General features: G+C 40.1%; 2 protein-coding genes across 5 annotated transcripts; one reads left to right on the forward strand and one right to left on the reverse strand.

Moving 5' to 3' along the window:
* Positions 1–30911: 30911 nt before the first annotated feature.
* LOC308136322 (ras-specific guanine nucleotide-releasing factor 1) lies at positions 30912–53292 on the forward strand (the record flags this gene model as incomplete). The annotated part of the gene is made up of 27 exons (XM_080504633.1): positions 30912–31187; positions 36047–36153; positions 36505–36652; positions 39243–39335; positions 39414–39667; positions 40530–40609; positions 40727–40920; positions 41715–41824; positions 42009–42127; positions 43217–43377; positions 43816–43879; positions 44205–44347; positions 44474–44556; positions 44653–44901; positions 46383–46753; positions 46857–46976; positions 49989–50159; positions 50687–50793; positions 51147–51259; positions 51350–51414; positions 51615–51714; positions 51802–51886; positions 51991–52188; positions 52287–52366; positions 52471–52588; positions 52680–52748; positions 53200–53292. 27 exons carry the CDS (start codon positions 30912–30914, stop codon positions 53290–53292), a joined length of 3771 nt encoding a protein of 1256 aa, XP_080360759.1.
* A 7202-nt stretch (positions 53293–60494) lies between these two features.
* Positions 60495–120859, reverse strand: frmd5a (FERM domain containing 5a; the record flags this gene model as incomplete). Of its 4 annotated transcripts, none has more annotated exons than XM_080504635.1 (14): positions 60495–67125; positions 71255–71361; positions 71548–71616; positions 72606–72680; positions 73752–73843; positions 73977–74040; positions 74669–74757; positions 74880–74967; positions 75848–75971; positions 76679–76776; positions 79373–79451; positions 80800–80842; positions 82056–82160; positions 120758–120859. In XM_080504635.1, 14 exons carry the CDS (start codon positions 120857–120859, stop codon positions 66542–66544), a joined length of 1719 nt encoding a protein of 572 aa, XP_080360761.1. In that variant the 3' UTR covers positions 60495–66541. The 4 variants fall into 4 exon arrangements, with proteins under 4 accessions (XP_080360761.1, XP_080360760.1, XP_080360762.1 ...); XM_080504634.1 differs by having other exon boundaries at positions 74853–74967; XM_080504636.1 differs by lacking the exon at positions 82056–82160.
* Positions 120860–123291: the final 2432 nt, after the last annotated feature.

Raw genomic sequence — 123291 nt, forward strand, 5'->3', positions numbered from 1 at the left:
ACTAGGGGTGTGTAATCCACAAGGGACTAAAGGGGGAAGACTGAAAGGGGTCATTGGAACGCTGCTTGTAGTGAATGTGTTGATAAAAAAAAGTGTTTCCTCTTTTTATTTGCTTGTGTCTCATGAAGTTGTTCTTTGGATCTTTGATGAACATTATAACAACACATTTTGTGGTATCAAAGCTGAGATCTGAGTTTGAATTTCTTAATTTTTAAACACAACCATTTCAAAGTGGCAGAAAGACTTAAATATTCTTTATCATTGTATTTGGCCTCCACATATCACCCAAATAAGTTTATTAAGTAAATGCTCAAATCTCTCAACTAGAACAACAATGACTCTGTGTTTTTAACATGAAATACAGCTTGCCGCTGAGGCTGAAGTTAGTGTCTTGAGAGCGGTTGGACAAATCAACCACAAGCTGAAAATTGCATTGACTTGTAGCATCAGTATGAGGAATTTTTGCTTGATTTTGAAGTTTTTTGCATGGTGGTGCAGTGGTTAGCACTCCAGCTTCCCAGCAAAAATATAAATCCCTTGATTCTGGGTGGGCTTGGGGGCATTTCTGTGGAGAATGCATTTTGCGTGTGTGTGTGTGTGTGTGTGTGAGAGAGAGAGAGAGAGAGAGAGAGAGTTTCTAGGTTAACCTGTTCACCTTCACAGTCCCAAAACATGCGATTTGAGGCTAAATTATGTCTCTGATTGTGTGTGTAGTTTTCCTTCTCTCTGTTTGGACTGGCTGCCTGTTGAGGGTGTGAGAATCTGTTACATGTTGGTGATATTATTGTCAAGTAAATAGCATTTATTTAAACACTAATAAAGCAAACTGATTTCCACAAACTCCACTGTATGTGTTATGGCAGTTGAGACTCTCGCCTCACAGTGAGAATATCCCTGGTTGTAATCCATGTGGAATTTGCATGGTCTTCTTCTTTGCATGTGTTCCACTCGCAATCTAAAAACATGTTTGATGTAGTGGTACAGAAAACAAATGAATGTGGTCAACAAACAGCAAACAGCTTATGGAAATAAAATTAAATTACATGATAAAAACTGATCCTCCACTTTCAAAGATGTCTGATTTTTACTTTTTCTGCTGTGAATTTCCTTGCTGTCCTTGAAATTGAAACTGTTGTTCAGCTTTCCCGACATCATGTATTTTCTGGTGTCCTTTCATGTTGCATGTCAACTTTTGCCTCCAGAGATCAATAAAATCTTTGTCTTGATAATGCCACGGGCAAAGTAAAGGATTCACAGCGTCAATGTTTTCTACTGTACCTTTATCTCAACATCGAAGCAATGCGCCTGTGACATTTTTGACAGCATAGCTATAATTGACATTTGGTGTGTGGACACGTAAGGAGGAAGATAAGACATTGGATTTGAGGCATTCCAGGCATGCTGCTGCTGTTGTTGAGTGCTCGTTGTTAGTATAGGTTTGGCTTGATCAATGTGATCAGCCATGCACAGCCAGGTGTGCAGAGAAGCTCAGTGAGGCACAGGGACAGGGTTTATAAATATACCAAATAAAGGATGGTGCCGTCAGTGACCCTTGAGATGTGGCTTTGGAAGGGGTGGAAAGGCAGACGTTTATCCTGAAGAAACTAATAAAGCACTGTCTGTCAGCTGGGAGGTGAGTCAGCCCAGAGTGGCATCATTAGAGGGAAGCAGCGCTCTGATCATGTCTCTGAGGGGAGATGACCATGCCGCACCACACATACAGGCAGAACCACCGAGAAACACATGGAACGAACACCCTCGCTATACAATCTGTTCTTGCAAACAGCACCACTGTAGCAAACGCTGTCTCTGAAGTAGAAAAAAAAAAAAAACAGGAGAAAAGAAACACTTGTGGTGTTTCAGTCAATTATCATGGTGACAATCTGTTGACAAGAGAAGAGAAAAAAAAATCATTCATCTTATCAAGCACCTTTTGTTGGTTAATTATGTGTTAGATCACCACAGCTATCATTACGCCTGTCTCGCACAAAGTCATCTAGAGACCCTTCACACGAGGATATTCTTTAACTTTTCAAATGTGACCGTTGGCAAATTACCCAAAGATTGTGGCACTTCAATAAAGCAACATTAATGTTTCCTGAAATAGAAAATAAAACATGTCATTAACTATCACTGATCTGGACCATACAATATAATCACAATAACAGTTTCTCATTTTTATGTCTGAAAATCACACTATCACATACAATGTTTTTTTTTTTTTTCACTGATCAGAGAATCCCACACCCATATGTGTCGACAAAAAAATTTACTTTCTGCTGTTAGAGGTTCTGTTTAGGGTTAGGAGGTTCTGTTTGATAAATTTGAGCAATGAACCACATACGACTCTTGTGCATCAGTAAAATAAGATATGGTAATAAATAGATTATCAAATATTTCACAACACAGTGATGGTAATAGACAAACATATATTTATTTATACAATTATATTGAATTAAGTTTTGGTATTTAACTGAATAATTGAGACACCACCGTTTTTTATAGAAACGTTTCCAAATATGTATTTCAGCACATACATCACAGTTAATAGCAATATTTTTAAACCCCAGCAATATTGTGTTGACTTGGACAGCAAACATTTTTAAAGTGACTTTACCTATGACCTCAGGATTAAAATCATACGTTGCATAGCCAATACAGCAGAATATGAGTAGGAACTGGTTAATCCATTGTGTTTTTTTAATGATTGCTCCAATGGTGACCTCATTCCTTCATGGAATGTATCTGACATATTTCAGATGAACACAGCTGTCACGATCAACCACACAGCCGTAAGTGATCATTAGGCTGCTGCGCATTTTGAAGGAGGTGCCGAGAATATATGAGGATACAAGTTGGTGTTTCTTATGATGAATCTCTGATTACCACTTCTTAAATGTTACCAGGCTTTCAAGTAACACATTGCATTATTGTGATATATCAGAAGGACAAAATGTGTCTCCACAAGTGGTTCTCAAAGTGTGAGAAAGGTATGTAGGTAGAAGGTAAGGTAGGTAAAAATGCTTCTTCCTAACATACTTTTTTTTTTTGTGTGAAGAAATTATGATAAATAGGTATAAGAGTAATTATTGAATTCTACATCATACATATTTCAAAAACAGTAATTTATAAGTGTAATGCAGATCCATTTAAATGATAGGATTTAATGCAATTACAACATCTTATATCCTAGATATTTCAAACTAGCAGGGAAAACATTCTGCTTTTTAGTCCATATGGATCAGAACAGCTGTCAACAATGTTTTCTATACTGTGAAAAATGTTATGAACTCCAGGATGCAAACTCGAAATTCTAACTGGCCGAGTAGTTGGGGAAGTGTCGAGGTAATACGTCGTTTGAGCTTCATGAAGATGATCCATGTGGATGTTTTGACAGTAAACAAATCCCGCTTCAGTCACAATGACTGCAAACTGCCCTTTAATGGACATGAATGGATGTCTTTACACTGACATTTATAATTTAGTATTAATCTCCACTAAAACACTTTATTTATTTAAAGCTTAGTTCTTTGATCTCTGAAAGAAAGAAGTAAATATACACACCCGATACGAGTTTTTATATATATATATTTTTTTTTTTTAATTAGATGTTTGCCAGACTGTCTGTCAAAACTGACGTGGAGAGGCATGAGGATGTCATGGCAGGTGGAGTCAGGTGGTCCATGTAACCTCACGAGCCATCTTGTCACATCTTGTCAACCTCCTTTAGCAGATGAGGAAGAAAGAATCGCAAACCAAGTGTTACAGAGCAGCTGGGGACCACTTGGGGCCTTCGAAATCCAACGTTTCAGAGGGCACAGAAATTAATATGAAGTCACAGTGACCTCTAATGATAATTTGAGTGTTTAAATTCATGGTTGCGTTTCTTCTCCTATGTGTATCTTTCTCATTATTTACGTGACATGTGCACCAAGGAATGCCGTCCGCATGTTTCCACCTCTGTGGTCTTATCGCAGGTTTCATAGATTCCTCTTGTGGGTAAGACTGACGTAAGGGCTCACAGCAATTACTGTCGGCACTCGCTTTGCCACATGTCGGGCCATAGTAACTGCTGAGAACCATATCAAGCACATGGATACAAACCAGTCCCAACATGCACAGCATGGCTCTCCAGGACTGAATTACTGGGCTCCTCCTCTGCGTGTCCTGGACCCACTTCATTTCAATGAGGCCCATCAGTCTGCCCTTCCCTTGTGGTTGACTGGTGTGCCGATGATGCAGATCTGTAAATGCTGGTTTTGCAGCCGAGTATATGAGGCAGTTTAATGCCTTGGTAAACACTTAGCACGTGGCAACAGATGGTGGTGTGGCGCTCCAAGGATCAGTGCGTGGTCTGCTGTGAGTTAATGGGGGCGTGTTACCAACTCAAATTAAGGTGCTTCTTCTCTCCTTCCTGTGTGCTTCATCATAATCTCATGAGCAGTCCATTTTTCATCTCCTGACTGTCCTGGATGTAATCATATCTCATTAACTATTTTACGTTTTGATCAGTGGGGAGCTGCCGTCTATTCAGAAGGACACCGTGTGTCACGAAGTGGTCACGGCTAATTTGAAGACCATATCAAAATAAATTAGCAGCACATAATGAAATGACGCCCAGATCGCAGCACCAAATCATAGCCAAATCTATGCTGATACGCAGTGTGCCCTTTCTGCCTCCCAGAGAAGCACACCAACCTATCTTCCTTCGCCTCTATCTTTTTTATTGTGTCGTCATGGTGATGGGTTTTCATCTTTGTGTCTAATTAAAGAGAGCGCTTTAGGTGTATTGACTATTTCAGATCACAGAAAACCTTTTCTTCCAATACCTGCTCCCTGGGTGCTGTGATCATCTGGGGGATGGAGGGTGGAGAAGGGGGAAATCCTTCCTTCTGGTATATGTATCCCTCCTTCTTCTGAGGTATTTTTCATCATCATCATTATCAGCATTACCTCACCAGAGAAATGCACAAAGCACTTTAATACAATGTTTAAATAATCAAGTTAAATCAGGACTGTTAATGCATCCACATGTGGAGTAAAATAATAGTTTCCTACACTACACGTGATACTACTAGTTTACTACTTTCTAAATTCACTGCCTTCCAAATTTTAACAAAATGGATTGATAAAGTTGGGTAAGACAGTAGCTTTGATAATACAGTATCTCTCACGATGCACACCTTTATGCAAGAAAAACAATATCCTGTAAGCATCCAGGGTGCAATTTGAGATACATAAAACTGATCTTCCCAAAACTTGAGCTGTTCTCGTAACATTTTTGCGACATTGAAAACTAAAAAGTGAAGGCGATGGATGTAAAATGTGGTCATGTATAATTTTCCTGTATTCACCTCCTCAACCAATCCAGTTGCTGCAGTACTGGGATCTTGCTGTTCACTGTATTCTGGTTGATGAGTGTATAACAGCAAGGAGCCAATGCAGCTGCAGTTACACAGCCATAATAAACAGTGGTCCTTAAAGGTAACATGTAATATTTGAGTTATGCTACTACGTGCACTGGGTAGCATGGCCACCACTCCTCAGAATTCTTTAACAGTTTCAGGACTCAGTGGAGTTTTCATGCCTGCTGCTTCTTCTCTACCTGGACTAAAAGCAGTAGAAGTGGTGTTGTGCACTCACGACAACATGCTGTGGTACAAACTGGTAATACAGAATCAATAGTGCAATGGCTAGCTGGTTAACATTTTTTTTTTTTTTTTTAAGTGTTTCATATAAAATGAGCGAATTGGAGGATTTTACCTGCTAAGCTTTTTTTTTTGTTGCAATCACAACAATGCATTAAAAACACACATGGGTTTCCATTTGATCAGATCTTTCCCGTTGATCAAATCTGGTCTTTTTTTCCCTTTCAGATTGATGTAGTTTTCCATCTAAATACTATATTCAAACACTTTTTGCAATGCAATGCTTTATACAGAGTTAGGGAACCATATAGCCACCCCTCCCTCCACCTCAGGTTTCTACACACCCATATCATCTCCAAATAGTTAATTTTTAATTGGATCGGATATGTGCATGTGCAGGTACTTGTAAACGGACCCTTGTCACATGCTGCTATCTGTTTGAACAACTCATGATTTGCAGAAGCTTTGATAGTCAGTCCATTGTCATGTGATAAACCTTTTCATAAAAAAAAGAAAGGAAAAAAAAAAAAGAAATTCTGCGTGACCCATGCTGACAAACGAAGGCATCAGTAAACAAGTTTGTTTTTAGAACGAGACACATCTCTGGAACTGTTGGGGAAAAAAAAAATAAATCCTAATTTATCCCCTGACTGTGTCAGCAATCAAAACTCAAGCGCTTAATTAAAACACATGGTTTCCATAGTTACCAGGAGAATAGGAAGTGATGAGCTTCTCAGTTTCTGCGTGGCTTTTCACGTCATGCTTTCCACGACTCCTCTCAGAAACATTATGTAACACAGGAGCGTTAATCATGGTGACATTTGCGGACGGTATCACCCTTTTTCCAAAGTTGAGCTCATTTCCTAATTTTTTTATTTTTTTGTTAAATACCTTGGACAGTCTCTTTATTGCAGAGATATTTGGCAATAATTATTGGCAACGACACAATCTAACGAGCTGTGAGGGAAAAAGGCTTGTAGATGAGAGACGAAGGTTAACCCCGAGAGAAATGTACTCGCTATTGTTATGCAAATGTAAACACAGCCATAAGTGCCTCCCAACTACAATATATAACGGCTTTATAATGGCAGCAGAGACAGAGGAAAGACTTCAAAGCTGCCTCATTGTTTTGTGTCAGTGCATTATCTTAGACAAAGTGAGCCATCTTTGTTTGTCCATTAAGAACAGGTAGCAATCTTTAATCACCACATGAGCTCATTTCAGCTCTACACTCACCAACACACAGTTTTGCACTCGGGGTTCAAAAAAAAAAGAAAAAAGAAATTCCCTATCGTATTTTCCCCACTTGCTACACATAATATCCCTTCAGCCTTATTGTAAACACAAGAGCTATTAAAGCATCCAAAAGCTATGTCTTGCCCATCAAGCTTATTCTTTGAAAAATTTGCAAACAAATCAGGCACAACAAAGCTGGAGGGTCCTTTACTTGACATGTGGGGATACTTAAAGCACAGGACAATAATCTGTGCATGTAGAGCCAGGACAGGTCCACGGATCAGCTTCAGGTGACATTGTCTGACCTTACATATTTTACACAGTTGATGGCCATTGTAATGGATTTGGCTAATCTGAGCTGATTGCATTCACTCCTCTTAGGGATGTTTTAATACACAGAGCTTTGGTGCTCTCACTGGTGTGTTCTGTGTGTAAAACATTCACTCCCCCAAAAGCAGCTCTGCAAAAGTAGTGGAACAATACCCTCTTGTGTTGACTCCTGCAGATGCAGGTCTTCCTCTCCATCTCAGCATGAGTGTGGTTCCTTACTGATATTTGTTATATATTTGGAATTTCCTCATTTAACCGAAATGTTGAGTTTATTGCAGATATATAGTAAAAATAGAAAACATTGTGTATTCATTTTAATAACACAAATAAATGGACATAATCTTAAAAAAAAAAGATCAGAAGAGCCTGATAACGACGAACTTCTATCACTTGAACAAATGTATTGTATAATATTAAATAAATCATGTTATTGCTGTAAATGCACCAAAGTGTACACATATTTATATAGGTGAGAGAATACAATGATTATGTCTGACATAATTTCACTTAATGCATATTCACATACTATTTCATGAACAATAAATATTCACTTAAAACATATTCACATACTCATCTTTTTCATGAACAATAAAAAAAACATTTTAAAGGGATATTCAAAAAGATGAAAATTATTTCAACAAAAACCATATGCAGTTTTTAAAAATTTAAGACTTGTGCATATAATTTGTAAAAGGCAAAGTAAACAAGTTTATTCATTCCAGTTTCTTATATTTTACATTTACTTGAATCATTTCAACTTCAATACATCATTGCTGGTGTAGAAACTGTTTCATTCTTATCAAGTGTTTTAAAGACAGTAAAATCAGCCTGAGTCTGAGTCAATATACTTTAACAGCAAACACCAAACTTTTTTTTAGACATATATACAGTTGAACACAATAAAGTGAAGAATAGAATAGAATAGAATAGAATAGAATAGAATAGAATAGAATAGAATAAAAAGAAATACATTCATTATTTTTAATCTGTTAAACTCAACTGAAATATATGATGTGTCTTTTTTGTTTTATTCATGATCGTTTCAGCTCATAAGTCATGCAAATACATCATCTCAAAGTGTAAGACAAGAAAAGTAATGAGATTGATTTTTTTTTATTGAGATTTTTTCATCCATTTTCTTAACGTAAGATCATAATCATTGCAGTTACATTTTTGTAAATGCTTCAAATGTCCAGGTTTTTGTGTTACGGTTGTATGGTTAACCGGCAACTTTGTAGTTTTTCAGTTGTATCTGTACTGGTCAGTCACATAATGCAGAACGCTTCATGGATGAGAGAGCAGAGCTGGTGAAAGTTTGACCCAATCTTTTAAAAATGCAGATTGAATTCACAAAAAAAAAAGCAAACCTGTAAAATGTGACCAAAAGGCATATCGAATGTACTACGCTTTAATGCTACAAATTAGTTTTATTCCCCAAAGTGGCAGGATAGAGTGTCCAGTAAGCAGAGATGGAAAGTGTCAGACACATACCCTTATCAGTTCTCCGTCCAACAAACATTTGAAAAATAGCTGGGCTGGAAAAGTGATAAGGAGATGTGCTTAACAACATTATAGTCTGTGCAGCATTTTGTTTTTCAGGAAATAAAATATACACAAACATAAAAACCACAACACCTTGAGGCAGACCTGGGCAATGACTTACACATGCGAAGAAGAGAAAGAAAAAACACCAAAAGTCATTTTGACTTTATCTTATCATCAAAAATGGTCCTCCAAAGTGCTGAGGAAATGCATTATTTCCAGATTTTGAGATTAATGAACACGAATGTCCTTTTGCTGACCGCTCCATCACTTCATCGTGGTGGTGAAAATGCTGTCCAGCTTCGTCGTCTCGTCCCTTAAGCTCAGTGTCCATGTAGCGCTCATCTGCAGCCGGCAGACAAAGTAACTTTGAGGACACGTCCTGTGTGCGGTTTTATGGCCCTGTGGCTCCACCTCATCCCGAGTGTCCTGCTGTCTCTAACTGGCTGAAAGCCAACACCCAATATCAAATCACTTGGTTTCAAAAACCATGATCAGCCAGATTCTGCCTAGATGTTGTCATAATTGTCACAATATACTACAATAGAGCGAGAGTATCTAATATTTACTGTGTATTCTGAAGTTTCAGATCCATTTTGAACACATCAGTGTTGCCATAATCTCAACCTCTATATCTCAATTTCTAAATATCTCCAATACTTAAAAATGAGAGTAAATTAACAGAAACATATGTCTCACTTCACAATCTGGTTGAGCTAATTCTGAACTTTCATCAATTCAGTGATTAAGAAAGTTAATATAAAGTAGGACTTAAATATTACTCTAAGTCAAGAATTCTTGTACAATTGCATTTAAAAGCACAAACATTTTTAGGTATAAGCAAGTATACATTTGGAAGCTTTATAAGTTCCATTCTGTTATTAACTGACACTAACTGTGACCTCTTTTTCATTTGACTTTTGAAAGTTTACCTTATAATCTGTCAATGCGACACAATCTTTTAAAATCATGTTCAGAAGGGATGATGGAACAAATATGTGACAATGCGTTGACCCCTTCTGATTGTTATCTATAGTCTCTCCTGGGGCATGCAGTTGGCAGAGGAAGGTCAGCAGACGTCTCTGTATGCTTTGGTGCCAGTTATCTCTGCCTAGTTCCTCCCCTCAGCGTGAAAAGTCCCGCGCAAATTAAACACGGCTGACTCGCTTTCTGATCCAGTTCCGGATTTCTTCTCCACACCAGCTGCCAACAGCAGTCACACGGATGAGGGGAGATCTGCCAAGCATCTCCTCTGCAGTGCTGTGCTCTCCTCTGGGATTAGTAGCACTGCATTCCCACTGTCAGCAGCACCGGGGCCGTCGTATGAACACACAGACACCCACAATATAGTGCAGACACACACACACACACACACACACACACACACACACACACACACACACACACACACACACACACACACACACACACACACACACACACACACGCACACGCACGCACGCACACGCACACACACACACACACACACTCAATTCTGGCGAACTTACTATAAATTCAGCTGTAATTAATGTTAATCTAATTCTAACCAAACTGTGACCCTAAAACGTGTCTTTACTTAAAAATATACTAATTCCCATAATGGGTCTTTCGTTTTTGTATTATGTAGCCACAATCCTAACTATTACACGTCAACAATCATAATCTCACTATTACTCTAAATATAAAACATGTCATGTCATAATTTTCATGGAGACTGGATTTTTGTTACTACAACAAACAACCGTTCCTTCACGTCAGACTCATGACAGTTAAAATTTGCCTCCACCTTTTTTCCTCAGTAAGTCTTTAATTCTTCTTTTTTTTTCTTTCTTACTCACAAACCCTCAAACCCACATAACGCCCGCAGATTCACAGCAAAATCCCTTCTCTGGTTTGTTCACTGAGATGCATTTACTTTTTGGACGGAGTGAGGATGCAGTAGTTTCACAAAATTTGTTTAAATATGTGTTTTCATAGCAATGAGACAGCCAGCCCCTCCCTCGTTAACATCCGCCCTCATGAGAATATGGCAGCTTGCATGGGCGAGAAGTCAGCATCAAACATAGTGATTCTTGAAAACGCCAGCAACACAATATAAAATCTCATTTTGAACTTCACTCATTTGCTGCATAATAGTTCAATAATTCAGATTTTGACATAGGAGAACAACATTCACCTGAAGCGGATGGTGATTAAAAGACCGATTAAAAAATCTCTAGCAGAAATGCAAGTGGAGTTTGTACATTTTAGTCATATTGTGATTCACTGCAATATTACTCTAATATAAAGACCAATCATCTGGTGAAATTAATTTAGCCTCTGCCTACACCCCCCCCCCCCCCCCACCCCCCCCACCCCACACACACATTTAACTTTCCCCTCTTCCCTATCTGTACAGGTCACATCCCAGTGGATGGTGCCTGGAGTGACCTTGGTCCCCTGCTGCATTCTCCTGGGTCGTGATTACCATTTGGTAAATAACAATACACGATTAACTGGAGACAGAGGGGGATTTCCACCGCTATTTTGTCTGCAAACAAACCAGGCACACACAATTTAGCGGAGGCATGATAAGGCTTTTCCTGGGGAGACCAGGTAATTCCCACTAATGACACCCTGAGAGAGAGTGCGCCGGGAGCTTGGGGATAGGCTGGCTTGATGGGTAATGCAGGCTTGCATGTTGGAAATGCTGTTCGTGGTGAAACAAGCTGGCTCTCAGCCTCTCGAAGGACGCAGTGCCACACTGAAATTAGAATCTCCACACCTATAAACAATGTCTTGTTTGCATGTAATTCGACATATCACCTGTCTGTGAGCTGCCCTGCAGCAGCAGCTCATGCTCCAAAATAGAGTACAGTACACATCTATGGCTCAAATTAATCTCCAGCAGAGGGCACCATGCATAATTTCTATTTATAGAAGTTGACTAAGATATCTAAAGGGGATTAGAAGCTTCTAAAGGTTGCCTTGTTTTGTTTTCAGGGGGAAAGGCCTATTTTTCTGACTATGCACTAACATTTATGGTTGTACATATGATGGTACATTTATTATTTGATAGATTTTGTGTGGTGGTATTTCTACATTGCAATGGATGCCTTTTTTTCAAATCTTTTTCACAGGCTGTCATTGGAATACCTTCACATGTATGCGGTTGTGTTCAGTTTGAAAGCATTTGATTTCCTGAATGTGCGACACAAGTGGCCGTCTTATTCACATATTGCACATCTCTACAAAGGCGTTTGCCTAAACCATTTTGGCAGCACTAAACTTGACTCAGTTGCTATGGACACAGATGATGTTTTTCTTTTCTTTTTTTCCCCCACCTTTTTTTTTTTTTTTTGTCTGTGTCCATGACAACAAAATGGCTTTTGCAGGAAATGTTATGCATTTTAAGATGCCGGGAAGAGAGAAGGGGTAATGTCTTCATTAGTTACTATATGTCAGGTCAATACCAGCCATCAGTGTATTCAGACGTTCATGTTCGTATTTTTTACCTGCATGTCCCACACAGAGACAGTTCCTTGAAATGTTGACGTCTGAGAATATATCTAAATTATTATGTTTAAATATGTCAATTAACAGTTATGCTATATTCTACAATTTGCATACAATTTGGATAAGATATTTCATTAATGTGTGTTGTCCTGGTCAATCAATCAATCAATCAATCAATCAATCAATCAATCAATCAATCTTTGTGAAGCAAAAATGATGTACAGATATTCATTAGGCTCAAAATGTTGGTGACGTAATGGTCAAGCACTCTTAATAAGCATTATTTTTAACTGTATTTGTAAAGCCTCCTGCATGGAGTTAGCATGTTATCCGTGGGCTCCAAAGAGATTAATGCCATGTGAATTTGTTTCTTTTAGGAAATTGGGCAAGTGTGTCTACTCTCCGTCCAGGGTCAGCCGGGATCAGAAAAAAAGCTGTATATATAAATAATGAATGTTTAGGTAAAGTTAAGTCATTGTTTTGAAATGAAGGCCTATGGTAAAAAGACTGATAATACAAAAAACACAGTATGATGACATAGAACTATTCAATTAAAGAGCACTGTTTCACTTTTTTAACCACCTTTGAAGTCAATACTGTTAAGTTAAATAATGTCAAGTTAAACTGGCAAGGGTTTTTCATAAATGTGTATTTGGACATAAAGGAACACTGACCTTATAAAAACAGTATTAAAACACACCAAACATCTCAAATTGCCTCTCAGTATATCCGTGAAAGAATGTAACTTCCATCTGAACACATATTTGCAATCATATATAATCTAATATTTGCATGGACTTGAATATAATGTTTTTTTATGTACAGAGACCTTCGTACAAGTGCCAAGGATATTAGGGGCAAGGGGTATTTTATAATATACAATAAAGAATTGTTAACTTCACAATGACATATAGTGTGACAGTTCTATTAAGGAAATAATATAAAATTAAACTAAACTTTTGGACTTGATAAATAATGATTGCGCTTTATTTGCACATTTTATTAAAACTCCTAAAATGTTTATGATTGAATGGAAAACATTATTGTTATTATGATTATGATTATTATTAGTCGTAGTAGTAGTAGTATGTGGTGTTTATGTCAATGTTGAATGAAACAAAACACACCAATTAAAGAGATTCACGGGTTAAATGTGTTATCTTTCTCGAGCTGCTAGTTTCATATGGCCACTGGGTGGCATTGTCGAGTCAGCCATCACCAGGAAGAGGCCCTGTGGTCACCAGGCGCATTATTAGCACATGATGAGGCTGCACTTCTTGAGGGGAGCGAATGCAAGTTACTGCATGAATATTGAAGAGGGATAAAGGAAACAAAATGAGAAGGACTATATTCATCACAAGTGGACGTCCAAGGTGATTGTGAAACAGGCCAATCATTCCCTGCAGCTCTCAAAACAGCAGCAACAGCTCCTCAAGTTATGTGGGTAGTTTCCTAGTATCTGTACCTATTTAGTGCTGTGTGGTCAGTGCTGTGATCAGTCAGGTCCTGATGCTAACACAGCTCTTCAGTTCCAATGGATTAGCAGCAACACATGTTGGTTATGATCTGCATTTAGTTGAAAATCATTTCAACTAAATGCAGCTCATAACCAACATGTTTTGTGTGTTTGAGCTGCATTGAAACAACTTTGGTTCCACTAAAGTTTGGTTGAAACATTTTCCATTGATGATTTCCAGGTTGTATAATTTTGTCACTTGAGTTTGATTTAGAACTATTTTCTCCTCCTAAATGATCCTTTTCCAGGTGACAGACTCATGATATCAGTCGAGATCGAATGTCTTGGAACACAAACGCAGAGGGGGGAAGGTGGTGGATGGAGAAAGAGAGGCATTTCCACAACACACTGCAGTAAAAAGGGAGAGAAAGGGGGTATTAAAGATCACAACCTCAAATATCAACTCTGCACAGTGTTGCCAAGTCTTGTTGCTATGGAGATTGCATCCTACTGCAGGTGTGAGTAACGACAGAGGAAGTCAACTGTGCTTCCCTCTCTGCGTCTCTTTCTGCTCCTCTGTATCTTACATGGTCCTCACTGCATGTGTCGGCGCATGTGAGAATGTGTGTGCGTGTGTGTGTGTGTGTGTGTGTGTGTGTGTGTGTGTGTGTGTGTGTGTGTGTGTGTGTGTATGTGTGTGTGTGTGTGTGTGTGTGTGTGTGTGTGTGAGTGAGTGAGTGAGTGAGTGAGTGAGTGAGTGAGAGAGAGAGAGAGAGAGAGAGAGCCTTTCCAACACAGACATGCTAATATACAGTCTTTGAAAATTAACCCTCAACTATATGCAAATATGCAAATGCACTGTGCACTTTCTTAAACTTTCTGTGATCGGTGCATGAAAAAGCTCAGACGTCGCCACTGTGTCAGGGATGTCTTTCAAAAAGGCGACAATGGAGGATCTCTGGACTGTGCAAATGTAATTAGCCCCCAGGCAGGGTGTGCACAGTGTATGCTTAAATAAATAGATGCATGCATCCAAATACTGCGAGGAGGTCTCCAGTGAACCGAGATGGGATCGGTTTGCGACAACAGCCTTGAGAGAAATCCAGACCAAAAAGCCAAAAAAGATCTGACCCAGCAAGATACAGAAGGACTGTTTCCAGAAATGCATGTCTGTTTTTCCAGAGATACTAAAGCACTTCTTAATAGAATATGAGTCAAACAAAAACCCAAGTGAGAGCTTTATAAATTACTGTCTCTGAAAGCATTTACCTGTTTGCAATGATGACTACAGTAACACTTACTGCTGGCCATGTTCTGAGATTATTGCCATGGATGTTTTGGAAACACATTCTTACTGAAAGATCTAATGACTCTATTCTCATAAGAGAAATAATAGATGAGTTACAGTTGTATTAACACGTTATTTTAAATTAGGAAATGTATTATTAAAGCATTTTATTTGACCCTCAATTAACATTTGAGTGTCAATATGATGAAATCAATATGTGATGTTGTTTTTTTTTCTTATTTATTGAGCACATGACAAATCCATATATCTATAAATTAATGTCAGGGCTTTTCAAAGAGTGAAAGGCCACTACTCACAGAAATGGAACCATATTGCACATCCCACACATGTTTCACGTCACACAAAGCAGTGTCCTGCACTTTGAAAAGCACAAAATCAAAGATTCAATCATACTAGCCAAGGAAATAAAAAGCAACTTATTTCATCAGTTATTTTTGCCTCTACTTTGCACAAACATTTCAAAGCGAACAGATTCATTTTTACACTTCGACTTGTCCATTTCTATCAGATTTGGGGCAGTTGTTATGCACTGCAGACGGCTACTGTTCAGCTTCCTTGTGGCTCTCTGGCTTTGAGTCTAACCGAGGCGGACTGAGAGCGGCTTATTAATCCCAGGGCTGCTGTTTCTCTCTGAAGGCCACATTCAGGGAGAGGAGAAGGAAAGAAAAAAAAAGTACTCACTGTGTGACATAAATAGACTTCTAATGTTGACCATCTAAATATACAGTACGAAGTGCAGACGTTAAGATCTACATGCTTGATCCAGCATTGTTGTTAATAGGAACTGACATTTTCATGGTTCATAGCTCAATCACTCTGTGTAAGCCTTGGTGAGCTTGCACATTCACATTAGGCTACATAAAAGCTCCCCCAAGTGTCCAAAATTGTTCATAACTGCATTCAGAAGTGAAGATACAGAAAAGAATTAACCATCTGCATGATTACCAATGATAAAATCAATCATGAAAGAATATAATATGAAGAGGAAGATGAAGATGAAGAAGAAGGGAGTATTAATAAACACGTCATGACTGAGATACATTTTTTTGAAATAGTTTTCACAGTTTTTGATAATATTCCACTGCGAGGTGTCACATATCTCTCTCAGAACAGAAGAAAAGGGGATTCATACATGCATTAAATTCATTCATGCAAATTTACATTTGACTATGATTACAGTATTACAGGAAGGAAGGACATGCAACCCAGCTTATCTGAAACTGGGCTGACCTTGAAAAAGAGTACATGTCAGGGCTCATAGTGAAGAAATTCAAACAAAATAAACAATTCATTATGAAGTTGCTTAGTCCCACTTCATACAAAGTTTTTGGTCCGAGACCAAAAGTGAAGATCTTCTAAAACAGATCATAAATGTTTCCTGAAACTGCTGGACACTGGTTGTTTTAAACAAAAGTCATTCAAGCTCAATTAAATATTTAACAATTTAAAGGTTCGTTTCAAGATAATTATTATTAAGCAATTAGTCCATCCATGATCTATGCCTCCCCCTTGAACTGCAACCTTATCGTGGTGGGGGGGTTTGAGCACCCGAATGACCCTCGGAGCTATGTTGCCGGGGGGCTTGCCCCCCCAGTAGGGTCTCCCAAGGCAAACAGGTCCGAGGCGACGGGTCAGACTAAAAGCAGTTCAAACCACCCCTATGGATACACACACGAGGAGCACGGAGACGTCGCCCGGTTTGGCGCAGCCGGGGCCTCACCCTGGAGCCAGGCCCGGGGTGGAGGCTCGCACGCGAGCGCCTGGTGGCCGCGTTCTTGCCCGCGGGACTCGGCCGGGCTCAGCCCGAAGGGACGACGCGGGCCCCTCCTCCTCATCCTCCTGTGGACCCACCACCCACAGAGGCTGCCGTAGGGGTCGGGTGCAGTGTGGATTGGGTGGCAGTCGACGGCAGGGGCCTCGACGACCCGATCCCCGGACACGGACTCTGGCTTTTGGGACATGGAATGTGACCTCGCTGGGGGGGAAGGAGCCCGAGCTTGTGAGGGAGGTTGAGAGATACCGTCTAGATATAGTCGGGCTCACCTCCACTCACAGCTTGGACTCTGGAACCCAGCTCTTCGACAGGGGCTGGATACTCCACTTCTCTGGAGTTGCCCGCGGTATAAGGCGGCGGGCTGGAGTGGGCTTGCTTATTGCCCCACAGCTCAGCCGCCATGTGTTGGAGTTCACCCCGATGAACGAGAGGGTTGCGTCCCTACGCCTACAAGTAGGGGACAGGTCTCTGACTGTTGTCTCGGCCTATGCACCGAACAGCAGTTCAGAGTGCCCAACCTTCTTGGAGTCCCTGGGAGGGGTGCTGGATAGTGTCCCAACTGGGGACTCCATTGTTCTCCTGGGGGACTTCAACGCCCACGTGGGCAATGACAGCGAGACTTGGAAGGGGGTGATTGGGAGGAACGGCCTCCCCGATCTGAACCCGAGTGGTGTTCTGTTATTGGACTTCTGTGCTAGTCACAGTTTGACGATAACGAACACCATGTTCGAGCACAGGGGTGTCCATAAGTGCACATGGCACCAGGACACCCTAGGCCGGAGGTCAATGATAGACTTTGTGGTCGTGTCATCTGATCTCTGGCCGCGTGTCTTGGACACTCGGGTAAAGAGAGGGGCAGAGCTGTCAACTGATCACCACCTGGTGGTGAGTTGGATGCGCTGGACTGGGAGGAGGCCGGATAGACTCGGCAGGCCCAAACGTGTTGTGAGGGTCTGCTGGGAACATCTGGCCGAGCCCTCCGTCCGCACAGCCTTCAACTCCCACCTCCGGGAGAGCTTCTCACAGATCCCGAGGGAGGTTGGAGACATTGAGTCCGAGTGGACCATGTTCTCCACTTCCATTGTCGAAGCTGCTGCTCGGAGCTGCGGCCGCAGGGTCTCTGGCGCCTGTCGTGGCGGCAATCCCCGAACCCGGTGGTGGACACCGGAAGTAAGGGATGCCGTCAAGCTGAAGAAGGAGTCCTACCGGGCACTGTTAGCTCATAGGACTCCCGAGGCAATCGACAGGTACCGGCAGGCCAAGCGAACTGCAGCCCGGGCTGTGGTGGAGGCAAAAACTCGGGTCTGGGAGGAGTTCGGAGAGGCCATGGAGGAGGACTTTCGGTCGGCCTCGAGGAAATTCTGGCAAACCGTCCGGCGCCTCAGGCGGGGGAAGCAGTTCTCCACCAACACTGTTTACAGTGGAAGTGGGGAGCTGTTGACCTCAACTGGGGACATTGTTGGGCGGTGGAAGGAATACTTCGAGGACCTCCTCAATCCCGCCACCACGTCTTCCATTGAGGAAGCAGAGACTGGGTTCTCAGAGGTGGACTCGTCCATTTCCCAAGCTGAAGTCACCGAGGTTGTTGTGAAGCTCCTCGGTGGCAAGGCACCGGGAGTGGATGAGATTCGCCCAGAGTTCCTTAAGTCTCTGGATGTGCAGGGACTGTCGTGGTTGACTCGTCTCTGCAACATCGTGTGGCGGGCGGGGACAGTACCTCTGGACTGGCAGACCGGGGTGGTGGTCCCTCTCTTTAAGAAGGGGGATCGGAGGGTGTGTTCCAACTACAGAGGGATCACACTCCTCAGGCTCCCCGGGAAAGTCTATTCCAGGGTACTGGAGAGGAGGGTCCGGCCGTTAGTCGAACCTCGGATTCAGGAGGAACAATGCGGTTTTCGTCCTGGTCGTGGAACACTGGACCAGCTCTATACCCTCCACCAGGTGCTTGAGGGTTCGTGGGAGTTCGCCCAACCAGTCCACATGTGTTTTGTGGATCTGGAGAAGGCGTTCGACCGCGTCCCCCGAGATGTCCTGTGGGGGGTGCTCCGGGAGTACGGAGTCCGGGGTCCCTTGTTGAGGGCTGTTCGGTCTTTGTATTCCCGGAGCAGGAGTCTGGTTCGCATTGCCGGCAGTAAGTCGGACCTGTTCCCTGTGCACGTTGGCCTCCGGCAGGGGTGTCCTTTATCACCGGTTCTGTTCATCATATATATGGACAGAATTTCTAGGCACAGCCGGGGGCCGGAGGGGGTCCAGTTTGGGGACCACAGAATCTCATCTCTGCTATTTGCGGATGATGTGGTTCTGTTGGCCCCATCAAGCCTGGACCTTCAGCGTGCACTGACACGGTTCGCAGCCGAGTGTGAAGCAGCTGGGATGAGGATCAGCACCTCTAAATCCGAGGCCATGGTTCTCGACCGGAAAAAGGTGGCTTGCCCCCTCCAGGTCGGTGGAGTGCCCTTGTCCCAAGTGGAGGAGTTTAAGTATCTTGGGGTCTTGTTCACGAGTGGGGGAAAGATGGAGCGTGAGATCGACAGGCGGATCGGTGCAGCGTCTGCAGTTATGCGGACGTTGTATCGGTCCGTCGTGGTGAAGAAGGAGCTGAGCCAAAAAGCGAAGCTCTCGATTTACCGGTCGATCTTCGTTCCTACCCTCACCTATGGTCATGAACTATGGGTCATGACCGAAAGAACGAGATCCCGGATACAAGCGGCTGAAATGAGCTTCCTCCGTAGGGTGGCTGGGCGCACCCTTAGAGATAGGGTGAGGAGCTCAGTCACCAGGGAGGAGCTCGGAGTAGAGCCGCTGCTCCTCCACATCGAGAGGAGCCAGCTGAGGTGGCTCGGGCATCTATTTCGGATGCCCCCCGGACGCCTCCCGAGGGAGGTGTTGCGGGCATGTCCCTCCGGTAGGAGGCCTCGGGGCAGACCCAGGACACGCTGGAGAGACTATGTCTCTCGGCTGGCCTGGGAACGCCTTGGGGTGCCACTGGAGGAGCTGGAGGAAGTGTCTGGGGCGAGGGAAGTCTGGGCAACTCTGCTTGGACTGCTGCCTCCGCGACCCGGCCCCGGATAAAGTGGTAGCCAATGGATGGATGGATGGATGGATGATCTATGCTTATCAATACCAGCTGACTATGTGTGAAAGGCAGAATACACGCTGGACAGGTCACCAGTCCTTCTCAGGGAAATCACACAGAGACAAAAAAACAATTCCATACTCTCTCAGTCAGACATTTGGTCAACTTAAAGACACTAATACACCTAATGTGTTTGTCTTTGGACTGTAGGAGAAACACGGAGATTGTAAAAACACAAAAATGACCAAGCCCATAATCAAACCTGGGATATCTTTAGTGAGGCAAAAGAGAATTTGATGTGATCGTTGTAGCTGTGATATCCTTCAATCGACCCCCCCAACAAAATACACGATAAAGTCGAAGGTGGATGGTCAGATCTCCTATACTGAAGGCAGGGCAACATTATGCTTAAATCATCTTTCTTACTGACCTGGAATATATTGTAGAATGATAGAAAAAAATACGTTTCTAAAATATCTCTAAATATTGCAGGAGTTAGAAATTCCCATTGAAAAAAAGTTCTCTCAAATTTGTGTTTCCCCCCATTTTTTTGCATTTTGTTGTTACTCTTTGCTCACCGATCATTTTAGATTGTGTTGTGTAAATCACAAGTGATTATTATTTGACATGCATGCTAATTTAGGCACATATTCTTGTAGGGATCAACAAATTAATTGTTTTGGTCTTTTCTTGTACTTTAGTCACAAGAAAAGATTCATCCTCAAAATTCATCCTTTCATTTCACTATTATTCTATATGTATTCTCTAGTCAAGATAAAAGAACTGATACAGTGAGGAAGCATTAAGGCATGTTTCATTCTGGGTGGACCAATTGTGCTGAAGGGCTTGTTGATGCACTACAACAGCTGAGATAATAGAGTTTTTTATTGAGAGCACTTGTCAACAGTCCTATAACCTTGCCCGGGCCTGGTGGGCACTGTGCTGTATAGTGTAAGCGATGGCACTCTGCCAGCGTCAGACCATTACGACTCATTAGTCCCTATTGATAGCCCTGATGATAGGCACTCTGAAAGAAAGTAGCCAAGAAAAGGTCATCGGATGGATCTTAATTTGACCTCACTAACCCGTCGCTGATTGGCAGCATCTGTCATCCTCAGATTTAATTTAACAGTGATTGAGTGCTACAGAGACTGTACTGGCCATAGCCCATGTGGACTGTCTCGTAGCTGAAGCATGCATCAGCCATGTTCCATGCCACAAATGTTTCCTGCGTCAACCTCTTGAAATGAAGGAATATCATATACCCTGAGTGTCATATTTATATCAGTCTTCAATTGATTGGTATTAATATGATTTGTTAAGAGGGCGAACATTACTTTACATGCCATTAGGCCTATTTATAAGTTCTCCAAATGTTATTGGTTAATAGACATACTGTTTACCATCATGCAGCTAAACATCTGGTGAGTATAAAAATGTATTTCCTCATGGGGATCGTGATTAAGTACAATGTTGAGACAATTCACCATATTGGTGTAGAGCCGTTCAACTGCTAGCATGTCTGTAGAGAGCTCAGTTTGAAAATCTTTGCTTGTCCTCAAGTGATGAGCAGCCAATGAGGCAGATATATATAGTGAACGCCAGAAGAAGTACAGAACTGGATAACATTATTAATCCTCAGTCCGTGCAATGAGCAGAGAGAAAACACGAGGAGGAATGGGCATGTGAAATACGAGAGGATGCTTCAAGGAAGAAGGGACTGATTATGTAATAGAAGGACTTGTTTGCGTGTCCCCTCTGAGTTCATATTAGCTGAAGGAAGACACCCTGCCTCTGCTTCTTGGGCTTTGCCACACTGCATTAATGTCTTTATTCATAATGACTGGTAATTGGCCTACTTTGAGGCAAGTGTTTGTCTCTGACGTGGGGTTGTACAGTAAGAAAAGAAAGGGGTGGCAACCACTGTCCTAAGGTTTCACCAGACAGGATGAGAAAACACAAATGCAGCACTGAAATGACAATGACCCCTATTCAGAAGTAGAGCACTGGTCTTCATATGTTTATTTCATTTTGACAGTATTGATACTCTCTGGTAAGTTTACTTCAGGCCTTTCAAACATAGCCCAATGTGATCTCAGTGGGGCCAGAACAACAACAATACAGCATAATAACCCATGAATAGCATCTTAATTTTTTTTTTTTTTACTTAGTTTCAGGCAAGAAAGTACAGTTCTGAAAATGTTCCCTTTGATTAACTTGTTTCATTAAACTAATTTTCAACAGCCTAAAATGTCTTTAGAGAAATTAAGTGCAATTGGAAATCACATTTAATATTGTGTTTATTCTTACAGAGGCTTAAATCCTGCCGCATCCTTGACTGCACCCTTTCTGCTGTCTTCAACATGCACATTTACAAAACTTGCCATGCATGACTTTCATGTTAATGCTATTTCATACAGATCCGAGGTAGCTCGCTTTCCTTGCTGCATTAGGAGCATTACTGTCATCTGCTGTTCAGCACGGGATCTCTGTGTTGTGACACAACCCAGACATGAGTGGACAAATTAAGAATGTTTTTTAGTTACTGTCTCCTTTGTGTTTTTTTGTGGGGGTCACAATGAGGGCTGGATCAGATACTCTAGTTTTGGTTTGCATGCCTTAGGTTGTAACCCTCATCTATTTTTTTATTTTTATTTTTATTAAAAAAAATTTCTCTTTTTCATCTATTTCTGAAAACCCTCAGCATTGACATGTTAGATTGTCATGTTGAATTTATGGAATAACAGAAAGGGGAAAACAATGAAAGGTACTTCCTCATAGAAATGTCATAAGTAAGGGAGCAAAACATGTTACTGCAATGCTACAAGGTCATAAACATTAATCGCTTTGTATGTGAATGGAGAAGCAGAAAAGTTGAGAAAGATTTCATGACATATTCGATGGGCATCTGGTCGATTTTAGACAAAGTGAAGCCTTACAGGCACCCCTTCCTCTCGCACTGAGCTTACATCCTGCCTCCTCCACCTGGATTGGCTCACATTAACCTCACTGTGCCCACCTTGCTATGAAATATTCTTGCATCCATGTATTGATTATCGGAGCTGTATATGGGATAAGCCTGGCAGGATGTGCTGTCTGTAAGGCTTAGAGAAGGTCATGACCGACACATGTCGCCTTGCAGGATGGAAAAATGCATCCAGAGGAATTACCCTGAATCTAACACGTCAAGGTCGACGCTTTAATTCATTTCCTGATTTGACACCTTGCATGGCACATTTATAAGCCATGTAGGTGAAAGTGCAGAGGGGAAGTTTACGCTCCCTGATCATAGATAGTCAGAAGCATCTAAAGATCACATTTCTGAGGGTCTCGTTCACAGGCCTTGCAAAAAACACAGTTAAACTCACTGTGACATGTGAGAAATTCAATTACAGACCTGCTGTGAATGCACTCCATGTATCCCAGGGAGATTGGTGGAAGCAGCAGCCAGGTGGCGACCCTGTAGGCAGCAGTGAGCACAAATCACAATGACCTGGGCTGCTGCCAAGAGCTGGGATTTTGCCATCACACAGCCCACCAACACTCCAAGAGCAGCTCATGGTCACTCATCACAGACACTCTCCACACACGTCTCTCGCTCAGTGCACTCAGGTCGGCAGAAAGGGATTGCAATACACATTGTTGGCTGCTTTGCTCTATAATTCATGTCCTGCTCCTAGAATAGAGCACCCGAACAGTACGCACTGTTTCATCTGTGCCTGCAAAAATAGAAGCATGCATGTGAGGTTACAAGCTGCATATTTTCAGATATGACTGAAATGACTGGGATTTAGTGAGATATGAACTTGGTTTATAGAATCCTTTATATATGCATCATATTATAAAAGTATGGTGGATATGTATGGCCTTCCATGAATAGCACAAGAAAGACATTAATGTGAAGATAAGTTGAAAAAAATGAACACAAAAAAAACATCACTTTGGCACACATGAAATCTGCATGTGTGTGCGCTCAGACCTCCTGCATGTAGAAAGCTCCAGTGGCCCTGGGGGTATCCTACTGCATCTCTGTGCTATTATGCAACTGTTGGGAATTGAAATATGGCTCCAGCTATCTTCAATAAGGAGTCTGTGATAACAAAGTGTTTGATTTTTAATATGTAGGTTGCCACACAATAAATTGTTTAAATTCAAGATTTAACATTGTGTTCCTGACCACATGTATCACTGTACATGTAAGATGTTGTAGATACTATATTGTGGGTCCAGTTTCACCCACTCCCCCTTCCACTCATGAGCCGTGAGTGGCAGGTTGGCTAACTGGCCCTGACACAAGAAAATCAGCCTGAGTTGAGAGGGAGCAGCCGTGGGAGCAATGCCTGCCTGCCACACTGGAGACTGTCGGCAATACATGTCGGCCTCTGTTCCAGTTAAAGTCCAAAACCCAGTTGCACACTGTACAGCAACCCAGTCTGGCCTGTGAACTGTGAAAGCAATGAGAAATGCATCATGTTTATATACATTTGACAACAGGAAATACATGCAGAATCCTCACATTCCTTACCAAGACCACCGTCATTCACATAAAATGAGCGTTCATGCATTCGAGTACTCATTCTGAACAAGGGTTCTTGAGAATCTGTAGTGGTCCCAAAAGTGCCTGTTAGTTGGTACAAATGACACTCCAGTGTATGCTGAGAACATACGAGAACCCTAATCTACTATTACCTTCAAATAATTTACTAGATCATTTATTTTCACTGTGTTTCTCCTCTGGGGACTCCAGAGAGCTTGAGGAGTAGCAGCACCAGGTCAAACCCCGGGGTCGGGGGGATAAAATGTAAGTGCATGCTTTTACTTATCTTATCGGACAACTTAGTAATATATTTATTTGGTACAATGTGGTGCAAGTTCTGTGAAAAGAGGGTCTTCCTCACAGAATTTGAAAACCCGATCCATCGATACTTCAGTGTTCTGCATGTTTAATATGCGTTTGAGTGTGACACTTTAATCACCACTGAAAAGGACTTTAACCAGGGGTGTCGAAATCATTTTAGTTCAGGAGCCACAAACAGCCCGACTTCATCTTCAGTGGGCCGGACGAATGAAATTGTGGCATAATAACCTTTAAATTGACCTAAAATGTTTCTTTGTTGCGGTGTTGACTGTTTGTTTATATCTACAAAACATTTATATCTTTCCAAATGTGAGCAATTAGTTAAAAAAAATTACTGCAATTTCAAGACAAAGTCAATTTTAATGATGCAAAATTAAGTGAAATGTCCAAAAACACCTCTATAACATCTTGCAGTCTGTTGCATGCATAAGGTTCACAAACTCACCCCGACAGTATAGATTTGAGGCTACTGCTGGTTTTCATGGCAGCGTCACAACCACGTTAGCGTGGGTCTCATTGTTGCATTGTATCCTCTACTCTTCAGAATGTTTTGTTAAAAATACAAGGCTTTCTTTACAATTTCTACAATTTGCTTGGTGATTTGGCCAGATTAGAGCCTGTTGCTGGTCCGTTTTGACCTACGGGCCTTTTGGTTGACACCGCTGTTCTAGACCTCTTGGAGCCTACCTGCAGTAAATCAGGTAGTAACATCTGCTAGACATACCGATAAAACCCATCTGATTACCATACTGCTTGATCCACTGGCTGGATTCTGGAGTAATCCCACCTGAGTGTAGGTGATGTCAGGGTACACCCTGGACAGGTTGCCAGAAAGACAAATACAGATAGTTACACACAGATTCACACAGGGAGAACATGCAAACTCCACACAGAAATGCCCCAATGGACATTCTGCATGAGGTGAGAGCGCTAACCACTACACTACTGTGCAGCCCATGCTAATTAAATAGATGGAGCCTTAATGAGATTTAATGACTGAGGCTGAATGTGGAGAAGTGCAGATCCATCACATAACCTGACTACGAAAATCATAATATTTCTAACTTTTTTTGTCATTCAAGTGGAGCCACAATAAGTTTTACTTTTTTTTTTCTTGTCTACCAATCATGCAGGAGACAGTTTCTACATTCCACAGCATTCTTACAGCTGTGGAAACCCTTTCCCACACTGTAATGTAGAATTTGGTTCTCTCCTTTAAGGGAAGCTCTGCTTCATATCCCAACATCACGGCATTGCTGATTTCAGCCAACACCACTTTCTGTTATTTACTACCTTTGCACAGCTAATCCAAATTGTTTACCACAACATCATGCTTTAACGGGATTTAAGATGTCTGCTCGTATGTTTGCTTACTCACTTTCAATCAAATAAGCTCTGACTGCCAAAACAGCCAACTTGTTTGTTCCTACATGACAATGAGCATGTGGGGGGGGGGGGGGGCTGGATGAAATCCAGAAAGCTGTTTCTAAAAAAGGAAGGAGTGATTAGTTAATGTCATTTGAGAGGAGTATGGCGAATTAGAAGCCTGGTGGATCATATAATTAGGATTGGTGCCTTTTCATTGGCAGCTCTGGGAAGGACGAGGATACTATAGCAGCATCCTCTGCTGAGCACTAACAGCACTTTGAGCTGGAACAAAAAACACAGTTTGACACACACACACACACACACACACACACACACACACACACACACACACACACACACACACACACACACACACACACACACACACACACACACACACACACACACACACACACACACACACACACACACACACACTCGCCCAAGCACTCACAGCTGCACACACACACAGACGACAAACTGACAGTGATGCATGACTGTTTCATCACACATGGATGTCAAGAATGCCACAAGTCAATAAGAATAGGTTGCTCGGAACCACATTTACAGCATTTGAGAAAAAATTGTGGCCTTAATAAAATCAATCAAGGTCATTTCTGTAATTTTGTAATTTTACCATGGTTTTCTTATTGCATGTTTTGCTTTGCAATAACTAATTTAAGGTGTCAATTCAGCAGCTCCTATTTACAAGGGTGACCACAGCCAGTCACTGAAATGTGTACTATAGACTTGGTGATTTCTTTTTTTTTTTTTTTGCAAAATGCCCTTCCAGGTTCCTCAAAACAGCTGAGACCAACTACCATCATACAGACAGCAAACATGCCTTATAAAGGTGAGCTATTATATTTTAAAGCTCCTCAGATAGGAGGAGTAAAAGGAGCCAAACGAAGCCTTCAGCCTGCTCAAAGAGTCCAGACACTGCAGCCGGTGTCATTATCAATATGAGAATATATCAGTAATCCTACCACCACAGCACTAACAGTAGTACAGTGGGTCACTAGAACATGATATGGTCAATATAAATATTCTTTTTAACTTTCAGCTCGGCCACAAAAATATAGATTATGAATTTAAAAAACACAGAATGTCAAAAATGAGTCACACAGCAATCATGTTTTCATACATAACGATTGAAAAGCATGACTTTAAAAAATTGTTGAATTTAGCACAGCTAATGCTAATGAAAAGGTCTTGTTGTTTCATGTGGGGAGTTGAAGTTTGAAAACAAAATCATCATTTTTAGAATTATGAATTATGAATAATGTATTTAATGTAAGACTTGCAATTGCAAAAAAATATACGATCCTTTTTCATGATTCCAATTTTTTTGTGAGTGGACTTTCAAACACAGGGATCTCTAATTATTAAAAAACAAAAGAACTGCATTGTCTCAATAGTGAAAAACCCAACAAGTATTGAAAAGATATTTTTGTTTGTGAAAATGAATTTTTAATGTTTCCTTACAATTCGTCATATTAAATATATCAAAAAATGGCAACAATTTCGAAAATGCTTGAATAATTTTATTTCATTAATTTGAAAAGGTAATCACATTTCAGATTTTTCAGGCATATTCTTCTTAAAGCCTCTATGATATATTGTGCAACTGGAAGCCACAGGACACCGAAGGTTAACACATATGATATCGGGTTAATGGGTACATTCTGGACAGAGATCAAGATAACCACAGACACATTCTCACCTGCAGAATATTTACATACACTAACTCAATCAATATGCATGTTTTGGGACTGTGTGAGGAAACTTAGAGAAAAGAAATGCCACATTTGCACAGGTAGAACATGGAAACTCCATTGATACATCAGGCCTGAAATAGAACAGAGATTGTTGCGCTGTGACACGAAAGTGCAATTTACAGTAAGTGGCTATTTTAAAGCAAGTGTTGAAAAGATGGCTTACCTCAAATACATGTTTCTGAACTCTCAGGTGAAACTGGCTTCCCTGGAGAAATGGCATAGTGCTCATAGGAAGAACACACAAACTGCAACATAGAAAAGCCTTATAACCTGGAATACAACCAGCTTAGTTTAATTTTTAGGGGGTTTTTTTGTTCTTTTTTGGGGGGAGGGTTGTAATTCAAATTATAGAGTGCTTTAATGGCGCAATTAGTTCGAAATGAAAAAAGTAAACTTCATAATGGCCTTAAATAATCTGCCTTGGTGCACCATGTGTACTGTACATTTTGCTCTGTGATTGAAGAGGATAAAAGTGGGAAAAGCCATCAGCACAGTTATCCTTTTATTCAAATTGCACCAACTGAAAATAACCCTGTCAGTCATTATTGCTGCTCATAAACACACCCCCATCCCTCAGTGACATGTTCTCTGTAGCAGAAATGCTGATCTTCACTTTGATAGGATCTGCTGAGGAATCACTAATGCAAATCACTACAAACACACATGGAAATTCAGCTTATCATTGATTAAGTGTTGTTTACAGACATCTAATTTTTGAACACTGCCACCGTCCAACCCCCAACAACCCTCTTTCTCTCTCTCTCTCTCTCTCTCTCTCTCTCTCTCTCTCTCTCTCTCTCTCTCTCTCTCTCTCTCTCTCTCTCTCTCTCTCTCTCTCTCTCTCTCTCTCTCTCTCTCTTTCTCTCTCAAGACTCAGCGATCCAGAGAGCAGGATGGACTAAAAATCCCCCACATTATAAACACAGCAACCCCTGTTGTGTTGCAGCTTGGTTCATACCACACACCTCCAACAGTACTCACTGTGTTATCAGCTTCTCACATGCATGTCTTTGCATGTCTATTCAAAACTGTGCCGCTTCAGTTGCTGAGTTGCAGCACATGTACCAAACACCGGATTAGTTTATTCCTTAAACTGATGTTCACTCATTTTTGTCTGTGTCTCAGCCATATTTTCTTCACATATGGTTAATATTTTACCAGTAATTGTCTTAATTGAAGAAAAAAGGGGCTGCTTGTTGAGGAAGACACCATGAAGCCTGGGGGGATTTATTGCAGAATAGATCAGAGAGACTGCAGATAACAATGGAGATGGAGTAATAAATAAATCTCCTCTCTGGGAAGTAGCTGGAGGACTGACAGCAGCAGATTAGAGCATGTGCCTTTTAAACACATTGGTTGCTCAAAGAGGCATATTAGCTGTGTGCGTGAGCCCGTTCAGCTCTGCAACCAGTGAGACTCACACATCTGTCAGTTTGCACATGATCCGACATGCATTAGGAATACTGTATGCATTTTCAGCACTCTTAAAGCCATCGCGCTGCACATATATTTACGTATATACTGAAGAGACCTAGATCATTGCAAATTTGTAGCTCCATTCAACAGCCAAAAATATGGTTTCTACAGTAACACTTGACATTTTAACAATGTTTCACTGTGGAACTTCAATGGAACAAAGTCTATGTTAATAGTGACACCTCTGCCTTTCCAACCAGGAGAAACGTAAGCATCAGTTGTGATGTTACCATTGTCCAAACTTCAAAAAGACACGATAATGCCAAGTCGTGAACATTCAATCCATTCAATTATTCATCAATATTTATTCATCCATCCATCCATCCATCCATCCATCCATCTATATATGCCATCCTCATTAGCGTTATAAGGAGCTGGACACCATCGACTCCTCACAATTCCATCACAAATTACGGGCACAGTGAGAAACATAACTTATGTTCACACATTTAAGTAACATGTATATCTTTTACTGTGGGAGAAATTTAAATTATCCACCTGAAACCCATGCAGACACTATGTGAACATGAAAACACCACTCAAAATTTTTTTTATAATAATTAATGTTCTCCCCTGAGGCAACCCCACTAATTACTGACACATCCTGCATTCCTAGTAGCCAGAAAACTTGTTTATAGATTTTCATTTTACTTCCCCGTCATATGCAACTTCAATATCTTCAGGTTTGTCTTTTTTTCTGTTGAATGGTCTTTAAATTGTGCTTATGATCAAGGAGCAATTTGAAGCACAGTAGTTAGATTAAAATATATTTTTGACTGCCATAACGTTATGCTTGCAAGTAGGAGCAAAGATAATATTGATTTCAACGAAAATACAATCGTGTTGGGTTTTTTTTACATCTAATATTTCATCGAAAAGCTACGGATACCTCAGAGAATCTATATTTTTTTTAAATTGTGTTTATTCATATTTGTATTCAGCAGGCTGTTAACTGGCTGTTGAGTCTTTCTCTGTTAAATGTCCGGTATTAACCATTGTCTTGTTGTCTTGGATCCACTTGATGGTCTTGAGATGAAACTTAACTTCTGCTGCATGGCGGTGAGACGTCGCTGTCCAAGGTCCTGAAATCTGCTTTCCCCAGCATGCGTCACGTGACTTCTCCCAGCTCTGCCGAGCTCAGCACCAAGCCTGCTGCTTTCTGGAGATCTCACGTGAGGAAAGGACAAACCTCAAACCTCTTTTCCTTATCATTTTATGAGACTGTTTGTTGTTGTTTTGGGTTGTTGCTGTTTTTTTTTGTTTTTTTTGCCCCCTCCTCCCCGTTTTTTTTTCCCTTGACGGTCGGATAATGTGGATCTTCAAAGCGCTCGGAGTATGACAAAAGATTTTAGGATGCTGGACTTGTGCTCCTCGGTTTGTTCCTCTCTTTTTACTTAAATGCCAACACGGTGAATGCGTCGGACGGAGTGGACAAGCCCGCTGCTCGAGGTCCGCATTCAGAAAGTCAACATCTTCGTTTTTTCTTTATTTGATTTCTCTCTGGAGCGACTTGTGAAGGATGTAACGAGCGATCCACCTTGTGCAGCCCAAGTGTCCTCATCAAGATGCAGAAGGGAATACGACTTAATGACGGTCATGTCACCTACCTGGGGCTTTTGGCAAAGAAGGATGGTACAAGACGAGGGTGCTTGAGCAAGAAGAGCTCAGACAACACGAAATGGCACACAAAGTGGTTTGCTTTGTTACAGAATATGCTTTTTTATTTTGAGAATGAGTCCAGCTCTCGACCCTCGGGATTATACCTGTTGGAGGGATGCATATGCGACAGGGCGCCTTCCCCGAAACCTTCACTGTCAGCCAAGGAGTGTTTGGAAAAGCAGGTAGGGAGAGAGAGAGCCCGCGCGCGCGCGCGCACGCGCGCGCGCACACACACACACACACACACACACACACACACACACACACACACACACACACACACGCACACACGCGCGCGCCCGTGCACACGCGCATGCACAAGCTCCACTGCTTCTCTGCTTTATTGTTTTTCTCACTTCCTAATAATACGCATAGGAGGTGCGGCACTTCGTGTCGCTTGAAATGTGCCCAGAAGCTGCAAAATGCCTCACAAGTCTATTTTATCCCCCCCCCCCTCCCCCCCGCAAAAAAAAGAAAAAAAAAACGTCTCTTACGCACATATTATTCTTACATCTCCTCGTTCAATGACCTCAAATGTAGTGCAGCATAATGGCATAAGGTTTCCAGATTGCTGTATTGCACGTTATGTAATCCATGCATAGCATTAATGATGAGTTAACAATGTTAAACACTTAATGATATAACAGCAATCCCGATAATAGGCAATGCAGTGTTTTGTTGTTTGCACCAAACCTGTGCATGATCGTTTTATGTTTGTTTGGGGGGTTTTTTTCTTTCTTTTTTTAAACTGGCAGGATGTTGCTGAACGATACATGCAGTGCAGATAGATATCAGAGACTTATGGAAGTGATTTGTGTCGTGGTTGCTCCAATTTTTTGGGGGTTTGATTTTCGGTCATTATGTTTTTGACGTTCTAGGGCAGAGAGTGTCATAGCCTGCCTGATGCTCCTTCCAATAAAACGGAAGAGATTGTGTGTGTGTGTGTGTGTGTGTGTGTGTGTGTGTGTGTGTGTGTGTGTGTGTGTGTGTGTGTGTGTGTGTGTGTGTGTGTGTGTGTGTGTGTGTGTGTGTGTGTGTGTGTGTGTGTGTAGTGGGTGGGTGGGTGGGGGGGTCTTGTGGCCCTATGAATGCCATCCTGTGGTGAAAGAACAAAATTACAGCTGGTGCTTGAGGAAACAGCAGGGTGCCACTGAGCAGTTAGGTCTGATCCAGATGACCTGAATGAAATGATTTAGTCTGGATGCTTTGTTGGAAATTAGATTTGCATTATAGCCCACATGGTTAACTATTACCAGTAGTCTGCATGTTATCACGTTTGTACCACGTTTGTAACTCTGTTTCCCTGCTGAAGGTTTTAAATGCATACATTTTAATCAAAGATTGGTGTGTGAAACATTTACCTAATGTTGCCTGGTATGTACTGAACACTTTGGAGCATAAAAGTTACCAAGCTTGTTCACACTGTTGTTGCTAATGTATAGTCAGAGGAACATAATGCCACCGGCTCTCCTCTGCTCTCTCCAGGCTCTGTGCCTGACTCTGTAGGTAGGGCTGCAGTCCACAGTGAGTCCAAGCTCTTCCTGTGAACAGCTGCCCTTGTGCTGACAAAGCAGAATGCAATGCACAGGCTAATGTTGTGCTTTCACGGTTGCTATAAGACACCCCATTCCACCCACCTCAAAAAAGAAACACATTTTTGTAGACATAATGTAAACATTACTGTTGCCTTCTGTTACCTTAGCTTGGTGACATTTTCAATGCGTTAACAGGAATGCGGGCATGATGAGAAGAACTGATCATCAACCCTGCTTTCTTGCGATAAAGACAAACACAAAGAAAATATTCACCGTGCTCTGTTCTCTGAATTCTGTTGCCAAAAAGTGTGTGACTGGCAGCAGAAGCGGCTCAGCTGAATTGTCACTTCACAATATAAACAGACATATATTTTAATAAGGGCCAATAAATAACATCAACCTTTATTGATGTATGTTTTTTGTTTTGTTTTAACATTTAAGCAATCAACAACTATCCCCACATTATATCTGTCCTGAAATGCAGTTGGTGTGAAAACAATAATGCGTTTCAACCTGGGGTTTCTATGGCAACCCTTATTTGCATCCTAAAGAATGATGCAGTTGGAAGAGGCGGAGTAATGGAGAGAAAGGGAGCTGTGTGTCGCATCTCTTCTATTAATGTGAGCACTATTGGAGCTAAATTTGTTCCTCTGCCGTACCTTGGAGGGGTCAGAGTCCAATTATAGAAAATCGCTTGCTCACATTGGGTAACAGCAATGCTTCAACAAGCAACACGAAGAGCTCAGTGACAGCTCTGAAGGATGCCTTCAAACTATACTGTAATATGTACCACTGAAATACAACACTCTGGAGTGAAATACTGGCAGGTGTGACACTGAACTAGGAAATGAAAGAAGATGCAAGTAGAATGATTATTGTTAGATTAGTTCAACATGAACCTATTGAATATAAGAGTCATTGTTTGCTTCAGGAAAGTCCATTTTCAATAGTACTGTAACATAGATACTTATCACTTTGTATTTTGGTACAACAAATATTCAAACGACATCTCAGACATTGAGCTCCAGCAATAAAAGCAGTTCACATATGTGTAAGAGCAAATGTTTATATCCATTGTGAGAGAATCTATCAGTGCTATACACTTAATGCCTCCAATAACAATGATCTTTGAGGATCCGTGACTCAGCCATAAACATAAAGCAGAATGCAAATAGTGTGCTTAAACACGGCCTCGAAACCAGACGCTCACCGCACTCCTACAGGGATCATGAGGGAAAACTACAACAACATGCATGCCTCTCTGCCAGAAATAGATTTTCTTTGACGGTAGGATGAATACCTAATGAATGTGAAGATGGAGGAGCAGCCAGCCACAAATAATGATCTGTTGCAGGTTGATGTTGTTCAACAGGCATGTTGAACATCTGCAGGGCAAAGATATTTGTCTGGTCTCAGTCAACATGACCAAAAGTTGTTGCTTTCTTAGGAAAACTCATATTTTGGGATGTTTATGTATCAAAATGAGAAATGTTTATAACAAATAACAAGTGGCTGGCATTAAAAAAGGGAGGATAGGAAAACATTATACCAATGTGTTAAACTTCAGGTTCCACAGGGACAAATAATCCAAGAACCTGCAGTTTACCACAGTTACCCATCCATCTGCTATCACGCTTTATTATTGCAACTGAGATTCACAGGGTGAGGCAGCTGATGTGTGCTGATGGCAATGAGCAAAAGCAGGTTACACCCTGGACAGGTCACCAAATTTCACAAAGAACATTCAGTATTTTCAACATGCAGTTGTACTGGGCACTACATCACCATGATGCACTTTACACAGTTGAAAACAAAAAAGAAAAGAAAAGGGCACCTCAACCATCATAGTAATACACTAAACATTTAGAAAACAGGTGAAACATACACAATTATTACTTTATGTTGGGGGAAAAAAATATCAATTCTCTTCTCATTTTGGATTGTTTTGATTATATCGAAATATTAGATTGAGTGAAAAACCAAAGAAGTCATTACTAATGTCACACACTGATGCAATATGTTGATTTACAGTGACTGATAAAATCACATGTATTATTTGGCACACACAGGATCACACTTACATGTATACAGGACATGTGTCTGCCTCAAATTGCTCCACGGGCCTCATTGAGGAGCACATGCTGTGCAAATATAGTCGTAGAATTTTAGATATTAAGCAAGACAATGGTTGTTTAAACAGTTGCTGTTGATTTAAAATGTAGTCTGTGTCAGCTCAAATATTTATATTATACTATTTAATTTCTTCTTCTGAACATGCTCAAATTGAAATATAAAAATCAACAATGCACACCAATCAAATTTGTTTCACCGATCAAACAGTGAATAAGTAAATGCAGAAAAATATAGTCAGGCTGCATAGATATACAGATGTGCAGTGTATATAACCACTGAAGAGTAACAGAAACATACATACCAATAATAATCTTAGGTTGTTAGTTTGGTTTGAGAAAATATAATTGTGTGGATTTCAATGAGTATGTTGTTTTGGTTAGAAATTATTCAAGTTAAAAAAAAGAAAAACCCACAATCTCATCCTCAAAAAGACATTGGCATTGTTCATTCAACATCACTTTTTATCTCCACCTCGAGCTTTTTATAATCACTACCACGACCAGAAGTCACAATAAGTAGGACATTTTTTGATCCTGTAAAAATCAACCAAAACTCAGTCTGCAATACTTTAAAGAAAATGTAAAATTTGAATGCTATCCAAGACATCATAATGATTTCTTTTGAAAGGCAAGGGATTATCTAAGATTGCCCATACTATAACCATCAAATGAGGAATTTCACTCCATTTGATTGTAACTTTGTAACTTCTTAGTTTTATGCTAACTGCTGTTATTATTCCATTAAAAAAAAACTTTCAAAAATATGAACTCTTTGTGCTACTTTTTTCCATGAGTAAATCAAAGAGTTGAATCTCTATACAAATGGAGTTTATTTGCAAATACATTCTGTATCAGTTCCACCAGTCCCCATCAGTTCAGTGAGAAAGGAAGAATGTGAATCTTAAGATTGCCTAACACTAGAATAAAAAAAAAAACAGCTGTGAACAACTGTTCACATTGACTGGAGTTGCTAGGAAACAGGTATCGCACAGTTATGTAATTGGCCGCGGCTCCAGCCTCCATTTCTTATAGCATTTCCTCCTGGGAACCAGAGACATCCCAGGATCAGAGCTGGGGGAGGCTTCCCTCACTGTGCTCCATCAACTGCACTGGTGGGCGACCAAGATGTGGCTTCCCCAGGCTCTGTGTGGTTTTAAATCACCCGCTTGATGTCTGCAGCAGCAAGGCAGTGGAACAGCACAAAAGCAAAGGCAGTGGAGAAGTCTCAGTTAAGCCTCTATATAAGAGATTTATCTTGAAGGTATCCAGTAATGAATGCTTCTTTCTCTGCAGAACGTATAACATGTTGGGTTAATGATAGTCCTGTTGTCTCTAACTGAATCCCCCCACCCTGTCTCTCCCTGTGTGTTTCAGTACTATTTCACAGTCAGCTTCACCCATGAAAACCAAAAGGCACTTGAGCTACGCACAGAAGATGTAAAAGACTGCGATGAATGGGTGGCTGCAATATCACATGCCAGGTAAAAAGCACGTCAGTGAAATGTACAGACGTGGCAATTAGAAGCTGAATTAGTCGCTGGAGGGTAAGTAAGCTTTGACTGATGTGCACAGTGGATATTGCCATGGTTTCATAAAGTGGGGCTAAAAAATGAGAAGGAAAGGAAACTGCTTTGTTCACATGAAAAATCCTGACTGCTTTGATGTGAAACAAAACTGCATGCATGAGATAAAAATGAATTGTGAAAGCATTACAAAATTGTGTGTGTGTGTGTGTGTGTGTGTGTGCGTGCGTGCGTGCGTGCGTGCGTGCGTGTGTGTGTGTGTGTGTGTGCGCGCGTGTGCGTGTGCGTGTGCGTGTGCATGTCTTACAGTTACAGAAACTTGGCTACCGAGCACGAGGCTCTCATGCAGAAGTATCTTCATCTGCTTCAGATTGTGGAGACGGAGAAAACAGTTGCTAAGCAACTTCGACAACAGATAGAAGATGGGGAAATAGAGATTGAAAGGCTTAAGTCAGAGGTAATTTTCACTGTGATTTCTTTACTCTCAAGAGGAAGGGTGTAAACAAATGCAGACTTCGTGCGATGTGCAAATCCAGTCCATTGTAAAACAATACGATTCAAAACGGATGTCACGCTTTTAGCTGAACTTACGGTTTACAGGTGTGTCAAGGTGTTCAAACTTTATTCATCTTGTAGATACTGCTTTATCCAACTCAAGGTGCTGGAGTCCTCGCTGACTGTGGGTGAAGACAGGGTACACTCTGGACAGAAGAGCAGTTCATTACAAACAAACACACAGACACACACATTTACACCGACAAGCAATTTCGAGTCACAAGTTAACCAGAGTACTCAACTCATGCTATGCACAGGAGAACATGCAAACCCTGTATATAAATGACCCGAGAGTTGATCTCCTTAACAATCCAGGGAAATTATGTTCCTTATGAATTTGGATTTTACTCACCGTCATTAATGTCAGGCTACTTTCCCTCAGTGTATAACTATCAAATCAAATATATATGTAGAGAGGACATTCGAAGACATTGGCAAATAAACAAAGTGCTGTTCAGATGCAAAAGAAAATTATTCAAATTGAGCCACTGAATGAAAATTGGATAGAATGAAGTAAAAGCAAATGGATAGAAGTGTATCTTAAGATAAGGGTAGGGGGACAGCCTCATATGCCCAAGACAGTCCAGTGCAAAGCTGGAAAACTGAGCTGGAAAAGCACATTGAACCACATGTATTTTTCCCTGGAAATTACTCCCAAAAAAATGTGGGGTTGTTACAGGTGATACGGAACAGATGGAGCGAACCCAAGAGCTTAAAAAACAAAGAATGTCCCAAAGAAGGTGATGTGATCTGGCTTGTTTTCCAGTTAAACGAGGGCAGCATTTTGGACAAATAAAGAACACCTGTCGCATATCAGTGAGGAGGCTATTGAAATAGTTCAGCCTAGATTACATAGAAGCACGTATGGCTCTCAGTAAGTCATCAAAAATTTAAAAGGAATTCATATTTAATCTGTTAAATATTTCTCTATTTTACAATCACCGTCGCTGAACACATTAAGCTTTGTGATGTTAAGTTTAACTTGCTAAGAGCTTAAGTCAATAGGATGGGCACAACAGGCAGTACCTGTGCATAAGCACTTTAAATGAGCTTTATTCTATACAATCTTCGTTCCACTGAAAGATATGGGAGTCCAGAGCTAATAATGCCCAATATTGGGTAAAAGACAGTCTTCAACCGAGTTAAACACACAACAACACTCAATCATTCACTCAACCACATCGAAAGGCAATTTAGAGTCAGTAATTATTGAATCTTGTTTTTAGACTGTGGGAAGATGCTATAACGCCCCATAAAAATCCTGTGCATGACTACGGATCATGCATGGAATCCCTTGCATCAAAAAGGTGCATTGTGAACCATAGATATATATATTCACTCCTCTCTTATGATATAGAATATTTTTGGAAATAGTTGGCATATAGACCATAGTGTGAAATATCCCCACTATCTCCTCCAGAAAATCACAGGTTGTTTGAAAAGCTGCAAAAGCACAAATAACATCATACAACCGTGCACATATTTTTGTAAGATCAGATACAGACTGTTATTGAGTACATGAGACTATCTGCTTTGGCTATTTTAGATACACGTCTTGTTTGGATATCCCTTCATTCTACTGCCTGCTATTAAAATATCCAGGAATCTGTCATCTGTGACTGGACAACAGTCGCTGAGGATTACACAATTTTCCATGTATAGGCAAATGTGTGGCAGCCGCACACAGTATCAGTCAGACCTGCTGGAAATAGACTCGTTGGCACAATAACATTATATTACCACTGTTTCTTACGCAGCACTCTCATTCCTTTCCAAAATTTGGTAGCGTCCCATTCTCGCCTCAACCTGCCAACACGACAAATAACAGCTGAACCAATGGGAAAATGAGGGATTATGCTGATTATTGTTGTTTGTCTCTTATGTAGAAACTAGAGTGAATGGACAGAAATGGAAGTGCACAGAGAGAGAGTCGTGTTGAGGCCAGCCGCTCTCCACTTTGCATCTCTTCTCAGAAACAATGCTTCCTGTAGGGCCGTGTTCCCTGCTGTATTCTTCAGATCAAATAGTCCTTTACTTTAATGTGCAAATGTGATGCTTGAAATTAAATTATGTTGTGAATATGCATGAACACTGCTTTATATTGCATCTCTTCCATGGATTGCAATGACAATTAACTCCCTCCCTGTCACCAGAGTAAACGGAGACGCTTACTGAAGCTTCAAGCGGTTCAAGAAAACTCCAGTTTGGGTTTTTCTCCATAGCATATTTGTTTCCCGCCAACCTGCACGCAGGGCAGTTTGATTGCTTCAGTCGACAGATCAGTGATAATTACATTGAACGAAGATAAATATTGATGAATGTTATACTGAGTTACCAGCCAAGTGAACACAGTTCGTTCAGTCAGGCTGGTGTTTCAGTACTGACAGGTTTGTCCTGCCAACTCAGTCGCTTTGTTAACATGATGCCGCAGCAAGAGGGACGTGTGTAAGTGGGAATGATTTGGTCTTTCTCGTGGCTGCTTCCCCTGACAGATCTCCGGGCTGCTCAAAGACAATGAGAAGATCCACGCCAGCCCTGCAGCTGCCCCAACCGACGATGACTCTGAAATCAAGAAGATCAAAAAGGTAAAGTGTGCCTTCTAAACTTGTGTGTTCACTTCCAACTTACGTACAAATGTTGACATGTCGCACATTCCGCTGCAGGTCCAGAGTTTCCTGCGGGGCTGGATTTGCCGGAGGAAGTGGAAGACCATCATCCAGGATTACATTCGCTCGCCTCACGCAGAAAGCATGAGGAAGAGAAACCAGGTTGTGTTCAGCATGGTGGATTCAGAGGCAGAGTATGTCCAGCAGCTTCACATCCTGGTGAACAACTTCCTGAGGCCTTTGCGCATGGCCGCCAGCTCCAAAAAACCACCCATCACCCATGATGATGTTAGCAGCATATTCCTCAACAGGTCAGTCCACCTTGTACCACAAATCTGTGTTCTTGTTGTAAAACCTGTTGTTTGCTGCAATGTCTTCTTGGGATTGTTGGAGAAATCCTCCGAGGATTTTACCGTGATTCCCAGCATAAAATGGCCTTTAATTATTCTGACCGCTGCAATACTTGCTGTTACATCGGCAAAACAGATTAGAGGTTAATATCTACTACACCGAGCCTTCACAGTAAATACATTGATAAAATAAAAACTTAAACTGAAAAAAGTAGTGCACACACCATACCTTTCATGTTACATTTGTTTGTGTTTACTGTTCATGTGTTATGTAATTTCTTGGCATACAAATACACATTTGTGCTGAGGTGGCCTCATGTAGTTTTTGATTAATCTTTGACAAAACATTCTTTCAAGTTTGGATGCTTTCTTCCTATCCCATGTTGGGCACCTCGCTCTGGTTATATGTTGAGGTGCACTTGGTTAAAAAGTTGCACCCTGTGGTGTGTGATCATCTTGAAAAGGCAGCTGTCAGCGTTGGTTTGGATGCATGCATGTTTGTCTAAATTAGTGCAGATGACCATTTGAAAGTGCACTGAAATTAAATATTTATTCCTGTTTAGGTTTGTGTTTATCTACTGCAGGCTGGTAGTTAAATTAAACAGAAGTTTTGCTGTCCTCGTGAATATACTATTACAACTTACACGTCAAGAAACAACAGCTCAGATTGTTTGTGTGATTGATTGCCGGGTATCCGAGCTCTCCGGTGCATTCAGTTAAGTGCAGCCATTACACAACTACAGGAATAATTGCCTTCTCTTCTATTTGTGTTTTTTTTTTTTTTATGAAAATCTCAAAATCTTTCTTCTTCTTTTTTTTCTAGTGAAACTATCATGTTCCTGCATCAGATATTTTACCAGGGTCTAAAAGCCAGAATAGCAAGCTGGCCAACATTAGTACTGGGTAAGAATTGTCTTTTCCACTGTCATTGCTTTCTATTGTGCCCATTCTGAACTCTATCCAAAGTTAAGAGTGATTTAAGCCCTTGTTATTCTTGTGTTTGCGCGGGTCTCTCTGCAGCTGACCTCTTCGATATCTTACTGCCCATGCTGAACATCTACCAGGAGTTTGTGAGGAACCACCAGTACAGTTTGCAAATCCTGGCTCACTGCAAGCAGAACCGAGACTTTGACAAGCTACTGAAACAGTATGAGGCCAAGCCTGACTGTGAGGAGAGGACTTTGGAGACCTTCCTCACCTACCCAATGTTCCAGGTTAGTACATTCTTTCACTCATGGACACTAAAAATAAATGTAGACCCATTTGCCTGCTGCAGATGTGCAGCCTGGACACGGATTTGTTGTTAACTTGATCTTCTCACCATTTGAGCCAGGTTCTTCTCTCCATATATGAATGTTAAACCTGGGATGTATAATTCACCAACCGAACATTTGCTTTGGCTCTCAAGTTGTTTGGTACATTTTACATCCAATATCCTATACGATATGTTTCACATTTGCGTCTCTCTGAACTCAATTGTTGTACTTTATAAAAGTATCTGGGAATATAAAGTATTTGTTTTGGTGTTGTTGTTGTTGTTTTTTAATGTAATCTAATTTAACTTTAGTCAATGATATGTTTTAGAAACGTTTCCTGGCCACTGTGGTTCAGTAAGAGCTTGGATTCAGTGATCTGTATTGGAGCATCTGTGATTAACAACAGGAACAGCAGGCATTTGTTTTCTTTTGTTCAGAACACCCTTGATCTGTTTTTCATGTCTCTAAAAAGTGGCTGTTTTCAGAGCTCGGGCTATAATAATGGATCTTTTTTTTTTGGCAAGGTATGCAGTTTCCCAACAGTCCACTCTGCTGGGGCCTTCTGCTGGCTGTGCTGTGTTGATAATAAATTTTGCTGATGAGTGTAGATTTTGCTCTCCGCTGATTTACTTCTCATTAGGCTGACACGTGTATGTTTTTGTGTTAGTATGTTTCTTTTGTTGTCCGTAGCTGCTTGTCGGATGTTCTACATGAGTGTGACTCAACCTGCGCTTTCTGGTCTGTCTCTCTAGATTCCTCGCTACATTCTGACTCTCCACGAGCTCCTGGCCCACACCCCCCATGAGCATATAGAGAGAAACAGCCTGGACTATGCCAAATCCAAGCTGGAGGAGCTTTCCAGGTAGAGAAATAGGCCTTCATATCAGTATCTCAAAGCATAGAAACGTTTAGGGGAGTTTTCATTTAACATGTAACCTGAAAGACAATAAATGAAGGAATTCTTCAAAGAACTTTTTTTTTTTTAATTGTTTTAGTTTATCTGTGCAAAAGCCAGGTGAGAGTGATGAAATGCCCTTATGTTTCAGAATAATGCACGATGAAGTCAGTGAGACCGAGAACATCAGAAAGAACTTGGCTATCGAGCGCATGATTGTTGAAGGATGTGAGATCCTACTTGACACCAGCCAGACATTCGTAAGACAAGGTAACCCTCACTCCAAGGCACCTGTGAAACTTCCTGATCTCACAGCATCAAGGCCGGAGGAGATGGTTTAACCCACTCGTTCTCAACCTCTGTATCGTCTGAGCCCATCCAAATGTCTCAACAAAATCATCCCATGGCACAAAATATTGAAAATAAATAAAATAGGAAAGAAAAAAAATCAAACTAACTCACATATGATTGAATATCAGTGACGAGAGAGAGGAGAGAATCAGACCTGGAGAACATTTACCGCAAGAGCAACAATTACACAAAAAATTACTTAAAAAAGAAAGTGAAAAATAATACCGAACACATTATGGAAATAACACATTATGGACTGATATGAACATTAAAAAAATATATCTCAACTATATTATTCTGCAGCCGGAGATGTTTGCAGGAAGGTGCAGAGAGGACAGAGAGCATACACTGCACGAGAAACACAGAGAAATTATGAATTATTGATTTAAATTTAAAAAAGAGAAATTACATACTTGTCCTTGTTGTGCCCTGTCTTTGATAAAGCCATCATATTCACAAACACTGGAAAACATGTTACAAAAAGAGATATTCAATCTAACGTGGCTCTGAAATGAAGACACAGATGGGGATTCACAAAAACATTGCTTCAGTATTGCTTCATGTTTAAATGGCAACAAAAAAAATGCATTTTCCTCCTCTCTCTCTCTCTCTCTCTCTCTCTCCCTCTCTCTCTCCTCTCTCTCTGGGGAACAAAATCTGCCCATCATGAGAGCCTTTAATTTCCAAGTGTAATTAGACTGTTCTGAGGCATACTGGTGATGAATCTGGGACTGTAAATGTCAAATGTCCCCTCCAAGCCGTGATGGATGAGTGCAGGGAAAACAGAAATAGTAGGTTGTTTAATGCTTTGTATCTCATGTGACTGATCATGTATTTATGCATAGAGGAAGAATGGGAAACAAGTGACTTGATGTCTTTAGTATCAACATTTATTCCTTGCACCTCCTTGCCTTTTTTTTTCCCATTTATATATGTATCTTGTCTCTCTCTCTTTGCCTCCCTCCCTCTTCATTCTATTTGCACATACTCTTTTATTCTTTCTTGCAGGGTCTCTAATCCAGGTGCCGATGAGCGAGAAGGGCAAGATCACCCGTGGGCGACTGGGCTCTCTGTCTCTAAAGAAGGAGGGGGAGAGGCAGTGCTTTCTCTTCTCCAAGCATTTAATCATCTGCACCAGGGGTTCTGGGGGGAAGCTTCATCTCACCAAGGTGGGCCTGAGCTGCTGAGCAGGCAGAGGAGCTGCTCCTCTTTTCTAGCATCTCACAGAACCCTGAACATCACAACTAATTTTAACGCATTAACAAGCAGAGAATTCCAGGGTTAAAGATGGCCAATGGCTTTTACAGTGACTTTGACACCTGCTGACGAGGCCACTGACACTTTGTACCCAACTACTGTTTAAACTTTTTCACCATTACGTCCAATAATAAATATACAAACTGGTCTTAGAAACAGTCATGGAATAGTACAATACACTTTTCTCAAAAAACTACCGACACTCATTCAGTGATACAGTGGTAAGGAGTCAACAATTGAACTGTGAACTTTGTGGGGTTTCGCAATAGTGAGTCGTGCAATGCTGCATTATGTGGAGTCACATGACGCTATTATAAATAAACAGCACATGTATTGTATGCTGTTTGCAGAATGGCGTGGTCTCACTTATAGACTGCACTCTTATGGAGGACCCTGAGGGGACAGATGATGAATGTGAGTGTTTAAGTTATGTCCCAGCTAACAGAGGTATGCATGATTTGTACCACGTACGAGGATTTCTATAATGTACAATTAGTACAGTCTGCAAAAATTTATAAATTTTGAATGATTAATATTGAAAATTATTTTTCTAAAAGCATGCTGCAAAGCATACAGTGTGTGGTACCATAACATTAAATGACCAACTAGTGCTGGTGTGTTTAATGATGATGGTCAAGTTGTTTTATTTGATAAATTATAGCCTTTGAAATCATAATTTTTCTGTTTGTAACTGTGTATTCGGTTACACTGACCTCTTGTTTTCACTTGGACCTTGAAGCTAAATCAGACAAGAGTGGCCAGGACATGGAGCACCTGGACTTCAAGATTGTTGTGGAGCCAAAGGACAGTCAGTCATTCACAGTCATCCTGGTGGCCTCCTCCAGGCAGGAGAAGTCTGCCTGGACCAGTGACATCAGCCAGGCACGTCAGCACGCATCAACATCTGCAGCCGTCCGACAAGAACCTTAACATGTCGACCGAAAGCATTGCAGATCACTAACATTTCTTCTGTCCTCTCTTTTTACTTCAACTGCTTATTCCCTGCAGTGCATTGACAACATCCGCTGCAATGGCTTGATGATGAACGCTTTTGAAGACAACTCCAAAGTCACAGTGCCACAGATGATCAAGTGAGCTATTCCTCTGTGCAGCTGCTGCTGTTTGTCAGCCGCTTTTTTTTTTTCTCCTGATGTTTATCTGGTTTTGTTTTTGTTTTTGTTTTACAGGTCAGATTCAAGTCTGTACTGCGATGATGTGGATATCCGTTTCAGTAAGATGATGAACTCATGCAAAGTGCTGCAGATCCGCTACGCCAGTGTTGAGCGACTGCTGGAGAGACTGACTGATCTGCGTTTTCTCTCAATCGACTTCCTCAACACCTTCTTGCACTCGTATCGCGTTTTCACCACCGCTGATGTGGTGCTAGATAAACTCATCACCATCTACAAGAAGCCCATCAGTGCCATCCCTGCCCGGTGAGTCACATCATGGCCGGGCAGACGTGAATGTTGCAAAGTTGTTGACAGCAGATCTAGTGTACAAAAAAAATCTTATTGGAAGTGTCAGGAATCCCTCCAGGCATCGCCATCCTGCATAAAGAAAAAACTGATTTATTAAGATCAGTCTTGGGTTTTTCTCCATAGCATATTTGTTTCCCGCCAACCTGCATGCAGGGCAGTTTGATTGCTTCAGTCGACAGATCAGTGATAATTACATTGAACGAAGATAAATATTGATGAATGTTATACTGAGTTACCAGCCAAGTCTTTTCTCATCCCCTAGTTGATTGAGACATACTTAGGAAACGCCTGGATGTTGTTTAAACTATTATGTTGTCCTGCAAACAGAATTGTGAAAGTTAGTGAAAGATAGTGAATTGAATCTGGTTACCAGTCACTTGTATGGAAGGAGTGGATTTACTACCAAGTAACCTTCATGTAGTTATGGGCACAGTAGATACATACACATTTTCAAATAGTTATTGACTCATTTTGGCCTATCTCTTGCAACTTTATGAAAATATAGAAGAATAAATTGAAAGTGCAGTTGTTGTCTTGTGAGGATTAAAGCTCAAATGTGATTTTGAATCAGAAGATGGACACAGGGCAGTTGGAAATATAAGTCATTGTGCCCTGAATATTTGTTCAATGTGTCACATGTGACTGAATTAGCATCTAAATACTGTTTGTGATGCTAGAACATTTAAGTCCATTGCTCTTTGGAGCTTTGTTTGTGTATTTGGGGACTTTGTTTTGTTGGTTATTGTGAGCACAGAGAAGCTGTTGATGAAGTAATGCAGGAGGACACGATGATTCTGCATCGACATGTGTGTGTTGTATGTGTGTGTATGTGTATTGAAGCGTTAATTGGGTCCAGTCCCTCCTGTTTTTTTTCAGGAATGTCACAAGTGGGCTTTGCTGCTCTATGGCAACCGACCTCAGTTGCTGCAGGACCCCACCCTCCCCTTGTCTACAAAAGATCCATAGTGTGAAATATTGGCGAAGCATTGCACTGGCGCTGACTCGCCACACCGCATGCCTAAAAGCGAGGGCCCCACAGTGGGCTTCAGATCAGGGGGAGCTCTCCACGTCCACGCCCTGCAGGACGCTCTCCCGTGACACTTGTCATGTCACTGTGAGACACCTATACTTGGTTGCTTGTGTCAGCAGTGGCCATGCGCACTATCACTCGCTGTGCTATTTATGGGAACCCGTGAGGTCGCCAGGAGAGTGGCAGGGAGTGGAAAAGGTTTTCTGAAACTCCGCAGCCTGTATCCTGCTCTAAAATGTCAAGAAATGGCCAAAAAGAAACTGCTGGTTGCTAAGTTGACTTGGGTTGCATAAATTATTGAATAGGTGTTGTTTTCTTTCTAACTGTGGTCTTAAAATGTGGATCATAAAGTACATACAAAATGTCTATGTTGTAATTCGAATGCATTTATCTACTCCTGATGCAGGTCCTTGGAGTTATTCTTTGCCAGCAGTCAAAACAGTAAACTCCTTTATGGAGAACCTCCGAGCTCCCCCAGGGCCAGCAGGAAGTTCTCCTCCCCTCCTCCTCTCGCTATTGCCAAGAACTCATCCCCCAACCGCCGACGCAAGCTTTCCCTCAACATCCCCATCATCACTGGGGGCAAAGCTCTTGACCTGGCTGCCCTCAGCTGCTCCTCAAATGGCTATGCAAGCATGTACTCCTCCGTGTCCCCATTCAGCAAGACCACCCTGGACATCAACAAACTCTACGTGTCCAGCCCCATCGCCAGCAAAATCTCTGACGAGGGCGAGGACAAAAAAGACAAGGTGGAGGACACGTCAGTGTGCAAGCAAGGTCAGTCAGCTGGAGCCAATCTGAGCAAAGTTTTTCAACTTAATTTCAATGTAATGACCTGGGTTTTTTTCTCCCTCCCCCAATCATTTTGTTTTCAACACAGACCTCTCAGTTCGTGAGGAAAGTGACAACGATCAAAACCAGAGTGATGATGGAGATGCAGAGGCGTCTCCCACCAAGTCTCCAACTACACCAAAAAACATAAAATGCAAAAATTCTTCAGGTAAACTGTCCTGATTTAATACAGCTACTCAATGATACATCAAATGTCTGGTATTCAAGCTGAATCTGAACACCCCCCCCCCCCCAACCACAATAATTTTTTTAATCAAAGAAAGAGAGGAAATAATGGAACTTTGCTCTGCAGTTGATCATAATCTTATATTTATACGTGGCAAATGTTCCTTTATAGAAAAGAAAATATCAGGCCTCAGAGCATCAGTTGATCGATGATTTTGGACATGTGGGGAAAGCCGACGCCTGGCTTGAGTGGGTGTTAGGGAAACTTGTGTCATAGCAACTACATTGAGAGCGTGTTTTCCCTGCCGCCCCCAGTAATGAGGCGGTTTTTACTGGAGCCAAGATTATCCCTGTCTCCTAAATCTTCTGACAAAACTGACACAAGAGATTAAAAGCAAAGCCTGTGCTCGAATATGTAATTTAAGTATAATTGTGGAGACGTTTTGGATTCAGAGCTGTTCACGATCCATCTACGTTGCCCGGATTTAAACGTGGCAGAGTGCTGAGAATCTGTTGATTCCTCTGTTATGCTGATATTTGGTGGCTATATTTAGCTGCAACCATCTTGAATATCAAAGCCTCTTGTAGAAGAAGGTCTCGGGGAAAACCGTTGTGTTGTCCTGCAGTGCTCCCTAGTGGAGACTTGTGCAAGGAGAATATGCATCTCTGCAGTCTAAAAAAAACCCAAAATATTTTTTCAATGATTTTTACTTCAAATTTTAATAAATTATTTTGCTTTATCTGCTCTGAGATGAAGTTTTGCTGAAACAACAATCACACAATTTCTTTATTCCAAAGTGGACCTGGTAAATTGCCCTTACCCTGTAATGCCTGACCCCAGAAATAATGGTCAGAAAATTCTGATTTTTTGAATCTGGAACCTATATTAGGCCCTTACACATAATCTGAAAAAAAAAATTTTAAAAATTATTTGCAAATATGTTTTTCATTTTGTATCGTAAATGATACATTGGGCATTACATGCAGTTCTGGCAATACAACAAAAACGTCAGCCTCTTTAGGCCTCTTTCTTTTTCTTTTATTATGAACAGTGGTAGGCATGAAAACATCAGTTAAGGCTATTTAACTAGAACATTAGCCTATTATTTTTTCAAAATGCTACCTTTTCCCGTAACTTTTTCTTGTATTATGAATCATGAAACTGCTATCATGAAAATAGCAGTTCAAGCAATACAACAAGAACATCTGCCTCTTAATTTTTTAATACTGTGACTGTTTCCCAAGACATTTCTTTTATGATGCCATGTGGTAATCATAGAAACAGTTTCTATCCTTGTTCAGACAGAGATGGACGTTGCATTTTCCACAGCGCATATGGGAAAAGTGTCCTGTGCAGTTCTTGCACCTTTGAGCTTTTCCCAGGATGAGAAGTGGTTAACCATATCTCTCCTCACATCTGGAGGCACACTGGTGGATCGCCACCTCCTCTGTGGTGGTGGTGGGGATGTTGGTGACTGTGGTGGAGAGGACCACCAGGACCATGGTCCACCAACCCTGACTTTTGCTTTTACTGCACTTACCAGGGAAATGCTAACCCATGCCTGAAATCTTCTCAGGGGCAGGACATTTTTCTCTAGGCCTTCAGGTCTCTTTGGTACAGGGACCAAGTATTGGTGAGTGCCACTGTGGCACTATGCCACCAGATGTACAAGTACCATCTTCTGGTTTTGAAACTATATTTGTACAGGGCAGACTGCATATCCATAAGTTCTGCACCCCCCCCCCCCCCCCCCCACCCATGAATCTGTTGTGTGTTTCCACGATGGATGGTCTGGGAACCAAGACATATTATTTGATCTTCCCAGTGTTTCAAGTGGTCTTGTGGAGTGATGCCCACAAAAGAGGACACCAGGTTGACGGGTTTGTTGTCACACCACCTTACAACTATTACGTTGGGTTGGTTGACTCTGTAATCCATGGACCCTCTTGCCTGTTTCCTCAGGTCTTATTCATCCTTCATGCTGTACCCTTCTACCAGAACTGTTTTGTTGCCCGTGACCTTGTTAGACCCTCCTCTTCCAACCCATCATCAAGAGTTTTATCTTCCTCATTGCTGCTACTACTAGTACGAGAGTTCTCTCATTCAAAGCCTGCATTAGGGGCCCAATCTTTATCCCAAACCTTATCATCTTCTTACATCAACTCCTCTACATCACTTGAATTGCCATCAAGTAAGCATAGGACATCTTAAACGCTGTACCGTTTAGCCATATAAAGAAATATAGGTTTATCCATTTTTGAGTGCAATTATTTGTTGTAAATATCACATTTCAATCTGTATTATGTGTAATTGATTGATCAAAACATTTTTGTGACACAGAATGATCAATATAATGCATATTGCACCAAGAAATAAAAGATAATAACAATTGGGGGATTTACTACTAAATTCCATTTTTTACCTGTAGTATCAAATTTGAACACACATTTTATGCACGATTTTACTATATACTAAAATGCAAAAAAGTATGTAATTATAACTTGCTTCAACAGATTAAGTACTCATGTTAGAATATTATAAAAAATTTCATAGAAAATGTCACTGGAAAATCATAAAAATTCCAATTTTCTTGACCCTGATCCAGTGAGTTGGGGACCATCTGAAAGTGGCCATCTTGGATTGTCCACTGTGCTGTGTCTGAATTGTTGTAGTGATAAAGGTATCCACCAGGGGGTAGAAGACAAGTATCAGATTGGCTACAAGAGGGTTTTGAGTGAAGTTTCTACCATAGGGTGATGCAATAGGCCTCAGAAATGGTTGTATCAAATTTGATGCATTTGGCATTATAGGGTTAATTTGTAAGGTTTTTTTGTATTTAATAATAATGTGTGTGTCTGCTAACATTTTGGACCACCAGTTTAGAGATGGATTTTGGACCACCAGTTTAGAGATGAGGTCCCATATAGTCTATCTTCTGGAGGATGCTTTTGGCCGCAAATTATTAATTGTCACATTATATCTGTCCATTTTCAGAGTTTTCTCTCTTTTCGTACAACAATGGCATGGTGATGTCCTCATGCCGAGAGCTGGACAGCAACCGCAGTGCTCTGTCTGCTGCCTCTGCCTTCGCTATCGCCACAGCAGGAGCCAATGAGGGTACTCCCACCAAGGAAAAATATCGCCGGATGTCACTTGCCAGCACAGGTATTCACACCACTCCTCTATTCTGTCAGGACGGGCTGATCCAAAGTTTTTACAAGGTTTACCAAGAGTTCATCTGGTGGTTTCACACAAAAGTGATAGAAGTGTGCTTCGAGTACTGAGTGGAGATACACGTGATTCACTTGTTGCATTTATTTCATCATCTTGCTTTTGTTTGTTGTTTCTCTTTGAGAAGAGGATCCAAATACTTCTTCTGTCAACAATAATATTAAGTTGGAAAAAGTCCCTTTGGTGACAGTGGTTTCTTCAATATCTGTTTCTTCGGTGTAATTCAACATAATCCTGAAGGAACTTCAGTGTTGCAAAACAAAAACACTTTTTATTTTAGCATTACCACGTTGCAGAACTTGTTGTTGCACTGAGCAACTGTAGACCGTAGGCCTTGTCCTCCTATAAGACGGTGGGGGTTATGATTCAGCAGCCAAGATATCAAACTGCACTGACTCATCATGTCAATGGCTCCTATTAACTGTTCTTCTTTAATGTGCCTCCTTTGGTGTTTTTTGCAGGTTTTCCGACAGATCAAAGAAATGGTGATAAAGAGTTTGTGATCAGACGGGCAGCAACCAATAGAGTCCTCAATGTGCTGAGGCACTGGGTGTCCAAACACTCTCCGGTAAAATATAAATCATAATCCAACCTGAATGTGGCTTTCATATCCTTTGATTTGATGCTTTTGTGTTTCTATTTTATAATCTGTAAGCATGTTACTTATTTTTTTAATTGAGTATGTCTGTCATAAGTTAAACACACTATCTACAAAAAGTGTAAATGTGGGACAAATAAAAATAAATAAATAAAATAAATTACATTATATCTCTGCAGTATTCCCATTTCCATTACAATCCTCATTCACTACAACACTGAATAGCTGTCAAGCCTCTATAAAGTGGATATTAAAGATTGATTTCAGCCTTTCATATTTAAAATATGTTCAGACTACTGACAGATTTGTTTGTGCATCTCCAGGACTTTGAAAGCAACAATGAGCTAAAGACAAAAGTAATTGCTTTTCTGGAGGAGGTGATGCACGACCCTGAGCTGTTGACGCAGGAAAGAAAAGCAGCAGCTAATATCATCAGGTATTCTGTGATTCCAGGATTGAAACATGTAGAAGTGATTGTTTGGGCTGAGCCTTTTCCAGAGACTGACCTTCTCCTCTCACCTGTCAGGACATTAACTCAGGAAGATCATGGTGACAATCAGATCACACTGGAGGACGTGACACAACTGGTGGGTGAAGGTTTAATTGTTTGATTTGAAATGTTTATTTCAGACCGAGCGAGTGGTGCATATTTAATAGTTTGCCTAGTAAAGGACAGTAAATTGATTGGAACTGATGTGTAATGCAGGTTTTGTAACTTTCAATGACATCAAGTGGTGAAGCTGTGTATTGCCATTCTTCATTGATTCTATAGTTTTGTGTCTCCCAGGTAGGACAAGGGAGGGCTGAGACCTTCGAGAGCCACTCTGCGCTGGAAATTGCCGAGCAGCTCACACTTCTCGACCACCTGGTGTTCAAGGTCATCCCATACGAGTGAGCACCGCCACTCCTCATCAGACACGTGCGAAAAAGCGCTCAGACGATCGGCTCATTGTCCCCCTTCTTCTGCTCACTTCGTAGGGAATTCTTCGGTCAAGGCTGGATGAAGAACGACAAGAACGAAAAGACACCGTACATCATGAGAACAACAAAACACTTCAATGATGTATGTCACACTGAAAGAGTGCCAACGCAACTGAGGCCTGAGCTCCACTATCCAGTGTTACCTCAAATATAAACTACTTGTCATCTGTTTTTTTCTTCCATCAGGTAAGCAACCTGATTGCTACAGAGATCCTGCGCTGTGAGGACGTGGTCACTCGAGTATCAGTCATAGAGAAATGGGTGGCCGTAGCTGACATCTGTCGCTGTCTGCACAACTACAATGCTGTGCTGGAGATCACGTCCTCGCTGAACCGCAGCTCTGTTTTCCGCCTCAAGAAGACCTGGCTGAAAGTTTCAAAGCAGGTATCTCTCAATCTATTGTATATTGCAGTTACCGCATGGTGTTGCCATTAAAGGCTTATAAAACATGCTTTAATCCCTCCCCCCCTTTTTTGTCCTAGACAAAAGCATTGATTGACAAACTGCAGAAGCTGGTGTCATCAGAGGGGAGGTTTAAAAACCTGAGGGAGGCTCTGAAGAAGTGAGTTCACTCAAGGACATTGTTTCAAAGTGGATCAATTAAACACAAATACAATACAACTGCATAACAAGTGTTTTTTTTTCCCTTCTTCTTCTTCTATCCAGCTGTGATCCTCCCTGCGTGCCCTATCTGGGAATGTACCTCACTGACCTCGCTTTCATCGAGGAGGGAACGCCAAACTACACCGAAGACAACTTGGTCAACTTCTCCAAGATGAGGATGGTGAGATGTTGTTTGGTTGCTTTTTCAAACAAGAGTCCTACTTTTAAAAATCACATTTACAAGATAATTTCATGTTGCCTCTTTATTTTAGATTTCTCATATCATCCGAGAAATCCGGCAGTTTCAACAAACAGCATATAAGATTGATCTGCAACCAAAGGTAACTAATCCTGCGTATTCACAGGAAGTCTCTTTCTGTTTTGTCCGTCTGAAGTGATTCTGTCTTTTCCAACATGTGTATCTGTAAATCAAATTCAGTCCTGCCACAATGTTTTGTGTTGTGGATTTGGCAGTTGCATGGTGGCATTGGCACTACCCGGCCACCATACTAACCACCATTATTTTCATCATTTTTTATGTGTTAGAGTTGGCAGCTCTGCTTTATTTGGATTCTGAAATACAATCATTTGATGTATTTTTCCCAGTGTGCATTTAAAGTATATTTAACCTTTGTGAAATTGATATAAAGATTATTCCCCACTGTGATGAAAATACGTCAGCAAAAGAGGGAGTGCAGGGCTGCAGCAGTATGCACAGTATTTTCAAGAAAAAAAGATTTGTTTTAACTATGGTAAGCTGTTCTAAACTTGTCGTTTTTCTTCATTTTTCAGTCAGCCCAGTATCTACTGGACATGAGCTCTGTTCTGGATGAAGAAAGCATGTACGAAGCCTCACTCAGAATTGAGCCGAAAGTGTCCAACTGATGGGGAAGGTGGTCCTCCACGTTAATTTCTCTGTTAATATTACACACATCAGTTAGCACACAGATCTTCATTTGCATAGTTGTACATGTTTTAAGATATTTGCTCTTCTGTACAGTAGATGTTTAAAGTTGTTTGACCACACAAAACATTTTAGTGTATATTTGTTGCCATTGCCTCGAGGACAACTGCTTCAACTATTTTTATTTATAATAATAATAATAATAATAATAATAATAATAATAATAATAATAATAATAATAATAATAATAATAATAATAATAATAGAGGTCACTTTAATTGCATGCAGATGTGTCTTTTTAGTGACCAATGACATTATTTTGACATCGTGTCATGTGTCAAATTTGCACTTTCTGAGCACTCGTGCTGCTGGCCGTTGTTCTCTTGGTAATTGAGTTGGGGTTTTTTTTCTGCAACCAATGTAGCATTGTAAAAATTAACTGCATTAAATCAGGTAAAAGAGCACAGAGAATATACCTGTATTTAAAGACAGGGAACAATGATCAGTGGACATGACAGCAAGGTATCCAAAGCAGAAGTGTCTCTGTGCTTCCCACAACCAAATCAAGAAGAATTTGTCTCTATTTCTGCTCACAACTCTGAAAACAAAGCTTTTTTTTTTTCACGCTGTATTTGCATCACTTTCACTGCTTTTACAGTGGCAGAGTCAGTGTCAGTGTAAACCAGCCCAAAGGGGGCTCCACAATGTGACAATAAGTGGAAAGCAAAAGTTCAAAATGTGTGTGCCACTACTACAACCATGCTAGCAGCCCCGTAGTGTTATATAGGCTTTGAAGCTAATATCAGCATGTTCCAGTCATTCATTGTGGTTTTCAATGCCTGCTTTATCCAACAGAGGCCAAACGTGGACACACAGAAAGAAAGAAAAAAAAAAAATCACACAAAATCACATTTATTTGTTTTTCGAGACTGTGGAATGAAACCGGACTGCCAGGAGAAAACCAACGCAGGTCAAGAGAAAACATGCAAACTTCACACAGGAAGGCACAGAATCAAATGGAGGTCAGATCACTGGCCTTTCAGTGCGACACCAATGTGTGATCTCTCACAGAAAATAATTGTTCTGCTGATGATGAACATGCTGATCATTAGTCACTCCATCCTTATCTCAGTTTTTTGTTAGCATGCTCACATCTGCACTAACTGTACAACTAATTTTTCCAGAGATGCCGATAATTTCCAAGCCTCCGTTTTGTTTTGTTTTTGTTTAAAAAAAAAAAAACATTTTAAATGAGCTGAACAAAAAGTGAAAGGTTGAGAAATTACTGAAGTTACTATTATCCTATGAGCTGAACAAAAAGTGAAAGGTTAAGAAATTACTGAAGTTACTATTATCCTAAAAAATACAAAAAACAAAAACAAATAAAAGTATTAGATTATTATATAAAATTATTTCTACATTCAAATAATTTTATGCATTATGGAATATAACTCTGATCATTATGGTTTCCAGTTTAATATTAATCTTATCTTGTTATTCCAGCTGTTATTGATTTGTCAATATTAAAGGCAGTGCATATCTCACTGTTGGAAGTGAACTATGAGATTTGTATTTTCCGGCTGTAGATGCACCTGTTCATGTTTAAATTGACCAAAAATTGGACTAAAATTGAGAGTTGAGATGCGAGCCACTTTATGCTGCTTCAGTAGGAGTTACAAAAAGTTTAACAGTGATGAAACAGGGTCATTGATGTGAGGATGTAGTACTGGATTTAACTTTTTTTTTTGGTTCCTCCTAAAAAAAAAAAAAAAGAATGAAAGAAAGAGAACAAGAAAAAGAAGCACCCTCAATAGCACGGTGAGTTTTCCTTCTCATGAAATGTTTATTCTGTTGTTAAACTCACACTATTGACAAAAGATCACACGCGATGGTAAGTGTTGTATCTTCAGGTCCAGGTTCTACTTCTGTAGAGTAAAAGGTTGTTGCTCTTCTGTAATTAAAAGACAATCTGTCCTTTTTTTTTTTGCTGTTCCAGTGATTGTGGAACGTGACTATATATATATATCACACTGTTATATGCATTGCTGTTTTAAAAAAGAAAAAGAAAAAAAAAGCTATGATAAAATGTATGTGAATGACCTCTGCCTGCAGCATTCAAACACTATTTTTGTAGTAGTATACGAGAGAGTGATGATCTGCTCTTTATATGAACATGAGAAAGTATTTTGTACTTTGTTGTTAATTCACTTCACTGAGATGTGCTGTACATTTTGTACATGCAACCTGGCATATTTCTCAACGTGGAACAGTGTAATCCTTTCAAAAACAAGTTGTATCTCAAACTTAACACTAAAATGCTCCAGCAGTGTGGTCTTGAAACCATGACTTTAGAGGTAGGAGACAACTTCAAAATGTTTTGCATTTATACTGTAATCCTGTCTATAACCATTTCTGTTAGCAGGAATATAGTAACGTAGTGCTTATTCTGTGAATATTTGTATGTATTTTTACTATGTATGTACAGTACACTTTTGAAGCTCATGTGGTAGGCATGCAACACCTTCACAGACAGAATAATACTATATACTTATACTGTATACACTTATACATGCACATACTCTTATAAGGTATATAAACAAATAAAAATTTTTGCTGTTAGCAATACCCAGTGGTATGAAAATTATCTTTCAACCCTCATGTTTCATGACAACAGCTTAAGAAATATTATTATAAGAGTTTTGTAAGAAAATAAAAAAGCAAAACCGAGAAAGCAAGAAAATGATGATGACAATAACAACAAATAAACGCAAATATGTTTCCCAGGTACCTCTTGCTAATAAATCCATTTTATCTCAGGGGCATTTTGTCTCAAGTGTTTTTGTAGATCATGTATCGGGTGACATCATGCTCAAGTATTATAGAATATGCTTTAAAGTAACATCATAAACTAAGGCCTCAAATACAAAATATATACAAAAAACATAATTACAGTCACATTCAGTGTTTTTTTGGGGGGGTTCAAGCTCACAAGCTAAACACACTTGTGACACACTTATAACTGCTGTGAATAAAGTGGAACAAACATGTTTCACCAATGTAGAAATTGAGATGATAGTGAATATATAACATTATAACAAAGTTTGATAATGTATCGGGAATAATACTTGACCTGTGAGATTGTAGTTCAGGTTCATGATCTGCTTGTTTCTCCAACTTTATTCGGCACAACTCTGATCGTGACAGTTTAGGACACACACATGGATTGAGCTGTTCTTGTTCAAAAGGTGTTAGCAATAGTGTGTTCAATTAACAAACTTGACACGTGCGGTAAAGGAAGGAGTAAAGTCACATGGCAGAGGCTCAGGAAGATACAAGACATGGGCAGAAGGGAGCTGTAAGGTTAAAGACCAGTTATATTTAATGTTTTACATCAGGAAGAATAGCAATCGATAAATAAATAAATGAATAAACACATACATACATACATTTCATGGCATTTTTTTGTTTGTTTGTTTTGCAGTTCATGTGCAGTGAGTTATTTCAAGTGACACTTTTGATCAATCAAAAATTAAATAGAATAAATAGAATAATGGATTTTTGATCAGTTAAGTTTGTGTAATTTAAATAAATAAATAAATAAATAAATAAATAAATAAATAAATAAATAAATAAATAAATAAATAAATAAATAAATAAATAAATAAATAAATAAATAAATAAATCTTAGATCTGATGGCGCTGTCTGTCTCGAGTCTTCCTTCCTGACATCATTAAAATGTAAACTCTTTCACCTGATCTACGGAATAAAAAGGCATCCTTCTCGGTCTCAATGCGACTCACTGGTCCGCAGTTCTGATCTGCTTCATCTTTCACTTTTCATCCACAAACTATTAAACTTTTAGTCACTGAACATGAGGGGCGTTTTATTCGTCTTGACTCGGGTAGGTTATCTACGCCATGAACCACGTCACATGCAGCACCTGCACAAGGTCATAAATTGGGATGAAACCTTAATATGAAATGTGTTCATGTGGTCAAACCTAATTAGAAATGCACTCAAGTACCGTGAGGAATATCTACTTGCACGGCAAGTTTATTAGACAAACAATCAACTATTTATAAAACAGTTTGAGAATTTATATTATAAATGTGACGGGGATTGTTTTAGGAACCTGTGGAGTCTTTAAATGTGGAGTGGAAACAGCGTCCTCTGCCGGTGCGCAGACGAAGTGCATCCAGAGAAGCACTGGAAGCGTTTTGCAAAGACTTTTACTGACAAAAGTGGAGACAAACGTTTGTGCTATTAGCTGCTTACCTGCATCTCACCAGGAGTCACTGTGGTTGTGCCTCCGATCAAATCAATAATTGCTGAGCAGGTCCAGAAATGAACCACCCTTTTGCCCATTTCTAAAAAAAAAAAAAAAAAGTATTATAATAATAACACATTGTGAATGTTTCTTGGTTGGATAAACGACTTGTCCTTGTATTATGCTCTTGTCACGTTTTGTTTAGGTTGTGGACTGACATTTATTTACATTATTCTGACTCCATAAAACTTGTAAATGATTGCAATGTTTCACACAAAAAAACCCCCACTGTCATATCAGGAAATACAGAGTAGATTAATTCTCACTTGTCTCACATGTATTATCTTGTCATATCCAGTACTATAGATCCCTGCGACAAGCTTGTCTGGTGATAAACGTGTCAGTGAATAAGGATTTATATGCAACTTTTCAGGAAAATCCCATCATTAAACTGCTGCTCATCCGGGAATCTACGCTTGGGCTATTACTTCTATGATGTGCTGGTACTATTACTACTACTACTACTACTACTACAACTACTACTACTAATAATAATAATAATAATACTTCATGCTGAGCATGTCTGCACATCCCACAAATGCCTATTCCTTACAAATGCAGCATAAGGGGAAGGAGGGATGACTTTTCAACATTAGAGTTCAAGTACAAAGGCATTGGTACTACCACGAATTAATCCACCAAATATAAACTTAGAACTTTTGTTTGGTGTAATATCCATGAATAGGTTCACCATGCAGCTACAGTTTGAAACAAATCAATATTTTTTTTCTTTCCCTCCCAAGGTGAGTGCCTGTACGAGCGAAGCCTACTGGCCCGGTTCGTCATCCATGAGGCCCACTGTGTCAGTCATGTGTGTTCTTGTGCTTCCATGAATGCACAATTTCGAGTTTGCTTTTGTTTGCAGCGGTACCAATGGAAAAATCCTCCCATCAATTGAACCTTTCAGTGAGGCCACAATTTCCGTCCAGACTACAAGAACTTTCGCAAGCTGCGTCAGAAGTTTTCCAAGTTCCGCCTCGCGCTCAGAACGATATCATCAACCAGCTAAATTTGTTTCGGCCACAAGTGTATTGTGTTCCATTTCTGGCTTTTGTAACTGTGCATTTGCTTTTACGCAGCCCAGAGTAACTGCACATTTCCAATCTGATGTATCCTCAGGTTCACTATGAGATTCAACAGAGCAAACCCGAAGTACTCCGTGCTGCTGAAGAAACCCAAAAAAGGTTGACGAAGACTGTGTCAGCTAGATCAAGAAGCACTACCCCCATAAATAATTCAATACTTTCGCTGATCCGAGTGCACGCTATTTTCAGATTTCAGCCGTAACTGCTGTGTTAAAAATACAGCTGTGTTTGATGTGAGCACTTTGAGTTCTGACAGGTCCGAATCACAATGACGCAAAAAGTTCAACCAGACGTCACAGCTTGCAGACAAAAAGCCCGTGGGACAATCCGTTAAATGACTGGTTTTAAAATGCGGACGCAGGAAACACCTGGGGGTCAAGGTCGGGCCTTTTCTGGCAAGATTATTTCAACATCATTCTTTGAAAAGAAATCTGTGAGCTTGAGCTTGAGAGAAGCTTAAATCTAACAGTTATGGAAGTTTCAGATTCTAGAAGAAGCAGGGAAAGAGTTTTCCTTTTTGATTGCTTATAGATCTTAAATGATGAAACAATGATATCTTAACGAATAATTGGGCAGTTTGCCATTTTACAAAAATGGCTCGGAGGTGGGAATAAAAGTTAAATGTTGCTCAAATGCAGTTGTGTGGATGCAAATCACAACTGTGTATTTGAATGCCATGTCTGATCAGGACGGATGCCAGGTCGGCATTAAACAATGGAAATGACACAGAGGCATCTTTCACGCATGGCTTTTGTTTTTGGTGTATTAAACTTTTATTACACCCTGATGTGTAGGTAAACCACATTGAGCGAGAACAAAGTGGTTGTTTATGCCTCTGATACGCCTCCATTCTGCTCCGAGACAAACGCAACACTAACTTTAAACATCATTTCCCCCTCTGTTGAATCCCTACTGGCCATACATGTAGAATGGTTTTCTGTAAAGCTGTGCATGTGTCAAAGTTCTCATCCTGGGAAACTTGTTTCTGTCAGGAGCTAAATCCGCAAAGATCTGGTTGAGAATGTTTTGAGCAATTGGAGCTTCTGCCAGACACACTGAAGACTGTCTTTTCAAAAAAAAATCTGGTTCTGGGTGACGTCCTGGTCTTGGTACCTCAAAATAAAATTTAAAAAAAAGATTGAGAACTTTTTAGAAAAGTGTTATATCTTTGACTTTAAAGTTGCTCTACCAAAATCCACACATGAAGAATGAATAATGTAGGATCCAGTTTAGTTGTTGTCTCTAGTACATTGTCACTACCTTTCTGAAGGAAATTCGTCATTACACTCACACAAACACGTATTTTCAGCATTTAAACATTGTGTAATATACCCGGGTTTGATGATATCTTGCGGTCAAGGAAACCTCCCGAACATTCCCGGGGCAATGTGTGAACAAGATCCCATTTGTACACTCGATATCACTTGATCTCGATTTGCAACTGGAAAAACGAACAACGATCAGTTTCACAAACTTTAGGACTAAGCTGTATATTCAAGGTCCTCACTATTTATGTTCTGTTCCACTGTCGAAACTCGAATCCAGTTTGTGGATGACTGTTTAACTCTTTAGGTCTTTGTTCTATTAAAGATATCCCATGAAATCACATGTGCTGCTGTAATTATTGCCTCACAAAACCACAGGCTGAGCCTTGTCACATTTTCTTCTTTAAAGTTTATTTCAAGTTTGAATAGTTTTATTTAATGGCACCAGTTACAAGGGACTATTGGAGAGAAACAATATTTCATACTGACTTGTACAGAAGGTTACCTACAGTACAAACATGGGGTCGGAATGGATCAGACGCAACAAGAACTGGATTTGGCACATGGAGATTATATATATATATATATATATATATATATATATATATATATATAACAGCATCATCCATTTTTATGTCTTATACAAATTCAACTCCCCAATTAAGATTAGATCAATTTTAATGATGTAATTTCATTCAGTCACAAAAACACCCTCAAAAATTAAAATAAAAAAACCCATCATGAATATGTTTTCAAATGTATTTGTCTTTCTGGATATAGATAATATGTAAAAGAGACCCAATAAGAGGAACACCTCCTTTGATTGAACTCAAGTCTGCAAACCGTTAATCACAGTATCAACCTAATAACATTTCTAATGGAACCAATCCAGGAGTTTCTCTGGTAAAAACCAGTGGTTTTCAAATTGTCGGGCAGGCCTCCCCTGGGGACACACCTGAAAACTGAGAAGCAGAGTCAGGAAGTTGCCTTTTCCTCACGTGAACAATAGGTATTTCAAATTAGAAGAGTTGTGCTTTTTTATTGGCCATGAATCTCAGCAGTGATTATTAATAGCTTATGAATTGGGGGCTGTAAGATGGAGGCTCATGCTCCCACACTTTGAAAACCCAGGTGTTACAGTGTGCAGGGGTTTCTGTCATTGTGTCCCATGTTCATCAGCAGTCCATCTAATTCTAAACCAAACTCTACCTACTGGTGAACAATGGATTATTTTTGGTTAAATAGACAAACCGATTTCCTTTCTTTCAATTTTGATCATGAATCATTAAACATCTGGACAAATGAAGTAAAAAAAAAATGCAGGATATAAACATGACACAGTAAATGTAAAGTGGGGTTTCTTTCAGGAAAGACCTGCAAAGACAAAGTAAGACATGAGAGTAGCCATTACAGTGAATATTACAGTTTATGACAGTTGGACACCGCTTCCTCTCTCGGGCTTGGAGATGTGGAGTCGGAGAAACGTGTGGCTGAATGAGACGACGCCTCCTTTCCTTCATATTTTCTGCTTTGGTAAACTGCAGCGTTGTGGTCCAGGCACAGTCTGCCACTTAATAATGGGACGGCAAATAAAACAGCAGAACAAAGAGGTCTCCAAGGAAAATTGATCTTTCTTGATGAAATATTAGCACTGAATGCAACGATAACTCAACATCCCAGCGGTCACATCCCTGTTCGAGTCAGCACAACAGAAACTTGGTAAGTGGGTTTCCAGAAACAGCAAGAACACATTGTACTGATCAGACACTATTCATGAGTGGGTTTTTTAAAACACAAGTCTTTTTGCTCTGGTTATTGCTCCTTGAATGCTGCTGCCTTTTTAAATATTGTTGCTTATATGTTCAGAGAAACCACTGAAGCTACATAATGCTGATAAATGTAGGAGTGACACCTCTGCAAACAATATCACATAACTTGGGCTGGCTCGACTGATGAGTTGTGACCTCAGTGAAGAAGTAAAAAAGGATGAAAAAAAGAACAGAAAAAGTAGACCCACCCTGCTCTGTGTCTTGTTAGAAGCCTACCTGAATGGGATGCAACAATTGACAAAAGGGGACATGAAAAAATGCAAGAAAAGACACTAAAGCAGCAACAATTTTCACTAAGAATGACACCGTACTGATGCTTGGCTTATGTTGCCCAAATGTTACCAGAATGAATTTCAGATGAAATTGCTTGAAATTTGGATTCAGTTCATTCAACATTGGAGCAACAGTCTTACAAATGGACAACAGTGAATTCCGGACCAAAAATAAATGATTCCCTCCAGTCAAAATCACCTCATTTATATTAGACCTCAACCCAAATGGAGCTCAGTGCAGTGCAGACGTTGCCTGATGAGAGCAAAGAAGAGCCTTTGCAGCTTGTTGCAACCCATCGGGATAAGGGTAAATATTAAGTATGAGAATACACTGAAGAGCCCTCCCTGACCTTGCTGCCATTTTTGATAGAAAGTATGTGCTTTATTCTAATGGTATGACGTTTCCTCCAGCACTGGTGCTGCGGAGTTTGTGTTGCTGCCCTTCGCCACAGATATGTGTGGCGAGTCGTGAGAGATAATGAGCTACAGGAGTGGATCCAGCCACAACGCCAAAGTGCCTGCTACTCTGCGGTCACGTCTACGATTACTGTGCTCACAATTACACAGGAGCAAAGAAAACAAGTAGCACCATCCAGTGCAGCAGCTAAAAACCGGCAGCAACAAAATAGAAAATAAAATCAACGAAATAAATACCCAGAACAGCCAGTAGATTGATGAGTCAATACGTGCCCTCCATTCCCTTTTTTTTTTTTTTTTTTTTTTTTTTAAAGAATTCCACTCTCTTTTGCTGTGGCTTTGATTTCTCTTTCCTTTTCCTGTCTAAACCTCCAATACCATCACTTTGAGTATCCTCGGCCTTCATACAGTCGCACTGATGCACCACTTGGTACAGGAGGTAGCCCACATGTCACACAGTAAAAACATGCTTTTTACTCAGAATCCAGCAGATAGGACAGTTATTGCTCCCTGTAGCTGTGAGGCATTAGAGCCTGACTGAAATATGACGGGATAAGGATTCACATTCTACACTATCCTGTATAATAGATTCATCAATGTCCTCTTGTATTGACCGACATTAAAAAAAAAAAATAAACATGTAACAGAGTAACTCAAATAAGATGCATTTCAAAAAACATGACAACCTTTGAGATGTTTTTTTCCTTATTTTCATACTAAAAGTAGCTCAAAAGTTTCAAGCATTTTCTTTTATTAGTGATAATCATGGTTTTTTTTTTTTTTGGGGGGGTGGGGGGTATGACAAATACCCACTTATATGAAACACTAATATTTAGGTTAGTTTTTATTTTTGCGAATTGGAAGCCAAAATGATGAAGATTGAAAGAGAATTAATTATTTCATTTTCATGGATTTAAAATATATATGGACATTTCACTGTCACAATAAATTAAATAAATAAACAAATAAACAAACTTCCATTGGTTTCAAATTTTTTGAGATGCACATCGTTACCACAGTCAGCAGGTACTTCAGAAAGCTCATAATTCATTTATAAATTACAAAACATCTTGTACATGACTTCAACCGATCATTCAGTTACTATCAATATTTCTTGCTTGATTAGCCGGCCTTTACAGAAGCAGTTATAAATCAAATATTGGGAAAATAATGTTTGCTATACAATCTTCAAAATAGCTGCCAATTCAGTCTGATAACAATTAATATTTTCGTTGACATTGCTTCAATCACATAGGAGACATCACATGAGCACTGATATTCAACATAACGGCACGGGGAAAGTATCAGTTTGACTCAATGACACTAATAACAGCACACGACACAAGTCGCATAGTTGTGCTTTTCTTATCGGACTGCACAAATTATAGAAATGTACAAATAAATGTACATGGGTGGAAGGAGCACAACAAAGAAACGTACTGGAAAAGATTTTTGAGGAACTCTTAGTCCTGATCATGATCATGTTAGCAGACACAAAGAAAAAAAAAATTAAACGACTAAATCATAGCTTGTTTTTTTTTTTTTTTTTTTATTGCTGTCAACCAATAAATAGTGTTAATGTAACTATGAAAACAAGATCACACTCGTTCGTGCTGGAGTACTGAACATCAGCACAGCTTGCGTTCGTACAACACGTCCTCTCGGATATTATTGCTTGAATTAATTTAAGCGGCTCGGCCATGAGTTTCTACATTCAGGCTCACAGTCACCTGTTCAAATTCTTTAAAGGTGCAGTATGTAAAAATATGTAATGCCACTTTTGTGCATTAGGTGGCATTAGTAGGTCATTGTAGTATCCAGTATTATTCTTTTTAGCTTTGTTTTTTTGTTGTTAGCATTTTATAAGGGTTCCATCTTCTGTTGTTTTTCTTATGTGATCTGCATGTTTCTGAGTGGACTTAAGATCGACACGAATCTGGATTTATAAGAGTGGAAATACTGGAGCTCCCTGCTTCGCTCACTTCCTTCAGTACATATATCTGCATCACAACACTGATTGTTGCTTTTTCAAACTAAAAAAATAATACATACTGTACCTATCAGTAAAAATAAGCTATAGTAAATTTTAGAAAGATGAAAAATGTGTGTTTGGAGATTATTTGCAATTTGTGCCTGATTTCATTTGATACAAATACATATTTATAACGGACATTAGAATTGCTGAAGGTGGTTTCACTGCTGGTGGAGCGATGAGGTGTGATCAGTGTTGAGTGGATCTGGATAAAAGCCCCGTTTCTGTGGGTTTTTGTTTTTTTTCCTCAAATCCCTTTCCAAGTTGCCATGAATGCTTCTGACCTTACTCGAAACACAGCGCTAAAAAAGGTATAATTTAATCTTCAATAACAAAATAACATTTCAGTTCTGTTAAAATATACATGGAAAACCTGTCAATATATATATTAGGAAACAAACTAATTTGTACAAAAAGTACATCATTACTCTTATTCTAACAATAATAATATCGTCTGATACATGAACCTAAGAGCAAGGTTGATATGAAACCAAAATGAGTCATAAACTCTTTATAGAAAGAAATAATTGAAATTCATCAAACTTCAACTTGATGAAATTCAAGATAATTGGAGGGAAACACAAGTGAACAAATGAGCACATTCCAAATATTTTGAATAATCATTATTTTTTTTTAAACCATATCAACATTGCACATCTAGCTTGACTATCATCTATTGGTGCCAGTGCCTCCTCGCTCGTCATGAGGATTTCTCTAATCTGCCCTGGCTCACATAAAACTACTGGAACTGGATTATTTTATTTCAACTGTAAAATGCCAGGAAAATGCATTTGCGTGTCATCAAATCAGTTTGCGTTCTATACTAAAGTTTTAAGGTGTGTTAACAATCCACAGGGAAGAAAAACAAAAACGCTGACAGTCATTCATATCGTTTCAACAACAACAACAAAAAAAAACAAAGAAAGAAAAAGGCATTTGGTAATCACCCCGTCTGCTCTGTCTTACAAACTCACTTTTTCTCCGTTCAGACTTTCAGGCTGCTCCAGTTTTCTGTTGAGGCTTCTGTTTGTCCAGACCAGTGGTTTCCGGCCAGGGGTCCAGGAACCCCTTAACCCATCAGAAATACAACGATTTTTAACTGCTCTGATGTTGTAAAAAAAAAAAAAAAGAGAGATTTGAACATGCCAAAAAATAAAAAATAAATTAGATTTTTTTTTTTTCCAAATCGAGAGCAAACCAGAAACTACACATTGCATTCATTTTGAATGCTCCTCTTTGAAACAGGGTGTGTTTGACAGTTTTCGCCTTCACACTAATGTTTTAGCAAAACAGATGTTGGACAGAGGATCTGCAGTGGGGTTCTAGAACGGGAATTCCAAGGCAGAAAGGATGGGAACCACTGGTGTGGACCACCTCTGATGGAGATGAATCACCATCAAAAAGGTGTGAAACCACTTTGACTCACATGCATTTGACAGCACGAGGCCTCTTGACTCATAACATGACTCACTTCCATCTTATAAATACAATTAAACTTTCTTGATTACCATTCATCATCCCTTCTCTTTTCCTATGCGAATACATGTTTAAAAGCAATAAACAATGAAGGCAACGTTCATCCGTTGCTACAAAATCTTCTGTTCCAGTATAAAAGGAACTGTCTAAAATGCTTCAATTTCACATCATTTTCCTTTGTAAAAATAAAATATTTGAAATAAGAAAAAAAAAAAAATAGAAAAAAAATATCCTGGTTTTGTAAAAAAAAAAAAAAGAAGAAGAAGAAGACGAAAAATGAACGAAAGTGAAACGAAACGAGGAGGTGGGTGGGTGGGTGGGTCAGGGTGCAACTTAAAATAGAGAAAGAAGGGGGGGAGAGAGATCCTGGCCTGGTATTACCAGGGGTGGTCCAAGCTGTATGTCTGCAGGAGGAGGATGAGAGAAGCAGGGTTCATGGTTGGGACTGGGTTGCCCTCCATCACTCCGGAGTCCTAACCGTCTTCTCAGACCCCCGAATGGGCTTACGGCCTCTACGACCTCACTCTCACTTGTTAATGAGCAACCCGCCCACCCAGCGGAGCTTGCAGGCAAACCACCGCCTGAGGGGACAAAAGTATTCGTAATGGAACTGCTCAAATTCGGGGGTCTGGCGGATATCACTTAAAAATGCAACGTCAAGGTCTGACTCGGTGAGGATGATGAGGAGGAGGAGCAAGACAAAGAGGAGTCCAATGGTCACAAGGAGCAAACGGAGGACACTTAAGACAAACTTATTCACCTGTTCCACCTCGCTGAGGGCTGAGTCCCCCCCTCCACCCTCCTGTGCAGATCTACCGCCCGCACCAAAATCACCTCCTCCCTGCATAGGAGTGCCCGCCTCAGACTCCTTCTCCTCCTCGATGCTGCAGGGTGCGCCGTTGACTTGGCGAGAGGCTGCCAGCTCCATGCTTTGCTCAGCCACCGGGGTGGGCAGGACGCTGTCTGAGGGGCTGTAGGCCTCGTCCGAGATGACCGCCGCGCCTTCGCTGGCATCTGTGGCCTGGCTCCGGGAGCGTGGGAGAAAGGACTCCCCATGGGAAACTGAACGCACTGGTGTAGAGTGGGCACTATCTCGCAAAGACTCCAGACCTGGTAGAAGGATTCAGAGAGACAGAAGAACCAGGGGAAAGTCAAACAAGACTATTGCACAGATTAATCCAGGGGTGTCTAACTTCTTTTAATACGTGGGTCACATACATGGAGTTTTCTCACACAGCCTTTTCACAGCTTCAGCAGTTTCACAGCACTTCCAAATTCCCACATGCACACATTCACACATCAATAGTGACGGCCATGATGTTCCACCTCCATTGGGAGCAACCTCCAACATCATAACCTAACAACTTTATTAAATGTTTTTCAGTAACATTTTACACACAAAAAAGTGCTATTTTGACATCAACTTATTTTGTTGATGCCATTTGATGCCTGTCCTCACCCTGCAAGTGCCCGCTGTGAGTAACTAGAACAGACTGCTGCATCATTGATACAACTGAGTTTGTAGTAACTACTCCTCTATTGTAATCCAGTTGGCTGACTTTGAGAGTCAGATTGTTGGCGGGAAGCAGGACATGGATGGATCTCAGGGCAACGTCGAGGACTCAGAGTTTTTGTTTTGTTTTTTCAAGATAGCTGCCATCAGTGTAACATGAAAGCATCATACTTTTGTAATGTCTTTTTTGTTTGGTTTGGTTTTTGCACAATGTAGAGTTTACAACATTTTCTTCATACAGTTTTGCTTTTCCTTGTAGTGTTCTTTTGAATTTAATGGGGTTAATTTTGGAATCAATACTAAATATCAAAAGGCACAAGAATAGCTTTCGCATCCACATTGTGGTCAGACTTGCAACATTTGAAAAATAATGCAGAACACAAAAAAAAAAAAAAACAGGTTTTATAATCCAGCGGGAGGAAGTGATGCAATTCCAAATGAGCACAGGCAGGCTACACAGATCACCTACACAGACCGCCAGTCTACCACAGGATAAACACAGAGAGACAGAGAGTCTCACGCTCATATTCACACCCAGGGACAATTTTAGACTCACAAGCATGTTTTGAGAATGTGGGAGGAAATATACACACAGGGAGAACATGTAAAATCTACACAGGAAGGCCCTGGCCAGATTCCACATCTCTCACTATGAGACAAGATTGCCATTTGCTCATCACTACACCACTATGCAGCCCAAGCAAGAAAAAAAACAACAAAAAACAGTTCTATAAGTAACATCAGACCAGCAGTTTTCAAACAGTTTGTAAGCCACAGGTGCAGAAATCAAACATACAAATACACAACCTATGAAACATCCATGTCAACATTACCAAGGGGAAAATAAGTTCATTGTGAACTAATCAGTTTAATGTAAACTTGTTGTCATGATATTGATCAATATGAAAGCAGACATATAAAAGAATGAGTAATGGAGTTACATGCATGACATGTAACACAGACCTAATAAGAATCGAACTATGTACATTAAGATTTGTCTTTTCACCATTTGTATAGTCAGGATTCCCCAAAGGAAGGATTCTATAAAACTTTTTAAAATACTCCCAATGCTGCCATAGACTTTCTTAAAACAACACTAACCACTTCACTACAGTCTGCTTATAAACATTTAGCAGAGGAAGTGCTGGCTGATACGGCTGAAAACATTATTTTGATGGACCTTGAACTATTACATATTGTAAAAATTAAACAAGCAAATACTTTGTCTTCAATCTTTAAAAAAGTACTGTAGCATTCACACCCTGGTGCTTTCACTTAGTACACACATGAGATTTTCGATAAACACTCTTCTGTGATGTAGATAAAGACTTTGAATAGCTTGGTAATTGAAGGAAATCATAACTGTTCCTTGCTGTAATGAAACCTTTAAATCTAGAAGAAAGAAATGAAAAAAACAAAACTATTTAATGCTTTAACACTATTCTACAGAACATCTGGCTTCATGTGGTGATATAATATTGATGCGCTGCTCGATGCCAGTTTTCAGATATACCAGAGAAACAGTAACAGCTGTAAGATTTACTGCAGAAAAACCAGCTGAACCATTTTAACCGCAGTAAACATGGCAGTACAGTACACAAGAGACCCTTCACAGTGTACATGTCAGTGAAGACGAGGTCTTTGCTGACGAGATCACATTCTCCACAACGTCAGAGCAGCAACATTACACCTTCACTATAAAGGGAGCAGATTAAAATTCAGCTTTTGATGAGGAAGCACATCATGAAAAAGGAGTTTATGAAACTGTTGGAAAAGTAGGGCAGATTATGTCCAGCATCTAAGCCTCTGCTGACATGAAACTCTTTTCAAGTGGAAAGGAGGCAGCCTACTGGCTGGAAGAGTGTTGGGAGCCATCTTTACTTCTGAGGTCATCTGACTCATCTTATCCGCTGTTATGCCAAGTTAAGTACAGGATGATATGGCCGCAAAGAAATGCACACACCAAATCCACAGACGACTTGAAATATAATGCTTCAAAACAAAGACAGGAGCTACTGTATATAAAGAGTGGACCAACCAAACCCAACAAAAAGACAACCACAATTACCAGAAAGTGCCACAGGAATGAGATTGCTCTCTTTTCAACAACTCCAAAGAGACCGATTTGAAACAAACAAAAAAAAAAAAAGGATTCTCCCCATGGTGAGATTACCTGGAGCATTGCTGGGATGTTCGATGGGGAGGGGGGTGCTGGGAAGAGGAGTGGCACGGGCCGACTCCTGCTGTCCTGTCAGGGCAGGGTAGAGAGGCAGGACGCCCAGGGCTTTGCCCAGCATACGAGGCCCCAGGCTCAGCACGCGAACCTTCACATCCCGGTAGCAGTGATTGATCATACGCAGGTGGACGTTCACCCGGGTGGTGATGCGGATCAGACACTTCACCATGGCTGCAGCGTGCACGTGCTTATCCCCGTCCTTATGGTCCCACTCCAGAGTCCAGGCCACGGTGCGTTGGTGGTAAGCCGAAGGCTTGTGCCTCAGTGGCCGCTGGCAGAGATGAAGCGGCAGGTCTCTGGAACAGCACGATGACCCCCAGCATTGGTCTGGCCAGCTTTAGCCCCACCCAAGCCAGTGACATACATGGAGTAGAAGACCAAGGCTATTTTCAGCTGTGGTATTAATACCACTGTAAGGCACCCAGTCAGCACACACTGGGGGTGGGAAACACCGTGAACCCACAGTAAAAAACTGTCAGTATACCCAACAAACCTCTATTTGTCTTATAGCAAAAAAAAAAAAAAGCTAGCACTTTAAAAAAGAGCGACCGTTTTACTCAAAGCTGATCAGGCCCATGTACCTGCTGTGTCCACCACACTCACAGAAACACTAGTGCCACCTGTTCTAGGCCCGGAGCCGGCAAGTGTGACTTTAGCTGCTGCTGTGTTGGCCGGCCTACACACAAACATACACACATCTGTGACAGGCTGCATCGGAGTGAGGAGCAACTGACTTGATGCACACTCCTGCAAAGTGCTCCAGCAGCATGAACGAGGCCAAACAGCTCCGATTACTGCACGTGGGAGAGCAAGTGAATATGGGTCTTCTCAAAAATGGGTGTGATCCAATTGTAATTTTGTGCCAAGTGGTTTACAATGCCATAGCCATTATCCGAGATTTTTCAAGATGTTGAAAAGATGCCTTTGCCTTCGTTTATACTACGTCAAAATCTGTTTGAAAAGTGAAACGTCATAGCAAAGACGTCTCTATTAAGACGTTTCTTTATGTTCTATATTTGGTTGAAAATTTAAAGTATAAACAACATCTTTTTCAGGTCATTGAAAGGACTCTGTTAAGAAAAATGAAAGGTCGTTTTTTTTCCCCATCCATCCAAGTTCTACACTGTTTATCCTGTTCAGGGCTGTGGGGTGCTGGAGCCAATCCCACTGTATTATGTGCAAGGGCAGGATACACCTGTCAGGTCACCAGTCAACCACAGGACATACATATACAACCACACACACTCACACCCAGGGGCAATACAGGGTCACCAATTAACCTCACATACATGTTTTTGGACTACGGGGAGAAACCCACGCAAACAAATATATAATTTTGAGTTTTGTTTTGTTTCATGCTCCCTGGCAGTCTGCTTCTTACTTTCCATATCTCTCCGTTTATGTTCCTGTTTTTCTTTGCTGAATCTAATTCAAGTGTTCAAAAAAAAGCTCAGATGTGTTTATTACTAAAATGTAATTTCATTTCCTACCTTCCATGATAGATATGTGCACAGCTCGTCGACGTGTGCGTGGTACACTGCTGAGCCGAGGCCCATGAGTGATGGACGGACAACTTCTGCTGGGCACGAGGCCAGCCCTGCAGAACCAAACACAGACACACAAGCATGAAATTCTGAGCTGTAAATGTAGGCAACTCCTACTGTAGCCAGTAGGCAGTGCTGAGACAAAGACATCAAGAGTACCTTGGTGCCTAAGAAAATGGAAGAAAATCAAACAGAAGTGTGACGAAACAGTCTGACGTCTTCTGAGTTTATAACTCTACCTGTGAATTTCTGGAGGTTCACGTTTGATTTTGGCACTCTGCTCCATCACCTCTTTTGCCACTCGCCCGCTGTTATAAAGCACAAAGACGATGCTCAGGATGAGTTTCATGTGCACACACACACACACACGCACGCACACAAAACCAAGCCCTCTCGTCTCGCCGAATGCTATGAGAGTCATTCCTGCAGTGGATGAGTACTGTGCATGGGCATCATGATTGAATAAACCTGGTGAATTCAGCTTTGTTTAACTGAATTACCACCAGTCAGACAAATGCACACAGACAGACTCGCAAGATAAAATACCAAAACAATGATCATGGTTCGCCCTTCCAACACTAAACTGCATTGGATTGACTTGGCTAGAGGGTAAAATGTCATCGCCGTTTTCCACTGAATGAAGACTTAATCAAAATTATAATATACTTATTTTCCATGTCAGTTGACTCAAAGTGTAATATTTTGCATTGTTTCTATTTGATTTTCACAGGTTTTGTGATTTTTGACAATAATTATATAAAAGCCCTAAATTCCCAGTATGAATGGGTTGTTTCCACTGCAGCATAAACTTCATATTAAGACACTACACTAAGACCACTCTAGCAACATTATATTTAAGTGTGATAATTATATGTTTACTTGTATCGTACATTTCAGCAAGAACAAATCTGTACATGTGTAATAACCTCAATTATATGATGGTTTTACAGTTTAGAAAGATTCAGTTTCCAATCATTTCAAATCCTATTTCATTTTTCATACAGAATATTGTTTGATAAATTAATAAATACAAATACAAAGCAAAGCTTTCATCTGCAGCTTTACAGCATATCCAAGGTGATAACACATCATTTGACCAGTCTCTTTCATTTGCCCCCTCTGTCCTCTGTCTTGTGAAGCGTCAGCACTGCCCTGCAGGCAAAAGTAGGCTATCGTCACAGCACAGAAAGCCAAGAGGCTACATCTTCTGGGAATACAATTCAGCTGGAAAGAGGGGGCATCCACAGTCGTCCCCCCACCCCCATCACAAGTCCTGCGACCTTGTCGTGTACCGTACCTGTATCGGAAACGGCTGCCCTTGAAAAACAGGTTGCTGCTGGACACTGTGCGAACCTGACTTGACTTCTCAAGTCTGATGGAAGAAAAAAAAGAGATGATAATGAAATCAACTGCAGTTGAACAGAGACGCCTGGAAGGAAAACCGATAATCCTCATGTAAATGTACGTCACATCATCACACAGTGTCTCTCTCACTATAAAAGTGCATCTCAAATGTTATCATTCAATATAATATAAGCTAAACAAAAATAAATATTTAAACAAACAAAAGGTTGAAATATTTCAGCTTATGTGCAACAAAGTAAAATATTTGGATGTTTTCCCATTTTGATTAAGTTATGGCAAAAATTATTTTCCATTGGACTGCTTTTTCTTTGAGATGCATTTGTATTTTCTGAGTCCAAGAAGAAAGAGATCAAATGCCCTTTCAATGAATTATGCACAATGTATTTTACACTATTGGCACAGCATCCCTAACGCAGCTCCATACAGTATTCAATATGTTTATATTGTCATAGCAAGTGACACATTAATTTTTAATGTTCCATTTGCTTTCAAGGGATTATGTGTGCCTATCTGAAAGACTGCGCCTCTTCATCATGTCCTTTTGTGTTTTAATGACCCGGACTTCTGATTACAGAAAATCCTAATAACTGGGGGGGCTGATAAAAGATTATCACTTCGCCACTTGAGAGTTATCAAAAGGTCACATCATATTTCTTCCACCCAGGCACGTGCTAATCTCTGCTACTTCCCCTCTTTGTTTTTAACCCCGCTGCATGACCCTCATCAGTGTGACTCGTTATGATACCGCTCCCAGTGAGCTCACTCTGCTCACAGAGAGCAGAGCAGACCTGCACTATTACTCATGGCTGACACAGGAGAGCCCTATCTCAGAAGCAGCACAGAAGTGCTTACGGTCTCGTGCCAACCCACACGCCTTTCCTAAAGGTCAACAGCAACCCGCACCCAATATTCCTGCTGATAAACAACCAGGGGGGAAGGGCTCTTAAGGACACTATAAGGTGCTGTGACAGTAACGTGAAGGAGACTGCCCGGAGATGCACCGCGGGAAACTGCATCATGATGGCAAGGTAATAAGAGAAATTACCGGTAAACAAATGGAAGGAAGCGGTGGACTCACTTATAGAAAGCTTGATTCTCCACGCCGCACTTCCAAAGGTGCTTGCATGCTTCTGGCGTGGGTGCAAAGTACGTCAAGATGATCTTTTGGTCCTGCACGTTGAAAATGAGAAACCGTGCAGGACAATATAACACTCTGAGACAATAAGGATCGCATTGCACAGACATTGACGATGTAACATGATTCACCTCTTTTCATCCTACATCCAACAATTTATGCTCTCACCTCCTTTTGAGTTGCATATACGTGGAAAGTCTTGCCTTCGAACTTGAGCTTGGTCACCTCGTTCCTGTTTGGGGAGAAAGCGCAGCAACAGTTACGCTTTAAAGTGAGCAGAAACAGAAAGCCACAGCATCTTTAAATATTCATGACAGCCACTCTGAAATCACATAAACAGTCATGGAGCTCTGTGTTTGGTTGGCAAAACAAATAAGCGATAATATTCCCCAAAGGCAGGTAATGAAGAACAAGGGAAACCTGAGTGCTGTTGAAAGCAAACAAATACAGCCATTATAAATACTGCAAACACAATACATAAAAGGCCTTGCGACATTGTGGGAACAGTAACCTCCTTGGTTTAAAAAAAAAAAAAACACACACACACACACACACCAGAGAGAACCAAAGACTTTTCCTAAACTCATTTCAGTTGGAATCTATGTTGAGGCTTGTATCCAACTCTGATTGAAACTTCCCCTGAGTTTGTCCGTCAAGCTCCTGCTCAGCCATCTGTGTACATGCTCGCCTCCAGCACTTCTCACAGGTAGAGGCAGATGGAGAAGGTTTGTCGACTGTGACTCTTACAACCAGCTGTACTCCACACTTTGTACTTGCAGGAAACATAATTTTCCAAACATGGATTATATATAGAGCTCTCTGCATGAAACACACAAGAGAGTGACGCTCGCTCGGCTCACCATTTGAGAAAATGAACTCTCTTGTTTCCCTGAAGTACCACAAAACCAAATGGTGTGAAGGCAAGGAAGGCTGGGTTCCCCGACACGTCCTGAAACATGCACAATAATTATGATTAGTACTTTTTCTGGTGAGTTTGAGCACATATTGAGCATATTTTCAAGTGTCTACCCCGAAAAATGGTACATTAGCAATTGCAAAACAACACTCAACCTTGCATGGATGGGGATCGACACCATATGTCTCCAGCATCTGGGCTTTCTGCAGGAAGTTTCGCTCTGATGTCTCAGGAATTTGTCCACTGAGGGGAAGCAAATGCTTGTGTCATATTGTCAAAAATAATGACTAGAGGCACAAGACTACTAAAATTCCGAAAGCATTTTCTAACTAAGACAATCTCTGAACATAACCTACATCTAATCAAAGTGAAAACAAGATAAAGATGTAGAGAGAAAATATACCAAATGCAAACAAAAAATGTATGAAACTCTGCTGAAGCAATTATAGTTTATAGTTCTTATAGTGAATTTGAAATTATTAAATGATTCATTGAAGCGGCTTGGTGAAGAATGAGGAGACCACTAGTGGGCAGCAGAGTGTCATTCTGCATTTCACTCTGGTCCCACAGCATCAAAACCTGACCTGGTTGATGCAATGCTATGGCTTTTGTGTCTCACAGTGTCATAATAAAACAGACATCTTTTGGTTTTTCTTTCCCTATTTTTGTTACCGAAAACGATAATAATGCAGGAATAGCATAAGTCATAAAGTACTTTATAAAGCAATGAAAGGGATATCTCTGGAATTACTGAGCCTTATATGTTAAGTGTGTAGATCTGCTTTATAAGTCTACCTTTATTTTTGTAATTCCAAGTTAAAGTAGTGGCCAGCACCCATTACTTGTACTTGTACAAGCGAATAGAAAATCTGACTGAATTATTCGAGAGGATAGTGGAGGATGGAGCAATCTTCTTGGTTATCTGCTCATACACCCAGCAATAATCTGGCGAGTCAGACACATTAGTCCAGTGCAGATCAGTGTGCTCTTCCATCATTATTGCAGTCAATTATATGAATGTCAAGGGAGGGTTGACTGTTTGTCTGGCCTGAAAAAATGTGGGATCTACAGTAATGCTAGACAGATTGACAGCAGAGGTGCACTCATATAATTTGGCTCTTACATCAGCTCTGTCTTGTGTAGATCTGCGATCCGCCGCTCCAGTTTCTCCGAATGTTTAGGGAAGAAGTGGAATTTGGAGCTGTAACCTTCAGGATGCTTCCCCGGGTCATAATCACCGATCTCAGCTAAAATAAAAGAATAAAGTTAAATGTTAAAACAAGGCATTGAGAGAAAATAGAATAACGATTTTCTTTGACTCTGATGCTATTTGCTTTTTGCCAGAGGAGACGGTGTATACACAGCCAGGATTACTTCACATATTCCTTCATGCCACACCGCACTCCTCACATGACCCTGATGCTTATTTCTCTCTGCAAGGAGGAGCTGACCAGGCAGCCCATCTTTAATTCATCAGCCCCTCCTCCAGAAGACCTGCCTCATCTCAAAACTCAGTGCTTTCTGCGACGCCAGCTTTGCCGCCAGACATCGTGTGTGCTGTATTCATTTCTGTATTTAGGAGTGATAAGAGGATGATAAGATGCCAGATAAAACACATCAAAGACTCAATAATTGAGCATGAGTTCTTGAAAAACAAGAAGTGTACAAGTTATTGGGTTAATCTCATCCAGGTACAAAATACTCCTTGAGAAACCTTGGCGCATACACCAGTATAAAAAGCTCATGGCAGAGAGTACATGTTATACGTGATCACCAGCAGGCCCAACCTTCCTCAAGTGTTTTTACCAGACACATTGAAATTATTTAGAGAATCTATTTGGGTGCCTCTTGGTATTTATCAGCATGGTAAAGTACAAAGCAAAGTGAAACAGAGGTTAGAGCACAGTGAGAAGCAGAGCGGTACAAGTCATTTCCATCTGTCACTTTCCATTACCTTGAAGGATGTGAGCAGCCAGCATGGCTGCATCCGAGGTTTTACAGAGGAGCCGACCATGGTAGAGGTCTCTCTTGATTTGCAGGAAGACAAGATATCTGCAAACAATAATCATGCCAGGTTGACTGCTTATAACAATAGCTATGCTTTTCAAAATACACATGACCTCACTTAATGATAGATTTCCTCACAAAAACACTAAGGAAGAAAACAATAGCAACAAAACAACAAACCTGATACATTTCAAATGCTGTATGTTGAGTTCACGCTGCCCATGTGTGGTTTGAATATTTCTTTTTGATTTTGCTGAAATAGGGGTTTTGTGTTGGGAAAATGAGGGTAGGAGAGCCCTGAGGGGAAAGCTGCTACCGATGCTAAGCTTCTCTTAAAGCCTCCAGCCTAGTTTCAGACTCACCCAACCTATCAGTTCTTGAAGCAACGACTAATGAGACAACATTTGCAGCAAGGATGACAATAACGACAATGGTAATGCCAATTAGTATCATCATTATTGTTACTGTTGTCAGCGTTAAGGAAACACAGTCAATGGGATTATTCAACATGTTTTTACTAGATGAGACAGTCAGAGCTGCTTCCCTCTGTCTAGACTATTTTCACAAAGGCTATAATGATGCTTCAAAAATATAGACAAACATTAAAAGGTTGCCTGTTCCATATTTGTCACACTGCAGGAGGTTCTACAGACTTGTTTCACAGTTATATGTGTAATATGCATATGAATAATAGCATGGTGCTACAGATTTGCTTGTTCTGAATATATTACACCACAACTGTATGGAATGAGTTGAAACACACAGAATCAAAAGCTCTTTTGCATATATTGACTATCGTTTTGTAAATGACGTTTTAAATGTTAAAAAAAACCAGGGTTGTTTCCAAAGTGAAATCTCCATTGTTGATTAAACAGGGTTAGGGTCAAATCATAATGTCTCTTTTTTGGGGGGAAAGTGTTTTCATTGGTGCTTCATGAAGAAATGATATGGAGCCAGATGTCTATAGCAAGACGCTCTCCATAAGACCACAGAAGCTGTGCTGTGGTATCTGCTTCAAATGGCGAGGCGAGGCCTCCACGAGCTTGGTTGTATCAGTGGATGCCCATAAAGTTGTTGCTGTTTTACTGCCTGTCCTTACTGAGACCAACAGAATGGAAACAGCCCACGGGAGCATTGTTTCCCAAGACATGACCTCTGAGGAAAACATGTTCACTCGCTGTCTAATACAGCCCTCAAACCAATCCATGCTATGAGAAAACGGTCATCAGTGTTACTTCTTACATCTTTCAGTGGTCATAATGTTATTGTGAGTGATTATTTATTCTCTCTGACCCGTCGGGGTCTGCACAACACTCAGCTCTCTCCTCTCTCATATTCAAGTATAACTCTTGCAAATCATCCTTTCAAGTTGATTCACCCCCAACCCCCCATGCTCCACCCCCATCACCACCAACCAACCCCCCCCCAATCTGCTCCATCCACTCTGTTCATTACGTTCACTCCACATGCTGTCCACATTTCATCCCATTACACCTCTGAGACAGAGTGGACTCCTCTGCCCCCGGTCAGTAATGAATACACGACTACACTGAGCACACACACATTCACCAGCTGGCAGCTTTCAGCATCATCTGGAGGAGGTGTGAAGTCGCTGCTGCTCAACTATTACTGCATTGCATGCTTTCTTTGAATTCTGCAAATTATCTTCAGAAAGTGTTATTGCAGGACCCTATCTAACCATGGAATTTTTTTTTTTTTAAACCATGCATTTATATATAAGACTCTTCGTACATAAAAGCCTTACCAAGTGTACCCTCTTGTTAAAAAATATGTTCCATGCGATTCTTATCATAATGTTTTAAACAGTAAGGTACTCTGGCTATTTAAATATGAAAGGTCATAAATTATGTGTTGAAAAGAAACCATGTTTTCTCTGTCTAAAAGTACTATAGCAGTGGTTTTCTACAGAAGCACCCCACCCCACCCCCCACCTCAACGATTGCGGCAAAGAATATCTGCAGAAGCTCATTGATATACAAAAGCAGTAACCCTTGAAAAGAAAGCAATGGACAAATTCCATTTCCTTACTCTTCTTGTCTTGTGTGTAATTGTCCCTTGTTATTCCATTTTTTTAAATTTATTTTTATTATTTGTTATTCCAATACCACAGACAACATTTCTTGCCACCCTCAGAGTACAAACTGAAGCCTCTTGATATGATCTGTGGATCTATGAATTATATAAACATGTCAAACCACAAACAGATTATCTTTGTCTTACACATCAGCTACCATAAACTGTGAGGACCTCTTATTGCGTTACACTATACTGCCATACCGTTGAACTGTACAAGAGTAGGTTTGCAACTTGATCGAAAACTACTTTTCAAGTGGACTCAGTTCACGTGTTCATCCTTCCATAAATGGGCATGCATGAACAAAGCAATTGTACCAAAAGTAGCAAGTGTGAACACATTCTTGAAACACAATCTGTACTCAAGGATAATCTTTGTGGAAACGCAATAATGGGACACAGCTGCCCTTCAACGGTTTGTCAATTGATTTCAGTCCTTCCATCCCTTTCTCACTAATGTGTTATTAAAGTGGAACCAAAGTGGCTGCAAAGAAAAAAAAAAATACATCAACTCATCGAAGGTAAAAGCCACCACAGGGGGTCATACCGAGTGATTTCCTCCTTCAGAGCAGCCGGCTCAGGAGGGTAAAACTTGACTCTCAGACACATGGTGAAGGGAGGCTGAGCTGGAGGAAACAAAAGGAAAACATTTAATGGATTGTTAGGAATAATTCGAATTAAAAACTCAACCGATCATCAGGAGAAGACGAAAAAAGGAGTAGAGCCACTCAGAGTCTCAGATAATCAGCCGTCCTGATCAGTCCCCTGACAGTAATTCCAGTAATTTGTGAGATTGTACTTCCTTAGTTATTTAATGATGACTTTAGCGATCTGCCCTGTACTAACTAAGTGGGTGTACTGTGTTGTCTTTTTCTATTTGTAGTTTCATCTGACAAGTACATAATTAAAGCAAACTCATTTATATACTGTGCCTCTAATAATCTTTCAACATCAGGTCAAATATATGAATTAAAGAAACTGCATGTATCAAAATACACTATGTGTGTGCTCACCATAACTTGTTTTACTACCGAGCAGTTAACATAAATAAATACTGACAACTTCGAAATCCTGAGAACAAAAAGCAATTAGGTTAGTTAAAGAGTAGTGACATCATACTGACTTTCACTCTGTGTTAGCTGATTCAGGTTTCAGCTTCAGTCGACCTTACTCTGAATGAAGCAAATATGCATGGATAAATGGATGAATCTGTATGCTTTATTTTTAGCCTATGAAAAGGACTTTGATTTATTATATGCAAGGACATTAAAAAAAAGGTTTTCTTAGAATTGCTACTCCATCCATCTTCTATACCTGCTTCAAACACTACTTGTAAGCAGACTAGCAAAGGTTCCCAGCAATGCAAATGTTAAAATGTTGATAAGTAAATGTGTTGGCAGAAAGAAAGTGACAAAAACAAGCTTTAATATAGAATTTCAATTGCCCTAAATATTTCTTGGGGAAAGATGGCAAATTCAATTGGATAAATGAAACTAAATGAAAGTACTTTATTGGTTTCTCCTACAACTCTGACACTTTTTTCTGACTCACCCATCAATAACCCCATTTATCAGGAATACGTCACTTTAAATCAAATGAGAGTAACTCAGCCTGTCAGCACAATGTATGTAAAACTCCTTTTAAAAGCAGAATTGTTTTGTTTACATGGCGTTAAAAAAACTCTTGTTTTTGCAATAAATAACACTGAATTGCACAAATGCTAGTACATTGCTTTAAGTGCTTTTTAGTGTAGTAAAACACTGTACGTTCACATATAAAAGCATACAGTAATGTGTGGTGAATGTATTGCATTACTGACTTTATAATAATTTGCCTAATCATTAAAACAGCTGTTGTCTATATTTTATATGCCCTCTCATATTTTATATTATTAATCACCATGTGCATGATGACAGATTCAGTTGTTCACTTATAAATTCAACAATACAATGACCACAAATACGGAGTACTTACCTTTCATTTGCTTTGCAATTGATTTTGTGAACTCCAACCAGTGCTGCATTAGACGAGAGAAACCAGATGAATGCAAATAACAAAACATCCTCTGTGAGTAATCCACATATCAAATCACTCTGCTCACACTTCCAGTATCAGCCGCTGTGTTGTTCAGCTGTTACTAGTGACAGTTTCCAGGGGAAACCTGTTCAGACGGCGCACAGGGTGACAGCAGCGAGATGTGTGCGGAGCAATATGTTAAAGCTGTATTGTCTGACTTTATTGCAACATTTCAGCGTCCATGATGGCAGGGAGGTAGATTATATGGTGCCCGATTCAGGTTGCCTATACTTGGTGGAACAATATTTTCTCTCCATCTTTCGCACAGGTTTATCTCTCAACAACCCGACCCACCCACAGCAACAACCACCAAAATAGTCCTGAGTGACAGCATAGTAAATGCAGCATCAGCAGGACCTGCCTCTTGTGTGCAGGACGACAACATGATCTGTTAACATGTTAATACTTCATGAATCAAGCAGTGCGACGACATGCCTCACAGCAGAGGAGCCTAACGGGACCACCTTCAGCCTGAGAGGCAGCGTGAATAAGAGATGCTGAAGAACACAGCTTTTCACTCTGGACCATAGTCTCACATCTCACTAAATCAAATGCATTCAGTTTTAAAGAAGGTTAGCCATCTTTGATTTTCATAAACACACACCCACACAGTATTGAGGTCAAATATGTGTGTGTGAAGTCAATCGTAGCTCATAGTCAACAAACTTCTGCTTTAAAATGTTTGTATGTAGTGGGTGTAGCATGAAGGATTCAAACTGTCCTGATTCTTTTTTTTAGCTTTTTGAATATAATAATATTACCTCAATTGTAATAAATTCATGGCCTCCGATTGACCAAAGTCTCGTCTCTTGTATCTAATTTCTGGTGACACAGTGAAGGGGGTTTGGACATCAAGACTGGATCCACATTTTTAGAGCACCACTGTTTCATGTGAAAAATGCTATTCTGCAAAGTGAGCAGTTGTTTGGCACCAATCATATTTCATTATTCATTCAATAATGCAATCAAATTATCAATGTTTATGATTCCTTTAGAGAAATGGGTCTAACTAAATTCATAACATAAATTCGCAAAAAAAGTCACTCACACACACACACACACACACACACACACACACACACACACACACACACACACACACACACACACACACACACACACACACACACACACACACACACACACACACCTACCCGCTGCTTGTCAGGATCCACATATCTGATGCCGAAATAGTCTCTCTCCAGCAGGTTCAAATGGTGGCAGATGAGGTCAAACAGATACTGTCCCTTTGCATCCCGCTGCAACAGACCACAAACAAAACTGAAAATTCAGCAATCATGTCAACAAGCAAACAAAAATATGAGCGTGAACATGTGGCCCAAAAATTAAACACACATTTTTTTTTTTTATAAAAATACTTGCTACCAAAAAGTGGTCTAGTTTCCACCACGCATATCCTGAATTCATCTAAATTTAATATACAACCGGAGTCATCTGAAGTGTCTGGAATAAATCCTGTCACACAGCTAAAAGAAAAGCTCAAAGACAGGAAAGATTAGGAAGTACTCTGCTCTCCCAGGGATCTTGCTTAGACTTTGTATTCTAAACCTTAGGGAGGAATATTCCCAGAGAGAAATACTTCAATAAACTGAAGAACTGAGAAAAACCAGAGCCTCTTATATAGCGTCTAATGTCTCACTCATACTGTCCCACAGTGCAATCTGCAGGCCACTCCTGGATATTTTGGATTAAAACAGGGAACACAGTCCTGCATTATTAGATACTCTTTTTTTTTTTTTTTTTTAAGTCTTGAAAATGTGATCGGGATACAGAAATTCTGTAATAATAATTATCTGCAGTAACTTAGGTGAAATACTGAGGTTTTTCACTAATCATACACGGTGAGTCTGCCGCACAGATCTATGGCAGTGTAGCATATAGCATGTGAGCCTCGTTATTAAACAGTAATGAGTGGCAAACAAAATAAATGCTGTGTAGGAGGTTTTAAACATCTGCAGCACTTCAATTGAACAGGGAAAATTGTGCCACCTACAACATTTAGTATGTAAGATACCGTTAGATTGACTTTATTGTTATGATTTATTCATGGAAGCAGATTGCATCTATAAGATACAAAACAAAACAAAAAAAAAAACATTGGGCACAACAGAGCGGGTGCTTTCAGATTCGACATTCACTATGAAAATGCACACTCTGCACACACACTGCTTGGTCCTCTCACAGAATGAATATCAAACTTCTGTAGCTATGAATCAATACATCAGCTCGCGCGTGTGCTAAATGGAATTAGGTTAGAAGGTAAGTGATCCATCACGGTCAATGGAGACAAGGAGCAGCACTTGTTGTTAATGATCCATGTCTACCATGATGGTGGGGATATCAAGCTGGTGCCACTCCACAGGCCCGTCTCTCAAAGAGGCTTTTCAGGCAAGCATCAGTCATCTGCCAGGGAGCTACTAACAACTGCGTATTTATAGATAAGATACTCTTTGTGTATGATCCATGTTTTTATGGATTCGGCCAACTACTGTAGAACAAGATTCAGAAGGTTTATGGATGGATGGATGGAAAAATAAAACATCCAAAGTAATATAACTGCACTACATTTCATCTCAGCTCTGTAAAAGGTTTTCTATATTATTCTTTCTCACTGTTTTGAACCTATCAGTATGCAGAAGGAAAAGTTAGACCCTTTTATTCACTAGAAAATAATAAATCAACTGTCTAAACTGCCCATAAAACATCAAAACACATTTGCTGAAAGGCTGCCGGAGTGATAAAAGGGTTTTCTTTTCCTACATAAACTCTCAAACCAGACAAGTTTTCACTAATACTCTTTACTTTTTTTAATGGGAAAATGCAAGTCAGAGAATGTCAAACAGTACAGAAGATCAGTGGATTTATATTGAGGGCAAAGCAAATATTACAGTGCCTCTTGTTCAATGGGGAGCAGAAACATAACTGCTTCATTAAAACTACTTTTACTTGGCTTTGTAAGGGATGAATAAACAAATTTTTTTTTTAATTCTTTAATCATATATTTTGTCACTTATTTGTCACTATGTCATCAATGAATTTCACTTATATAACACTTTTCCACTGATTTATATTGTTGACTATTGTCACAGTCACCCAGTCTTCCCCGGGGATACCTTGAGGTATGGGGGATCTCACCTGAAACCATCCAATAGAAAGATAACCCACTTTATCAACTGAGCCATAGACACCATACAATTATACATACATACAGTTGCCATGTTTGTTATACAATCAAGAATTTGTCGAGGCATATATACATCAATGTATTTCTACAATATTATAAAACATCCTGGCTCTTGTCCGTGTCTACGTCATATCAACTTCGGTCTTGTGGGCTCTCGTGTCTCAGCCCTCATCATAGCTCATCAGAAGGTCAGCTGAGGTCAAGGGGGAACGGCCACACTCATCCATGTCGCTCCTCCTTCCTCTTCTCACTGTGCGCTCGTTTGCCCTGTGATGGCAACTAAATGCATCCCTGGCAGCTCCCTACTCCCAGTCATTACTCAGGCTGAAGATAACAGGCACTTCATTAGGAGGAAGGCCTGTCAATGTTGGGCTTGTCGCTTAACGGCTGTGACCGAACATCAATTGGAGCTCCTCTACTGGAAGTCGCTGACCTTTCCGTTGGAAGAGCGAGGGGCTTCATGGGTGCTTGCCACTGTCACTTCAAGATTATTACTTAGTTGTAATACTAATAAAGAATCTGACATGCCTGCTAAAAACAGAGCCTCAAAGAAATCGGAAAGGAAGGGTCCTCGAGTGTGTAGCAGTGCATACATATTTGTGTTTTTCCCCTCGAGGCCCTCCGATGTATGCACACAACTAAAAGAGACAGACTCACAAGCAATCAGACTTTTGCAAAGTGAAGCGTAAAAGTGGTATGGTTTGCATTTGGTGACAAGAGAAAAACAATTCCTGAAGCTAAAATTTACCATGATCAAATTATTTACTTTCCTTGGCAATGACTGTATTCTTCTGTCAATCCTCTCCATAAAAGCTCATTTAAATCTAAGATAAACTGATTTGCTGCATTTAAAGTACATATTAAAAATATGACCGTTTTCAGAGTAAAGCCTGTTTAGTTTTTTGACTTCTTTGTTACTGAAATAAGAACCCAGCAAGAGGCAACCACAGAAGGCAACAAAGCCAAATACATTAAACAGGGTTGTGCAGCAGAGTCAGAAAGGACATCTGTTCTTTTGTTTGACGAAAAGAGCAAGTTTGTTAGTATTCAACAGCAGTCCCATCCACCTCCCTCCCACCTCCCCCGTTTCTTGCACAGAAGTGCTCCCTACAAAGCACATCTGCCTTATTCCCCTGCTATTCTCTCTAATTACAAGATTGAGGTGATTGCATGAGAGAAAGGATGTCCTGAAATTTCTAATTAATACTAATGAACAATTTCCTCGGCTGAACTGGTATCTCAATATAGCGCCACTGGAGCCCCAGAAGATTCACGCAATGTTTTAGTGGTTCTGACCTGTGACAGACACAAAGCCTGGTGACCCTGTTTATAACCACCAATCCCGTCTTTTAATAAATGGCCACAGGACCGCTTATACAGTCACCTCCCTGAGCATCTGGATATATATACACACACACACACACACACACACACACACACACACACACACACACACACACACACACACACACACACACACACACACACACACACACACACACACACACACACACACACACACACACATTATTGCATTTAGCTTTTAATACCACTGAAAACAACAGCAAACATTGCTGCAACAAAAGAAATGTTTTAATGCTCCTGTGACTTGGAACAAACAACCAGCTCATACGAGAGACGCATCTTCTTTAGACAATTTAAAGAAACAGCTTAAGACGTACTTAATGCCCTTACTTTTAATCAGCCTGCTGGTTTTAAGGCTATTTTACACTCTTAATCTTGATTTCAATTGACTGTGTGATAATGTCGGCTTTCAAAATGACTTTCAACAATTTAATTATTTTTCTTTTTCACGTTTTAACATCTGTTACTATGTTTAATTTGGTTTCTTCATTTTATGTAAAACAGTACTGGCTTATATATTTAGTTTCACAACAAATAGACACATTCATCTATTTTGCTTCTCTATTTAACTGCTGCTTTGTCATGCACTGAACACAGTTTTCTTGCTAACATAAGACCTGTGTATTGTTTATTGTCAAACTTCCGAAACAGTGTTTCAATGCCTGGAGGCTATTTTTTAGGTTATTATTTTGACTGTTTGAACTAATATTTCACTGGGGTCTGACTGACTGTCTAAAGCCAGTGCATAAAACAAAGTTCTACCACAAATTTTAATCCCTGCTCCTACATTAGGACATTTATATGCACCAAAATGCAAAGACAATATTGAAGAAAGATCAATACCGTAATGTTTGTAAGCAAATCCATTTGCCTTAGGTTGTGTCTTGTCTACTTCAATATCCTTAACCTAAAGGGCCTGATTTACTAAATGTTTGTAGGTACAAATAAGAGTGAAAACCTTAAGTATTACAGGTTTACTTAATAGGTCACCTTTTAAAAGAGAGCAGCAAAACCAGTTTGGTTGTGTTTGACAGCATACAAAAGGAAAAGATAAAGCAAGGGGATGATGAATGGGTCATCTTCACATATTAAAGTGTAAATCTGATACATATTTGCTGGAACGCACCTCACGCAAACACCTGGGACAGACACAAAACAATTAATGAAATCATTCTGATGTGACACATTGACTGAAAACAACGCAGTACGCCTGAAGATCCTCCTGTGTACAATAGGCACTTTTATTTCAGATTAATCATTAAAATGGTCTCCATGTCAACGCAGGAGCACAGACCATTAATAAAAGATTGACTCACTTTATCGTGAAAGAGTCGAAACACGATTCCATTGGCCGTGTGTGTGTGTGTGTGTGTGTGTGTGTGTGTGTGTGTGTGTGTGTGTGTGTGTGTGTGTGTGTGTGTGTGTGTGTGTGTGTGTGTGTGTGTGTGTGTGTGTGTGTGTGTGTGTGTGTGTGTGTGTGTGTGTGTGTCTAAAGGTACCTCAAGCCCTGAGGTGATTTCTTTGGTTTCATAAGCAGATTACTTTCTTTTGTCCCAGGAGACTGACTGATAGCACTGGTTAACATGTCAGACCGAGTCAGTCTCCTGACTGAGCCGTCGTGACCCCGTCACTTCAGCTGGGACCGAGAGCACACGAGGGGCAACTCACAGTCACTTACATTTATTACAAACCCCTCTTTACAGCTCTCTGACTCTTTCCATCAATTCTTTGTGTCATAACACAATGAATAACAAAACAAAAGAAAGTTATTTTTGCAGGTTGATACAGTAACTGTATCAACCTGTAAAAAGGTGTTATATATATATAGCAAGTTGTCAAGTGGTTATGCATTTTATATTCTGTTAGCAACAACTGCAAAACTCTGAGATGAACCGTAAAAAGTTGGAATAATAGGCAAAAACTAATTTGAATTCTGAAACTTGAGGAGTCTCATTATCACCTCATTATCGTCATCACATTTTTTTTAAAATAACTTTTTTACCCCACACACTCATAGAAACAGGGATTTGGACTTGTGCATGAAATATGTGAAAACTATGAAAAAATTGCCACCCGAAAAGCATGGAGCTTATCATGCTGGGGTCCAACACACCACCACCCAGGGCAACTTAATCTGCACAGTTGATCTCCTCAACTAACCACAACTCGATCTCACTAGTTGTGGTTAGTGAGCCATGATCTGTGCAGATTAATTTGTGCAGTTCATGTATGAATCTACAATGAAAAAGAATGATCTAAAATAACAAAAACAAACAAAATATATATGTATATAAATAAATAAACAAACATTTTCCTCCAAGTGAGGTACTAAACACAGAACAAAAAACATGACTAAATTTACACACGCACACACACACACACACACACACACACACACACAAATACATATATATAAACAACACTATGCAACATATATATAAACAACAATATCTTCTGCCTTGAATTGATCATATTCAGAAGGAAAGCAGTTTAGCAGGAGGATAAAAACAGAAGACGCAACATATGAGTTGAAAATAATCATATTATGATCCTGCTGGGAGGAAAAGCAACAATTAGTTTCTAAAACAGTGCTGAAGCCCAGTATCCGTAAAGAGCTGAAGTTAAATGATTTATCTCCCCAAGGTATGAAACCAATTGGTCAGCACATGCTTGGACATTTGCCGTCTCTGTAGTGGCTCATGAGCACCTCCTAAAAGAGGGTTATTATCGACGATTATGCAGCCCTGGGCATTTGAAGGAGACACCAAACACATAATAGACAGTGACAGAATATCTCAAGAGAAATTTAAATCCTTCTGCCAGAACAGTATCAAATCATCAATCGACAAAACCAGAAACAGAATGGAAAGGATGACACTGACAAAGACATCATGATGCCCTGCAAAGAATTGTGCACTCAGAGTATAAACAGATTTCTATTTTGCATTTGGCTCCATATGAGATACAGGGTGATTTTAAGAGTGCATGCTGTTACAATGTGATACAGCTGTACAGTAATGAGCCGATGCTGTGAACCAGGGAAACGTCTTGCAGTGCAGTCTCACACGGCGGAAAAGTGGGACATCAAAACACGGTGGGAATGTGTGAGGATTTGCCCCAGAAATGAGACGAATCAAGAGAATAAGTAAAGCAGAAGAAAAGCTGTGGATATAGAGCGATATGGATAATTGCTTTTAAAGCTTTTCAACGGAAGATCGTTTGAACGGGTGAAATGTGAGTTGGCATTTAACGGGGAACTCATGAGAGGGGAATGTTCTATTCAGCAAATTGCAGCAGCATCTCTTCAGACGGCTCAAACATGATTCATAATTGAAATGTTTGGTGGTGCCCTTGGATGACACCGTTGGCAGATGAACTCAACAACTCAGCAACCCTATGGCCACCATTACCGTACTTCATTAGACATAAAAGCAGACGGGAGTTCAGTCAAAGGGTGACCCACCTTCATGAGACATAAACCAAGGAAATCACACCAGAGGTATGTTTTATGGGTCAGTTTATCCAATATGGTGTAAAGCTATTATAGGAGGGAACATGTGATAATAGCGCAATAAGAAATGTATTGAAGTTTTTTTTTTTTTTACTTATTGAAAAAGACCAAAGCTGTGCTGTTTAGTCATTGCAGACATACCGTACGTCTTTGTTTCTAATGGATATCTTGGCAAAATTCAAATATTTTATGCAAGATATTTAGAAAGGAAAATATTAAATCACATTTAAAAGAATTTTAACCATTTTCAGTTCAAGACAGAGACTTTGTGATGAACTGAAGCAGATGCATGTCAGTGACCGCAGCAATTAAAGTTTTCATAGTTTTATCACGTATACATGAGATAGGACCTTAAGAATATATTCAACCAGAGGAAATTAATAGGTTTCTCAATGAGGATTTCTGAGTCCTTGGTCTTTCGGCACCCCCCCTCGTGGGTTTCATTGCCAACTTTGCTCTAATAGCCTTTGTGTCACATCTCTCAGCTGCACATGCATCTTCACATTTTGGACAAGTCTTTTACACAATACGCCCCCTATATCCCGCTGTGCAGAGCAGGCTTGCAATGAGTGCATGATAATAGATAAAACAAATAGAAAGACACTGGTATGCCTGGTTCCTCTATACGTTTTTGGTGATCTTGGAGTTATTCCCCGTTTCACATCATTGAAGAAAAAGTGTGACAAATGCCCCCAAAAACAAATGAGCAGCACAATCGGTGTAATGATTGGGATTAGCATACAAACAATGCTTGATTTTCTGCCATTTGCACAGTTCTGGTAGTGATGCACTAGTCCGCACTTCTCACATGCAGTGAAAGGCTCTCGGGGGATGACTCAGTGTGGGTGATTTAAATTGTATCAGCCCCTCAGACTTGACATTTATTCTCATGCACTGTTAACCTCTGAACAAAATGAAAACTAGGCAGTGTAACGGCCCTCTGGATTATCATATCTACCTCTGGGTTCAGCTCACAGGCATGAAGTATTGTACCAGGCGGGCATATTTGCGGGGACTCAGTCACACACGGTCGAATGTGTCCTGTTTATCTGTGAAATAGCCATAAGCACTGCGCTATGGATTTCCGAGCAACAGCAGTTGTTTAGTGACGAAAGGCCTTTAATGTGATGATACGGTGGTAATAACCGATTACCGCTACAACATGATGAACGCAGCTATATTTACCGCTATTTGCTCAGCATGTTACTCTTTCATTTCCTTGCAGATGAAAGACAAGTTAGAAAGCCACCTCTTACCCCCTCTCACATAGTGCACCTGGGTGTCTTAAAGCCTATTTAACTAAAACAGACTAAAAATAACCTGCCACTTCATTTCCAGGTAAAATAACTCCACTCCTTTTGTAATGTGACTAGTAACTACATTGAGGTAGATCATTTTGTGTTTTTTTTAAGTAAGTAGCACAACACTAAGTACCTGTGTTTGCTCTTAGGCTGCTACTTTTGCAGTTTTCCTCCAGGCTTTTTTTGAAACCCATGTCATCATCTCTCACTTTGCCAAAGCACACCCGCTGACAGGCACGGATCGCTGGAGGCCCTCGCTCAGTCCTCACCGCTGGCTGTTTCCACCGCTGCATGGTCGCCCATCAGAACTAATTGTTCCACTACATTTCATATTCTTTTAGACAGGATTTACAGTGCTATTGCACTGATAGGTAACCCGCCCACCCCCGACCCCCCATTTTGAGTGTAATAATAAACTGTTTGAAAAAAAAAAAAAAAAGCGGGTCCTATTGCTGCTACTTCAAGACTTGACTGACAGAAAAAATGTTAGTTCAGGCGTCGTGTCACTCCATCAACTGCTGCCAACACATTGTTAATGAAACACAAAGCAGCGCAAGTAAAAGTAAAGAAGCTCCTGCAAGAGAAGAGAATACAGTGAGACACATTTCTTTTTCTCGTCAAACTTCAATTCCCCCTCAGATTTCTTCCATCGTTGTTTATTTATATTAAAGATATTTCACAGCGTATTTTTCTGTTGTCAAGTGGGTTGATACAATCTGTACTTGAAAGTGACAGATAAGATGGGCAGTTTTGTCTTCTTCTCAGAAGATAACATTTCTCATTTGGTAAATTATTAGATTAGATTTTTTTTTTACTTCTACAAACCTGTAAAAAATTTATTTTCACTTCAGTTTATGTACAGTGAAGATAGATCTGCAGAGGCACCGTCGAGAGAGATTTTAGCTCCCGACATTCTCTCCTTCTCTGTCACTTCAGGTTAGTATAATGTGAGGCTACCTTGTCGAAAACAGTTAACATGTATGAGAGCCTCGAATCACTGAGCATCAGAGAGGCGATGACAGGAGTTGTCACTTCTTTTAGCATGTTTGATAAATAGTTAGAAAAGAGCATGAAGTTAAGATGAGGCTAGGTTCCAGTGCAGGATATCGTTTTTTTTAAAGCAGTTTATTGTTTAAATGAGGTTTACTTTGCCAAATTGTGACTAAACTAAATACCTGACAAAGAAAGCTTTCACACTTGCCCTTTTCAGGTAAACCAAGTGGAGTTTTGGTAGTTTTGGTACAGCAGGATTGATGTAAGTATGACATTCACCTGAAGAGGTGAACTAACTGTGGCTCCAGTCGGAAACTGATGCACCATCATGCAGACCAACAACCAGATGAACTCCACAAGTTTCAGGTAAAAAGGTTGATGTAGTCCAATGAGACATGCTTCATGAGCCACAGGCATATCTGATGTATCTCTGTCAGATTCAAATTTCACGACAAGTACTTGGCAAATATCACACTTTTGTTGAATTGTGATTATTTAAGCATTTAGTGTCAGTGTTAGTACAGTTTTCTCAAAATACAGCCGTCCATCTTCACTGTTGACTTATATTGGTTATCGATTTCTGTAAAGTGATGACATTGTTATCGTAAATTTGATTAAAAAATGTTTAGATTTGACATTTCATAATATTTCCTTATTCTTTAGGGTAATTGATGCTGTGTTGTGTACCATCCATCTTCCATAGTAGTGGTTCCCAACCTTTGCTTGAGGGACCCTCATTTTTGGCATTGTAAATGTAAGTGATAAAAAACTAAATAAAATAACCAATGAACCTCATAACACAATACTGTATATGTGAAATACAGTTTCTTTGTCATACTGCTTAATGACTTCCTTTTCTCTGAGGATAAACTCTTTGGGTTTACACACCATCTCTGGGTGTTTGGTGGTCTGGTGCCGCTTCAGACTGAACAGTTTCACACTTTCATTTATCAGTTTTTCACCACGAAAGATGCATTCAGCTCCAGTTTTGTCCATTGTTTCAATGAAGACATATTCGATGCAACTCTCTGGGTACATTCTGTTTCTTTTTCAGAATGCATCTTTCTCTTGAGCCTGATGGTCCACCATTTTTGCTCATACTGCTTACTCTGCCAGCTTACCTTTGTATATATTGGTACATTATCACTTTTGCTTATCTTTTTGTTTTTAATATATAATATTGAATAAATGATACACTTTTAATTCATCCACTTAATCTTAATAGTTTATGGAAATAACTGATTGCTGACTCACCTATTTTTAATATAAAAATGTATATTCCTCAAGATTATTAGAGCTTTGTGAGCAAAGATGAGGTTTTCCCAAAATAAAAATGCATATTTTGCAAGAGTTTATACAAAACTACCCTTCAGTAGACATGGAAACATGACACTCCACTAGTTTGTGCGGCTCTTGCACCAGAGTGGTAAAAGTACATGTTACTAACTATAATGCGTTAAAATGTACATTTCAGTCCACTCTAAAAGAACATTATTGTCCACAACATGCATTCTCTACCCACAACCACAGCTTTGTTGTTCCCAATGAATGTGGTAAACTGCTGATCAAATAAATAATGACAGCAGTCTATATAATGTCAATATGATGGTTGTATGACATGAGTGTTTCCTTTCCTTGTGCATAATAGAGAGATTAAAAACATCTGACTAATTGCTTAACAACATTAAAGCCATATAAATGCTTCAAATTCTATATTTCATCAGCATCCTAAAAAATACAATGAGAATCTACTGCAGGAATCCTTAAACCTTCCTCTTGTCAATGCACAAGCACTGCACTGACAGCACTGTAGCATTTTGATGGGTGCCTTCAAAAATAAAAAATAAAAGATGGTGATGCAGTATTGCCTGCTCCCTCAAATGCAGAGAACAAAAGAAGCTTCAATATTTGACATGACAATATGAGCAAACATTTGACAGAGAGATGCAGTGATTGGACTGTCTCAGTAAACTCAAAGGAAACATTAAAGTGAGTGGGGGGAAAAAAAGAAGAAAAATGTCAATATCTTTTCGGGTTCGCTCAATCTTTTCTGGAGTGAGTAGGAGGAAGCTTGGTGTTTCTTCCTGCTTCGCTGATGAAGAATGTAATGTAATGTGGTTTTTTTTTTTTATCAACAAAGAAGATTAGAATTTAATTTACGTTGGAAACACTCACGCAGGTATTTGCAACTTGTTGTGGAGGCATAGTAAATGATCACAAGAGTAACTTAGACATTTTGGCAATTATAGTTAAATGCCTCAGCCAAGATAATATAATTCCCTCCAGTTTCTTTAATCCACTGAGATAAATAAGATGGATGGGTTAGTTGGATGTTGGTGCTGATCCCAGCTTGGCAAATGAAGGGTAAATCCTCAGCAGAGTCCATCACAGTTCAAACACAGAGACAGACAGTGACCTCTGACTCTCATTCACCACAGCACCGTGCAGCCCAACAGTATTATTATTAGACTGCTAAGCGTTAAACTAAAACATTTCCACGGCCTCTATTTCAAGGACAAACTCAGGAAAACATGTCTGCATTTTGTTGCAGCATGAAACTGATGCAAAGATATAATTTTCCAATCACTGCAAATCGTGGCTTAAGCTGTATTCACACGTCCTAAACTATAGTATTTTGATTTCACTCAGTTTTCCTTTTACTATTTGTGACGACATCCCACATACTTTTGTTGACACCAGAGGCAGTCAGTGTACTTTAGATCACAGTTTGTTTTAACTCTGTAGTCCAATAGTGTCATCACAGTCATCCATCTACCCTAATATGCAGAAATCTCAATATCTCACTCTGTGTATTACAGTAATTTTAGAAATTGACTAGCAGACATGTTCGTTAATTGACTGTTAAAAACATAGTGAGCGCTGTTTCTCCGACTAAGCACCCCGTAGCTGTTTTAAATGTCTCATGCTGAGTAAAGGGGCCCTTTGTGCTAACACTTCACCCTCTCCTTTTGTCTCTAGAGCCCCAGGATAAGATCACTTTCCAGTTGTGAATTCAGCCATAAAAACGCAGAGAGCTGTTTGGCCCTGGAGGCTGGCTGCCTGTGCACACAGGCGTGAAAGGCCCACCAGTGCCCTGTGTGTCAGAGCTCTAATGCAGGCCCAAAGGAGGCACAATATTGTCAATTAATGATTTAGGGAAAGGACACTTTTTTGTAGGATGCAGCCCCCATGCAGATAAACATGACAGGTTGGGCATTTGTATTTTTACAATGCACTCATTTATCAAAGTGGACTTTTCTAATCTGCACTTAAAGATTCAAAAAGACCAAAAGTCCTAAAGAATGATGCGTGATCGATAGGAAATGGTCTGAAAAGTCTCACTGTAGATGTAAAATCATGTTTAAATACCAGAAACAACGTGTATTATTAAATACCTGGGTGACATTTGAAGTCATAAGACAAGTGTATTATTTTCAAACAAATCTACAAGATATGTGAGATTGTAAAAGGAATACAATTTAAAGTGGGCAAAACCACCTCAGATGTTTTTAAATGAAAACTCTATTTTCTATTTTATTTACCGTAAGTTTGACTTTAGACTGTGAATGAAGCAAAAGCACAGTTTTGTACTTGGTGACCAAACATCAACATGGGACAAGCTAAAATATAAATAAATAAATAAAAATCCAGCTGAGTTGACCTGGAAAAGACAGGTATATTTTTTTACATTGGCTATGGTGTCATGTTAGAAGCTACAAGGTGACATTTCTAAAATGTCCTTATGCTGGATAACCATGGAGTTAAATTGGAAATACTAAAATTGTTCTTTTATAATCAGTGTAATCAAATGCAAACATAGAGGATATGGGGCAAAAAAAAGAAGATTTTTACTCCCTTTCACAATATGTTTTAAGTAGTCTGAATTTGCTTTAACTAAAGGTCAGCTCAAATGCAATGCCATCATCCTTTACAGTTTGCTTAAAAATACAGGTTGTACACAAACTGCCTGTGTCTATGCCACCCAAAAAAAGAAAGGGATTTAATTCTAGGGCTACAACTTAACATTGCCTTTATTTAAAAAAAAAAAAACAAACAGACAAATCCTTTCTATAATAACTTTCAAATTGCATTTTTCTTTTTAGTAAATTCCAGGTTGTTGTTAAGTTTTGTACAATATGTATTAAACCTTGTCTTAATTTAGAAATCATTATTCTATCCATGTACATTTGTGCTTTGCTTTTCTGTAGTTGATGATATGTATTCAAACAAAGCATTTCCGAGCGGTCATGAGAGCGGTGACCGATACTATTAATATACGAGTAGGTCACCTGCATGCACAACTCAATAGTTTTCAATCAGCTGGCATTGTTTCAACTTCGATTTGATGCTGGTATCAGCCACAGTGGACTCCTCTGCAGCTAACCTTGTCTGAGGTTAACCATGGGGAAAAAAATTAAAAGAGCATAGCATAATTGGTTTGCATGCTTAATTAAAAGCTGGTATTTTGAGAGCAATCTGATTGTACAGCTAATAAAAATTAAGCCTCTGAGGACAGATCTCCAGAAGGGAAGTGAAAAATAGCACTCTCAAAGAAAACTGTGAGAACTCTTTTGGCCGCCTTTCAGTTTGAATAGCTAAGCTTGTTCTCCTCAAGGGTGACATGGTGCTGCGACAGCTCACTGAAACTAAAGGTTAGAAACTTTCCAGACAATCGTATGAGATCCAGAAACACATGATGAACACAAAGCAGAAACTTGCAGAGGCATTTCAAAGAATTTTCAATCAAACAGGACAAATGCTTGAGCACATGCAGCTCAGACAATCTCGTAAACACATTAAACACCAGTACAAATTGTTTTCTGGTGCCACGTGGAGCTTTTCAGCCCCTCTCTACTGTGGCTCCCTGCCATTTTCACAAAATTGTCTGTAAAAGAAAAAAGAAAGTTCTGATTTTTGCATGTTCTCTCTATGTGCGTGGGTTTCCTCCAGGTACTCCAGTTTCCTCACACAGTTGAAAAACCCATATGTGAGGTTAAATAGTGACATTCAAATTGGCTCTAGGTGTGGATGTGTGTGTGGTTGTCTCTCTCTGTGTATTTGTCCTGTGATGAACTGGTGACATGACCAGGGTGTTCATTTTTCTTGCCCATAGTAACCTGGGACTGGCTCCATCACCTCTTGAACTATTATTTTGCAGTTCAAAATGATAAACATAAGTTTTAATTTAAAGAATCATTCAAAAGTTAGCCTAAACACTAACCATGCTAACCATGATTAAAAATAAAATGGCTCAAATTGATTATAACAGCCTAAACAAGTGAAACAACCCAAAATATTTTTGAAAATGAAGGTGAATCTGCTAAAATGGCTAAAGACACTTAAAAAAACTAGAATTGGTGAAACAACTAAATCCCCCCAAAAACAGCCAAAATTGTTAAAACTTGAACCATTTTAAATTGTAGTCAGAACACCACATAATTGCATCAGAGGATACACTTTATGTATTTATTGCAAAACTATTTAAATATAACACAATCCGCTGTTAGCATCAACATATGTTGGCGCTTCAGACGAATTTAGCTGAACGTGACACAAACGGCTCTTTTGGGGATACAGACAAAGTATTCTTTTAGTTTTTACACAACCTGTTGTCCATGTTGTATGAAAATACTGTTCCTCCATGAGCTCATCAGACAGCCGCTCATCATGTAATAATTGATAGAAGATGAGCTGAGCTGACACTGGGATGCATGTTGCACTGTTATGGCCCGGGATTCTGAAAAGGAGCACGGGCTTTCATGTTCCGAGCAGAGGGCTTAGCATTATTCTGGCCCATACCAAGAAAGATTTGGGTGTTAAAAATATTTCAACTTTTATCAAAAATCTGCTGCGCTTCAAACACAGTCTCATAGCAACAGCAGTGTCTATGAGCAGCACTCCTTACAAGCCTCTCTTACTCAAGGCTACACTCTTTACCGACCGCCCTTTGAATGAGGAGAGGAAACTATTTGCAGGACATACACAATGTAAAGATAGAACCAGGTCTTCTGAAGTGATGGAGTGTCGGGATCATCTTCTGTTGTCTCCCACACACCTTACGTAACGTGTTGATTCAAGTGTGCCAGACTTCAAATGGAAAAACAAGTGAGCAAGACAACTCAGTGCAGTCGTTGCAATAAGATGTTTTCTTTAAATAAAAGAAAAAAGTTAAAAAAGATTTGTTTGACAGAATTTTCTGAGTTCCATAACAGGAAGCTGATGTCCCAGAGGAAAGGGAGTTTTAAGAAAATTATTTTTCCAAATGCCAAACATGGACGACCTGCAAGTATGTCAAAGTAAAATGTGAATTGAGAGTTCATGTGACTTAATACTGTACGTAATGTTCCCAACGTCTGAATAGACGGAGAAAAAAGGACACTTTACAACTCCGTATTCCAGTTGTGGATCAATTTACAAAGTTATCGCAACTTCAAAACACCCAAATCTTTGTACAAATCATTAGAAATCTCCTTCAGGAAGAATGTTGCTGCTTTTCTGAAGACTTCTCCCTGCTCATCTGTGTTGTGTTCAGTGATGCTATTCATTACTGTGATACCTGTATGCGTGCTTTGGAGGGTTGTATTATGTATTGTAATTGCATATTTGTACAAATTGCCACGTTGTCTCGCTCTACTTTGCAAATAGATTTTGATCTCAGTGGAACATCCTGGCAAAAAAAAAAAAAAGTTAAATAAATGGATACTTGCAAGCAGTAGTCCTCTTCATAATTTCTCCAAGACACAGTCTTAATTACAAAGCAAATATAAATGAAACTTCCTGATAATAATAAAAAAAGGGTCATTTAAAAAAAATTATAAATACATACATGAATATAATCCTGGGAAAACTGAGAATAGAAATAGAGTAGACTAGGGAAAATAAATTTTGAGAAAAAATATTGAATGTAAAAACACAAACACACAGTTAAAAAAGTCATTATATCCTGTTTGAATACAGTGATCTGGGCAGTCAATTGGACCAGTATAAAAGAAAGTAACCCCAGCATGTCATCTCTTTGAGGACTGTATATCTGTAACAATCATGTTGGCAGAGCTTGCAGACTCTCTCTGTTCAGCTTCTGCCACACTTCAAGTTCAGTCATGCTCGTTTGGCTCAGCCCAGTCATCCTCTAAACATGCAGCATGCAGCCAAATGCTCTTTGAGGCAATTTGTGGTGGGGAGTGACAAAACACAACTTTGAGTGGCATTATACATGGAACAGGACTGCTGCTGCTTAAGCCACCCAACTTTCTTCATCTTTGGATTACGTTGAGTTGAGATTATTAGATGCGACCAATGTAAACTTCTTTCCTGGGAAATTGAGTGATGTCTGCAACTGACACATCAACCTTTGAAACTCATTAACACATCTACTAAAGCTATGTAATCTAGAAATATGTTGTAACCTGTCTTGTGTTGATGCTAAATGTGCCTGAGGTGGATTTTTTTCCCCCCAATTTCCCATTTTTCCCCCTCCTCTCCTCACCTCATGTTGTCCTTTCCCACCCCCCAAACTTTCTATGTAATTTTGTTGTACCTGTTACAATGACAATAAAGACAATTCTGATTCTGATGTTATCAGAGCCTTGACAGAGTAGCTGATTGAAAACATTGGACATCATAGAGGTTGTTTCCTTGAAATAACATTTAAACAATTATTCATGCTGTATTCCCTACTTGTTATTCTTAAAATGAAAATGTACTTATGAGGAGCTCAGTCTCCTCACTTTTGAAAGCATGAGTAACTTTCTTGTGGAAAGTGTAGATTGACATTGTGATACAAAAATATATATGAGATCCTTATATTCCACCTAACCCAAGATAAAATATCAGAAACAGATTGTAGACATCACTGGATACTACCCAAAACATAAGCAGGGAGAATTTTCTTGTCATGTTAGAAGATCACAATAAAGTTCCCAGACCTTCAGAGTTGAGCAAATGCTCAGCACAATTGATGTTTTCATGCAGAACAAAATGCAAATACATGTTGTTTATATATTGCTGGGTAAGTCTTTTCCAAAGCCCTTGAAATTCTGCAGTGAGTGTATTTTATTCAAAAGAATGCAAAGAAGCTCATTACTTAATTGCATATTTCAGGTTTTCGCTTCTCTGGTCAGAAAGCTATGACTGTGTGCCAATAAATAACGAGAAATGTATTGGTGTTGACCAACACACGAGCAACTGACAAATACATTCTTATCAGTTATGGAGTATTTTGGGATTGAGGTAGTTTTTTTAATTATTAGAAATTTACTACAAAACCCATAAATATAGAAAGATAATGTGTGTCTTTTCTGAGGAAATATAAAAAGATTATATGTGGTTGATGATTGTATGATTATATGCTTAATATTTATTGCTTTACATGTAGAACAAACACAACTCGTATAAACCACTACACACAAAGAAGTTCTTGTGTTGAAATGCATTTTGGAAGTTAACGGGTGTTTGATTTTGTAGGTCAAGACTTCTTGAATACCTTGTCTTGTGCAACTCATGACTGAAATAGGCCAGTGGATTGATGCTACAGGTAGAGGGAAGTAGAAGTCCACAAAGTGACATAGTTGAGATATGACATGGACCCAGAGGGGTGATGGGAGTGTAAGAGCATGCTGGTCCAGAGTGGCCAGTTCGGACCTTGTCAGTCCAACAAATAACACTTTGGCCCTGAAGCACAGTAATCCATTAAAAATACATTGAGTTCAGGAAAGCCACTCAATATCAGCAAAATACCTTCAGCGACTGTTCCACATTTTCACTAATACAACCCATGTCATCAAAAGCTAAGACTGCCGGACATGGAGGTTAGAGTGTGCATGATGTGAGTGTGAAGTTTTCTTATGTACAGTTTATATATTGTTCTCAAAGCTCATACCAGTATACCAATTGAGAGTACTTGACATCATCTGGAACAGACACATTTTCTTCTAGTTAGTTTTCATAATTAAAGTGTGGTAAAAAAAAAAATCTAATGGCAATTTTAGTCCCAGTGCATTTTCTTCAATAAAAATCCCAGTGATACGCCTCAGCTTCTCAAATCAAATTCCACTCAGAAAACCTCAATGTACGGCAGCAGACAATTGAAGAGGATGGTTCATCTCTGCCTCCGTGCCCTTTTCAAGATGGACAGGTCCAGGCAGAAAAATCAAAATGCAGAAACCAGCGAGGCTGGTTGAGCAAGAAAAAGGCTGGGTCACTTCCCAGTGAGCAGCCAAGAGGAACAGATTGCTTCTGCTCTGCATGTTCACAGTGGAGACTTTCCTGAAAGGGGTCTTTGTTTGCCTGGGGGGGGTAGAATGGCATGGCTTGGCCGCACAGGGTGGCATGTGGTCTGGTGCAAATGGGACTGGGGTGGCGTGGGAGGGTGCACTTTTTGCTGAAGGCCCTTTTGCCCCATGTCTTTGCAACATCTACTCAGTCATGCAGCTCTGGAAGCGATGATGTCATCTAGTGCTGCAGGCTGTGGGCAGCCTCCCCACTGGGTCTCAGAAAACATACTGCATAAAGTCAGAGACGCAGAGAAAAGCTCAAATATACATTTGTTTTATGCTGGATAAAACCCTGGAAACAAATTTCCCTTTGCCAACTGGAATAAAAACAATGGACATTGCCATGTATTTCCCAATGCAAATTAGCAATATATTTGTGTTGTGCTCACATGCATATAATCATTTCCCCTAAATCCAGGTGGATGGCAATCAGAAGACCATGGCACAATTACCATGTGAAAAACTATGCAAGATAAGAAAACTCCAAATTCCATGCATTTACAGTATTAACATGGGGTTTATATCTCTTCTCTGAGGCAAAATATGAAGATAACCTTCTACATAACCAAAGCACATGGTTTACCGAGCTGATCATGACATTTACAGTGCTGTACAGAGCAGAGAACATCAATCACATCAATATCGCAACCCAAGCACAATGGTCCCCAAAGCCCACGTGTCTCAATGATATCATCACCTTCGTTGCCCATTGTGCTGCTGCTGTTCTGTTCAAGATGGATGAGCTCTTATAAAATGAAAACCACACAACCAATAAGACGAGAACCTCTCTCGTCAGCAAAAAAAGCTGCAAGTGGAACCTGTGCTGATAGGTCTGTCAGCATATCTGAATTTATTATGTAGCTGTTGGATTAGTACACAGCATCACAGTGACAGCAACAACTGATACAAGAAGAGGGACTTGCTACAAGAAATGTAGTAAACAGATATAGTCTTGAAATGTGTGAAAATGCTGACACGTATTTAAGGATTTTGCAGTATTTCACACAAATTAAAAGTAAACTGCATCTAGCTGCACATACACTATATAGGTAGAGATGGTGCTGCATCTACGGTACTAACACATTGCAGTCTATTCAAATACACATTGGCTGGTTCAACAATGAAAAACCAGCATTTAAAGTGCTGTGCCCGAGTCAAGTGGGTTGTATTTATTCCGTTTTCTATGGCAGTGATGTGGGTATGACCCTAAATGACCTTAAAATGATCAAACTCCTATTCCTCACTTAAAGTCAGGGATAAGAGGTGGTGTGAGGATGGACCCAAGCGCAGACTCAGCGTTCCATAAAAACCAGTGCCCATATTCAAGAATCGTCTCAGGGAGCTCCTATCTAGCCTAAAAGTTCCTCAGCAAGGAATTCTTACAGAGGGGGGGGGGGGGGGGGGGGGGGGACTGAGATGGCACAGGAGCCAGGGGGAAATTTGGGAGAGGGAACACAGGAAACTAGAGACTGGGGGCCGGACAAACTGAGGGAGAGGGTTTAAATACACAGGTAAGGGAAGCGCACAGGTGGAACTCAACGATGGGTTGACACAGAGAAGGCCACTGGTTAATAGGAAACACGAGGTGAGACACACCGAAGAGGGCACAGAGACCTGACACTGTATGGATTACGTCTTAGTATACTTCAATAAATACCATAAATATACATTAAAAAAAATTCAAAACATCATAAAATAAAGATATTCATTAAGTTATATGTTCAAGTTGTTATGTGGTGTAATTTTAAGTGGCAGCAGTTTTGTGACACTATGAAGATAGTTTTGGCCAGGAGTCGTGAAAGTGAAAGCTGAAGATGGACAGGTGGTCGTTGTGTAATCAATATACTGTCAATATATTGTCATTTGACATTTTATTGAATGATATTATTGCCACCACATACCTAAATTCAAAGTGTCCACTGAGATGAAAAACATCTGAATGCAGGTTCTTAATATACTCAAAGGAAGTCCTTCAACAAACAGATAAAAACACATTTACCTGTAACAAGCAGAGTACATTGTGAGCTTTTCATCTATGTGTCCAAAGTATGATGTATATTTAAATTGAGCAACAAAAAAATGGCTGTAGTTGGTCAAATGGGTCAATTTGCTACCAAAGTTCCAGACCGCACCTTGCTTTCAAGACCAACCAACCCACGGTTAACCTGAAGTGAACAGCTGTTAAAGAAGCATAAGGATACTGTGGAAAAACTGCAAAGACAATTGTGGTTCAGATTGTAATGAGACAGGTAATCTGTCTTTGACGGTTTCAGCTGAATGCATAAAGTGTTGGCTTCCAAGTGTGAACACAGCCAAGTTGTTTCTGTCCTGCTGGAACACCACAGTCACTAAATAATCACAGTCACTAAGCCGTCTTCTTTTTGATTCCCGCTAATTAACAAATAATTCATACTGAACTGTAATCCTTCTGGCATCAATGCAAATGCATACCCATTCTTTGTCATTATCTAATTTAAAGAGAGAAACACTGATGTAGGGACATCACTTGTTGAGCTTCTCTTTGAAGTTGCGCGTCTGACAGAGAAGCAAAGAATACACAAATGTAGGCCAATGCTAGGATCAGAAAAGACAAAGACGATACACATGCATAGGTTTAGTTTAAAGGAAAAGACACAAGCAGGCACACACACACACACACACACACACACACACACACACACACACACACACCCACACACACACACACACACACACACACATACAGAAATCCTCTGTTGCTGGCTGTCTCATCCGGTGGCAGTGATGGATGAGGTCATACTAATGAGATCTTTAGGATGACGTATCTCTTATTTAAATCCCAATACACATCGGTCTTGATGTGACAAACTGACACAATAAGTGAAATTAGTTATTAAAACATAGATGATGATGATAATAATAATAGCAGGTGATATGGAGCACTGAGCTTTTTGTTCAGACATTCCTTCATAAAAATAACAAAAGGTGAGATTTCCTTACAAGATCTGGATGTTGGGTCATTAATCATAAGACTTCCTGCTCTGACTCTCATACGCTCATATGCTATGATGCCCTTGAGTAAGACGTCGAACCCAAGTTGATCCCAGTGTGGTAAATTTAACACAATATCAGCAATGGGTTTATGTCAAGCGATTGCAGGGATTTTTGCTTGGTGATCTATGCTGAATAAAGGCAATGTCATAACACAATGGCGGAAGGTTAACACAATCCCTCGGCACAAACACAACCTTGACACGAATTCACTTGAAAAATCCTTTCTCGGCAAAAGTGCTCTAAACTCTGCTGTCGAAGCCCAGTGAGAACTGGATCTTCAGCAAACCACCAGCCTTGAGCGCAAATTGCTGATCTCATTACTGCCATGAAATCAGGCTTTTTAATGATTAGGGCCCCTTTTCAGGCTCCCGCAGCTCACATCATCCATCTGCTCCACTGGGACTCGGGCCTACTCTCCTAGCCTTGAGCCTGCTGGAGCTGGATTAGCAGAATGTGCTAATTCTGTAGCCTTCAGGCACTAATTACTGTACCACGACAAGCAGATTTCCATCTGCAAGCTATATTAGTCACTGTGATGTACACTGTCTATTGGTGTTGTTTCCAGGTTTTCACTGAAATGCTTCATTTCAATATAGGAGTAACAAAAAAAAAAAACCTGGAAAAAAAAAAAGACCCAACCTTAAAATGTCTCAGATGGCTTGCACACCATCAGTCATGACAATAACAAAAAACCTAACACAAGACAATATACAACACACAAACAAATCAACATAATCACAATCTCCACATTGGTCATAAAATCTTGTTCTGTTGGGATGAAATGATAATGATTGTGGAAAGAAGGATGCAAGGACAATATCATGAGGGCAGCACGATGGATACAGACAGAGTTTGGTTGAATGCTGCACGGCACACCTGGGGAACAATGACGAAACAAGCAGTTGCTATGGTGATGAAGTGCTACAGCATCACAGAAATGCAAGGATGGGAAGATGTAATTTTTTCCCATGCAGAAACTCAAAAGTACCAAAGGAATAAAAGCACAATTTGCATCACAAGTTTAAGCAGATATAAAGAAGGTTGATTGTGAACTGAATGTCAAGGATTAACTGACAGATCACATGACATGTCTTTCAAAACCTGTTAAGTACATGCAGCCATCTTTGAGATCCTCACAAAACCAGTCACGTTTCACACCAGAAGGATTAATATTCACACAGAAAATATGATAAAAAGTAGCAGCATATCTTCATGTTTCATTGGACAAAATGCTAAAAGCGGAATGTTTTTTTCTATAATCCTCTCAGGCTCGCAGTTATATAAAACATCTTGATTGAAAGAAATAATCCACGACTGGGTTTGAGAACAGGGTCATTGCGCAGAGAAATAAACCTGCAGAGTGGGTTCTGATCTAAACCGCCTGTCAAAGGAAGTGAAGATGGAGGGAGAACTGCTACTAAACCAGGATCAAACCTGCACCGCTGCAGCTTACCTTCAGCTCTCTAGCTGTCGACGCTCAGAAAATCTGCTTGGTCTGTGTGAAATGAGTAGAGGGTTTCTTTAATTTCCAAAGTAGCAAAATAAAAAAAATAAATATTGCAGGATAATATAAGCCAGCTTTTAAATTCCCTCACACTTGATTGGAAGCTTTGCAGTGACCTTGTTCTGTAAAAAAAGCATAGGACATTAATTTGTTTCTCTTTGGTGCTGACAAATTGAGAGATTTGTGGTCAAGCTTAAATAATGTTTTATTGTTGCTTTGGTAGTCAACTGTGCCCCCTCTTCCTTTCACTCACTGCCTCACCACAGTGACTCATCAGACAATAACCTTGACAAACGACCTCCAACACCCACACTCAGCATCGCAGCACTGATAAGATTTACAAAGCACTTTATAGTCAGTCTTCATTTTCTTCCATCTGCAGACTTCCCAATTATATCGATCTCCAAACATTTATATACTCATCATTCACATGTGGGTTGTTGCAAATCGAAGCATTTTTGCCAAACTACCGGCAACATTAGTGGCTAATTGAGGCTGTACCTGGCCTACTGGTGAGGCAGCACCGTCAAGTTGACCAGCATGTCAATCCTATTGGAGTCTTTCACAATGAATTGGCACTGATGCCTCTTTATTACGGTAAAAATAATAAAGATTAGGTCATAAAAAAGAAAAAGAAAACACAAAGAAAGCCACCGCTATCTGTCACCAGTACGCGAGAAAGAAAAGTGGAGCAGTGCAGTATGCCAAGCATCGTCCTGCAGAACGAGTGCACAACATGCCTGCCAAATGTCCTTGTGCATGTTTGAAATGGGCCAAAAAAGGTCTCCTCCAGAAATAATAACCAGTACTATAATGGTGATGATGTGGTTCACAAAGATGAAATAACTTGTAGAAATCTCAGGTTGAATGATTCTGTGTGATTGATTAGTTTGGTGAGAATGAAAATATAACATGAGCGTAGACCACGCATTTGTCGTATTTGTCATGTAACTTAGCATATCTGTTATCCTTTCTTCTTCTTGTCATTCGTTCCTAAATTTGATTTATTCCTTTTGTGTAAAAAAAGTGTGAAGCAAGTAAAACAAGCATTACAAAACCACTTTTTTTGTACTCGATGTCACTCATGGTGTCACTTGTTTTAGATCACCCACAAAACACATGCATTGTGAATGCATATTGTAAAATGCAAGCATGCAACTGCACGCTTTATGCTGGATTGCACTGACCAGTCATTACACTGAACCAGAGATTGCTAACGGCTCAGATAATGCGTCACAGAAACATAACCATAATGCATTGAGTGTTAATAGGACGGACCTAAATAAGAGTGACAATTAAAAGTATAAAAAAGATACTTCAACACGTTACATTTCAATAGAAGTAAGTAGTAAATTAATTTCTTTTTGAGAATTAACAGTTGACTAATTAATTATTTATTTTTATTAACTTGCACAAAATTAGAGAAAAAAAAAACCTTAACTACCTAAACTGGAAAACAAACGTTATGAAATACTGTTACACAATGGATTTTATATCATTTTGAGTATGAGTCATGAAGGCCACTCGTCAGGATAATGGACATGGAAATGAAGTGACAGATAGCTTTTAAGTTGTGGTTTTGTGGTGTGTAAGCAGTTTTACACGCAATGGATTGACTGATTTTAGACAGATTACTGAATGTTTAATGTATTCATCGTGTAAATATAGTGTACGATGTTAAGTTATGGCCTTCTGAAGCAGAAAGCCAAAGGAATTAAAAAGGATTTGTATGAGCCTGTACTTCCCATCCCGATAGCTTTGGGAAGTGTGGAACTGTTGAGCTTCTATCTATTTCATTGTAAGGTTTAGATGTTATTATATTGTGATTTGGAGCTATCTAAATAAAACCAAACTAAAATGAGGCAAACAGTACAATCTGAGTCCGACTTAGTTGGAGGTGAGTTGTCAATTTTTCTGGATATTTAAAGTCTTGAAGTACATTCAAAGATGATAATGTGGCAGGATCTGTCTTGACCACACATTTTCATTATTTGGAAAAATTTCAGAGGGTTTGTAAATTTCAGTAACTGTAAATACCTCATATCATATCATATTGTCATACATATCTTACACCCTCCTCTATTTAAACTGTAGATGCTATAGAAAAAAAATTATTTCTCCTGGACTTTCACCACTGCCAACATCAGCACTGCAGAGATCACCTTACGGGAATATGCAAAGCATCCATCGTGCAGTGACAATTGGTGACGCTAAAAGCAGTGAAATGCTGTGGTGGGAAAATGATCTCAAAGAACATATAAGAAAGAAATTACCTGAAGGGTGAGTGTTTCTATATTGGCATTCAGCGTAGATTAATAAAGGCCTGATCAAGTATTTGTGTGGATGTTGGGTGCTTTGATTCCAAGACAACTTCTGTGGTGATGAATCAAATAAAGGTGATGTCAGGAGAGAATGAAGTGGACAGTGGACAGTGAGGCATTGACTGCAAAGTCCAGCCAACAGCCACAGATTCAACGGGGCCTGACAGCTGGGGAGTGATTACTGCACCATTTGCAGAAGGGCACTGCCTTGGCAAAGTCTCAAACACGTATTGTGCCTACATCGCACTTCACATGATTGAAACTTCAAAACTCAGTGAAATGTCACAGAGAGGCACTATGCAAACGTTCTGCAAAAATTGCAATAATCAACCTTGGTCAATGTGGACTCGGTTTAATGTGGTTTCGTTAATGTACCCGACAGTCCATTGTGACTTTTCTTTCAACAAAACAAAACAAAAGAAGAAAACAAAAACATGATAGAGGTGTGTTATTCAGTTTCCTTATCCAACAATAAATACATAATTCATATGTTCCTCCATCTATTATTTAGCCACTTGCAGCTTTAAGAACTGTCTGGCTGAGGCGATGATGTAATTAATGCAAAATAACAGCCAAAGTACCATGTCATCTGTTTCATCTTGTCCCCAGGGGATGGAATGGTGACTGGTACAGTATCAGTGTGTGTAGATTAAAACTTCACTGTAGTCTGACTAAGAAGACCTCTGGTAAAGAGAAAACACATTTAATTCAAAGTTATGGAGCACCATGACTGATGGATAAATAAAGTTGCCTGGTGTTGTACAAATATTAAAGCAGTATTAAAATCAATGCTTTGCCAATAGTTATACAAGATTTGTAGCCAATAATCTGAGTGGCATTATAGATCACAGCAATACTTAATTGTAACTATACGTCTTCTTTAGCAAGGCAGCAGAAAAAAGTCTGAGAGTGCGAACACAATCGAAGAGAGGTAATAGGAAAGGTGCCCTGAAAGGTGTTCTTCTGGGTTTTCTATAAAGCTCTGCTCCTACTCCTCATTAATTATAGACATCAGTTAATGTCTACCTTAAAAGAGGCCTTTGAGAAAAGCCCAAAGGACTGGGGAGTCATAGCAGTGGTCATTCAAGAGATGGCAAAACTTATTCAGAGGGGAAATGTGTCTCTCCTGAACACACACAGTGGAGGTATTAATCAACTTTAGTCAGTAGGATCAGTATTAGTATCGACCAGGTCACAAAACAGCTGTTAAAATATAGCATCAAACTCTGAGGGAAGCTGTTTTGTTTACAACAGTTTCACACTATGACAATCAAATAAAGAGTGCTAAATTGTGTGTTTGCAAACAGTTTGCACTTGATGTGATCAACTGATATAGAAAATAATAATGTGATTTACTGCACACAGGCAAACAGGAGCATTGTGATTAAGGTTTTGTGCCAGAATTCACCTCAAATCTGCTGGACACTGATTTGTAGAAGGACTTTGACATCAGTTATCTTTTTATTTGAATTTATCAACACAACCTTCAGGAAATAAAAAGCTATCTAAGCACTGCTCTGCACCCGAGGCAGAAAACAATGGAAGCACGAAACTCATAGCATGAAAAAGAACCACAAAAAAACGAAACAGTAAATAGGGATCACTGCAGGATCACTTCACTATAAGATTAAATATATTTTGATAGATAACTAAACTTATAAAGAAACAAATGATTTGTTAACGTGGCAGGTTTAGTGGAAATCTCCAGTGGCACAGGTGATGTCAACACAATAACCAAACTAAGATAGATGACAACAAATGTATATAATATATATAGAATATATAATTTATTAGCTCTTCGGTCCAACAGCACACATTTATTTATGTGTGGTCTCACTACTAGCTGGTTTCATTAATTTGTTTGTGCTTCATTTATTGGCAGGTTTTCTTGTATCACATTTCTTTCATGTTGTTATGTCACAGATATGTCTGCAACATGAGAATGTGCGTTGTGTATTCTATCAGAGAAGGAGGACACAGGCAACATATTATGTAATGCGGTGAGCTTCTGAGACTCCTTTGTTTATAGAGGCAATAAAAACTGCAGTGCTGCATGAACAATGCAATCAGTCGGTGATATATCGCTGAATCTTCGCACAGCGTTTGTACGCAGGGCACCAACAGATCAGATATTGATAGTCACAGATGTGCTCATGATTCATTAGCTTTGCATTGTGCTTGAGGCATCATGTGGGCAGAGGTGGCGAGGCCCTCTCCTCTGTGGAGTTCACTCTCTGTACCTGCACTAAAGAATAGCTGATGGTAAAAATAGCTGAGCTCACCACAAACCAAACCACAAGCATCATCACTTTCCCCACAGTCCACAGGACGCCCATTGATGCCTGCATTGATTGGAAAGATTTCTCAATTGTTTGTCTTCCAATTAGGGAGCCTGTATGATACGCATGAAGTTACGACAGATGGAACTGGCTCTGTTTGTAATTACAATTTACAGCTTTGCCTCATAATGGTCTTCAGTATATTAAGCACAACACTGCAACCAATGAAACCTTTATAAAGACAATTAATACTGCAAATTCCAACATCTCGGTTCCATCATAATAGATTGATTTGATAAAAAAGCACTAAAGAAAGCTATAGCACAAGCCGTGCAGCCAAAAAGGCCTGAGGCACACAATATTTCTTTCCTTCTGCAAATGATTTGGGAGACTGACATGCTGAGGAGCTGTGCAAACAGCTCTTTATTCCCCCTCAGTGGCACCTGCCTCACCCTTGGGGGAGTGGGGAGCTCCACAACCAGCATTTACTGAAAGGGAAGAACCACTGTTGAAACAATCCCCTCCAGACTGCTATTCTGCTGCCATATGGCACACCTCTGTCTGTGTACTCAGCCAAAACAAAGACAAAGCTGTCACCGAACGCTGAAATTGACTCCCAATGTATGCGCCTCCAACAGATTTAGCAATTTATTTCAGTGCCACCACAATTCATGCCATGAGCACGCCACACACAAAACAAGGAAACACATGTCTAAAAACACTTATCAACAATTAATTTTCATTTTGCAGAAATAAATGTAGCCATGTTTATTTTATAGGCTTATCTTTAGGTCCTGTTTATATTTTTCAGGTACTTGGAGTGAAACTTCTGTATGTGCACTGAATATTACTGCCTATGGGACTCTTGAGTGTTACTTTGGGACATCTCAGCAGTGTCGACAGGGACATTAAGGAGAGATCACTTACTTTGTCCAGAGTGCCACAGCACATCCAATAGTACAACTCCCATTAACTCATGTGTTGACAATTATTGGCCCCCAGAGGATGAGGATGGTTACACACCTCAAATGTTTGAAAAACGTATAATATTTCTACTAACCACATGAGTACTCTTAAACTTTTTTGAATCCGTCCATTGCACCATTTGTGTAAACACTTGTTTTGAATGATCATAACCAGGATATTATTAAAACACATTATATTGGACAATCCACCCACTAAATGTTTGAAAAGATATTTAAAATAATACTTTATTGCAGGCCTCAATATAACAAAAAAAACAACCATGTTTTTTTTTGTTTTTTTTACTTGATTCTTTCCCACTGGCCATACAAGAAAATTTCCTTTATATTGTATATTTCTGCCATCATCCTGTTGGAAACAGTTTTATCCTGTTCTCAGCTCCACTTGAACACTTCACTGCTGCACAGGTGGTCTTCAGTTTTAATGTGAAATCGTACTTTAAAAATAAAACAAAAGCAGAGTAACCAATATGGTATCATTACTGAATCTCTATCGTTATTCCAAACATAGACGTTACAGATAATTGCTTTCCAACCCGGGGTCTAGGACCCCCTGGGGGGGCAGCCAGTAATCATGGCCAGGGGCTCAGAGGATGTCAAAATTAGATTTGCACGTCAAAGGAAAAGACATTAAGACACTTATAGAATAAAAAGCAAAAATGAGAAACATTGACGAGGTGGTCAGCAGCATTTCTACAAAGAAATCCAGAGACAATATATAATGCTGACACAAGATATACGGTTAGAGATAACAGACATTTAAGGCCGTGAATAAAAGCCAATATCGAGTGTTTGTTCAATGGCACAGAAGGGCAACTATCAGAAAATATTCAATGCTCATTTTTTCACTGAGCCATAGTGACACAAGTACAACCTGAGAGACATATCGAGTGTAAATCATGGGTTATATCTATTCAAGCCCATGACCACTTTATCACCTGTTTTCCTCCAGAATGAAGTGTGTTCGATCAGCTCTGCTGCTGTCAGTTGACTGTGCTGCACAAGATGCTCAAATAGTTTCACATTATAATTCTAAACATCATGGAGTAAAAAAATGTAATCTTCAAAGCAAGCAAAATAAAAAATAAAAAAACTTGATATTCAGTGCACAAGAAGCAAATGAAGACAAGGTTAAATGTAGGAGGAGGAGGAGGTATTCCAGAGACTAAAGAGACTCAGAAATACATTACATGCAAGCAATTGAGAGAAATGATGTGTTAAAGGTACAAATTGCCCATAATTTCTCTTTATGATGTCGTTATATGTGTAATTTCTTATCAAGCTTCAATGGTAAAGTAATTGCAGCACTAATGACGCACTGTGCTTTTTTTTTTTTTTTTTTTTTTACAGAAAGTCAGTTTTCCTCAGAAAAAGTGAGCTATACTGAATATAAAGAAAGAACCTCAATAGTGATATTTCCAAAAGACTTGTTCTTTCTACATTCATCCATCTTTTAAAAAATGTAGTCAGTGATATTTTAAATAAAATGCTGCCACAAGCTATTTTTATTGAAATAATTTTACAACTAGATAAATACTTCAGTCTTTATTGCTCTTAATTACTCCAGTGTAAACAGGTCATAGACCAACCTGAGTGAAAATGTTCCACTCCATCAATTTATATGAACATACAGAAGAAGACATCTTGAGTTTTGGGCTTCTTCACACAAACCTGTAATTCTGAGTTATAAACATCTTAAAGCTGTCAAACATTCAGTGATCTGGATGGGTTGTTGGCAACAGTCAGAGTTGAATCTGACACACTGGACACATCTCACACTTCTCAATGGTCACAATCTTGGCTGAAACTGAAATGGAGAGAGCTGCAGGTGTTATCACATCACAATACAGATGGAGGATAAAACAGCCAGTGACTGAATTCCTGTCACTCTCTGAAAACATTTCCTAATACTCCTGCTGGCCTACCGAGCTCACAATATATCCCTGATGTTCTGTTAAGAATCATATCAACCTTTCAGATCAACTGTATTAAACCTGTTTTCTCTTTTTCAAGGTCAGGACAAATCATGCAGAAGCTGCTTTTAGTTTTAGTTATCCAGAACAAACTGCAGGACAGCTCCAAATTATTTCTGCTAAATGTATTTTCATTCTAATTATGTTTTGTTTTTTTTTAGTTGTTCAGTTTGCACATTGCTTTGGTCTCTGTACTTGGTACTATGTGTCAGTTGCGAGACACAGACTTGGTAAAAACCCAATCCATTTTGATACTACTATCTATGTACAACGTAGTATGCAACATAAAGCTAATAAAAAAATTAAAAAAACTTTAATCAAGCTGTCAAATGGAAGTATTTTCTTTCTCCCCCCCCAAAACAAATCATTGCAAACGAAGCTTTTAATAGCAAATACTATAACCACTGTTACCAATTTTAATGAAAACACATTTGGTTGAACCAGAACCTGCGTCGGACAGCTGTCTCTGGCTTGTTGTGTATTTCCAGTGGCCAGCCTCTTTGTCTTCTGTGTGTGTTCATCTATCTCCTCTCCAGAGACACTCATCTCTTCTGACTGTTGCGCTGACACACACACAAAGGAAAAGGAGACTGATTGCATGCATGAATGGCCGTTAGTGTAATCTGCCGGCCCAGACACAAGTGGGACAACGGGAGCCACCCATGCCTTTATTTGATGCCAAGATGGAATAAAATATTGACTGATGGATGATAGGCAACAAATATATATACATGCATAAAGACACCCATATTGCCCTCATTCTGTGACTCTCCTGAAACAGTTCTGTCATCTCGTTTCTTTCAGAAAAACAAAAGTTTGACAAAAGAAAAATGAAACAATGCATAAACAATGGAAAAGTAGACTCTAAAATATAAAACATTAAAAAACAAAAATGTAATACTGTATCTACATGTAAACGAAACAGCCAGTGCACCTCATTTCAGCATCTTGGTGCGTCACTGAAACAGCTGTCTCAATGCGCCTCCACTCATTGTCTTTCTTAGGTTTCATCAGCGAATTCATTCAACTGTAAGCGATGACACATCTCAGAGCGAGTTCAACCTGGGACCCTTTTGAACAAAAAGTGGACTGAGACTGAGGAAGGCTGGTCTCCCCACCGTCCACCTGACCACCTTCTACAGGGCCACCGTAGAGAGCATCCCGACCTACAACCTCATCTCCCAGTTTGGCAGCTGCACTGACTATGAGAAACGGCAGCTGAACAGGGTGGTGAAAACAGCCAGTAAGATTAAAGGCAGTGAGAGCACTGAATGAACAATGAAAAATGACGACTAAGAACTGTCTGCACCGTGACTGCACTTTGCTCTGTTAAATTTTATTCTGACTGCCTGCACTATTTTCTGTCTTTTATGTTGTGATTTTATACTCGTCTTTACTGACGAGCACACTATTTTACCGCTAATTTTATTCTTGTTTGTATGTACTCTTTTATATATTTACATATTTATTCCCTGTTTTTACGTTGCTTTTAACCAAGGAGTACACCATTTCGTTTTTCTTGTACTCAGTACAATTTAAATGACAAATAAAAAATTTTGAATCTTGAAAGATCGAGATTCAGCCAATGTACTCAACTGTTGTGGCAAGAGGCAGCTGAGCAGTAAATCATAGCTGTCTGTTGGGGAGGTCAATCTGCAACCCCACCCACTCTCTTTTTGACAGTCGGGAGCTCAGTCAGCCACTTCTTTTTTCCCCCTTCACCTCACAGGTCTCAGAAGATCCTTGATTTGAGCTGTATCAGCAAAATCAAATGAACAACTAATATAAATCATATGAACATTGCACTTCAGGAGGCATTCCAGTAAAATGGGATGGCGTGGCCAGTTAAAGCGACCCGAGTGAAAATACTGCATGTGTTCAAATAAGTCTCTTTAATTGCATTGTGTAATCGCAGGGTGGTTTGAACATCGATAGAACACTAGCTGTTACTGTCCCAGTTCAAATATTTGGAAGGTCTGACATGTCAACAATACCATCAAACCATCTGAACAGCAGTGCAAAGACAAGATCCAACAAGGGTACAACGGGTAGGTGAGTCTGCCAAGGAGACAAACAAGACACAAAGGGATGGGAGGCAACACAGGACGGATGGAAAAGAAGGGGTGGAATTGCCATCATTAGCTCAAAAAACCCTGCAGAGAAGCCGTGTGCAGCTGAACTGTAGGCCTAATGATATAGACGTAGACAGAGGTGACCTGTGGAGCTGGTGAGGGCCAGATAAAATAGGGGCATAGCAGGAGGACAAAAGGCTGAGAGGAGGAATACAGCTCATAAATTATCATTTGAAAAAACTCAACAAAGCCTCATTCGAGAGCTGAAGAGCAAATAATCCAACTACATCTCACTCATTGTCAGCGCTCTTGTCATTGTCCTTCACTCCTTTGGCTGGTTTGGCTACTATAGACTGTCACGGCTATCGGACTGCATCAGATTTCAGCTCAGCACCTGTCCTCTGAGCTGAGGACACCCATAGTATAAATCTCCATCACAAATCAATGATTGTATTAAATAGAATACTTTGCTTTGCATGGACATAATAATTATCATAATAACACTTTAAAATTCCTTTAAAAAGAATGCTGCAAATCATGATTGAAGACCACTGCAACTTAACACAAGCATAGTTTTGGCATTTTACACTTTGAGCTTATCGCCGTGCTTTCTCTCATTAGTCCGCAGAGGCACAGAGCGAGACAAAGGTTGGATTCTCTCATACAGCAGAGAGCCCTGGGGCACAAAGACAAACAGGAGTAGGGCAATGAGGGACAAGTAGAAAGAAGAGGACGAAAAGTAAAATCTGACTATGTAAAACAGCCTGGTGAAATCGGTTTCATTAAACTTCCTGAACTAACGCAGCTCAATATGATCAAGTCATGAAGTGTAGTGAAATCCTACTTTTACAAATGGCAGATAATCCAAACTCATTTTGATTTAAAAACTTTGATTCTTTTTTTTTTCTTGTTCTGCATCTTGACTTAATTATACAGAAAAGAAAAGTATAATCAGAGAGTATGTTTCTAATGGAACTGATATTATAAGTGTTGTGACCTCTTTTAGCAGGTCACTGCAAAGCTGTGATGATCGACATTCTGCTGGTCCCCAAATGTAAACATGAGGGCAGTTACACAACCAAAATTGCACTGCACAACACCAGTCTCATTATAGCACATAATCCAATATTAAAGCTGATACTGTCCTCTTCCACTAAACGCTCGTCCTGACATAATACTGCAATTAAAATTCTGCTTGATACTAAATTGCACACACAAACTTTCTGAGGCATGATTTGGAAATGATCTGATTAACTCTGAGGCTTGTTGTGATGGTGCATCAGTTTTGTGCATCGTGTCTGCAGGTTATAAACAGCCTTCATTATGTACGACTGATCAAAGCTTAACATGACACAGTTTTTTGTCCGTTTTACACGAGCTCAGCAATCCCGGCCTCTCGCATTTTCACTCCCTGCCAGCAGTTGAACTGCACCGCGCTAACTCATTTATGAGCCCAGTGAAGTATGTAAATATCACCAACAAGCTGTACGATCTATTTGCATTACAATGGCTGCAGGCTGTCTTATTTTTACTTGAACCTGGCTCTAAGAGGAGGACAAGATCACCAGCCCTGGGTCTGCTTTTATCCACCTTTCTCATTGGCAAAACAGTCACAGCCAGGAAATAGTGCTCTGGCAGGGGGCTTAATATTCATGCTTTCAGGTGGAGAGGAAGCTCAGGCCCTCCCCTCTCGGTTTCTCTTTGTCACACAATACATCCCAGGGAGCACAATGGAGGGCTCAGCAGACTGCTCCCGACACTGACAGACTGCCTCCATGCTCTCCATCAAGCACCCACACGCACACGCACAAAGATCCACTGGGGAATGCGAGAGGGCTGGTTGGTTAGACTGTGGATCTGCAACCTTCACATGAATTATTATCATTATTATTCAGGCTCTTCTGTAGTTGCTCCCTGTAGCTTTCACAAAATTGTGTTGGAATAAAAATGTTAACGTTTCTAATTTTGTGGCCCCGTCTTAGAACGTGACTTTTATCTCACGGTTTGAGGTAGAATTGTGACACATAAAGATTCAATGTTTTGTGGCTTTCCAAACATCACTTGACCGCGGCCTTTCACTGCTGTTGATAAATGTTGAGTTGCTGACTGCACCTTTAACATTAAATAAATCTGAATACACCTTTAATTTAGGAAACAATTAGGATTGAATAGCGTCATTCAATACAAACTGACTATTTGTTTTCACTGTCATTGATAGGTTTACTTGTTTTATATGTGGAGAGTAGTACGGAAAAGACTAACTCAAGAAAGTAACGTTGTAAGTTGTTTCAGCTGCAGTGGCGAAAAACTGCTAACATATTCAAAGCAGCGAGAAAGAGTAATGAAATGTCTGTGGCTCTTACTTGTAGTTCTTTAATTACATGGATGCAGTTCTAACAGTTTAGAGCAACAAGAACTACTTTGAAACAAATGTAGCAAAAAAGTCATTTTGCCAGCTTGTCTTTATTTAACTTTTCTTTTTAAAGTGTGAAAATATTTCAGATGAGTCCCATGTCGTGCTTCAATAGGGCATTACACTGAGAAACCTCAGTGAAACACAAGGGTTTAAGCATCGCATCCAGATGACACTCAAGCCCTTTCATCACCAACAAGGATCCACCACTAAAGTGACAGCTCCCACATGTCAAATCCTCATATCAGGGAGCGGAGAAGTCTTGAGGGTCTGGGCTGTCCTGCCCCGCTCTGCCGTGTAGAAAGACACTATGTGATGTAATCCTTAATCACAACCAGCCACGCGCCACAGGTTCAGCAAATTGTGACACCAGAGTGCAGCGATGCTGGGAAACACAAGCGACGTTCTCATGAGATTACTTCTCATGAAACATTCAGTTGTAGCACACATTTTAATCATTTATATGAAGCACAGCAACAGTGTTAGCCATCGTCTGATGACGCGCACCTGCGCACACATGTGCACGCTCTTTTAACCAAGACCTGACTCTTTATGTACAGCGGACTACGGAGTGGACATTTCTGAGGGTCCCCACAGTGTAGAGTCAGCAAAATGAGAGACCTTCAGACGTCACATATCTCTGAACTGTCACTCTGCATCATTGTTTTAAGCCAGCGATGTTCAGTGGTGTGGGTTTTTTTTCTTCTCAGTCGGTCTTAATAAAAGACAATGTGGTCTGATGGCAGCAAGCTTCAAAGTTTAGCGCCTCTCAAATACACACAGACAAACCGCCATCCCCCGGCAGCCTCCTCAACAAAATGTAAGCAGATTTCAAAACGACTGGTGACACTTTCTTTTTCTAATTGCTTTCATGAATCAAAGAAAACCCCAAGTCGTTCCGTGCATACATACATATATTTTTCATGTGTTACTTTTGTGGTACACTTCATTAAACTGATATTTTCCCAGACAAAACACTGTCTCGACTACCAAAAGAAAACACAATTAACTCTGTATCTCAAATGAATTATGTAGTGTTGTGCTTTTGTTGTGCCGCTAATTAATGGAAAGACAGCACCACAACAAAACGCAAGTAACTTTCAGGATGTGTGATTATACTTAGATGGCTAAAAGAGAAGCTATAAAAAAAAACAAATAATCCGTTCTGGATAAACAACCCCAATTTCAATTGTCTTGAATTCATCAATAATGCATAAGAAAACAAGTAAATTGGAATAATGTTTGAGTTTGCATCAGGAGAAGACCCACAAAAATGTGAGAGTATATAGTGAGTGAAGTAGTGGTCTTGGGGTTTTTTTCAGAAGTGACAAGAATGTGAAGCACAGAGGCAAATACTCAACCTGACTCTTGGCTGCAAACTTGCATTAAAATCACAGTGCAAAAGAGGCCCGGGGCAAAAAGAGGATTTCAGGCACTTCCATCAACCTGCAATTACACGTGAAGTAAATCTCGAGAGCTGCGTAATGATAAGTGCTCACTTTTCCTCCACCAAACATAGTGGTAAAATGCATAATTCATTACAGCAAAACTTAACTTCCTGCATTACTGCTGCAGCTGCTTTAAAAAGATATACACACGTCTTGCCCTTCTTTTATTAGCACTGCTCTGCTTCGCTTTAACACATGTCTGTTTGTTGCTTTTAAATCTTTGCTTTAAGTTGACTTCATTGTGAAATACCATAAGATGTGTTAAAAAGTGTGACCATCATAATTATCAGGGAATTGGTGAAAGTATAAGATAAGAATATGGAGCCTTGAAAAAGTTCAAATGAAGGATCAGAGTGTCATGAAAACAACTCTTGTGGGAATAAAATATACGCACCCTGGAAATGGGTTAAGACAGGTTAAAGGGGGACAGTAGGAGATGTGTGAGGGACAGAGGAAGGCTTGTGAAAGACTGAAAATATATGACCTGCCTGTGACTTAGCATTCTCCTGCTTGGTTGTCCCGGTATCCGGGGGTGCTTTTAGTTTTTGGCAGGCCTAAAGCCTTTCAAGGAAGGAGGGGCACAGTTTGAACCGAATGGGGGAAAAAGCAACAGTGGATGTGGCCGGTCAGGTGGATTATTCTGCTCCTTCCACTGGTGAGACAGAAAGATGCCAGACAGTCACAGCAGAGCTGGATCATTCTCCCGTTTCACTCCGCTCCCCTCTTTTCCAACCCTCATGACGTCAGCCACCCAAAACCACACGACTCTGCTGCAAACCGCACACCTGCTGGCTTCGCAGTCCATCTGGCCCAGCTCCACCTCCTGCTCGGCTACCCAAAGCAGAAATGCAGGTCTGTTTACAACCTGGGCACACGGTCCCAATCCTACAGTAATTGCAGTATCTGTGTCACGCTTCCTCAAGGGGGGGGAAAGAGGAGCGACTGCAACAGCGCCTGCTGATGACAACAGAGATTAAAGTGACAAGAACTGTGTACGTCTTATTAATGTTTCATTGATCCATATCACAGGTTAAATGATTCCCGGGCATGCCGTGGAGAGCCTTTGGAGTGTCTACATGTTGCTGACTCGTCAAGGGTATTCTCCCAGAAGTTCCTCACTTCCCTTTTCTACAATCGCTCGGTCTTGTGATTGAAGTGACAGGCCCTCTCACCTACAAAGTCTGCATCTTTTTAGAAAACCAGTGTGAGCAGATAACTACTCAGTCATCAAAGAGAGGCTTAGAGGAGTGAGACAAAAGGGAGAAGAACACATCTTATTAACAGGACCCAGGTGTTGCTTCAAACTTCAAAACAATATACCTTCGCTGAGAATAGCAATAGTGTAAATAATGTAACAAGAAAAATATGCAAATACAGATCATATGTGAATCTGCAATGGCATGTTTGCATATGAGAGGCTGCATCCTGATACTGTGGTCAGCACACTCTCCTCACAGTTCGATTGTGGAACGTGATGCGTGTATGTGAGGAGTTTGCATGATCCTCCTGTGCATGCATGAGTACTCCGATTTTCTCTCAGAGTCCAGAAGAAAGTGGTTGTCCAGCTCGCTGTGTTTGTCCTGGCAACCTGTCCATGGTGAACCCTGCTTTAACATTGTTAGCTGCGATCGGCTCCACCACCCCATGAGCAGAAAATTACAAAAAGCAGTATTGAAATTAGATGGATGTGTCGATATGTTTTTACCAGTGTAACTTGGGAAGCGTGTTCTATTATGTACACCTTCACAGTAACTATGGAAAATACCTACAAGCAGTTGAGTAGGACACGATCACAAGCTATATGACAAGAGTTGCACAAAAAACAAACATACCGAGTGGTTACTGATTACCCTCAGACTGCACTGTGTTTTTGCCAGCCCTCTGCTTGATTATCAGGATATTACTATAATTGTACGACAGAATTTCAAATCCTGCCACCAAATGCAGTAGTGATTGAAGCAATAGGGATCAGGTGAGGCAAGCATATTTCCTAAATCAGGTGTAAAATAATCTGAATGGAGCAAAAGAAGAAGAAGACATTTATAACGTGTGTCTGGGTTGTGTTTTTGTTGTCACCCCCAGCACGCATACAGTCACTTGCTGTCCCCGCACTTCGTTCCCTGTCTTGCAATTCTCGCAACACAATGCAGGAGCTGTGCAGCGTGAATAAACAGGTGACTAACCTGAATGGTGCACGTATATTCCGTATCGTCCAGCAGTCTGACCGTGCAGTTGTATTCCCGCTCAAGATTCCTGATGCTGCCACTCATGAATCGGCTCAACATCTTCTCAGAGAATCGTCGCTCCGCGTCTATATGGGACCAGAACAATAAAACTCAACGGCAGCGCTGCAAGTGAATGTCACATTGACCACGATCCCGGATCCGCGAAGCGACCAGCAGCCACGGATTGAGCCGCCGAGGCGTGCACCATTGTCGTCCCGTTAAGTTTCGGTGCGGTGGGCCCGGGCAAACAGCAGAATCGGAGGATGCCCGCATCCAGATCCAGATCCAGATCCAGGTCCAGAGGCAGCTCAGTCCTGTTATGCGTCTGTGGTGGAGCGGAGGATTATCTCCCACCATTCACCGCCGCCACTTCAGCGAAGCGGGCGGAGCCCAAACAAAACTGACGTGAAAGTCGACCAACTGGAATGTGTAGCGTTTTCTCTGGCTTTTAACTTCAGATATATAATTTCTCTAACCCCAGTTGTTTCTCATCATGCTCAGCGGCGTTTTTCAAAGAAAGTTATGTTTTCTGTCACACTTCTCAAATGATCAAATCAATAATTTCATTCACAAGGCTGACTGATAAAAATAAATGTATGTGTACGTCGATTAATATTTGAAAAGCAATTTTAGGAGGTTCAAAAGCTATGTCAGGTCACGATCATCTGGTAGTCTAATATAACACGTGAGCTTTCCTTACCGGTTTTGTAAAGTAGCCAAACATAAGATGAGATGACCTGAAAACCGTGGCCATCGGTTTCCCAGACAGCGCGTCCTCTGCTGAGTGGGTTTTCTCTTAATGTGTAATATCGCCACCTGAAGACCAGTTCTTGTCATTGCGTTTCAATTGTTTGCAGGCAATATTTTGTTGTTCCATTCGAAAGATGCTACTAAATATCGTTAACAGCTCTCGGGGGAAATAATTTATTATCATTGTAGTGTACGGTAATTCTTCAATAATTTACAGCACAATCCATAAGCAATAATTAATTACTGTGAGGCTAGTTAAATGACCGGGACATGTACTTTGAGGGTAATAATGGTCTATATTTAGAATTACACGGATTACATGAATGTATAACTCAATGAGTAATCGATAATAAACGTATTCTTTTTTTTGGTTTTTAATTCGAAAAGGAAGTCCGGTCATGCCGTGACCCGGATTCGAACCGGGGTTGCTGCGGCCACAACGCAGAGTACTAACCACTATACGATCACGGCGAGCTAACCGGGACTGGTCCAGCGTGGTGAAATTCACCGTAATTAAACATAGCATACCGGTAATTGTTGTATTGACGATAAGTTATTATGAATTGTTTCTTCGTTTGTGACCCTGCCTAAAACGTAGATAAATATTTTAGCTCACGCATTGTCTACTTTTGAGAGCGGTTGAATTTTACATAACACTGTGGCCTGATCTGCTACTGAAACATAACACTTGATGTGCATTTATATGTGGTTATATATTTTTTTGCCAGATTTCCCTTGCGTGTACAAAACAAAGTATTGATGTGGCGGAAAGTGCAGCAACTTATACACTTTTGATTTTAAATCAGCCAAAAAATTAATTTAAACCCTATTTAATTAACTAATGACATTTTATGAATCCCCTTTCCCTAACCCTTGGAGAAATTCCTTTCTCCACAATTACCCATCCTATTTGTAGAATGCGGTGGGCAGCCACATTAGGGCACTCTGAGGAGCGAATGGGGGTCAAAGGTCGTGCTCAGGGACCCACAGTGTTGACCTGTCCGCTGTGGGATTCAAACCTGATCCCAAGTCCCAGGTCTCCACTGCCCCATTTATATCTTACATTATGTGCATTTTGTGGGAGGTTTTTTTTTATTTTTTTTTAAGTAATTAATTCATTGTGCTTTTAGAACTCTAGCTCACCAACAATTCCTTTGGTACAATCAATAAGATTGATTAATACACTGTTGAATGCTGCCTTGTGCAATCAACATAAAATATGGTTGAAAATACAACAAACCAAAATCAAGCGTGGGATTTCTTTTTCCTGTATTGATGGTATACCCTTTACAATAAATTCAGTTGAACTTCTTCATAAATACAGTACTGATCGCAAAAGGAACTCAGTCACACTTACCTTATATTTATGTCAAAGGGTTCCATCATTTTAATTCAACCTTGGCTTCTTAAATCACTTGGGAGCACTAGCAAAGTAGTAGCATGTTTGATGATGTGACTCAAAGTGATCAACCCAATGACAAAAAAATAACCAAGGCATAACTGTTACAGTGAAAAATATAATTTATTCAAAAGTAAATTACAGTTCTTCTCGCCCTAAGATGTTAGGTGTAAAACCTTTAAATATGTGGTTATTCTGTGTGCATCACCAGTTTGTGATGTCGTAATCTTAAGTTGTGTTTCACACACTGATCGAAAAGAGCTTCTAATAATATCCAAAGGTTTTCTATTCTTAAAGATATGACTGATTCAGTTCATGTCTACTTTGGTTTTTCTCCCAGGGT

The sequence above is a fragment of the Blennius ocellaris genome, assembly GCF_963422515.1.
Source record: "Blennius ocellaris genome assembly, chromosome: 11".
NCBI lineage: Eukaryota > Metazoa > Chordata > Actinopteri > Blenniiformes > Blenniidae > Blennius > Blennius ocellaris.